The sequence below is a fragment of the Aphelocoma coerulescens genome, chromosome 9, assembly GCF_041296385.1.
Source record: "Aphelocoma coerulescens isolate FSJ_1873_10779 chromosome 9, UR_Acoe_1.0, whole genome shotgun sequence".
Lineage (NCBI taxonomy): Eukaryota > Metazoa > Chordata > Aves > Passeriformes > Corvidae > Aphelocoma > Aphelocoma coerulescens.
The window spans coordinates 3,284,382-3,403,753 of record NC_091023.1 but is presented as its reverse complement, the minus strand read 5'-3'; the positions used below and the strand labels follow the sequence as shown (position 1 = coordinate 3,403,753).

Genomic DNA, 119,372 nt, shown 5'->3' with positions numbered 1-119,372 from the left:
ATGTTGATGAATAGGGGTTTCTTTGCTAAGTCTGCCTGGGATGGGCTCACACAGACTCCTCTCCTGGTGTGGTGCTTCACCAGGATCCCTGTCTTCTTCTCCCAGTCAGAGTAAGACCCCTCAGAGATCTGATCAAATTCAATCCCAGTCAGATCCCTCCAAGCTTGGTCAGCAGGTCAGGTGCTGGGGGATCTCCCTCTGTGAGACAGGTGTGTTAGAGACATGCCCACATCTCCAATCTGAAAATGACCAGCAGAGCTCATCTCCAGGGATGCCTTGCTTCCCCTTGCCATTCATTCTTCTGGGAGCTAGGAAATGGTGAAATACGGAGTGGATTGGATCAGGTGAACTTGTTCTGAAGCAAAAACCTCCGGGGCTGGAGATCCTTCCTTGGTCTTGCTGTGAAGGTGGCTCCAGAGGGGCCTCACTCAGCCAGAGCTCAGCTTTTCTCACCAGTTCTTGCAATGGAAGAGGGATGCCAGACAGGCAGGCTGGAATCCAAGTGTTTTCAAACCCACTCTGTCTGGAGATGTAGTTAGAAGTTGAGCTTAGTCCTTGGCCAGATCCTGCTTTGATATGGGATCTTCTCCTTAGAGCCTAGGCATGGCCTTGGTGGGAGGGCTGGGGTTTGTGGGCTGTAGGGAGCTCTTAAGGCTCTATATGAAGAGTGGTTTTACAAAAACATCTGTGTTATTGGAGAAGCCACTTGTCCAAAGTGTCCCCATCCAGCCTCACTTAGCATTTGATACTTTCAGCATCTGTCCCTGGAACACCCAGTCAGTGAGCAGGGGGCGTTTGATTTCTTTTATCCATTCATCCCCATCCAACAAGACTCGTAAGTTGAATTCTCTCTCACATGTTAGATGCCTTCTTCTTTGCTCAGAGCAGAAGCTGTGGCTGCCCCATCCCTGGAAGTGTCCAAGGCCAGGTTGGACCGGGTTTGGAGCAACCTGGTCTAGTGGAAGGTGTCCCTACCCATGGCAGGGGGTAGAATGAGATAGGTTTTAAGGTCCCTTCCCACCCAAGCCACTCTGTAGATGCTCCTGTTCCCCCTTGGAGACCCATGGAAGTGATCCGGGTGATCTCCTTCACTCTGAGCCCGGGCTGAGCTCACCCCTTTCCCACCACAGGCATCGTGCCTTGGTCGGTTACAGCAACCTGGGTGTCATCATGGAATCGTTTAGTTGGGAAAGACCTCTAAGATCGTGGAGTCAAACCATTAACCCAGCACTGCCATGTTCCCATGCCTGAGCATCTCAGTGAGCCCAGTGGTGCTGGGGAGTAGCACAGGAGCTGTGGTGAGCGGGATAACCCTGCCGAGAATGCTGTCTCTGTGCTGGTGGAGACCAGGCTCCGAGGGTTGGGTGGCAGGCACCTCGGCACGGGAACCATGTCCCCACTGTCCCCAGCGGCATCTGCACAGCTCCGAGCGCAGGGGGCCGTGGTGCTGCAGCCGGAGTGACTGGGCTGCAGCATTGCGCTGGAAGAACTACCCTGAAGAAAGTCATGGAAAACAATGGGAATTGTTCTCTCCCTTTGTTCCCTTTCCTTCCCGGATGTCGGAGGAGATGGAGCCGCGCTCGGCTGCCGGCGGGTGGGCAGAGCTCGGCTGCCGGCGCTCCCGCCTTGGCACACGGGGAGCTGCCGAGCCCACCGCCCGCTCTGCCGCCTGCCGGCTCCTCCAGAGCCGGAATCGTCGCTCGTAGAATAATTAAAGCTTGACGCTGTCATACGAGTGAGCGATAAAATTGGCCAGTGATTCTGTGTCAGGGGGCAGGAGGTTTTCTTATGACTGCAGGGCAGAATGATGCTAAAGCTGCTGTTTGCTGCAGGGACCTCAGCCCATGATCACAGCCCAGATTTGCTGCCAGCACTGGGGAGGGGATTGTGGTGCCCACACCTTCCCGGGGCGGGTGGTCTGAGGTGGGCTTGTGGCAGAGAAGTTGCTGACTGGTTCCTAACCTGGGAGCCATGGGGCCACTTCGGTCCAAGCAGCACTGTGCTTCCCATTCTCTATCCCTGCCAGTCCTCAATGGGCCCGAGCATGTGGGGGCAAATCCCTGGGTTTCCCTGCTGTGGCTCTTTGTGCTGCTTACCACCATCTGCCTGTTGAGAGCTAGTGCATGTGGTCACTGCCCAGATCAAAGGGCTACAAGCAAAGGCGGAGGAGGGTTTCCCCCAGCACTGCCAAGGGAGATTCCTCTCCCCATGCCAGAGCCAGCCCTGGGGCTCAGGTGTTACTCCAAGGCAGCCTACAGAGAGAGATCATAGAATCAGAATCCCCAAATGGTTTGTGTTGGAGGGGATATTAAAGCTCATCTCGCTCCAATCCCCTGCCACAGGCAGGCACACCTTCCACTAGCCCAGGTTGCTCCAAGCCCCATCCAACCTGGGCTTGAACATTTGCAGGGATAAAGAGTCCACAACATCTCTGGGCAACACTCAGCACGGGGCTCTTGGCATGGGGTTTGCCTGGCCAAGCTGACAGTTCCCCCATACCCAGAGCCCCCAGGTGTGATTGTTCAGCCTGGTGAGCTGCTGATCCTGATGCAGGAAAGCTTGGATGTTTCCAAACCCCCAGCTGCTCTGCACAACCCCAGGCTGTTGGGACAAGAGCTGTCACTGAAGGAGATTAAAGCACAGGCAGTAAGCATGGAACAGGAATGTTGCCTCCTTCCCCTTAGCCTCGGGAATGCTGTTTATTCCCTTTGTGGAGAGATCTCAGCTGAGCTCAAAGCCAAGCAGAATTTTCCCATTACAGGTGGAGCAGGGGATCCAGGCAGAGCTCCTGGATCTCCTGCACCACCACCAAGTGACCTGTGAGCCCCTCTCCTGCTCTTTTGCCTCCATGTAGACCTGAGATCTACAGAAAATACCCGGAGCACTGTTCCCATAGTTGGCATGCTCATGGCTGCCTGGGTTGGGTGCTGTCCATCCATACAGAGCTGCCCTACTGGAAAGTGGTGAGTCTGGGGATCCTGCAGCTGCAGGGAGGTGGCTCAGCCTCTTCAACAGGTTTGGGCACACTGGGGGAAGGTGACAAAAATTAAACCAACTGTATCAACAAGGGACAGGCAATAGTGAAGGGCTGTTGGTCACAGGCAAGGGCAAACCGAGGGGAGATGCAGCTGTGGGTGCTGCACAGCCCCATCCGAAACAGCTCCAGTGTGGAAGCGTGGTCCCAAAGCCTGGCTTCTCTTGGACTGGCGAAAGTTAAGTGTCTGCTTTCTGGAGCCCTTTCAGAGCCTGCCAGCTCAGCTGCCATGTGTCCTCCAAATGCGGGGCAGGATGCTCAGCTTGCTCCTGGCTGCCTGGACGGGGACATGCGCTGCAACCCACTGCCTGCTGCCATGGCCAAAGCAGGCTGGGGGCTCCTGGCTCCTTCGCTCCCTGAGGCTGGCAGTGGGTGTGGGGACATGGAGGGCCCTGGGACACGAGCGATGCTGGTGGCTTGCCACTGCCTGGCAGGGATTGCTCCCGAAGGCAGCTCCATGCTGGGAAGCTGGCAGCAGGACTTGCTGCGTTGGGGTGGCTTTGTGCTTTTTTTTGGTGGTTTTCCTAAAAACGGTGCCTTTTGCAATCCTCCCAGTCTTTCACAAAACTTTTCCTGGCAGAACCTCTCCAAAACTTCTGGGAATTCAGCTTTTGAAAGGCGTTGGGGTTAAAGACATTTGTGCTTCTGTACAATGCTGACAGGTTTCCTGGTGTGGAGATTTCTTGCCGGAACTCTGCTTTATGATGGTGGGTTGGACTCAGGGGGCTGAAGTTGCTCCAGGAAACACAGGGAAGATTTTCAGCCTGGGAAAAAGGGCAGAGGTGACAAAGGGAGGAGCCTTGGAAACGGCTGAGGATGGAGACCTCATCCCACCATCCTGGGGATGGTGTTCCAGTTGCTGAACCCAAACTGTGGTTTGGGGAACTGTGATCTGGGATGTCACTCTGAGAACAATTCCCCCCATCCCCTTCATAACTGATCCCAAAGGGCTGATCTCCACCCTGCTGCTCACACAGGTGAGACCAGCTCTGCGTGCTCACCACTGACCTCCAGCTCTACCCCCATGGATGTGAGTGTGGCAGGCTCTGCTGGCCCTTCTGGTGCAGGCAGGAGAGTGGACAAAGGCTGGGGACACCAAGAGATGGGCATTTGTCCGTCAGTTACTTATGGGGTCCCTCAAAGCTTTGCCCTTGCTGATGCCTGCACGGCGTTTCAGGGAAAAATACTTGATGATTTAGAGGTCTTTTCCAACCTAAAGGATTCTCTGATTATATACAGATGTCAGGAATAAAGACTGAAATGAATAAGGCATGAAGCCCTGAAACACGACTTTGTGTCTGCAAATAATAAGGAATGAGTTACAGCCTTGGAAGAGCAGGAACGTTCCCCCGTGTGCAAGGTCCAGCCGATCCTGGCATCGATGAAGTGCCCTCCTCGCACCGTCCCCTGCGTGAAAGCTCTGCTTGCAATGGATTGCCTACAGATGGGTTTCTCAACCTTTCCTAACCCAGGGATGGCCAAACCTTTCTGGTGAACTTCCAAGGATCATTTTGTTCGGAGCCACCACATGGTTTTATTTATGTCCCATGCGAATTAGGCAAACGTCTCACTGTTTGTCTCTTTTATTTCATCCCCTCGTGCTTGCTTTTGCACATAGGAATGTGTGCCTGTGTGCTTAGGAGCTATTTTGCAGACCACTTCCGACTGTCCTTAGGACACGGAGCAGGTCCTGGACCCAGTGTGGCAGCCGGGAGCGATGTGTCCCTGTCCTTACTTCACATCACAGCTCGGTTCCCCAGGCAGGGAGGAAAGTGCCGGGCACTGCCCAAGCCACTCCACCATCTTCTGCCATGCCAGCATCCCCAGCCCAGCGATGGGGCAAACTCTTGAGGACCTTAAACATCCCTGTCCCAACCAGGAGACTGTTCCTTAACGTGGCTGAACAGCAGCCTGAGCCCACCATGTCCTCTGTGCTCTTTGGTGGGGGCTTCAGTCCCTCCACCTCCTGCCGGGAAGTCCACAGATCTCCCTGCGTCTGGAGGGGACACCCAGAGCTGTGTCCTTGGCTCTGAAGATGTCCCCACTGACTATTTTTTTGGCCAAGGAAGCACTCAAAGGTGGCTGCATTCCCTTCAGAAAACCAATCGACCTGGAATCTCTGCCAGGACTTTCCCTCCCTCCCTGGACCCTCGCAGAGCCTCGGCAGGAGCCTTCCCCAAATCCATCCCCTGCTCAGGGCGGTGCTGCCAGCTCCCAAAGCCACACTTAACTTGACACATGTGTGCAACCCTGGGAAATGTGGTGGCTCTGATTCTTATTTGTGATGCCTTCCCCAGTTCCAACCTGACGGGAGCCTCTCCTCCAATGCACCACCTCACTGCCAGACATGCTTGGAACACCAGTCTCCATCTTGCCATGGCTTGGGGTTCCAGTGAGGTGGCTGCTCCCAGTCCCAGCCCTGGTGGATGTCCTCAAGGGTGCGGGGAGAACCAGGAGGGACTGTGCCTGTCAGGGGAGATGGGATGGTTTGTCCTCCTGCATCCCTTGGGTTCACATCCTGCAGCTGCCATTTGGGACTCCCAGGTGCCATTCAGGGCTCCCAGCTGCCATTTGGGCCCCCCAGGTTTGGTTATGACTCTGCCATTGGACACTAGCCCTAGCATGAGGATGAGGATGATGAGGAGACAGCAGTGCCTCACCTCTGCAGCTCTCTCTTGCAGAGAGGTTAAGCTCTGTTTAAGCCCGATCCTGGAAGAACCCTAATTTGGGGGATGCCCAAAGGGAGGCTGTTTGGAGAGGGGGAGCTCCACGCAGCCCCGCTAGGGCTGTTGGACAGGCACACAGCCACTCCCCAGGCTCTGGGACAGAGGAACCAGCGTTCTGGTGTTTCAGTACAGCTCCTCTTGGGATTTGGGACCGAGGTGTGTGCATGGTGCTGCGCTCCACCACGGGTTGCACTCCTTGGGCTGCACTCTCAGTCTCAGCACGGCCGATTTCGGGGTGTGGACAGACTGGCAGCAAACATGGCCATGGGTCTGGCTCTGGCTGTTCCTCGTTGACAAAACCCCCAGTTTGCGACACAATTTTTGGCGTTTGGTCCTCGCCATCCGCTTTCTATTCCAGCGCTCGCCTTGCGGGAAGGCTTTGGGGACGAGGGGGGGTGGGAGCCTGTTTCAATTGTTTGGGGAATGGAAGAGACTCGTTCTGTGGCTGGAGGAGCCCAGCAGAGCTCACTGTGTGCAGGGAGCTTTCCCACTGCTGATGCTCCCCTTGGAACAGCAGAACCTGGAGGGTTTCTGAATCAGTGACATTTTTGTGGCTGGCCCTTGGGATGGAGCCTTGCCTGGGGCATGGGATGTGCATCACCAGCCTGGGACAGTATTGGGGGAGAAACATGCAGGTTTTGGGATCTGGCTTATTTTTGGGCATGGTGGAGTGGGCCAGAGGGGCCAGAGGGTCTCTCATCCAATGCAAGCTGAAAACCAATGCGTTTAGGGGCAGGAGGGTTCCCACCCAGGTGTCTCCAGGCAGGGGCGAATCTCCCACCTACTCCCACGTGAGCCCGGGAAAATGAATCACCAAAAATGAAAGGAAGCAAAGAAAGCAAGCAAAAAAATAATGATTAAAAAATCCCTCCCCAAAGCCGCCTTCCAGAGGGTTGGGCAAAAGATAAAAGCTCTCGGAGGAGCCGGGACTCCTCCTCTCCCACCACCGACCTCTCATTTAAATGTCTGTGTGGAGGCTGCAGCCGGCACTGCCTCGGCGGCCGCCCCGGGAGACCCCCGCCAGCTCCCGGGGGCGATGCCCACGCAAAGCACCGGCACAGAGCCGGGGTTTGGCAGCCTGGGGTGACTCGGCCCCGGGGAGGACGGAGCGGTGCCGGGGTGCCCGGGGGGTCCCGCTGCAGAGCATGGGAGAGCCCCCGGCGCGCTGAGCCGAGCAGCGCCGGCCAGGGCAGGGAGGAGTGGACAGCGGGGGGGTCCCAGTGGATGGACCCCCTAAAGCCAGGCCCCCGATGTCGGCGGCACTGCTGCTCTGGGTCGTTCTCCTCCGCTGGGCCAGCGGCGGGGGCTCCATGCGGGGAGGCCGGACGTGGCAGCACTGCACAGGTAGGAGCGAAGGGCGGGCGGGCTGCGCGGGTGTTAACGCTGCTGGGAAACGTGCTGGGACTGCTGTGCCCCCATGGGTGGGCTGCTCGCCACGCTGCCAGGGCAGACCCCAGAAGGCGTGCTCTGTTTTGGGGGGCATGCCCCACGTGGGTCAGCCTCTCGCTGGCAGCCCAGCCCCAGTATTTCGGTGCTCGGTGTCCACTCAAGTGATGCCTCAGGTGCTGCCAGAGCCCTGCCAGCACCCACGGACAGCAGGATGTGGGGTCATTCCTGTGCCTGCAGCCCCCACAATGCCAACTGGGGAGCAACCAGCCCTCTCGGAGCTCTGGGAAGAGCTGTGGGTCTGTCCCTGTGGCACAAGCGTTGTCCCAGGCTCTGCTGGAGGCAGACGGGAGGGGAGGGGAAGGACTGGAAGAAGGAGAAGAGAGCCATGAAGTCCTCTTGGAAAGTCCTTCCTGCCCCGGACGCTTCTGTGCTCTGGCAGGCACCACCTCCGCCCTCCCGGCAGACAAAGTTCCCGTCCCACCGTCCCCAGCCGAGGAGCTGGCAGCTCCAGTGGCATTTCCGAGACGAGCCTGAGCCAAAGAGGATCCCCATGCCCTGGCTCTGCCGTCCCATCCCCATGCCTGTGCTGTGTGGGCAGCAAAGCCTGAGCTCAGTTTTCGGGGCTGCTTGGGCCCAGGCTCTGTGTGCTTAGGGCTTGTCCCAGTTAGGTGGCAACTGTATTTGCATTTTGTTACAGCCCAGATGATGTGGAGATCGGAGAGTTTCTGCCCACTGCCTCCTCCCCGTGGCGCTCCAATCTCTCTGGCTGTGTCCTCGCTGTCCCCAAGCAGCTTTGGCTCAGGGATCCTGGGGGTGCCGAGGGCCCAGCATCATCCTGGGGACCCCAGCACGAGGTCCCCTGACACCACTTGTGCTGCCCAAGCTGGGCCTGGACTCCCAGCCTTAGCAGTGATGGATGTGGGAGGCAGATTGGGATGCAGATCTTTGGGTTTAGGGATTTGGGGTTGGTCTTAGGACTTGGCCCCTTCCTGGCCCACAACCTCCAGCCGCAGCTGAGCTCTCCCCCAGCTCATCCTCACCATCTCAGGGGCAACTGGGGGCTCCTAAACCCCTCTGCGAATCCAAGCCTGAATTCAGCTTGCACTTTTTGCTGGGAAAAACAGGAACTGGCCGTTCCCTGAGTGATGCATTTCTGAAATAAGCTGTTCCAGTTAAAACTCCCCCGCCAAGACTTTGCTTTAGGAACAGCTTAAACCAGCAGTGGGGTGGGCAGGGGGCACACAGAGCTGCCAGGGTGGGAAGGACCTCACTGATCACCCTGCTCTGGGCTGGATGGAACCACATGAGCAGATTCCTCCTTGCTCCTGCCCACCTGGAACTGGGCTGGCCAGGCGTGTCCGGAGGAAGCGCTTCCCTTCTCCAGCTGGTTTGGATTCAGACACACAGCCCAAACTTGCTCCCAGCTCCCTCCTTCCCAGCTCTCCCGCTGTGCCCCAGCAGCCCGGATTTATTAGTACAAATTGGAGCTAAAAGCCAGGTCTCAGCAGGGTGGGATGGAATCAGGGATGTTTTAGTGTAGCCAAGTGCTGCTTCATCTCTCGGGCATCATCTCCTTTCTCTGCCAGCAAAGCATTCAAAAATAAAAACAGGACGGCCCAAGGCCAGGAATGTCGGAGAAGTCCCCACAGCCCTGCCAGTGCCGAGACGTTGGACCTGGCACTGTTCTGTGGGGTGGCACCTTGCGGTGCTGTTGTGCTGTGTGTTCTCACCGGGGCAATGCCCTGGGGCAGGGCACGGCGTTTTCTTCTCTGGGGAGAGGGTAATTGCTTATAATGAGTGGTTTTGGTGCCTGCTGGGAGAGTGCGTGTGCATGTGTGCAATTAGGGCTGGGTCGGGAGAGCCTGAACCAGGACTGCAGGGGCAGAGCTGTCCCCGGTGCCCTGTGGACAGAGATGGGGACGGGTTGCCCTGCGAGCAAATCTGTGCTACCGGATCCTTGCCTGCTCTCTTGGCTCCGGCTGCGGTTGCTGATGGCTGGCAGGTCCCAGCTCCAGTATCATCCTTCAGAGCTGCATCAGTGAGATGGTTCTGCACACTTGGTGCTCCTGCTGTGGCGATGGAGATGCCAACCTCGTGTCTGAACGGCAAATCTTGCCTCTGGCCCTGGATCAGGGGCTCGGGGCAGACCCCAGGCAAGGGCCAGCAGGCTACCGTGGCACGCCAGGCCCTGCTGCTGCTGTGGAGCACCTCAGCCAGAGCTGTGGTACCCCCATCCCACAGCGGGACAGGGTGGGGTGGCTTCCCCCGTCGTGACGTGCTCTGTCTCTCGGCACAGACCTGCGCCCGCTGGACATCCTGTCGGAGGCGGTGCCGGCCGGGGGGCTGGCCCGCGGCATGCGGGTGTTCCAGGTGCAGGGGGTGCGCGGCTTCCAGCTCTCCGCCTCGCGGCCCCGCGCCCTGGGCTTCCCCGCCTCGCGGCTCTTCATCCACTGCGACCGCTTCCCCGAGGAGTTCTCCATCATCGTCACGCTGCGGGCGCTCCGCGTCCCCGCCAAGGTAAGCGCGGCCGGCGGGCACGGCGCGGCACGGCCCGGCCCCGCAGGTGAGAGCCCGTCCCTCCCGCAGAGGAACGAGTACATCTTCACGCTGATGGTGGAGGAGAGCCCCAGCGTGCTGGTGGGGCTGCGCTACGCCCCCGACAAGCTGCACTTCCTCTTCTGGAGCCAGGAGCGCGCCGGCGGCTGGCAGACCCGCGTCACCTTCCCCAACGTGTCCCTCTCCGACAACCAGTGGCACACGCTCGTCCTGGCTGTCTCCGGCCAGTCCTTCTCCTTGACGGTGGACTGCAGCATCCCCAAGGATGTGTAGGTTGGGGGCGGCGGTGGGGGGCTCAGCAGGGTGGGCAGGGTGATGTTCCTCCCCCAGCGTCTCCTCCGGCCACCAGCAGATGCTGTGAAATTGTCCCCTACCTCTTTCCTGCCCATCCCCAGGGTGGTGGAGACACCATTTCCAGCCTCGCTGTCGGTGAGGAGAGCCAGCTTCTACCTGGGCAACAGGCGGAGAAGGAAAGGCGTGTTCACGGTAGGTGCCCCGTGGTGTGGGGTGGCCGGGGGTGCCCAGGCGTGCCCGGGGTGCTCGTGGTGGCTGTGGAATGACCCACAGCCCTCTCTCAGTCCCCTACGCTGGCAGGGCTTGGGCCATGGCACAGGAAGCAGAGGTGGCTGTGGGTCCTTCCTGTGGGTCCTTCCCATGTGGAGGCGGTGAAAGGCAGCTGCAGCTCCAAGCCCTGTGCTGGTGCTCCCCTCACATCAGCTGTCAGATTGTCCCCCTGGGCATCTGGGATCTGGTAAATGTGCATGAATCCCACGGACACTTCTGTATCCCAGGAGGGAGGGCAACAAGCGGAAGTCAGGCAGGGAATCCAAGGCATGAATTCCCTGCAGTTCCCATTCTGTGATCTGGCTGGACTTGGTCTCCATCCTTCCACTCCCACTTTCCCAGGGCTTGCTGAGACAGCTTGTCCTGCTGCCAGGAGCCGATGCCACCCCTCGGATATGCCACGCCGTGAACTTCAAAGTAGCAACGCTTTCTGTCCCCACTGTCCTCCAGGATGTCCCTGCAAAGCCAGTGAGCAACGAGGTGCTCAAATACCCCTACGGTCAGTGCCCCCATGGTCAGTGCCCCTATGGTCAGTGCCCTCTGGCACAGGCTCTGTTGGCTGCCTCTGTGAGGAAGGGTCTTTGCATGGGGCTGGGAACGAAGCAGGAGCAGAGGGGAAGAGGGTGTTCCCAGCACCCTGTTTCTCAATGTGTGTGTGTTGGGAAAAAAAAAAAAAAAAAGACGGGGTGGCCCTGCCTGGGTCCCTTGGCAGAGCTGGGCTCATGTCAGTGGCCCCACACAGGGTTTTCCCAGTCTGTGGCTTCCCAGATTTGTGCTGGGATTCCATTTCCCCCATTGCCTGGTGCCCATCATCAGGATGAGACCAGGACATTCACTCCTCCTGCCTCTCTGCTCCTGCACTGTGTGCTAAAAGGTTCCTGCCTCTCTCCTCTCTGTGCCCAGAGACCGACATGAAGGTGACCCTGGGGGCCCGTCCACGCTGCACCAAGCAGGAGAAGGCGCAGTTCTGGTTCAACGCCTCCCGACGAGGGCTGTACCTCTGCAACGGCAGCACCTGGCTCTCCATGCTGGAAGGTACTGCTGGGGAGGGAAGGAGACCTGTGCAGCAGAGCAGGAGCTGAGATTTGCCCTTGAGACCACTTTGGGATGGGAATCAGCAGCAGTGAGGGGCTGGGGTGTCTCCCTGTCTCTCCCCTGCTTGGCCAGGCTTTGCTTTGCTCTCGGTGCCCACGAAACTTCCAGAGCAGCTCTGGATTCAAGTGCCTCTGTGGTCCCTCCACCTTCTCCACATTATCTGTCCCCCCTGGGGGATTTTCTGGGCAGGATGAGCTCCTGACCTGTCTGAGCAGGACAGCTCACCCCATGGAGAGCCATGCTCAAGGAGTTGGGGTGCTCCCTTCTGTGGGTTTCCAAAGGCGCTGGTGCTCCTGGTGCTGAAGCATTTGTGGGGTGGATAAGGGGACACAAAGAGACCCATCAGCTGCCAGAAGTACTGGAGGGGATTGGGAGGGTGGCAGGCACAGGTCTCCATGTCATCTGGGCTCTGGTGGGACACTTTGTAAGGAAAACAGTGGGAGTACCAAGGTGGAAAAGGCAACCAGAGCCTGGCTTGGATGGGTGTTCTTCCATCATGACAATGGATTTCATCCACCAGCCCTCTCCCACTCACTCCAGGCTGTCTGCCCAGGATCCCTGGAAAGCACATGGAGGATGGGATATGGCCCTAACTGAACTGTCCTTCCCTTCTCTCCTCCCCCAGTGTTTTTCTTCTGCTGATACCCACAGGGTGGGTTTGGATGAGCCATTTGTTCCTCACAGGAGCTAGCAGTGACTGGACCCCCCATCCTTCCCTACCTCTGGAAGTCATCAGGATTGGCACTGTGTCCTTGTTTCCCCAAGGAGAACTCATGCTGGGATCTTAGTGACCTGTGCCCCTTGGTGCCACCAGCACTGGCCCTTCTCCTGCCATTTGTCCTTTCCAGTGCCCATCCGTCTGCCATCAGGGCCACTCTGGAGGTTTCTGCTCCAATTTCTGGCATTAATTCTGTCTTAGTCTTCTCTAACCTCTCCTCCTGTCATCTCCTCCTCGTTCTCTTGAGGATAAATATATCCAAGCAGTAGAAATCCGTGGCATGGGGTTCTTTCCTGCTCCCAAAGGACACACTCTGCTCCCCGCTGGAGAACAGGCAGGGCTGGATGGGGCTGGATGTGCTGCCCATCGAGGTGGAATCAGCCTCTTACCACCCCTTGGTTTGGCCCTTCACCCCCAGTGACACCAGGACCTTCATTTGCTGCACAAAGCTCTGCACAGCAGCAAGTGCTGCCGAGCCAGCCCTCAGGGGGCCCCTGTCCAGCTAAAATCACCTGGTTTTAACCTCATCCCTCTCTTTGGTGGGCTCCCAGTCCAACACAGGCTGGACTACGTGGAGGAATACCAGAACCTGGTGACCAACTCGGAGACAATGGGCATTGAGGTCTTCACCATCCCAAAGGTGGGACTGTTCGCAGCCACGGCCAACCGGGTCACGCCCCCGGGATCGGCCATCTACAGGTGGACCGACGGGAAGTTTGTGCACTACCAGAACATCCCCACCTACCAAGCTCAGTCCTGGAAGTATTTCACCATTGGGAAGAAGGTGAGTCTGCCAGGAAGATGCCCCCAAGTTTCAGGATATTAAATTGCAGTTGCTCCACCCTGGCTTCTCTGAAGCCCAGCATGCTGGGCATGGTTTAGGGGTGAATGTCTCTCTCTGTGCTGTCTTTGATGGGGCCCTGCTGATGCACATCATCTGGGGCTCTCCAGGGGCTGTTGGCTCATCTGTGGCACATCTCTGCCTGCTGTGTTTTTTTATGTTGCTGAGACACATCTACATCCACCCAGGCCATTGCCAGCACCTGGCACAGTAGGTAACTGCATCTCTGAGATCTACCTGTGGTCTTAAAGAGCCACCAGAGCCTGCAGTTCCCTCTTGAAACCCACTGAGTCCAACCTGCTGCATTTTTAAACTCGCTTGCCTTTAAATTATTCTGGGACTTCGGAGCCTCCTCTCCTCCCCTGGGCAATCTGCCTTGGGACTTGAGCAGAGGATCTGCCTGGTTCCTCTCCCTGGGAAGCTACTTAGCACTTTGGAGGAGCCCCAGGAAAGCCATCTGCTGAGAGCCAGCTCTGTGCAGGGCTCCCAGGGAAGCTGGGATTGTTCCCCCTCTGTCGTGACCCACCCTGGCTTTGTCCCCAGGGTGACTGCAGGGCTCTCCCACTGCCAGCCACGTGCCCCAGGATACAGAGGGCTGGGCAAAACTGCTGCCTCCAGGCTTGGTGACACCAACAGCCCTGCTGGCTGGGTACAAACAGGCCATGTCCCCTGTTGGTGGCGGTGGGAACTGATGCTGGGCACCACCCCTGAAAGGGGGTGTGGTGGTGGGGACAGTCCCTGATGCTGGGCTTCTGCGGAAGGTCTGAAAGTGCAGCTGTGTTGCAGCACTGGCTTTGTGCTGGGAACGTGCCTGACGTCCCCAACATTGCTCCCCATCACTCCAGCTGCACCCTCACAGGCAGGAGATGGGAACTCTGGGGAGTCTCAAGGTGGTTCCCATCAGCTTGGCACGTTTCTTCATGGAGATGCTGGCCAAAGAGGTGCTACACCAGCAGCACCCCCAGTACTGGTGATTCCAGTAGCCCAGGTTCCCCTCACAGGGGCAGGTGGGATGCACCTCTGTGGGTGGCAGCACCTCGCTACTGCCCTGGGATCTGCTGCTGCTCCGCCGGGGTGGGGGCTCCTGGGGGTCCCTGTGGGTGCAGACCAGGGGACTTGAGACTCCTGGGTTGTGGGGCTGGATCCAGGTGTTTCTCTTCCCACTGAAGCTGTTTCTGGAGAAGCCTCAATGGGGCTCCCTGGACTGGTGCTTGCAGAGAGAGCAGAGCTGGGGATTCACCTTCTGTGAGGGGACAGGGGGACCCAGCACAGTCCTGTCCTTGGGGGTGGCCACTCCTTGGCTGAACAAAGCCCCAGGCTGGTGCTGGCAGAGTCCTGTGCAGGCCAGGAGGCAAGAGACATCCCCACTGACTCTTCTTTGTGGGCTGTGGCCCTGTGCCTCTTTGTGGCCCAAACTGGGGCATAATCTCTGCTGCTCCATCTGAAGGGCACTGGAGTGGCACAGATCTGGCACAACAGAGCTTGCTTGTGCTCCCTGCCTTGCACTTGGCCACGTCTGCTGCACCACGCTTGTCTCTTAAGTGGGGGTTTCTTGGTCTGGAAGATGTTTTGTCTCAGGGAATTGCTATCATTATTATCATTGTTATCATTATCATACCTGTCTTTTTTTGTTCTGAACTGCCTTTCCTTGCAGGTCGGTTTGTGAGCTGAACCTCCCTCCTTCCCCAGCGCATTTTGTGTCCATGTTCCCCATTCCTGGGGTTGGAGGAGTGTGAGTGGAGACAGCTCAGCTCTCCCTCCCCCTGCCTAAGCGGCTGCTGGCTGCCAGTTGTGCCCCTGCCATGTGCAAAGACCCCCACAGGCCACTGCATCCCTGTCCCCTCTTTGTGTTTCTTGGGGACTGCTCAGGGACCCCAGCCAGGGCCATCTTGTCCCACAGCAGCCACCTCCATCCCTTGCCCTCCATCCCACCTCCCCCTGTGTTTTCTTGTCCCTGCTCCTTTGAGAGGAGAAAACCAAGCTGTCCTGGCTTTTCCTTTTCCAGATCTTCCTGGCAGTGGCGAATTTTGAGCAGAACGAGAGGGGTCAGGAGTTCTCTGTGATATACAAGTGGAGCCGCAGGAAAGCAAAGTTCATCACCTACCAACGGATCACCACGCACAGTGCCAGGGACTGGGAGGCCTTTGTCATCGAGGGAGAGGCTTTCCTCGCTGTGGTTAACCACAGACAAGGTACCCAGCCCTCAATATTCCCTCCAGGCCCTGGGGTGATATGGGGGACCCTGGCAGGTGCCCTGCTCAGAGCACGGTCCCTGTGTATCCTCTGGTGGAACGGGGTGCAGAGCAAAGCCAGGGAGGTGTGCACACAGCTGCCAGCGTGGGGGCCCTCAGGACACCCGAAGCCTTGCAGAGGAGAGAAAAGCCTTGGGGGAAGTGGCTGACACAGTCACCCTCTGGGTTTCTGACTGCAGGGGACAAGGGCAGGAGTGGGGACAGTGTCTGTGCTGAATCTCTCTGCTTCTTTTCATTTTTATCCCCAATAATACATCACCTGGTAGCACCCCAGGCTGAGCCTTTTGTGAAGCCAGATCTCGTGGGCACTCAGGAAACTGAGTGAGAGCCTGCTGACATCCCTCCCTGGATACCCTGCAGACATGATCCAGCCTCATTCCCCTCCCGGGCCATGAGTTGTTCTGGGCTGGGATGTGCAGAGGATGAATGGGGTTGATAGCACAGCCCTGCCTCTCCGGGGTGCTCCCAGCTGGGTGCAGATGATGGGCCAGTGGGCTCCTTTCCTGCCATCAGGGCTGGCTCAGGGGGCACCAGCTCCTCTGGCAGCAGGCTCAGAGCTGGCAGCAGGCTGCTTGGGCACCTGTGAGCTGGGCTGGAAACTCCCTGTGTCACCTGTTGGGCTCCATCAGGGCCAGTTTGGGTGAGACCTGCCCTCGTGGCACCATGGTCCCTTTGGCAACCGTGCACATCACGCAGGGGCCAAGACCATCGTGGCCAAGCCAAACTGAGGATGTTTCCCTTAGAGGGGGCTGGAGGGTCAGTCCCTGAGCAGCTGCCACTTATCCCTGTGACCATTCCCATTCTTCCTGCAGCCTTTCTTTTCCCAAGTCCCTGTGGCAATGAGGATTTAAAGGCAGCTGGGTCCCACACAGACATGAGGTCAAGGTGCTTGAGCAGAGCCCAGGAGCTGGATGGAGTTCGTGCTTCAGGGCTGGGGGAAAGCCCCCGATGTCAGGAGCTTAGGGACACAGCTGGGACTGGCCCCACTACACAGGGCCACCCTGTGGGACAGCCAGCAGAGCTCATCCACCCTGGGATGCTGGCACAGTGCCTCTGGAGTGCTGCTTGTGTGGGGATAAAGCACCTGCCTGTCCCTCCTCTGCCAGGGCTGCCACAAAGCCACCACCATGCACTTGGGACAAGCTGTTGGTGTGTTCCACGGGATGGAGGCTCTAGGTCGGGATGGAGGCTCTAGGAATGGAGACACTAGGTAGGGATGGAGGCTGTAGAATCTCTCTGGCTACTTCTTGGGGTGCAATAGGTTGCTTGTGAACAGCCTCATGACCTGCTGGCAAATATTCACATAGCCGAGCCTGTTTCTGGGTCTTGTTTCTTACACAAACCAGGAATTACTTTCCCTCACAGTGCACATCTGTCCATCTGTCTCCCCCAGGGAACAACCACAATATAGACAGTGTGATATACAGGTGGAACCCCAGGACAGGGCTGTTTGAAACTAACCAGACCATTCCTACCTCTGGAGCCTACGACTGGGAATTTTTCACCATCGGACCATATTCCTTCCTGGCGGTAGCTAACACGTTCAATGGCACATCCACTAAGATCTACTCACACATCTACATCTGGCTCAGTGGCTCTTTCCAGCTCTTCCAGTCTATCCTGGTAAGGCTTGGCCACTGCTCCTCAGTTCCTGCTCTGTGTTTAGGCAGGGCAGCCACATCCAGCTTCTCACGGGCCTCCTTCCCCACAGACATTTGGTGCTGCCGACTGGGAGGTTTTTCATATTGGGGACAGAGTCTTTCTGGCTGTTGCCAACAGCCACAGCTATGACAGCGGGATGCCAGCACCCTCCAACTTCTACGCCATCAACTCCTCCATCTATGAGCTGAACATCACGGCCCAGATGTTTGTTAAATTCCAGGACCTTCTCACCTACAGGTACCTGTGCAAGGACTCAGGGTGCTCCTTGGTCCACGTCCTTCCCCTGAGCAACCCAGAGGTCTCCTAGAATCCCACACTGGTTTGGGTGGGAAGGGACCTTAAAGCCCATCCAGTCCCACCCCCTGCCACAGGCAGGGACCCTTCCACTATCCCAGGCTGCTCCAAGCCCCATCCAACCTGGCCTTGGACACTTCCAGGGATCCGGGGGCAGCCACAGCTTCTCTGGGCACCCTGTGCCAGGGCCTCTCCTCTTTTAGTTTAAAACTATACTCGCTTGTCTCCTGGGGGGTTCCTGCAGGCTTCACACTCCCAGGGACTGAGGCTGGTAGGGAGGGTGATGGCTCCTTGGCACCAAATCCCAGTGGGAGCTGGGAGAAGGCCCTAGATTGGGGAATGAGGGTGGATTTCTTTCAGGAACGGCCTGGGAAGAGCAGGGTTTTGTGTGTGTCAGAGATTGGGGTGGGGTGGGCTCAGCCCCATGGACACACAGCCCCTCCTTCAACTGGCCACACGAGTCACCTCACCTGCCCCTCTGCTTCTTCCATCCCCAGTGCCCTGGACTGGGAGTTCTTCTCAGTGGGAGACGACTCTTTTCTGGTGGTAGCAAACTCCTTTGATGGCTTCACCTTCTCTGTTAACAGCATCATCTACAGGTACTGCAGAGGGCAGGCCTGGGGGGCTCGGGGGCTGTTCCCAGCAGGAACAACCCTGCATGGGCACAGCCTGGTGCATCTGCCCGGGGAGGATGGATAGGATTGATCCCTGTTTTCAGGCAGGAGTGGGAAGCCCCACTGAGGGACATCCCACCCTGAACCACAGCAGGGAGATGGGAGATGCCAGCCCCATGGCTCAGCTTCCCTGCCCTTCCCAGGTGCCCAGCTCACGCCCCAGGAGCTAACTGCCTTCCCTGTGCAGGTGGCAAGGCTACGAAGGCTTTGTGGCAGCCCACCACCTCCCCACCGTGGGCTGTAGAGACTGGGAGGCGTTTCACACCGCTGAGGGCTCCTACCTGTTCTACTCCAGTGCCAAGGAGCCGCTTTCCAAGGTGCTCAAGCTAAAAACCACCTGAGGCGGCTGAGACACGCTCAGCTCATCGCCAGCACCAGGACAAGCTGGGCATCCAGGTGAAGATGGACCACTGAGCCCAGGAATGGCTGCAGCATCAGCTGGGCAGTGGCTGGCTGAGCGCTCTGCAGGAAGGGGGGAGGAGGAGGAGGAGGAGGGGGAGGGGGAGGAAGAGGAGGGGGAGGAGAAGGAGATGGAGAGCGGAGCTCCAGGGCTCCCTGCAGCCTGGTCCAGGGGCTGGCAAAAGGGCTGTTTCTCCTGGGAAAGCTCTGCCCCCACGCTCCATGTCCTACCCAAGGTTCCTGCAGCCCAGGTGCATCCCCTGGCTTACCAGGACCGTGACACTTGGCAATTTCCAGTCCCCTGGAGGGACCCAGAGCTGCCAGTAGCTGTGGTCAAAGCTTGCACAAAGCCAGGGAAGGAAGAGACGGAGCAGAGCATGAGCTGCTGGGGTGGGTGCATGGCAGAGGGGAGTAAACCTGTGAGAAATTGCAGAAAAAGGTGGGTCCAGGCTTGGCTCTGCCTGCCTGGGGCTGTGATGTTCCTGAGGACCGTCTGGTTTGACATTGCAGCCATTCTTCATGTCATCTTTGGTGGCCTCGCCATCCCATGCCACTGCCACGGGTGCCTGCCCACCCTCCCACTCTGCCATGGCTGGTTTGGGTCTCCCTCAGCGAGTGTCGTGTGTGTTGTACAGACCTGTTGGTGTGTTCAAGGAGCAGTGCTGGTCCTTGCTGGTCTGTGCACCTTTGCGTGGGGTTGGCGACTCCTGACAAAACCTGCTTTGCATTTGGACTGTTCCAGCTACCACGGGCATGGGAAAAACCCAAAACTGCTTCAGGTGAAACTGTGGCCTCTTTTCTTTTCCTCGCCTTTGCTGGGGGACTCTTTTGCTTAACCAGAGCTCTAATAAACTGTGTTCACCCAGCCTTTCTCCCACATGGGTAACCTAGCTGCTCTGCCCATGGCAGAGGCATCCCTTCACCCAGCAAGTCACCCCCAAATGTCCACGGCCATTGGTGGCCTGGTGAGGACGAGGTGGCCCTGAGCACAGCAATGTGCCAGGGTGAGGGTGCCCCTCTGTTGCCCCCACCCAGGACCCACTGCCTCACCTGAGTGTCCCAGAGCATCGCTCAGCCTTCCCCAGACCCAGGTTTCCTGCTGAGCTGGGCCACCCACCCTGGCACTGGGGAGCACTCAGGAGGTGCCAGCCCCATCAAGAGGGGCCGGTGGGTCACAGCCTGAGCCTTCCCAGGGTCCAGACCTGCAGGGCGAGCCTCTGCATCCCTCCTCCCTCCTCTCCCTGTTTGGTGCAGCTGCAGCTGGCTCTGCCAGGAAGGACCATTTCTCCCTTGCGAGAAAAGGCAGAATTTGATTTGCTTCCATCACTGAGCTGTGAGTGGCAACTGTAATTCAGCCACAAGGAAGGGCAAGATAAGGCGAGATAAGGCAAGAGCAGATGTATTTGGGCAGCTGGTCGCTGCTCGAGGCGTGGAGGGATGGCGCCTAATGGGGGTTGTGCTGGTACATTGAATTTAGGTGGGTGTGCTTTGGGAGAGATTGAATTGGAACAAGCCCCCTAGGCACCACGAGCACCACCACCCTCCCTGGACACTCAGCTCCCAGTGCAGCACAAACCCTCAGGGCTTTTCCTAAGTGCAGGGCTTTATTGAGGAAACAAGGGAAAAAAGGGTTTTGGAGTTCCCCCCGGGTTGCTGGAGGCAGGCAGAGGCTGCCAAGGTACCGCGGGGCCTTGGGGAGGGTGTCCTGCCCTCGGCAAGGCTGGTCCCTCACTGGAGCCAGGATGGGGTGGCCCCTCTGCAGTGACCCTCTGCACCCCAGGGACCTCCTGGCCCCACAACCCATCCCTCCCCCCATCTCTCTGTGCCAGGGACTTGTTCTCTCCAAACCACGAATATGTGACTGGGGCTGCATCCCTTGTGAGCCCAGCTCTGGTAGGGAGAAAGCGTCTGGCTGGGCATGTTCATCCCCAGGAACCTGATCTCCACGGACAGACCTGCATGGGGTGTCCCTGGCATCCCTCCCCCGTGTCGTTTGCTCACGCTCAGTCCGCTGTCTCTGGGGAGGGGAGATTGGTGGCACTTGCCTGAAGAAAGCACTGGAGAATCCCGCCAAGAAGCTTTGATGCCCACCAGGTGGCCACTGGCTCCCTGCAAAGAAGCTGGAAGGTGGCACCCCAGCCCTGCACTACAGGGCGGTGCTGGTGGTCTCTGCGTGGGCCTGGGTGCTCGGCAGTGACTTCAGGTAATCCCCGTGCTTGCAGGCGGCCTCCCTGTTGTGCCGGACGTAGCAGATCACGTAGACGATGACCATGGCGAACCAGCCGAACATGGTGATGAACATGGCCACGTCCATGGTCCTCTGGCGCACGCTGCAGAAGTTGACGCCGGCATCCAGGACCTGGAGCAGCGGCTTGCCCACGTACTCCTGCCGCGGGGCCGTGTGGCAGGTGATGTCCTGGACGGAGTCGGGGTCCAGCCGTGCCTCCCACAGCACCTCCTGCAAGGCACACTCGCAGTGCCAAGGGTTGTTGGCCAGCCGGAGCTTGGCGTTGAGTGCCAGCAAGGCCTCCTTGGGAATGCTGCGGATGCGGTTGCTGGAGAGGTCAAGGGTCCGCAGCCCAGCTGCCAGCCCTTTGAAGGCTGCCCTGTCGATCTTCTCGATGGCATTCCTGGAGAGGTCGATTTCCTCCAGGTGGGACAGGTGCCTGAAGGCATTGCTGGGGATCCTGGTTATGCTGTTGGCATCCAGCTTGAGGAACACCGCATCTCTGGGGATGTCCTTGGGGATCTCCTCCAGGTGCTGGGAGCTGCAGAGGACAGCCTTTGCCCCTGCCTGCTCCGTGCACTGGCAGCTGGGGGGGCAGGAGCTGCCCCAGGGGATGCAGAGCAGGAGGCAGAAGAAAGCCTGGGCCACACTGGTGGCTGGCGTGGTGGTGGTGAGGGTCATCTTGCCGCCAGCCAGCTCAGCTGGGGGTGGCAGCAGCTCCTGGGCACCAGGACAGCCCCTCGGTGTTCCTGCAAGGCCTCTCCCATCACTGAGGGGAAGCTGTGGGTGGAGGGGATATGACATGGCATTATTTCCTGGAACATGGGGTATGGCTCATGTATGATGTGCCCTGGCAAAGGGGTGAGAGGCTGGGCTCAGGAGATCGGAAAACAAGGGGGGAGTGGCACTGGCTATCTTTTCCAGGACAGCTTGATTTGGTTGAATTAGAAATAGAGCTGTGGAGATTGAAACCCCAGCTCCCCTACCCTTATCTGTGCAGAGACCACGCAGGTGGACAAAGGGAGTGGCAGGATGGAGGTGTGGAGATGGGCCTGGGAGCCTCTGGCCCACCCTGCTACCAGTTTCCAGGGGGGATGCAGTAGTTTGCTGCTGGAGAACAGCAGCAGTAAAATCCTACCTCACCAACCCTGAGTGTTTAAAAAAAAAAGATGAGTCAGACTCTGAGGATCATCAGACTGCCTTAATCACCACCAGGATTTTAAATAACAAGATGTGGAGCTCTTTTGCTTTCCTTTTCCTTCCCTTCTGGTCTGTGAGTTGGTACAAGTCATGTTTCCAAGGGTTTCACCAAAGAAGTATTTGGAGGTGAGTTTGCTTCTTAGAGTAAACAGAGTATGGTTTGATAGCCTGACTCTGGGGGCAGGAGGTGAAGGGAGGAGCCACTGCCTAGCACAGTAGAAGTGGTGATGTAGGAACCCGAAAGGACACCCCAGTGCTGCCAGGGGCGAGGCAGGAGATGAAGCAGGTGGAACACCTTTCCTCTGCCTTTGGTGCTGCTCACGGCCCTCCTGCTGCCTTGGCCAGCCTGGGAGAAGAGATCCCCATGGACGGGAGATGTGGGAGGCCATGGGAACCTTTCTCACGGGAATTAAGTGGCCCATGTGATGTCATTATGGACACCAAGTTGTTGTCCCTCTGGTACCAGCGCCCTTCTGCTAATGGCATTCCCCTGGTAACAGCAGCATCCCTCCGGTGTGACCATCCTCAGGGTACCACAGAGGGATGCTCACACCGGAGGGATGCTTGTACCTGAAGGATGCTCTCTGTGGCTTTGCCCGCGGCCCTGCCCAGAGCTGTGGATTCTGCCCCAGGAGATGAAGTTGAGCTTCCCGGGAATCCTTCTGGCCCTGCAAAATGTACCGGGCTCTGACAGCTCTGGCAGCTCCGTCTCTCCGGGGGAACAAGGACGGGTTATGCGATGCCGGTTCCCACCGCGTGGAAGGGCTCCGAGGGGCTCTCGGGAGTTGAAGCCTTCCCGGACCCCGGGGGTGTGCGGGGGTGATGCCCCGACCCGCCCTCCTGCCCTGCCCGGGGGCCGGGGAGTGGAACCCCTCCGCGCAGCACGACCGACCCCCACCGTCCCCCGGCACCCGGGAGTCCCTTACCGGCTCGGCCAGGGCGGCTGTGCTTCGCTCCGGCTCCGGCCGTAGGTGCGGTGCTGTGCGGTGCTGGGCGGTGCGGGTGCTGTGCGGTGTGGGTGCGGTGCGGTGCTGTGCGGTGCGGTGCTGTGCGGTGCGGTGCTGTGCGGGTGCGGTGCGGTGCGGTGCTGTGCGGTGCTGTGCGGTGCGGTGCTGTGCGGGTGCGGTGCGGTGCGGTGCTGTGCGGGTGCGGTGCGGTGCGGTGCTGTGCGGGTGCGGTGCTGTGCGGGTGCGGTGCGGTGCTGTGCGGTGCGGTGCTGTGCGGTGCGGTGCGGTGCTGGGCGGTGCGGTGCTGGGCGGTGCGGTGCTGGGCGGTGCTGTGCGGTGCTGGGCGGTGCTGTGCGGTGTGGTGCTGTGCTGTGCGGTGCTGTGCGGTGCGGTGCTGTGCGGTGCTGGGCGGTGCGGTGCTGGGCGGTGCTGGGCGGTGCGGTGCTGGGCGGTGCTGGGCGGGTGCTGTGCGGTGCTGTGCGGTGCGGTGCTGGGCGGTGCTGTGCGGTGCTGTGCGGGTGCGGTGCGGTGCGGTGCTGTGCGGGTGCGGTGCTGTGCGGGTGCGGTGCGGTGCTGTGCGGTGCTGTGCGGTGCTGTGCGGTGCGGTGCTGTGCGGTGCGGTGCGGTGCTGGGCGGTGCGGTGCTGGGCGGTGCGGTGCTGGGCGGTGCTGTGCGGTGCTGGGCGGTGCTGTGCGGTGTGGTGCTGTGCTGTGCGGTGCTGTGCGGTGCGGTGCTGTGCGGTGTGGTGCTGTGCTGTGCGGTGCTGGGCGGTGCGGTGCTGGGCGGTGCTGGGCGGTGCGGTGCTGGGCGGTGCTGGGCGGTGCGGTGCTGGGCGGTGCTGTGCGGTGCTGGGCGGTGCTGTGCGGTGTGGTGCTGTGCTGTGCGGTGCTGTGCGGTGCGGTGCTGTGCGGTGTGGTGCTGTGCTGTGCGGTGCTGGGCGGTGCGGTGCTGGGCGGTGCTGGGCGGGTGCTGTGCTGTGCGGTGCTGGGCGGTGCTGTGCGGTGCGGTGCGGTGCTGTGCTGTGCGGTGCGGTCTGGCCGCGATCGCGCTGGCCCCACCTGTTGCCGGGCCGAGCGGTCCCGCCGCGGCGGCACCGGGCGGTGGGGGGGCGGTGCGGGTGCGGGGGGTGGTGGGACAGCCAGGAAGCACCCCCACGGGGCTGCGGGAGAGCGGCCGCGTGGAGCCCCGATGTGCAGAAATTAAGTGCTGAAAATGAGATTTCAGCTGTTTTTCGGAGGCTGCGGTCCGGGCTGCGCGTCTAGAAGCTTCATCAGCTGCTGTACCGCACGATCTTCCCTCCCCGGCCGTGCCCCGGCCTGCACCTCCCCGGGGCACGTGGGCCCTCAGCAGATGGTCTCCTGTCTCCCTCGGTGACAGGAGGTCAGGAGCAGGCATGGAACAGTCCAGGAGCAATGGGAGAAGGTGCTGTGCCATCACTTTGGAGCACAGCTCCCATACCAGCTCTAAACGGATCAAGTCATCTCCATCACCCTGGTCTGCTGCAGGGTGTTCCTGCGTATGGCAGGGGGCTTAGAATGAAATGATCATTAAAGCCCCTTCCAACTCGAACCACTCTGTGATTCATCCATCACTGGGGGTCAGTCTACAGGCAAAGTGAGTTTGTACAACAAGATTGGGGTGGGAATTGGGCTTATCCTGGAAGTGAGCTCCAAGCATGGCCTCCACAAACAGCCTGCATGGCCTCCAGGAAGAGCCCCTGGTTCAACAGCCATAAGACATCACCAGCCTGCAGTTGTTTAATACATGGTTTATTGAGCTGGGTTGAATACATTGCCAGACTGAGCCCCCTCCCCTTGCCAAACCCCAGTGCGTCACTGGTGAAACTGCAGTTGTGCTGTGGTGGCCACCAGTGTGGGATAAGTGGCCTTGGCTGGCCAGTGTCTGATTCACTGGGAGAAGGGGGGGGACCCGAAATCCCTTCCTGAGTAGTCCCAGGCATAACATGCCACTGTGAGGCTCTTCTGGATGATCAAAAAATGTGTCCACTGTGCCTTGTTTCCCCCATGGCAGGCAACAGAAAATGTGAATGAAAAACCCTTTAAAGCAGGGATTGACACACTGATGTTCCCTCTCCTGTCCCTGCGTGCCCAAGGAACCACAGAGCATGGATCACCTGTGTCCCAGCAAGCTGCCCCTTTCCATCCATGTGCACGAGGAGATGGGGACAGGCAGGTGATGTTTAGCTGGGGCCTTGGCTCAGAGGGAGGAAGGAAGTTTAGCTACAAGCCAGTGCTCAGCATACACACACAGGATCACGTATCAGTTTGGGGCATGGCAGGTGGGCCTGTGCAGAGCTATGAAACCATAGGTATATAAGCCAAGAGCTGCTCACACTTTCAGAAGTGCTGGATCACAGCTCAGGACCATGTTGTTGGGTCTGAGGCAATCAGAGATATGGGTACAGTGGCCACAGGAGCGACTCCAAGCCTTGTCCAGAGCAATGCTTTGGGATCTGTGGCAGTGGGGCTGCCAGGGCTCAGAGAAGGAGCAGGGAGCAATGATGGATATTCTGGCGGACGGATAGCTGGGATGGGTGAGCCCTCAGTGCCCATCCCAAAGCCAAGAGCAGGTTGGAGTGGACAGAAGGACCATCTCACAGCAAAAGCCCTGTGGCTCTGTGTGGCCCAAGCTCCGGGCCAGTGCTGTGGGCTGATGTGGAAGCACCAAGACACAAGCTGGGGCTGAGCTTGGTGGCTCAGGTGACTGGGATGCACTGCCCAGGCAGCCCCTGCCCCCAGGGAGGGGACACTTTTCCTCCCAGCCACCTGCAGTACACATTCACAGAGGTACCCAGAGTACCTCAACTCCAGCAGCTCCCATGTTCTCACAGGTGAGCTGGGGTGGAGCTGCAGGTCCCAGCCAGACCCTGGTCTGGGGCAGCAGGAGCCCTGGCCTGTGCATGAGGCCTCAGTAGTAGGCACCGAGGAGGGTTGAGACCTTGTGCAGGAGCTCCTTGTGGTTGGCGTGCAGGGGGATCCTCTTGTCCAGCACCTGCCAGCGGATGCACAGCTCCGGGTCGCAGCCCTGGAGGAACTGGAAGGGGACAGATATCAGGCATGTGCTGCCAGCAAGGGACCGTGCCAGCCATGCTCAACAGCACGTCTAGTCCCCAGCCTCCTGCCCTTTCTTTTCAGGGCACACACTGAGGTGCCACCCCACGTTCATCCCCATGTTCTTCCCCCACTGCATGCAGCTGGAGAATCCCAGTCCTGTGGAGATCTGGGTCTGGAGATCTGGCTTCTGTGCCCCTGGCCCGCTGTGGGCCGGGTCAGGGAGCCCTCAGGGGTGACAGCCCTGTACCGAATTCAGCCGCTTCATCTCCACGTCGTTCTGGGAGTCGAAGTGCACGCTGATGGCGACCGTCTCCACCCAGGCGTTATCTGTGTTGCGTGGGTCGTCGAGGTACCCCTTGTGTACCTGTGCATGGAGATGCCACACAAGCAGAGCCCTCATCAGCTCTCTGAAGGCACCCTGGGGGCCCTGGGGGTGGGTGGGGCATTGTCCTGCAGCTCTTCTGCCCCGCTGGAGACCAGAGCCCCGTTCCCACTGCGGCTGGAGCCTTGGGCAGTCACTGCGGCAGGCACAGACACTGGTGTGGGCAGCCCTCCCCCGGGGTCTCTGGGCTGCTCCCTGACCCCCACACGTGCATTATGGCATGTCTTCACCTCCCCTAGCCCTTCCTCTCTGGTGGGAGCTGCTGCCAAGAGGTGACGCACCCTGCTCCTGTACCCTGGGCCACACCACAATGTCCACATGTCCCCGTGCCATGGTGATGTCCCCATGTGCCTGTACCACCATGACACCTGTGTGTCCCTGTGCCGGGGTGATGCCCACATGCCCCTGTAGCCCTGAACCCTCCTGTGACCCGATACCACGGAGACACCTGTGTGCCACCCACCTCAGTGCCTTGTTTCAGCAGGTTCTGGAACTGGGGCCAGAACTCCCGGCGCAGGATCCACTTGAGCTTCAGTGGCAGTGTCTCACCCGGCTCCAGTGACCCCTGTGCCAAAGCAGATGTCAGCTGTGGGGCCTGCCATCAGCACAGCCCAGCCTCCCTCCCTGCCACCAGCTTGGCCATCAGGCAGTGGCCTGCCACCACTGCAGAAGATACCACGAGGTCTGCTGGTGCCTCCCATCCTCCCTCTCCTGCCCAAAGTCCTCAGCTCTGCCCAAGCGGATGTCTGAGTTTGCCTGATCCAATGTCTGCCAAAGGATGTTTTGCCACTGGCTTAACAAGCTCACATGAAGGACGTGAGGATTGAAGCCGCGGAGGGGGAGGCAGGAGACAGCAGGTCCGGGTGGGGGAGTGTGTGTAGGGAGCACCCCTGGCATGCAGAGGCTCTGCAGGAGGGGCACAGGTACCTCCTCAGCCACGGCTGCCACATGCCTGTGATTCCCCCTTTCTGTGGGACTTCTTTCCTCCCTCCCTCCCTCTCTCTCTCCCATCTCCTCAGCTCCCTCTGCACCAGCTCTGGTTTCCACCAGCTCTTACCCCAGGCAGAGCCCAGACATCTGACAGCGGGTATTGGGCCACCAGGACTTCCAGCATCTTCTTCAGGCTCTTCCTTATAATGGACCCATCCAAATTCCTCCTCCAGCTGTGAGAGAGGCTCCTGTCATGCTGCAGCTGGACTTGGCTCCCCTCTGCCCAGCAGTGGTCACACTGGCCGTGCGGGGTTTGGCCAGGTCTCTGAGGTGACCCCATGCCCCCTTTTCCACGCCACGTCCTCAGCCCCGTGCTGGAGCAGGACACACTCACCGGGTCACAACAGGGTGCAGGGCATGGTTGGGCCCAAAGCAGTGCAGCCTCCCACGGCCTCGCAGCCCTGTCCTGCCCATGGGGTTCCTGCCAGAGTGAGAGTGAGGGGGCTGGGGCAGCGCCAGACTCCCTCTGTACACCCCTATAACACTTCCCTGCCGCTGCACCCCATGTCTTTTGGGGTGTTTCCTTTGGGGTCAGCCCTAAGGACAATGCATGCAATTATCCCTGCCCCACCATTAGCCGTAGGAAAGTGGGAACGGGATGGATGTGCCCAGGCACCCCTGGCCTCTCCGTGTCCCAGTGCTTTGCCTCCCCCCCAGCTCCCAGTGAGCCCGTGGCGGTGGCACTCACAGTGGCAGCCCATCCTGCACGGCGTAGAGCCCGTGGAAGCTCTGCCGGTCGATCAGCCCGTCCATGGTGTTGTAGTTGATCTTCAGGAGAGACTCCAAGGAGCTGGAGGGTGGGAGGCAGCCCGGCAGGGAGGGCTGGCTGTGCCACCCAGGGAAGGGGTGGAGGACTGGGGAGCTGTGGGGGGAGACTCACAGGCTGAAGGGGTCCTGCACAGCCATGTCCTTGTGGTCGGCCGAGTAGGCAGGGGGGTCGTAGAGTGGGAAATCCACCTGCACAACACATGGCTGTGTCAGCCCCCCGCTTGTGCCCCTGTTCTCACAGCAGACAGCTTCTGGGACCCCGGGAACACCTTATGCCCCAGTCTTTGCCTCTGCCCAGCTTATGGCATCACTCCCCAAATTATGCTCCAGGCTCTGCTGGGGGCTGAGCTCAGGGCCTTGGCTGGAGGGCTCACACCCCCATGGAAGACAGTGCCAGATCCTGCCCTGGACCCTGACCCTGAGGCAGCTGTGCTTCAGGAAATGCAGAGGTGGGTGGTTGTACCCTCTGTGTCCAACCAAGCATCCCCAGGCATTCCTGGCACTGCAGATCCTAGCAGGAATGATGCCATTTTCTTTGGGGGAGCCTCAAGCAGTGACTCCAGGAAGCCAGTGGTCCCAGGGCTGGGAAGAACAAGAGTTCTGAAATGGGATGATGGGTTCCTCTTCCCACCACTGTCAGGATATGCCTCAAGCCTCCTCCTCCCAGCCCCACTGCCCAGCGTCACAGCTCCTACCTCCCAGGGCACCTTCTCATCTGGCACAGGGAAGCGGAGAGTGTGAGACCCTGGGTACAGGAGGTTTCGGGCAAGCACGTGGTACGGGGGCCGGCTCTCCTCGGGTCTTCCCTCCAGGTCAATCTCCTTGGTGTCCAAGGCTTTGGAGGAGCCTGTGAGGCAGACACAGACAGCAGGGTGCCACAAAGCAGGGCACCAAGTCCAGCACTGTGGACCGGGGCTCTGCTGAGGGGGCTGGCTGGGTGTCTCCATGGGGATGCTGATGTCCCCTGGGGACGTGGACCTTGGCTCCCCTTCTGGCAGGCCCTGGAAGAAACCCCAGGGAGGGTGAGAATGCACTCAGAAGGGGCTGGATGGCCTCACAGAGACACCAAACCTCCCAGAACCAAAGGAACCTCTGCCTCACTGCTTGACAGAGGGGTGTGAGGGGCTGCTCAGCCCCCGTCCGGGGCCCAAGGCTTTCCCCTGCTGGGGAGGAGTCGGGCCCCGCTTACCCATGGGCGGCACATCCTCGCCTGAGCTGAAGCCATTGCCCCGCAGCGCCTGCATCATCCACCTCAGGGCCTGGGCACTCTGCTGCACCTGCAGGGCACAGGAGAAGGTCACCCCCGGCCCCGCTGCCCCCCGAATGCCACGGGATTCAGCCCTGTCAGCGGGCAGGGAATGCTGCCCTTGGCACTGCCTGCTGCACCCTGCGGGCAGCAGTGATCCTGGCTGGGTCCTGATGTTTGCCTTGGAAAACCTTCTCCAGGGAAAGATTTTTACAAAGCAGGTGGAAAGGGAAATGGAAACAGGATATGGCAGGGCTGGGCCGGCTCCCTGGGCATCCCACTGCTCGTGCAGCTCCAAAGGGAGGGGACAGAGAGTCTGTGTCCCCAGGAGGTCTGGAGGGTCCTCTCAGGCCAAGGAGAAGAGCTGGGTCAGCTCTAACTGTTTGGGTGGCTAGTGGAGGCAGTGGCCCATCCCACCACATCCCACCTTCATCCTGTTTACTTTGGGGTCAAACAGAAGTATTCCTATAAACCTTTCCCCCTCAGATGCTGATGGCAATGAAACTCGAACTGTCTCAGAGGGTATTGATTCAGAGAGATTTTGTGCTCTGGTTCGATTGACTCAGCCCCTGGAAAAATTTCACCTTTCTTGGGTAGTTGCCCTCGTTTTGCCTCACCTGGTCCTCCAGAGAGCCCAGTCTTTGCTCCACTACCCCTGTCCTCTTCACCCGGTCCAAGTCCAGCAGCTCTGCCAGCACATCAACCCTGGAGGGACAGGGCTGGTTGGAACACCCTCGACAGCCACTGATCCCAACTCTTCCCTGCCCAGGACACGGAAGGACAGAAAGAACATCCTTTCTCAGGAGCAACAGTACCTCTGTGCAATGTCCCGGATCATCTGCTCCGTGTTCTGCTTCTCCTGGCACTGCTGGTGCTGCAGGTAGTTCTCCTTCAGGTACATCTCCCACGAGAGAAGGGCAGCTTCTTCGTTCTTCTCCAGCTTCTCCTCTGCCGAAGGAAGGGGATGGCAGTGCTGTCACATCTCTGGGCATCCCAAACCCCAGGACCACAGCCTGTATGCCCAGCCTTGTGCCTGGGCACACGGTACCATGCCCTGAGGCGGGGGCAAAGGGAAGGAGGGGGATGCTGGTCCTCACTGAGCTTGTGGTGCGTGGCCGGCCGGCGGAGCAAGCCACGCCGGATCAGGAGCTGCAGGTGGTTGAGCAGGATGAGGGGTGGGGGCGCGGGTGGGCGGCCGTGGTACTCCTCGATCAGGTCGTGCCGCTGGAACTTCCAGATCTGGTCCGTGTGCTCCTGCACCTGCTGGAAGGTGTAGCTGGGGCAGAGCCCAGGTGTCAGGCGTGCCGTGGGGATGAGGGGGCACATCTGTCTGAATGGTGTCCCAGTTCCACCCACCTCGTTGATCAGCCCTGACCTGCCATGACCTCCACCACATCCAGAATTCCCAAGTGGGATCCCACTACTTCCACCACATCTAGAGCCCCCCAGACTTACTTGAACATGGCGATGAGGAGGTTGAGGAGGAGGATGTTGGTGAAGAGCAGGTACAGGCACAGCAAGATGACCGTCAGCCATTCTGGGAAGATGGGTTTCTTGTTGTCCGCGTTTGTCTCTGGACACTTGGGCTTGTAGGGGTCAGTCCCATTGGGGCTGCACTGGTCGATGTTGAAGTTGACCCCTGTGGGAGAGCACAGTGTGACTCTGTGGTGGCCAAACCTCAGGCGTCTTGGGGAGCACGTTCTGCTCTCAGAAAGTAGCCAGCATCCAGGGAGCTTAGCACCAAGAAGGAATTTGACCTCCATCTGTGTCATTCCAGGTGCTCTGTTCACTGTGTGGGACTTCCGTGGGCCAACAGGGCATAAGTTTGGTACATCAGCTTTGTCACAGCCACCCTGCTCGTGCCATGTGCTGTCACAGGCCAGAGTCCCTTACCGTCGATGTAGGAGGGAATCTGCCCAAAGATGGTCAGGTAGGAGTGATAGACCACGCCACGGAAAAGCCACTCCACGCGTTCCTCGTTGTGGATCAGGATAGCCTGCTTGGCCACCCCAAAGGACACCACCCACACTGCCAGCAGGAAGAGAAAGAAGAAGACATCCTTCATCTGCAAAGACAGAGGGGAAGGATAGCTGTGTCCTGGAGCAAGCCCCTCTCCAGGATGGGATAACATGAGTGGCATATCCAGCTGCTCTAGCAGGATGGTCCAGCATCACCCTGGTATGACAGAGGGGAGCTCTCACCATGCGCTTCACAATGATGATCTTGGGCCCCAGTGTTCTACTGACTGTGAAAATGTGCATCAGGCGCAGGCAGAAAATGATAAAAGCCAGGGACAGAATGATGCGCCCAGGATATAATGTTGATGGGATCAGCCTGGACACGGAAGAGAGGAAAGGAAACACCTCAGTGCCACCATAGAACCATATAGGATCATTTGAGTTGGAATTACTGTGAGGGAGGTGAGGCCCTGGCACAGGGTGCCCAGAGAAGCTGTGACTGCCCCATCCCTGGAAGTGTCCAAGGCCGGGTTGGGTGGGGCTTGGAACAGCCTGGGACAGTGGAAGCTGTCCTGCCCATGGCAGGGGCTGGAACTGGATGAGCTTTAAGGTCCCTTCCAACCCAACCCATTCTGGGATTCCATGATTCTATGAAAATACTACTGAGCTCTGCAGCTCACCTGCAAGTCAGCCCTGCGATAAAGACCAGAATGGCACAGATGTCCAGCTTATTCCAGAAGTCCTTGATGTACAGGGAAGCCATTTTCACTACCCCAAGTCCATCTGGGTCATACAACAGCTGTCGGGAAGAGAGGAAGGGCTGGGTGTAAGATACTCGTGTTCCTCAGAGAGGGGAGAGACCACACAGATCATCTGGCCATCTCTGGACACTCTTGCTGACCCAAAGGTAACCTGAGCTTATGAGGTTTTCTTTATAAGCATGGGAAGAGCATGGGGACACCTGGGAAGGAGCATGGGGACACCTGGGACATTGGGGTTCTTCAGACTGGAGGAGAAAGGCACTGAGATGTTGAAGCAAAAGCTGAAAAATCTCAAATGTCAAGCAAAGCCTGGAAATCCTGCTGGAAATTCACCCAAAGGAAGTGCTCCCTCCATCTCCTGACGTTCCCAAAACAGACACCAGACACCTCCTGGGCAAAGCCCACCAGACCTACAGCATTTTCATCTGCAAATATACAGGGCCAAGCCAGATGTAGCTAAGGAGAATCCCTGGCCTCAGAGCTGGGGGATCTGGTGGTCCCACGTGCTGGGACCTCTCTGAATAGATGGTGACATGAGAAGCAGCATGGGGACATGAGCTGTGTGGGACCTCCCAGGAGCACCCAGAGGGGTGTCTCTCCTCCTCTGCCACCTCCCAGCCTCAGCTCTGCCTGCCCACACCTGGCGGGTCTCCTCGCACACCAGGGAGAAGAGCCAGAAGTAGATGAGGTATTCCCGCCAGGTTGGCATCGGCTGGAAGTCAACCATCAGGACGTATGCGAAGAGCAGGAGGAAGGTGAAGTAGGAGAGGATGTTCATGAGGAAGATGACGATGGGTGCTGTGAAGAAGGCTCGGAGACGCGTCAGGCAGCCCATGGGCTGCAGCCTCTTCTCCCTGCTGAGAGCAGGGAGGGATGTGGGCTCGGCTGCCCAGGGGATGCCGTGGCAGCTTCCCCCAGCCAGAGGAAATCCCTGCTGCCGGGAGTACCTGAAGGTGATGAGGTTGGTGTAGAGCAGGGGGAAGAACAGCATGCACGTAATCACCCGCCAAAGCCCGTTGTCCACACACAGCTTCCCCCACCAGACCTTGGTTAGAAAAGCCTGTGAAGAGGGAGCAAGAGGAGTGCTGGTTACAGAGGCCGCAGGGCAGAGTCCCACTGCTGCCCACGAGGAACTCTGGACCTTGGGGACACTTGCGCACATTCCCTCCAAGGGCCGCTGCTGGGAGCCCACCTGGACACCCCCATGGGACACAAAATTCATGTTCTTGGCCTCCAACGCCAGCTGCAGACAGGTTGTCTTCCCCCAGGCTTCAGAGACACGGGTGAGAAGCTTCTGGGCTCTCTCTTCATCCTTGCGGTAGCAGTCTGTGAACACGCCTGGACGGGCCGATACCAGGAAGATGAGGCTGAGCTCTGGGGCCAAGCACCCACAGAGTCACCCTTCCAGCAGGATCAGGACATTGCACCACACAGTGGTACTCGCTGCACTCCCACCACCATGCAGGCACAGCCTTTGGAGCATCATGGCCCTGACTGTGAGGTTGGCACCCTCATTTATCATCCCCCAGCCATCTCCTGGGTAAAGCTCACCAGCCCTATGGGGTGCAGGAGCAGCTCTGGGGTGCTGGTGCCCTCCCACTCACCGATTGCCTTGTGCTCGTACTCCTCAGCCAGGGCCAGCATGTCATCGGTGGTGTCCGTGTCCTCCTCCTCCTTGGCCAGCTCCTTCAGGATTTTGCTGCAGGCCAGTGCAGCCGCCATGCAGTCCTGGCTCTGGCACAGAAGAGGATAAGGAAAGCATGGACACTCTCTCTGTCAAGTCCCAGAAGTCCTGACAAGCCCTCCCCAGCTCCCACAGGAGGGAAGGAGGACGTCCCAAGTAGATTGGTGCTCAGGATGGACAGCTTGCCATGACAAGGGCTGAGCCAAGCTCGCCTCTGGATAACCCCCTGCCACGGGGAATTTGTGGGATGCCTTGGCTGATGGGACAGAGTGACTCCTTGGCATGTTCACTGTGCCACCAGCTACACTGCCTCTTGTCCCGGAATGCTGTTCATGGGTGGAAGCCTTCTCCACCTCAGCTGCCATGTCCCTGTGTACTGTCTCAGCCTGACTATCCCACTTCTGGCCCAACACATGCCCTCTACCTGTTTTGGCTGGGATGGGAGGGAGGGATCTGGCCTCATGGTGTGGCAGGGGATGGACACCAAGTGCCCTCAGGCTGGCTCCTGTTTGGCTGGGGTCAGGTTCAGGGCAGCTCTCCCACTATCCCAAATCCCAGCAGTTTCCACTGTTCCCCTTGGGGCTGGGAGGTTTGGCTTCATATGAGCCCCTCAGCCATGACAGGAGCTCTGGGCTGTGATACCTGGGCCCAGATGATTTCTGCCAGCTCCTTGCGGTTCTGGACCACGGCCCAGATGAGCAGGTCCCGGACGGGGTCCATGGTGAAGGTGACTCGGCCAGCAGAGCGCTTGCAGAGGGACCGGAGACTTGACCCCTGCACCTGCAAGGTGTGCAGTGCTCAGACCTGCTCCCTCAGCACAAAGCCACTCAAACCCTGGGTGCTGCCTCCACCACCCATGGAAAGGACTTTGCCCAGATAGAGGGGTGGCCAAGACTGGACTCACCCTGGGAATTCCACTTTTTCTAGGGCTGGGATCATGTGGAGCTGTGCACCCACCCCACTGGGTCCTGCGCACCAGCATCACACAACCACGCAGTGCTACAGCTGTAGGAAGGTGGGTATTGCACCTGGAATGCAGGGCAGATGACTTGGGCGGGGCTTTAAGGCACTTTAAACAGGATTATTGAGCAGATGAGAGGACAGAGACCCAGCTGCAACCCCCAGGACAGCTCCCTGAGCCAGTGTCCCCGCCCTGCCACGCCCCTGCCGCCAGGTAACCTGGAGATGCGTACGTTCAGCTTGATGTGCGGCACGGGGATGGAGAGCCGGGGCCGCTCCGTGTGCTTGGGCTTGGGGTACAGCGGCTGTGTGGAGCAGCCCAGCAGCTCCCGCAGCACCTGGGAGACGTGGTGCATCTGGAGCCGTGGCATTTTGGAGCCGGCTGTGTGCTCTCTCTCCTCCAGCAGCACCTTCTGCAGCTTGCTGTGGAACAGGCAGGACGGTGCCAGGTTGTCGTAGAGGTAAACCAGGGTGTCCCAGGTGACAAACTCCTTGAGACGCACTCCCTGCTCCAGGAACAGCTTCACAAACTCTGGCTTGTTGGAAATCAGGGCAGCTGCCATCACGGGGTGGAGATCTGCGGGCTGGCAGGCCAGAGGCAGAGGTGAGGGGCTCTGTGGTCTCAGAGCAGGACCCTACCCTGCTCCTCACTTGGGGGGAGGATTTTATCCCTGAGCACACGAGGAGTCCCTGGATGTGGAAGAGCATCTGGGATGCCTTAAAACTTGTGGGACATTCCCAGGGAGTTAGAAAAAGGCACTCTTCTCTGGCAGTGGAGCCCTCTGCCCCCTTGGCTGCTGGGCAGAGGGATGGGTAGGGTAGAGACCACCTACCCCAAGTTTATGAATATCACAAAATCACAGGATGGTTTGGGTTGGAAGCTCATCTCGTTCCAATCCCTGGCCAGGGGCAGGAACACCTTGCAGGTGTCCAGGTTGCCAGCCTGACCTTCAACTTTTCCAGGGATGGGGCACATATCCTCAAATGCTTCACTTTTGGGTTCCTGGTTCCCACCAGCCATTCCCAGTCCTATCAAAGGTATGTGGGCTGGGGGAACCCAAACTGTTGACTGAAACAGGAAAATCCCTTCCAAGTCCCACAGCCCCATCAGAAGGGACAGACAACCTTGCTCAGCCTTGACTTCCCAACAGCAGGATCAGGCATGGGATGGCAGAGCTGGCCCCTGCCCCACTCTGTAGTAAGGTGTGAGCAGGGAAGTGCCAGGCTGGGTGAGATTTTAGAGACAAATTGCTATTTGAGCAGTGACCACAGGGCAGAGCTGTCAAGAGGTATTTTAAGTTCTACGTGGGTTTTTAAAAACACTGGTTTTGAACCAAATACCAATTGTCTTTGTGTGTGTTTAGCTCTGCTTTGGGAGTTTGAGAGCATTTTTGAAGAACAGCCCCAGTTAATGCACTGGGAGTTCAGGGTCCAAGAGAAATCCCTTTAAAACTCTCCCCAGGCATGGCCAAGGTGAGAAGTGCCCTCCATATCCACAGGCCTGACAAGCTGTAAGCCTGACCAGGCAAGCAGCACAGGTACAGCCTTACCTTCCAGTCGTGGTCATCTGTGAAGATCTCGCTTCGGGCAATGTCCACCCTGTTCCAGGCCACAGCCAACTTCAGCTGGTGGTCCCAGTTCTCACGACCAAAGTGGTCCTGGTTTCGGGATGCTGCATGCAAAGCATGTTAGAACAGAGGATCATCTGGTGAGAAGACACCACATGGAAGCCTCCTTGGAGGTGTGGCCCTTTGGATAATCATCTCTCCCCAGTAACAAGGTCTGGGCAGCTCTTTGGTCACCCCATAAATCAAGTAGCAGTAGGAGGTGACTTGACCCCCATCCTGTTCACCTTGTCCCATCCTCACCGGAAGGCTCCCCTGCCTCACCTTTGAAGAGGGCCTGGAGGATGGCCACATCCACGTCCTGCTGGCCGTATTTGCCCTCTCTGAAGATGGTCAGGAGCTGCCGGCTCCGCACTATGTCTTGGATCTACAAGGAGAGCCGTGGGCAAGCAATGAGCAGCAGCAGCTCCTCCCTGCTGCTTCCCACAGGCCCCTGCACTGTGCAAGGCAATTCCTCCGTCGCCTGCAGAAACCCTGTGCTGTGTCCTCTTCATGGAGAGGGCTGGTCACAAACACTCCCTCTGTGCCCAAAGGCAGCAGGCAGTGGAGGAGCAGAGCTTGAGCCCTTGGGGTGCCCACCAGGACAATGATGAGGATGGCTGGGGGCAGATGAGCCTTAAACGTCCTGCTGGGACCCTTGCTGCTCATGGGCCAGGACCCCTGGGGCCCCTTTGGTGTCCCAAAGCTCAGAGGAGCCTGCAAGGGACTCACCTTCTTGGTCCACTCCACCAGTTTGCTCTCGGTGAAGAGCTCATAGGTGTCGTGGAAGAGGATGCTCAGTTTCTTCTGGATCAAGGCGATGGTTATCTTAGCCACAGGCAGATTGGCCACCTGGGCAATGACATCGGCCACACGCCCAGACCCTTCCACAATCACACAGGGGGTCCCGTTGGTGATGGCATTGTAGATGGTCTGCAACAGAGCGGGGGGGTTGGTCCTGATCCCACCCAGACACCAGCAGACCCTCTCTGAGCTTGGGTCACCAGCGCTGCTCCCAGCACTCCTGTCAGTGTGGCACCACTGAGAGGAGCATCCTGGGAAGGAGCTGTCCCTCCTCCACCCCCTCCTCAGCTTGCCACAAGTGGTTCCTTACATCAAGAGTCCCAGGGCCTCCTTCCAGCACCACACACACGATGGGGATCTTGATGGCCACACCTGCAGGGAAGCAAAATCCAGGGTCACCTTCTCATAGGGCTGATCCCCCCCCACACGGTCTCCTCTGAGTGGTGGAGTGCAAAAGGCAAGGTGGGAGCACTATCCCTGACACATCAGGCTTCAGGAGAGGGGAGGAAAACCATGCCCAGTGATTGTCTGGCAGGGCAGGTCAGAGACGTGGTGGGACTTTTGGGGGTGTTTTGTGCAGGGCCAGGAGTTGGACTTGGGGATCCTTATGGGTCTCTTCCAGCTCAGGGGATTCTGGGATTCTGTGAGCACACGTGTGCATGTGTTATAACAGGAGATCCTTTGCACAGTGAGATGATGATGCCTGGAAGCTCCTTTGGGACCTGGCCCTTTAGGAGAAATTACTCTCCCCGATCAGCTCAGCATCACAAGGTTTGGGGACTCCTTTAGTGATCCCATAAGTCTGGCAGAGAAAGGTTCCTTAATCTGTGTCGCTTTAGAACCAGGTTCCACATTTATCATGGCAATCCTCTCAGACCCTCTGCCTGGATCCTCTGGGGAAGCCACAGCCTCTTGCTGGAGCCCAGGAAGGACACCATTCCAGGGGGAGGGGCCATCCCTGCCTCAGGCCGGGCTGTGCGTTGCCATTACCTCCTTTCACCTTGGTCTGCTCTGAAATGAACTTCTCCAGCCTGGTCCTCAGGGGGATTTCCACCCCATACCTCCCGTGGGTGCCATCATCCACCAGGATGAAGTGGGAATGGTTGCTGTCCAGGCATGACAGGCTGCCTTGGTTCTCCTCATCCAGCACATACTCAGCAGGAAAGCCCCCCTGTAAGGTGCAGGAGGAGACACTCTGGGAGAAGCCTGGCAAAGGAGTACCAGACAGCCAACAGCACGTGGGGACAGGAATGGGTCAGCATGTGGGGCCAAACAGTCCCTGTGCCCCCACAGTGCTCACATCAGCCTTGACCCATGCTCCACTGGCCCTCACACCCACCAGAGTCCTCCCAGGAGCACAGAACCTACTCAAGACACTGGGTAGGGTGGAGGGGCTTCTCAGCAAATACCAGCCTGGGAGCATCCCTGGAAGAGTTCAAGGCCAGGCTGGAAGGTGCTTGGAGCAGCCTGGTCTAATGAAAGGTTCCCTGCCCGTGACAGGGGGCGGAACAAGGTGAGCCTTAAGGTTCCTTCCAACCCAACCCATTCTGGAGTTCTGTGACCATCACTTCTGGTACAGTTGGGTTTTCCAGGGCTGCCAGCCCCAGTGACATCTAGAAGCATCTGTTCCCACCACAGTCCTTGGCAGGACTTCCCTGGCAGCCCAGGCACAGGCAAAGCAATCCCCTCTCCAGCCTTGCCTGGCTCACCATGGGGCAGACGAGGCTGTCTCGGTTGTACACGGTCCCCCAGGTGGCAATGCCGATGGTGACGATGTCGCCCTCCTTGTGGCTGCAGCTCAGGATGAAGTCTCGCACTGCCTCTCCCACCTGTTTCATCACACCAGTGTGGGACCCCCCCGTGATGATCCAGGCTCCTGGGGGTCACAGAGGGGCATGGGAAAGGGAGAGGCTCTGCCCACAGCGATCTCCCAGCCTCCCCCATACGGCTGTGTGTCCTTGGGGATGCTCCATCCCCCAGAAGATGTCTCTTCCCTGCCCTAGCAGCACAGGCAATGCCTTCTTCAGCACATCTCTGAGTCCAGCTCCTTTTGAGCCTCTTGGCAGAGACTGAGCAGGAGCAGCCCATCCCCGGTGATTGTGGTCCAGGTAAGGGACCTACAGATCTCCTGAAACAGCTCAGCATCACCAGCACAGCCCAACTTACTGAACCTGGCATGGCCAGGTACAATCACAGGGAGACCCTCTGCATCCAGATGACCTTTAGAAGTCCCTTTCAACCCAAACTATTCCGTGATTCTGTGATTTTATTATCCTATGATCTCTTACCTGTGGTCTGGGCCACCTTGACTAGCCCTTGCCGGAAGATGTTCTTCAGCCTTGGCTTCATGACGAAGTTTTTGGCTCCCCCAGTGACTGAGATGAGCAGGTTGGGTGCGTCGAGGCCCCAGTGCTGTGTCATGAGGTGGTAGATGACCCGTGGAGGGGTATCCGAGGAGACACGCACATACTGCGAAAAAAGGGATGTGCACACATTTTGGGCATGAACAACGGGGTCAGGGTAACAGGACACCCCCACCACAATTCCTCCTGTCCCACCAAAGAACCAGAGGCTTCCCAACACCATTCCACAGCAGAGTCATGCTGCTGCTGCTGGTCCAGGTCTTTGTCCATGACCCTATTCCCATTCGCTTCCCTGGGAACAAACGTTCCCCAGACAAAGCTAAGGATGAGGACAGGCAACAGCCACTCCTTGAATCATGAGTCCTGTGGTTTCAGAAAGGGTCTGAGGCTGAGAGAAGGGGTCCTGTCTCAACCCTTCCATTGCTTGAATTGCCTTTGGGGCAATTCCAAACTTTCCCAACCTCCTCTCACTCAGGAGGGAAATACTCCCATGCCATCTGCCGTGGCAAGACCCAACCACTGGCTCCCCACGCACCCACAGATGGGACAAACAGATCACCTTCCCTGTCTTCTGTCCCAGGCCCGTGAAGCGGATATCGCCAAAGGCATCCGTTGGCATTTCCTGGATGTGCCTGCGGGGATCCCATTCCTTCCCCAGGAAGATGGGAGGCTTGGCAGCATCGTCCAGGTGCTGTTCCCTGAGATAGCCACACTCACAAACGATCCTCCTGAAACACACCCCAACAACTTGGTTGATGACAGCTGAAACCCGAAAAGCAAAGCCCAGCCTCGCTGGGCGGAGGTGCTGCTCTCCAGAGGAACAACACAGGCGTCCACATCTCCCACCCAGCTGCTCCTCCAGCTCAGAACTTGTGCAGAAACAAAGGCACTGTTTGGGGGGAAATTAAGGGGGAAAAAAACCCCTCCACTGGTAGAGATTTGGGACAGAAATATTTAGGATGGAAATGACTGCCTGCAAAAGCATTGGAAAGGTTTTTCTCTGCACACAGAATCTCAGCCATGTGATGACTCACCACGTGGTGGAGAACCAGTTAAAAGAGGGGTTTTAAATACCTGTGACAGAAAGGTGGGATTTTCTGATGCTGTAGCTTTGTCACCAACCCTCACTTCTGCTCTTCTGGCAGGGTAGGGAAGGAGGGACTGTCTCACTTACCCAGAATCTGATGTCTGGGAGCTTTCTACAAAATAGGTGCATTCCTTCTTCCGGATGTTTTCAGGAATCCAGGAGATGAGATTTTCCTGACAGAGCAAGAAAAGCAGCAAGGGGTCAGGGTTTCTGGAAAGAGCCAGAAGTTATGCCAAGGGCCAGACACTGTGGTGATAGGTGCTTCTTTGGGTGTGAAGGATGAAAGCTCCATTGCTGTCTGCAAGGACAAAGATGTACTCCAAGGAGAGGGGATGTGAGTGCTGGCCACGTACCTCAGATGTTTGGAGGTTTTCTGTCTGTCCCTAAAACTAACCTGATCGGTTATTGTAGGAACCCAGAGTGCCGAGAATATTTCTCTGCCTGTTCTTAAGGGTTTTTACCCCCCTGGACACCACTGGTATAGCTTTAAACCTTGGAAAAAATTACCAACAGTCAGACAACAGCTAGAAAATACAGTGGTGTGAATTAGGTTATAGACTACTATGTAAGATTGTCACAGGGTGAAAAATTTAGAGGTTTTGGGCTTCTCTTTATAGTATATAGATAAGAGTAAAAAATACCAAAATGGAGGATTGTTGTTCTCTAAACCTTCTTTTCCTTCTTCTACCACTCCATATTTTGCAGTAAAAGTAGTTTGGATTGATTGGATAGAAAATTCCACAGTTCCTAGTTGTGTTACTGAATAATTGGTAAGAAAGTGAAAATAATGTATGTTTTTAGTAACTATTGGTTAAAATGTCTTTAAAAGGCTATGTAAATCTTGATAATTGGTCTTTCTTGCTCTCACTCCTTCTTTTCCTCTCTCCATGCTGCACCTGGGTCACGCTAGTGGCTCAGTTTCTCTGATAAGACTTAATAAACAACTATCTAGGAGCATTGAAACTACAGAAGACATCTCGTTTTATCTTTTAAGCACCTTGCAAGGACTTTCAGCAAATCCTCTCCCATCAGGAGAGACTCGATTTATGGCACGGTAAAGTGTCAGGTTATTAATGCTCCTGTTAGTGAGACACTCATGAACACTGTTTCATGTGTGTGCCCAACCGTGCCCTCTTCCTGCACCTCCTGAACTTGCCTTTTCATTGCTGCCAGTGGGGAAATGAGCCTTCCGCCTGCTCTTCGAGACGCTGCTACTGCTCTGCTGCAGGTTGGGCACCACCTCAAAGTCGCTCATCTTCCTGGGCTGTGTGGCAGGCTCATCTCCTCTCTCAGGGCACACCTTGTTCAGTTCGGAGGGGAGCACCTTGGCGCACCGGCCACGCGCGGACATGGCTCCTGTGTCTTCTCAGCCTCCTCTCTCCTGTTCCTAGGCTGGGAGCTCCTGAACATCCCCATCCTGAGGGCAGTGGAAGAGAATCAGAGAATCCCAGAACGGTCTGGATTGGGCAGGGCCTTAAAGTTCATCTCATTCTACCCCCCTGCCATGGGCAGGGACACCTTCCCCTAGACCAGGTTGCTCCCAGCCCCTGGGCTTCAAACAAAAAGGATGCCCACGAACCAAGAGCACTGAGGTGCCCCATCCATCGCTCCCTGGGTGGAGATTGGTCCATGGGAAACCTGCCATCCCCTCACCACAATCCTGACACGGGGGCCATGTGTGTGGTGACCAGCCTCAGCATGCACCACGCTTCCCCAGGGAAACCCATCAATGTCCACAAAGTGGCCCCACCACTTGCAGCCTGCCAGCTTGTACCTCTCCTCACCTGCTCTCCACTGCAGGCAGCTGGGATATTTCTGGCAGCAGGGAGAGCAGAAACTAGGTCTCTTGTGTGAGCAGCCTGAGCATGGCCCTGCATGGAAAATCTGGGAATATGGACTCACTGGCTGCAGAGACCGGGTGCTCCTCTGTGGAGGGGTCCTCTGTCCCCTGCAAAGGTGCCCTGAGAGCCCCAAGAGGCACATGGGCTTGCTGCAAGTAGGGGCTGCAAACACTCACAGCCCCCTTTGCTGAGATGGGAGAGCTGCTGGAGCAAAGGTGGAAATGCTCCTGGGTGTCTCTGGAGCCCGAAGGGGGATGTGTCCTCTCAGGAGAGCTGGGATTAGGTAATGGAGGAAGCACCGGGCTCAGGTGATGCTCTGGTCAAGCTGTGGGGTCTGTGTTAAGGAGGATTTTGTCTGCTTTCTTCAAGCCAAATTCTGCATTTCACCCAAGGGTGGGGAGTCCTTGTGGAGACAAGGAGTGCTGACGCAAAATCATGGAGCAGCAAGGAAAAGTTATTTTATCAGCCTCCCTTCAAGGATCTACACAGCCACACTGACCTTGGGAGGCAGATTTTGTCAGACTGTCTTTCCACATCAGCACAACCCCCAGCAGACCTGATTTTTGGAGAAAGAGCAGTTGAAAGAAGGTCAAATGCACTCATAATTCCTGTTCGTGGCCCCACAAGACAGACAGGCTCGTGGGGGCTTGGGGCATGGCCACAAGCAGCTCATAAGCCCATGCAGGAAGGGCTCCCACGCCAGGTCCTCCAACACCTGGAATACCTGTCCTTAAGGGCTCGGGGACAAGGACAGAACCTCTCCCGCGGCACGCTCTGCCTTCCCCGCCTCCCATCCCCCCAGTTTGAGGGGGTCAGGTCGTCCCTCGGTCGCACGGGGTGGTCACAGCACCCACCAGGACGGGGTGCAAGGCTGAATCCTGCCTGTGAACCTGCCCGCCCCGCCGCCCCTCCGCCGGCACGACCGCAGCGAGGCTGCCCGTACCTTCCCCGCCGCATCCTCCGGCCGCATCACCGGCTCCTCCGCTCCGTGCCTTGCCGGAGGGATTCAGCCCCGCGTCCCTCTAGTCCGGTGGGTCATTTTGTCACTGGAAACACGGGCGATGAGCGGAGAACAGGGCAGAGCTGCCTGCAGAGAGGAGGAGGAGGTGGCAGTCGGCTGGCAGCTTCCCAGCAAATCAGGCTGCAGAAGCGATCCCCGCCGAGGAGCTGCAGCGCCCAGGCAAGTCCCGAGTTTGCTGGAGTGGCTGAGTCACTCTCGCACTGCCCGCAGTCCGTCAGCCCCACGAGGGGCAAGACACTCGCACCCGAACCCCCCCGGGCGGAGGTGACGGGCAGGGGCTGCTCGGGGCTGGATGCTGCCGGGAAGGAGCGGCATCCAGCTGCTGGATGGAGGCCCGGGTGTGCGGCAGGCTTGGTAAATGCGGTGAAAAATCCCTTCCCTAACTGTCAAGCATCCTTTTTATTACACAAGTATATAGAATTTGTGTATATATATGCTATATATGTGTTAAATAAACACTGTGACGTAAAGAAGCAGTGGAGTTTTACTGAAGAATTTGGTATTGTTCATGCTGAAGTAAAACAAACAAAAGGACAGCCCGGCCCTGGAGAGAAGGGCTTTGCTTTTGGGAGGCTTAGAGCGGTCCATGAGGGGTAAAGAACAGCTTTATCCCTGGCATGACCAAGGTACCACAGCATCCCAGGCTCTGAGACACTGCCAGCCTCGTCTGGTGTCACAGGTCAGTCACTGCAGCCAGAGGGACTCAAGGACACCTGGATCGATAGACAAGCAGAAACAGGGCGCTGTTGCCAAGTTTTACTGTGGTTGGAGATGTGTTAGTGTGGGAGTCAGTGCTCAGTGAAATTGTGTTGCACCTGAGTGCTTGCTGGATGTAAGAACCTCATAAAGAACCGTGTCTGTGTGCCCTGACTTGGCTGGGACATCTCATGCCCATGAATAAATATTTACACTTGTAACTCCATGCTTTGCATCCCAACCTGGCACCTGGGTCAGCACGGGCCACATGTGAATTTTAATCGGGGGAACTTTTTATTGAGGAATTTTTATTTCATTCATGTCCCACCAGAGGCAACAAAAGCCTTTTGGATGGTGCTTCCCACCTCCCCATTCCAGATGCTCTCCTCCTCCCATTATGCTCTGTGCCCTAAATGGGCTTCTCCAGTGGATTTGCAGCCACATAACTCACATTTGCCACAACATTCAGTTAACAAACCATTTTCCTTGGGAAATGTGCTGAGCAGCAAAGCCAGGCCAGGACAGCAGCCAAGGCAGTGGATGCTGCAGCAGTGATTTGGCAGCAGCAGCAGCACACTGGGGAGCCCGGGCAACTGCAGCTCTGAGCAAGCTGAGGGTCCTGCAGCACCAGGCCCAGGCATCCCCTGGCTCTTGCTGGAGAAGAGAGTTGTGTCCAGAGAAGGAAACAGGGATGTGAAGGGTCTGGAGCACAAGCCTTACAAAGAATGGCTGAAGGAGCTGGGGGGCTTGGCCTGGAGAAAAGGAGGCTCAGGGGAGACCTTCTCGCTGTCCACAACTCCCTGACAGGAGGGGGCAGCCAGGGCGGGTTGGGATCTGTTCCCAGGGACAAGAGGACACAGCCTCAAGCTGCACCAGGGGAGGTTTAAGCTGGATATTAGGGAAAAATTCTTCACTGAAAGGCTTGCCATGCATTTGAACAGGCTGCTGAGGGCAGTGGTGGAGTCCCCATCCCTGGAAGTGTGGATGTGGCACTTGAGGACATGGTTTAGTGGTGGAACACAGTGGAGGTCCTGGGTTGATGGCTGGACTTGATATCAGAGGGCTTTTCCAACATTAATGATTCCATGATTTGATGATTCTGTGGTTTTCTGATAGTAAAACATTGTGGGACAGTGCTAGGAGACAGGTGGGAAGAGAAATGCTGCTGGATCTCAAACACAGCCATGTCCTCCAGGTTTGGGGTGAAGCTCTGTGCCTCCTTCATGCTGTGCTGGGCTCAGGTGCTGAGGAGAGGCACCAAACCAACAAGCAGGGTCAAAATGCAACCCCGGTGGTGCACTCACCTCCCTCAGCCCACTTTCCAGCCCAAGGGTGTGAGTTAGCACGGACCATCCACGCGATGAGTTCCACTGGTTTCCCCGAACAAGAGCAAACAGCTGAGCCGCTTCGCTGGGAGAACAGATGCCACTAATAAGGCAGTAAATAAATCCATGTGCAAGGCCTTACAGTTGGGTTGTAATTACCTCTGCACTGCCGAAAGAGCCGACGCCAGAGCCGCACATGAATGACACATTAATGGGAGCGCTCATCCGCTCTCGGCTGGCTGGCTCCCCAGAGACCGGGGCTTTTATTTCATTTTTGCACATGCCAAAACCACCATGGTCTGGTGGGACTCGCCTGGAGCCAGCACTGGGGTGGTTCCCACTGCTCCTCCTAAAAGCCCAGCTAAAAAGCAGCAAGGCTGAGAGCAATTCCCAGCAAGTTAACATCCATTTGCAGCAGCAGGAGGACGGAAGTGGGAACACAGAGGAGTCTGGCTGCGCTCCAGGGGCTGTGCCTGCACACGTCCCATGCCCCAGGTCCCATTCAGCCATACTGATGTTTGTGATCCAGGATGCTTTTTCCTGCCAAAAAGAGCAGCAAACCTCCTTCCAGCACTGCAAGGCCTCCACTGGGATCAGCCTCTCACTCCAAGTCTCTCTCACCTGTGACCCCGCTCCAGACAGAGCTCGACCCTCCCCGAAGGCCATCGTGCTGCTGCCTTGGGTGCTGCAGCCTGTCCTGCATCCCCAAGGAAGAACCTCGCTGCAGAGCATGGACCATGCCCCTCTCCTCAGGGGGGAAGGCATTCCAATGCCCTGGTAAGGGAGGACACTCTTTCCCTCTTTCCTCCATGCCCCAAAGACATACTTTGGACCCCTGTCTCTGAGCAGTCCCCATGAAGGATGCTTCCTTCCAAGGGACCTGTTACAGACAGCCTGGGGCCTCCAACAGGAGGGTGCTGCTCAGGGGGAGCCGCTGGCCAGTACCAAAGAGCCACCTCCCCCTTGCCAGGGTTTTCCCACCTACACCTCCATGAGATCTCCATCTGTCTCCAGGGCAGAAGGCACCGTGAGGCCGTGGTCACCCTGAGCAGCCTCACCCCGTGCTCGGCTGCCCTGGATGGGGCAGACTCAGCCCCCAACACTCTTGACACTGATATTTGGGGGCTATTCCTGGGAAACAAGGTCTGCCAAGGCAGCAGGGAGGGGCGGGCAGAAGCTCAGCCCGTTCCAGGAGCTCTGCAGCCACCTGGGTCGTGGAAGGGGATGGAGCAGGGTGGCAGTGAGGACCTGGCATCCTTTGGGATGCACCCTTTGGACACTGCACAGCTCTTGGGGTGTCCCAGAGTGGGGAAGGGCTCTGGGCTGCTTCAGAGGAGACCCCCTGAATAGGTCTATCCCAGCTGGGGCCACTTCTCCCACAGGCGGTGCCCTTCAGCTGGTGGCTGTGCCAGGACTGCCTCCTCCAGCCTGGAGAGCCTCCCCAGGACTGCAGAGCTGCTGTGGGGCCAGGAGAGGAGAGGAGGGTCTGCCTCAATCTCCATCTCAGTCCTGTCCCTTCCCTGGCCCTCAGGAAGAGCAGACACTGCTCCCTTTGGAATTTGCTGAGAGTTCCAGGGGACTCTCCCTTCCCTTTTTTCTTTCTGGGCTGCATTTCCACAGGAATAAGCGAAGCAGGAGCAAGCAGGAATGGCCCCTCTTCCACTTTCAACAACCACATTCATCCCTCTCCCCCTGTTCTTCAGCCATATCCCACCCTCTACCCAAGATCCCAAAATCGTATCCTTCCCTCTCCCACAGCTCCCACTCCCCCAGTGCTGCAGTAATGAGCAAACAGGCAAAAAAGCCAGGCAAGGCCCTTCTCAGCATCCCGGTTTTCATTTCAGAGGGGCCATGGAGGCTCCACTTCAAATGGGAACAAGGGGAGGAGGTGCAGGTGGTCCCCTGAGGCCAGCTCTTCTGCCCCGCTCCCTCAGCAGCCGCAATGGACTGTCCTGGCCCGGCCCGTTTCTGTCCAGCTCCTCCAGCTCTCTCCGGGCCCGCTGAGTGATTCCAGCTCAGCTCTGCAGGGCATCCTCCAGTCCAAGCAAGACCAGAGAGACGAGAGGCTCGTGTGGCTGCTTCCGCACAGAAGGCAGCTTTATTGTTGATCCCCTCTGGCAAAGGGGAAAGCCAGGGATGAGAGCTCCCTCTCCACATGGGCAGAGGGCTGGCTTTTATAGGGATACAGGGGATGGGTGAAGGCCAATGGGTTACAAAGGATCTGCATAGGGCCTCCTAAAGGATTGTGGGTCTGTCTTTTCTCACCCTGACCATAGAGGTGGTTGCATTTCCAGGGAGTCCTGCTGGGCGATTGTGCAATCTCTTATCTCAGCAGAGATCCCTCCAGGGCAGGGACTGGGCATACCCCACATTTGTGTATTAGCTGGGAGGCACATTGTGATGGATAGGTGTGATTGGGATGGAATAACAACGGACCCTGTTATGAAGTTTCACCACAGACGTCAGATTAAAGGAGATATTATTCCGTGTGTCCGGCGCTAATAAAAAATGCCTGCTTTCTAATGCTTCAAATGAATAAAACAGTCTATTTACAACTAATTTCACTATCAATATGCTACTCTCTACCTAATTTCCTATGACTAAATGGTTTCCATCCCACAGCTCCCACTCCCTCAGTCTTGCGGTGACGAGCAAGCAGGCAGAAGAAACCAGGCGAAGTTCTTCTCGGCATCCTGGTTCGCTTCAGAAAGGCCATCGAAGCTGCCAATCCGGGGGGAGCACGGTGGGACGGCGCCCGTTGTCCCCTCCGCCCAGCGCTTCCCGTTCGCTCAGCGGCCACCTGCTCTCCTGCTGCCCGTTTCTGTCCAGCTCCTGCAGCTCTCTCCGGGCCCGCTGGCGGGGCACAGGGCTCGGCGGCCGATCCCCAGCAGCCAATCTTCGGCGCCGGCCACCTCCAGCAGCTGCCTCCTGCTGCTGCTCCTGCTGCTGCCGCTGCCGCCACCGCGCCACGAAGGGATGGAGGCGGCGGCGCCGCGGGGCCAGCGCGGCACGGTTGTCCCGGCCCTGCAGCAGGCGGATGGCCCCAATGGGCTCTCGGCAGATGGGGCAGGTGGCAGCGGCGTCGGGGGCAGCCCGGGGCTGGATGCAGGCGTGGCAGAACACGTGTCCGCAGGGCTCCAGGGCAGCGGGGCTTTGGAGGGGATCCACGCAGATGCGGCAGATCCTGACGGCTCGCGGCGCTGCTGGCTCTTGCCGGGCCTCCTCCATTGCTGCTCCCTCCTCCTGGCCTCCTCTCAGCTGCTGCTGGCAGGACTCGAAGGCTTGGCTTCCACTGGTGGCACTCAGATCTTCCTCGGCCTCCCGTGGGACGCACAAGCTCCTCGGTCACTGGCAGCACCCAGACGCTCCTTGGTCGCTGGCGGCAGGACTCAAAGGCTCCTCACTCGCTGGCAGCACTGAGAAGCTCCTCAGACACTGGCAGCGCTCGGAAGCTCCTCGGCTGCCAGTGTGTCACAGGCTGAGTGCTGTGGCACTACCCAGCGCTGGTGGCCACAGTTACCTACCCACTGCAGGTGAGGTCATAGTGATCATGACTGGTGACATCACAGGGCTCTAAGGGCACGCCCAGGAGCTCCCCCATCCACAGAGATGGACCCTGTGGCACAAAGCCGACCTGGCAGTGGGCTCAGTGCTCACCCAGCTGCCTTCCAGGCGGTCTCTGCTGGGGTGGGGCTGTGCCAGTCACACTCGCCAGGACCTGCTCTGCAGAGCTGCTTTCCATGGTGTGTCCTGGTGCCTGGGGCTGCACCTCCCCAGGGGCAGGACCCTGCATAGCCCTTGGTGGAACTTCAGGAGGTTCCATCAGCCCATTTCTCCAGCTTGTTGAGGTCCTTGTGGGCGCAGAGTCATCCTCTGGTGTCTCTGCAGCTCCTCCCACTGTAGGAAATTCAGCAAACTTGCTGAGGGTGCCCTGGGCCCCATTATTCAGGCCACTAGCAAGAAGGAAGTCCCAGTACTGGTGCCTGGGCTACACTTGTCAGACACTGAAATATTATCGTTTATGGCTTGAACATTTGCATGAAGGACTTTAAAAACTGTATTACAAAAGCTGCAGAGAAGACTACCATACCCTGAATGGGGCTCTGAGAGGCCCATCACCACTCAGGGCTGGGGAGATTCACAAAGCACAAGCTTCACACCTCCAAGGTGGAGACCACAGCCCCAGGCCTATCAGCTGCCAGGCTGGCACAGACCCTGCACCAAAGGGTGGAGGGAGAGAGGCTTTGGATGGGTGTTGGAAAAGCCTCTGGGCAGAGGCGCAGTGACTGCCCGTCCTCCCCTGCGCAGAGGAGCCCAGCTGAGGGGCCCCTTCACCGGGGAAAAGCCGCAGCCATGGGAAGGACAGCAGGGGGGCTGTCATGGCCCATCAAAGGCCCCCCAAAGGGGCCCTCAGACCCTACAGCAGAGATGATGCAACAAATCCCCAGTGTTGCAAGGGACTGCGTCAAACTGGCCCCTGCAAGGGAGGCACGTGGGCATTCCCACCTGGCCCAAACTGGGCATTAATCCCTGGGATTCTGTACTCTGCGGCGTGTGGCAGCGTGGTGCAGCGTGGCGCAGTGTGGTGTGGCACGGCGGCCGGGGACCCTCAGCACCAAGGAGAGCAGATGGAAGGGAGCAACGAGACGTCATTGGGAGTCTCGGAAGAGCGATACGCTTCCTTAGCCCTGTCACCTCTCTCCCTGTTCCCCACACCCCCCCCTTCTTCTTCTCTTTCTTTCTTTTTTCTTTCTCTTTGCCTCTTTTACTATTAAATAAAATACATCCATTGTTTGGCACCAACATCTAACCTCGTTTGGTTTTAATCTCAGTTTTGGATATATTTTGAACATTTCAAGTTCTTTCTGGTCTATACGCAGAGACATAATTTTTCTTTGCTCTTCTGGGTCTAGACCGGATCGTAACAACACTGCTGATGATCAGCCTCCACGTCAGCTTCACGCTGCTGATCAACACCCTCTACTTAATAACCCGGAGTATCAACAGTTAAAATCACTTCCTCACAGGGCAGAGCCTATTTGCAAAGTTCCACCTTCCCCAAGCCTCCTGCTTTCTCCGAGCTCATGAGAAATGTCTGGCTGATCATTTATCAGCCCCAGTGAGCATTTTCCCCTTCAAATACAGCAGCTTTGGAATACAACATAGAGTCTGTTCAATTGTTTGCCTCTTCCTCCACTTTTCCTGAAAATACCATTGTAGCACTCCACACCGAAAGCACTGCAAGACACTGAGGTTGTTTGGCAGAGACTCTCCAGCACCAGGCACCTCCAGGGCCCTGCTGCTGCTGCCACCATCCCTGCCAGCACAGCCCCGCTGTGCAGGGAATGGAAGAGGCTGTGATGACAACAGGCCACCCCTGCAGCACAGTTCTCCACCTGCAGCTGGGAGGCCTGCGGTCACAGCGCTGCTCCTAAGTACCGCTGTCAACAAATTCCACCAGTTCAAGGATTTCTGTAGGATTTTGCAGCGCTGAGAAGTTGATCTCGTCTGGATTCTGTGCTGGGGAATTGCTCTCCATGTTTTCGTCGCTGGCCACGTGGTCCCCGCGGGCCCCGCACGGGCGCCGGCTCCATTCAGCGCCTCTCTGTGTGCGGAGCGCCGAGAAAGAGAAACCGCTGCCGCCGCCTCTGCCCTTCTGCTCGCAGCAGAAGCTGAAAGTGGCTGAGCAGGCAGAGGTCACGGCGAGCTGTGCCGAGATGGCGCCGGCCGCACGGTGCCGGCCGCTGGCCGCTCCCGGCCCCGGGAGGGCCCTGGCCCACGCGCCTGCCCACCCCTCCGAAGAAGAAGGACTGCGTGCGTTCTTGTCCTTCCTCGATGTGTCATCCCAGAGGTGTTACCAACGTCTCTAATTAGGCCAGCAACATGTCCATCGTCAGAGCCTGCCGGGATTGGCTCTGCTGGACAGAGCAGAAGCTTCGAGCAGCTTCTCTCTCAGAAGCTGCCTCTGGGGCTTCCCCCGCCCACCAAAAATAAACCCCAGACTGTTTTAAACTAACACACACCTTAAGCACTGTATTGTGTGTACTCGCTTGTATTCAATGTTATGGTTGTAACACTGTGCTGGAAAATGAAGTATGGAGACCTGTCTAAAAGAGAGTGTCAAGGAAAAGGGGGACTTGATAAATACCACAGAGAACAGAAATTTTCAGGTCCCCTGAAGTTGCTGAACAGAGCTCTAAGACTAACTAGCAAAAAAGATGAAAGGATGTAAAGGTATGCAGAAAGGAGGATAAACGTAGCTGGAACCAGTGGAGAAACAGATAAAGAGGACTACAGAGGGTTTTTTTCAAGTTAGGTAACAACAAAAAGCAACAGTGCATGCCAGAAGAAAAAGTTCAAAGAAAGGTCACCTGTAATATTGAAGCACTCGGTGAATGTGACCACCAGACACCCCTTATGACGACCTCCAGGACCAAAAAAGGACTTCCAGTAGAAGGCAAATGCATGCAAATTAGTTCTGGGAAAGTGGTGTTTGTGTATTAGCTGGGAGGCACATTGTGATGGATAGGCGTGATCGGGACGGAATAACAACGGACCCTGTTATGAAGTTTCACCACAGACGTCAGATTAAAGGAGATATTATTCCGTGTGTCCGGCGCTAATAAAGAATGCCTGCTTTCTAATGCTTGAAATGAATAAAACAGTCTATTTACAACTAATTTTGCTATCAATATGCTACTCTCTACCTAAGTTCCTATGACTATGAGCTTTCCCTCCCACAGCTCCCACTCCCTCAGTCTTGCGGTGACGAGCAAGCAGGCAGAAGAAACCAGGCGAAGTTCTTCTCAGCATCCTGGTTTTCAGTTCAGAAAGGCCATCGAAGCTGCCAATCCGGGGGGAGCACGGTGGGACGGCGCCCGTTGTCCCCTCCGCCCAGCGCTTCCCGTTCGCTCAGCGGCCACCTGCTCTCCTGCTGCCCGTTTCTGTCCAGCTCCTGCAGCTCTCTCCGGGCCCGCTGGCGGGGCACAGGGCTCGGCGGCCGATCCCCAGCAGCCAATCTTCGGCGCCGGCCACCTCCAGCAGCTGCCTCCTGCTGCTGCTCCTGCTGCTGCCGCTGCCGCCACCGCGCCACGAAGGGATGGAGGCGGCGGCGCCGCGGGGCCAGCGCGGCACGGTTGTCCCGGCCCTGCAGCAGGCGGATGGCCCCAATGGGCTCTCGGCAGATGGGGCAGGTGGCAGCGGCGTCGGGGGCAGCCCGGGGCTGGATGCAGGCGTGGCAGAACACGTGTCCGCAGGGCTCCAGGGCAGCGGGGCTTTGGAGGGGATCCACGCAGATGCGGCAGATCCTGACGGCTCGCGGCGCTGCTGGCTCTTGCCGGGCCTCCTCCATTGCTGCTCCCTCCTCCTGGCCTCCTCTCAGCTGCTGCTGGCAGGACTCGAAGGCTTGGCTTCCACTGGCAGCACTTGGAGGCTCCTCAGCTGCTAGTGTGTCACAGGCTGAGTGCTTGTTGGTTCATGGTTGTCCCCCAAACTCTTGTGATATTCTGCACTGAAGTCTGGCCCTGACCTCCAGCACTGCAGCAATTCCCTTCAAACTGCTGGACAGCAGCGTTGGGATGGGGGCCTGTGACAGTTTCCTCTATCCCAGAGCAAGATGTAGGTGTTCCCTCCTGATACTTAAGCCAAGTTTCACTGTACAGGCTCTGGAGTTCTCAGGGTCTTTCCCTGCAGTGCAAATCCATTCCAGAACCTGCGGCTTCCCCAAAGTTATGCAGGTTGTCCACGAGGCTGGATCTCCAACCCAACACCTACTAATGAACAGGCAGCACACACCGCCCTGCAATCACACCAAAGACACAGCCATAAAAATAAAAGCTTTTTATTTATTTTTTTTATATACCATTACAGAAACATCTGAGTAACATTCTCAACGGGATGGGCAGCTCCGGGGCCCAGGGGATGAGCGCAGGCAGCCAGCTCCAGGGTCTGCCATGCCCTCTGTGCTCCTGAGCTGCTCTTGGTGCATGATGTCCTGCTCCTTGCCCTCAGTGAGGAGACCCAGCACTCCTGGCATCAGGGTGTCACCTTCTTGTAGGTAATGTGGAAGTGCTGAGTCATGGGCTGCGTAGTGGTTGCCATTGAGACAGTTTGTTCGAGTTTCCCATCGGAATTGAGCCTGAATTTTCTGGTAATCTAAAGGGGGGGTAGGGAAAGAAATAAGGAAATCATGCAACCAGCATCCACAAGCTAAATCCCTTACACCTGTGCTTTCTGCCCTTTGCCATCCAAATGGCTGCTGTCAACACACCACCAAGGAAGGATATCCTCACTACAGCAGGCAAATAAACAAGGAGTTTCCTCTCCTTAAAGAAAGCAGCTCCAAGCCCCTTATCCATGGAACGAGGCAGGTTCACAGAACCACAGAATTAACCTAGTTGGAAAAGACCTTTGAGATCATCAAGTCCAACCTATGACCTAACACCATCTTATCAACTAAACCATGGCACTCAGTGCCACCTCCAGACTTTTCTTAAACACCTCCAGGGACAGTGACTCCACCCCCTCCCTGGACAGCCCATTCCAGTGCCTAATCATGCTTTCTGTGACGAATTTTTCCTAATGTCCAACCTAAACAGCTTAAGGCTGTGCCCTCTTGTCCTGTCACTGGTTGCCCGGGAGAAGAGACCAAACCCTGTCCACACCTTCCTTTCAGGGAGTTGCAGAGAGTGATCAGGTGTCCCCTCTGCCTCCTCTTCTCCAGGCTAAACAATCCCAGCTCCCTGAGATGCTCCTCAGAGGACTTGTGTTCCAGACCTTTCACCAGCCCCTCTCTGGACGTGTCCAAGCATCTCAATGGCCTTTCTAAATTGAGGGGCCCAGAACTGGACACAGCACTCAAGGTGTGGCCTCACCAGCGCTGAGCACAGGGGAAGAATGATTTCCCTGCTCCTGCTGGCCACACCATTCCTGATCCAGGCCAGGTGCTGTTGGCCTTCTTGGCCACCTGGGCACACTGCTGGCTCATGTTCAGCTGCTGTTGACCAGTACCCCCATGTCCCCATCTGCCTGGCCACTGTCCAGCCACTCTGTCCCCAGCCTGTAGCGCTGCAGGGGTTGTTGTGGCCAAAGTGCAGGAGCTGGCACTTGGACTTGTTAAACTTCACATTGTTAGACTCAGCCCATCTATCCAGCCTGTCCAGGTCGCTGTGCAGAGCCCTCCTACCCTCCAGCAGATCCACACTGGCACCCAGCTGGGTGTCATCTGCAAATCTGCTGATGGTAGACTCAATCCCCTTGTCCAGATTATCAGTGAAGACATTAAACAGGACTGGGCCCAGTACAGATCCCTGGGGGACACCACTGGTGACTGGCAGCCAGCTGGATGCAGCACCATCCCCACCACTCTCTGGGCCCGGCCCTCCAGCCAGTTCTTAACCCAGTGAAGAGTGCTCCTGTCCAAGCCATGGGCTGCAGCTTTTCCAGGGAATGCTGTGGGACACAGTGTCAAAGGCTCTGCTGAAGTCCAGGTAGACACATCCACAGCCTTCCCCACATCCACCAGTTGGGTCACCTGGTCATAAAAGGAGATCAGGTTGGTCAGGCAGGACCTGCCCCTCCTAAATCCACGCTGGCTGGGTCTGAGCCCCTGGCTGTCCTGTAGGTGCCATGTGACAGCACTCAGGATGATCTGTTCCATAATCTTCCTGGGCACTGAGGTCAGGCTGACAGGCCTGGAATTTCCCAGATCCTCCTATATGGACAGGGTCACACTGGCACCTCCAGTCCTCTGGGGCCTCCCCAGTGAGGCAGGACTGACAATAAATGATGGAGAGCAGCTTGGGGAGCTCATCCACCAGCTCCCTCATCTTGCTAGGGTGGATCCCATCTGGTCCCAGAGACCTGTGAGCATCTGAGTGACTCGGCAGGTCTCTAACTGCTTCCTCCTGGGTTACAGGGGGGCTATTCTGTTCCCTGTCCCCATCTACCCACTCTGGAGGCCAGCTGTCCTGAGGAAGACCTGTCTTACTGTTGAAAACTGAGGCAAAGAAGGTGTTGAGTACCCCTGCCTTTTCCTCACCTTCAGCTACTATATTCCCCCCGCATCCAATAAAGAATGGACGTTGTCCTCACCCCTCCTTTTGCCCTTAATGTATTTATAAAAACATTTTAGATTATCCTTCACAGAAGTGGCTAGATTAAGTTCTAATTGGGCTTTTGCCTCTCTTAATTTTCTTCCTACATGACCTAGTGACATCTTGAAACACCTCCTGAGTTACATGCCCCTGCCCTGTCCACCACATCCCTCCACCAGAAGGATGGCTCCTGGCTGGCAGCTCAGGGAGATGGATGAGACAGCATTCACCAAGGCTTTTTGAACCTCAGGTGCTGTTTCAGAAGGATGCAGGGTGTCACTCCAGCTGCCCAGCCCAGCAGGAGAATGGCCACGACACCACGTGGACGACACCAGGGCATGGCAGCTGCAAGCACGACTCATTCACAGTCACTTCAACCAGCCCCATTTAGAAATTCCTAAAATAGAGGTTTTTTCAAACTCTTCACTTCCTTGAGGTCACTCAAGGGCACGTCCATGAGCTCTTGCCAGTCTGTGTGCTCCATCCTCTCTGTTAACAGAACCATTGCTATGGCCACAGTGTGCCCTCAAGGCCCACATCCGACAACACTCCTTCCAGAAGCAGAGCTACAAAGGGCTGTGGAGGACATGTTGTCATTCCAGCATCCACAGGGCAACAACAGCATGAACAAGGTCACACAGAGGTGATGTTTGGATTCCTATCTGGTGACTGTAATGCATCAGTGTTCTTCAAATGCCCTAAGAATGAAAATGCAGTTAAAAGGAATACAAAAGTCACTCGTCTTTAATGTGTGTGACTTTAGCTCAGGGCTCCTGAATGGCCCATTTTTTCCTGAATGGACCATTGCAGACCAGGCAATAAAATCCTAAATGCAAAAGAAGGAAATGAAAGGAACTGGACAAAAATGAAGAGGGAGATTTTTCTCTTAAAAGCAAGCTTCAGGCAAAGGCTGGCTGGTGGAAAAGTGTGAGGCCAAGCTCTGTGTACAGCCAAGACACACAGGGAGACTTCCCACATTGGAGAGGAAACATGAAGCACTGGGAAACGGACATGGGAAATGGCTGAATTCAAGGGAAGCAACATCCACTGCTCTCCCCTTGTCCACAAATCCAGTCCTTTCTTCTCAGAAGTCAACCAGGTCAGCCAGGCACCACTGATGGTGGTGAAACCACACTGTGTGTGGTGACACTGACTTCCTCCTCCATCTGAGGATGCTGAGATCTCCAGGGGGTGAAGTGAGGTTGAGCAGCTGGACCTCTCCAGCCTGATGTTCAGGCACTTCCCATGTGCCATGGGTCTCCAGCCATTGGGAAATCCCACTAATCTCCACCACCCTTCACAGGTAACACAGCAGCCCTGCAGGTGCATCAGCCAGTGCTGGCAGTACCCACAGCAAGGACTGTCCTGAGCTCTAAAGGTATTTGAAAACGGGTTGGTCCTCTGGACACTCATCACAAACCCAGTGACTCAACATGAGGGTCTCCCTTACTCCTTGTATTTGTCCCTTTAAACATAAACCACTGACCAAGTCTGGGACCAAGACTGGACTCTGCCACACCTGAGCTTCCTCAGGAACCTGGAAATCAAGACAGTCCTCTTGGAACCTTGTGACTCAGTGGGAGGGTCTTCCTTACCCTTTGTGTGTAAATCATTCTAAATTGATTCAAATCCACTTTTCCTTTGGATGTTTCATCTATGAGTAGTTAACAGAGGGAACCTTGCCAGCAAATTTTGTTAAGCTGTGCTTTCCCAAATCTGTATTAAATCTGCATTGATAGCACCTTTAAAGGTGATTCTTCAAGCAACCTAAACTGCTCATGACACAGCCTGGTGCAGGAAATGGGCCCTCCTGCCTCAGTGACAGCTCAGCCGAGCCACAGCCACCCTGAATCACTTCTCACCAGGAATGCAACAATATGGTGAAGTTTTCTCAAAATGAGCAACTAGTGCAGCAGCACATGTATCCTTCTCACAAACTTGTGGCCTCTTTGTTTCCACAGGCAATTTAAGCTGCTCTTGGTGAACGAGAAAAGGCACTGGGAGCTGGTTCCCTGAAAACTTCTCTCATTCCACACCCTCCTTCACCAGCAAGGGCCTCCCAGATACTCACTAGAACCTGAGCTTCCCTCAGGTGCCAGATGAGCCTGGACCTCCAGCTCCAGAGCTTCCTTCTTTCAGCCAAAGCCAGCTTCAGAGCCCTCAACTAGAAATACATCTTCTGGCTTCCTGTGCTTTCCCCTCTCCTCCTGCCAGTCTATCTGCCCACAGTTCAGGCAGTGACTCAAAGAGGACAGTCCCTTCTATTTAAATGTTTGCAATTAAGAGCTCTGCTCCCCTGCTGACATCCACAGTATCTCATGGCTTTACTTCTGCTACGGGAAGGAGGCAATACAGCTGTTCCTGGGAAAGGGAAAACCCAGCAACTGAAAACATGCATCCAAAGGCAGGGGAGTTGGGACTTTCCAAAGTTAGGACACTCACAATCTATGTAAGCAAATACAATTTTTGTCTACATCTGCACAAACTTGTGCTCTCTGTTATCTAAGGGTCAGTTTTATAGCACACAAAAACCAGGTGGTGAGAGCTTGTTCAGCCTTGCTGTCTCTCAGCTGCTGCTCAACCACGACAGCTTCAGATGGGACAGTGACACTTGCAGCAGTGACCTCAGGATGCCACACTGACTCCAGCAGTGCCACTGTACTCACAGTGGCTGTACCCCTACCAGCTCTGTCAACAAACCCCTGCTATACACTGAAAAACGTCAAAGCCCCAAAAGCAGCCAACCAAAGGTGGAGCTGACAGCAAGTGCCAGCCCTACCCTGCAGCCACAGATGGGAAAAGAGACCAGAGCAAGGTGTGAATGCTCTGAAAAGCAAGTGAGCAAGATCTGCAGGTGCTCCTAAAATATCCTCATGAGGCCCAATACTGACCAGACCTTAAATGTGCATCCTCATACTGCAACCAATCCCGAAAACCAGCATTAATAACTAATCCCAGTGCCATAAAAGAGTATTTAGCCAAGACTTTCCTATTTTCTTCCCTAAGGACCTGCTACTGGCCACTGCTGGAGACAGGATTCTGGGTTAGCTGGTCTGATGCAGCCTGTCAGTTTTTATCATAACGATCCCTCTGGGTCTCGTAATGTACAAAGTATCTTCTGAAGGCTCTTACAGAAAGAATAAGCCAGGATGCCATGCAGTATTTCCAAGAACTCCTGATGGCATTCCGTAATTAAAGCATGCTAAATAACTTATCCTCTCAACTAGACTCCTTCTGGGGCGAGCAATGCTACGGGAATGGCTCACCCTGTGTGTGCTCACCTGCTCTACATGGGGCTTCTTGGCAAAGGAGATCCTGGCTATGGAGTGAGAAGCTATAGACAGCTCTTGTCCATTCACCTCCCCTTCCTCCACCTCCACCAGACCTAGGGAAAAGCAAGGGCATACATATTATTAGGCTGCAAAAGTTATTTAAGCATGTCACAATTACTATTTTGGCCTTTCAGTACTTAAGGGGGGGCTTATAAAAAAGAGGAAGAGGGACTTTTTACACATGCAGACAAAGATATGACAAGGAGAAAGGTTTTAATCTGTAAGGGGAGAAGTTTACGTTAGATATTAGGAAGAAATTCTTCCCTGTGAGGGTGGGGAGGCCCTGGCACAGGTTGCCCAGAGAAGCTGGAGCTGCCCCATCCCTGGAAGTGTCCAAGGCCAGGTTGGAATAACCTGGGATAGTGGAAGGTGTCCCTAACCATAGCAGGGAGGTGGAACAAGACAGGCTTTAAGGTCCCTTCCAACCCAAACCATTCCATGATCTACTAGGCTGTGTTACAGACCAGCACTCCCTATGAAGAATGGTTTTATTTGCCCTAGCACTATTGACAACTGCAGACCCACACAACCTCAGACAGGGAATGCTGCTCAGAAAAATCCAGCCAGACTTATTCATGCCGTGTGGGATGAGTATCACAGCACAACTGGCACTCTTCCCTTCAGCATTTGCCATTTTAGATGCAAATTTAAGCATCAACTGGGGTTTAACACTTTCACTTTTAATAACTGAGATGTGGTTCTCTCTCATTCAGTCCCCATAAGGTAAGGAGTACCAAGGTGCTACATCCACACACTGGGAGGTTCTCCTAGTTTAGGAATCACTGTGGGTCCAGCGCCAAAGAGCAGCGATTCCGACAGGGAAAATTAATTAAACTAAACTGTGAGAGGTGTGAGAGCTTTCTGGAAAAGTGATGAAATGGCCCAGCAGGGTAAGGATGTCTTCTTTTCCCCAGTGTGGGTATCAGGTGTGTACCTGTGTTCTGGGCACTGATGAAAGCCACCTTATTAGTGTCAGGTTTGAGGCGGATGAATCCACATTCCCGGTGCATGGGCTTCCTGGTATCCGGATGGAAGGCGTTGAACCTGAGGGGAAATCAGAGCACAAAAGGAGACGTGCTTCGCACTCAAAGGACACTTTTTGGCCTGGTTTCCTCTTATTTAACCACATGAGTGCCTGCAGTACTCTTTCAAGAGTAAAAGACTGACAATGCTTTACAGTTGAGAGACGTAAACCTGGAAAAAATATGGTTACTTTAAGAGGCACAGCTATTTCTGAGACCTGGAGTTAAGTCTTTAAGTTCAGGATTTAGATTTTCCATAGCCCCTGGGTCTTTCTAAAAACTAGCTCAGAAACCCCTCAGGAATTCAGATGTTTCACAGATGCTGAAGCCACATGTGTCTCAAAAACTTCCTTTTCTCAAGTAAATATCTGCAATTACTGTATCATCTTTATTTAGCTTTTACACCTGGTGAGTTGGTTTTTCTGTATATTCCTTGTTGTAAGCAGCAAGGGAGCAGACATATTTCTCCCATCAACCCCTTCAAAAAGATGAAAAGCTCAGCTCAGTTCCCTAGGTATTCTTCAGGAGGCCTTAAGAACTGTAGGTTTGGTCACCCATAATGTGGATGATTCTATGGATCAAAGGAGAAACAAACTCAAATCAGGCAGCTCCCAGTGTCTGGAGTATTTAAGGGATACAGGGACCATGTTTAACAGCCACTGACTGCTCCAGGAGCCAGGAAAGCACAGAGTCTCTGTCCTCCAAGCCTGATGCCAATTTCCCTGGTGCTTCCCAAAGCTCAACAGTTCCCAGCTGTGTAACTCCTTGGCACAAAGAAAAGGAGGGAGGAAAAAACCAGGTGACTCAAATAAGCAACTTCATAAGCTGGGGAGGGAGGTGCAGCCAGAGCACGACTGTCAGAGCTTTGTTTCTTCTGGATATCGGACTAAAGCAGTCACAGGCTGAGCTGGCAGCTCCATCCCACTCCAGGAACACAGGGCATCTCTCACACAGCACTTCCATCTTGTAATTCTTCTTTTCTTGGTTTTCAAAGCAACACACTTCCCAACTCACCTCTCCCAAACGAGCACTGGAGCAGTACTGAGCAGTAGCCAACTTGTCACTTCCCTCCCTCTGGATTTCTTTTGATTTCTCTTAGAACAATCACTTGCAGCCAAAATAAGTAGTTAAGATACCTGCCTCCTATCCTATATGGTTTGATAAGGACTAAGATTTTCACAGTGGTGAAGACTGAGGACCACACCTTAAAATGGACAAACTTGGTAGCCATACCATAGCTCCTTCATTTATTCTAAGTGAGAGTTTCACAAAGAATGCCAATTAATCACAAGTTTTCAAGGAAAATGAAAGTCAGACTGTGCAGTCATACACCACACCACCATTTTGTTTGGTAGATGAAAATTTGTCTACTTTGCCATTGGAAAAGAAACAAATCACCCTGGAGCCATGCCTGCTCCAGTCCAACAGCTGCTGCCAACACAGACAGACCCCTCGACTTACGAGAAGTTGAGCATGGGCTGCCCCACATGAGAGATGTGCACTTCTTCCAGGTACTGGAAAGGCTTCATGGTAGGGAAGGTGCCATCTCCTGGTGGGTCTGAGAGCCAGGTGCCCAGCATCCAGGACAGGGGTTCCATCACAGGGTTCAGCTGGGGAGTCTCTGTGGAGGAAAAGAAAGGAGGAAGAAAGAAAACTCAGGGATCTGTGCTCTGCAGGTTGTTGTGAGTTGCCTCCACGAAACACCTGAGAAATGGTTCAATACCACAGCAATGCTTTTCTTTAGAGCAGTGCCAGCTCCAAGGTGGGAGATGGGGAAAAATGAACAGTCATGGAAAGTGAGCCTGCTTCCAAACCAGCCCTTAGCCATACATAGAGCCCTCTCTTCCAGGTGGTCCATTTCTGACTCCTCTCTGTAGCTTGATCTGAAAAAAAAGCCCTCTCCCATCTACAGGCAGGGCAGAAGATGACTGAAATCTCAGCATAAAGAATAATCATTAAATGATAATGAAACCTCTAGTGCTCTGGGCTAATCATTCTCAAGCACTGAGTGCATACTGTTCCTGCTTGTTTCAGAGGCCAAGGAAACGAGTCCTCACATCAAAAGAAAATCAGGCTGTGTACATATTCCAGATCAAAGTTTGGCCATAATATTTTTTTTAAGAGGTTAACAATGACCTGAACTTGTACAAAGAGACAAGCAGGGATCATTCAGAAGCTGTACTGCTTAGGCTCTGGACTAAAACAAACATTTTAAAAAGTGCCTGTAAGGTAAAGAGTAAATGGAAGAGAAAGATACTTCCCTTTGTCACTGCAGTTATTAAAAAGCAACCAAGGTCTGTTTCACAAAGTTAAAACTTCTTTAACAAATGATTTTACAGAACCACAGAATAAGCTGAGCTGGAAGGAACCCACAAGGATCATCAAGTCCAACTCCTGGCCCTGCACAGGACCATCCCAAAGAGTCACACCAGGTGCCTGAGAGCGTTGCACAAATGCTTCTTGAACTCTGTCAGGCTTGGTGCTGTAGGAGAGCTTTGATTAACACTTTTGCATTTTACTTTCAGAAGTTGTGACCTGAAAAAAATACATCAGGAAAATGGAGACAGACAATTTAAAGCCACATGAAGAGCAGAGCAGATCCATTACTAAGGTGTAAGTAGGGAAAGCAAAACTTCACCTATGGGATGTCGGGAAAGATGGATTCCCACACAAACGGGGTGCCCGCTACTCTCAGTGTCTGTTATGCAGACAAATATGACTGAAGTATGCTTAAAGCATGTCCTCCTCCCCCTCATGGGATAAATGCTTTGTACTGGCAAGGTGGGCGTTCCAGGGGGGTGTTTTCCACACCTAGTGAGATCAAGAATACAAGAACAAGCTGCCTGTCTGGCTGGTCTAAAAGGAACAGACTCAACTGCAGGGAGAAATCACGACCTAAAAGAGTAAGGCTGTGGTCAAAATTCGCTTGACCAGTCTGAGTTTTGCTGTGCTCTTTATGAAATGTCAGGCTAAAAGACTGAGCAAGGAGAAAGAACACACAGTCCACACCTGAAATGCCAAAGGAGAAGGAACAGCAGCTTTCCTGGGTAAAAGAAACCACTTGTGGTACTCATTCTCCCACAGACAGCAGGTTTTAAAAGCCAGCCCATGTCAGCAAAGTGCTGCTACTTACTCTGCTTTATCCTGAAGTATTTTGCCAGGGAAGCAACATGAGGAAACATGAGAGCTCACTAGCAAATAGGTGATAAAAGTCTACAGCATCAGAGCCAGGATCTGTAGAACACCCTGTCAGACTGTGCATTCCCCAGCAGCTTACCCAGGACTTGGAAAGGAGTTCCCACAATCTGTACAGCAGTGTCAGTGTACTGGACAGTATTTCCTTGTACTCACCTTCCCAGTTCCCTGAGGAGGGCACACAGTTCTGTGGGTGAGGAGTGTACTGCTCCTCCCTCCAACTGGTGTTTGCCTTTCACTCACCACTACATTTCTTTCCAAGCTTTTTGCAGGCTCATCTCCCGTGACTGAACCGAAAAGCACAGCTTTAGAAAAGCTGCAGGAGCCTGCAGCCTGGGCTGCTGCTGCCCTCTCCTGGGTCAGCATCCCAGGAGCAGGATGGTTTCTGTCACCATGCTGCTTTCATAAGGCATGGAGTCCTTATGAAAGTCCTTTTCTTCTGCTTGCATTTCAGGAAAAAGCATCAAAACAACAGATGAAAGGAATGGCTTTAGCCATTCCCACTTTTTCGACTTGATTATAAACCAAGAGAAGCCAAGTGATTGTTCCCAGCATCCCCAGCTTGATCCCACTGCCCTGCTGTGCAGTGTCCAGCCTGGCTGGAGGTGCCTGACCCGGCGAGGTGGTCTCACTTCCAAAGAACTGGAATTCCAGGCAGCTGAAAAGTGAAGATGTAACTGTACATCCTGAAGTCTCTGGCACCTGGACAAACACTATGGCCAAGTGACCATTATTAGTTTTCCAAACTACCTAGATGGCAGCAAAGCCAGTGAGTTCTTTAGTTCTCATGTGGCTTGGTTGAAGTTGAGAGCAGCAGAAGTGAATAAGGACCAGGGACTCAGTGAAGTGCAGGTGACTACAGACATCCTGATCTCATCCCATGCAGTGCTCTTCTTAGCTTCAGTGTTAGTCTCTGCCTGGTGCACTAAGACTTTTTTTCCCTCCTGGCAGCCTTCTGTGATGGAAGGCTGGGCTGGGAGAGTGGAAAAGCAAGAGGCAGGCAGACAGGAGAGAGTCTGACTGAATCCATCCAAAAAAAAAGTAGCCATTTGAAAAGAAATTTGCTTTTTTATGTCGTGGTTGGGGCAGGTAAATGCAAGACTATTGTAGCAACAAGAAGTTCTTTGCTGAGCTGCTTTGTTTCAAACTTCAGGTTTATAGACACAGTCACTGTCAAGAGAAACTCCTCTGACACTGATGAAGGCGCCTGTACATCCCTTTTTAAAGGTCTTAACTCCTGGCATATCATTTTTTCAAAAAAAAAACACTAATGTGGCTTAAAAAGTAAGTGTATGATGATATCAGGAACACAAATGACATCTGAGAATTTGCAGCACAAGAGACCCTGGTCACCCTTGTGCATGCCTAAAGCTTCACACTCAGAGGAGGCCCTCTTAATGCTGCTTCTCTTGCATTCATATGCACAGCTCCTCTTTTACCTAGTAACAGGGAAGCTCTCTCTGTATCCTCTTTCCTAACAAGGACATTCCTGGAGTCACCATCTCCTACCAGATGACACACCTTCTGGAAGCCATTAGGGATCCAGCATCTCCCCAGGTGTAGTGGAAGGTGTCCCTGCCCATGGCAGGGGGTTGGAACAAGATGAGCTTTAAGGTCTCTTCAACCCAAACCATCCTGTGGTTCTACAAAATCTCACTGAAATCAGCCAAGACACTCATGAGTTATAACAGTTTGGGAGACAAAACCACACACCCATAAGCAACCTGATCACCTTGGTCTCTTTCCTTCATGAAGCCACTCAGGCCACAACCGCTGTGCCCAGGCCCTGAGCACACAGATCAGCTCCACCCTCCAAACTCACAGACAGACTGTTCCTACATCTTTTCCATTCCCAGAGGGTTTACAAGTCAAATCCCACCCTGCACTGTAACACAGTAAGCCTGGAACTGGCTATCCAGGCTTTGCAACAGGAGATACTGAGTTCTCCCTGCCATGAGACAAACCAGACAGAGCAGCTGGACAGCCCCCTCAGGCCATGTCTACACAGCCAGCGTGGCTCTCAAGTGGGATCCCTGGCACAGAAAGCTAAGCTGGCAAGAATTCCTACACAGCTTTATCAGTGAAGCTGCAGAGAGCAGCCAGCTGGTTGCTAACAAGGCAGCTAACCAATTTCCTTGAGCTGGAGAACACCTCCTGCAGAAAACTTGAGAAAAACACCCATACAAACAACAAAAAGAAACACCCCACCAAAAAAACCCAAAACAAATCCCCAAACAAACTCCCAGATTCTTCAAAGTGTGGGGTCTGCAGCATCAGCTGGGCAGTCCCCTGCAGATCTTCCTTCAGCACAGTTGCTCACTGGGTTTAAATCATCATCATCATCAAGGTTCTGGTAATTAAGGAGCAGCCTTGTTCAGCATATTCTGTCCATATTTAAGTACAGAAGGTGGCTTTAGACTCTGCTGCTCTGCCCTGAGAGTTGCACCCCTTTGGGCACTTTGCTGATGCTCTCCTCAGCAAACCAGTAAAACATTCCTAGCACTGATATGCTCTAGCTCCATCACAGAATATCCTTGAGTTGGAAGGGACCTGTCAGGACTGAGTACAATTCCTGGTCCTGCACCACACACCCCAAGAATGACACCGTGTGCTGGAGAGCATTGTCAAAACACTTCTTGAACTCAGACACGCTTGGTGCTGTGATGACTTCCTTGGGGAGCATGTTCCAATGCCCAACCATACTCAGGATGAAAAACCTTTTCCTGATATCTGACCTAAACCTCCCCAGCTCAGCTTCACACCATTTCCTCAAGTCCTGTCACTGGTCCCAAGAGTGAAGAGGTCGGTACCTGCCCCTCCACTTCCCCGTGTGAGGATGTTAAGAGCACAGTGAGGTCTGACCTCAGTCTCCTCCTCTCCAGCTTAAACAAACCAAGTACCCTCAGCCACTCCCTCGTAAGGCCTCTCCAGACCCCTCCCCATCCTCATGGTCTCCTTTGGACACTCTCTAATACCTTAATGTCTTTTTCATACTGTGGTGCCCAAACCTGCCCCCAGCACTTGAGGTGAGGCCGCCACAGTGCAGAGTAGAGCAGGACAATCCCTTCCCTGGCCCATCTGGCAATGCTGGGCCTGATGTGCCCCGGGCATATGCTGACTCATATTGAACTTGCCATGGACCAGGACCCCCAGGTCCCTTCTCACAGCTGCTTTCCAGCCCTACCCCTAACCCAGTCCATACACACAGCCAGGCTGGCTCTGTCCCAGGTGCAGAATCCAGCACCTGCTCTTGTTAAACCCCACACAGTTGGTGATTGCCTATCTCTGGTTTGTCAAGGGCTCTCCGCCCTTGAGAGAGACCAACAGCTCCTCCCAGTTTGGTGATGGCTGCAAACTCACTTCAAGTCCTGTGACCAAGTTGTTAACGAGGATGTGGAAGAGAATAAGGTCGAGGATGGAGACCTGTGGGACCCCACCAGTGACCAGTGCCAGCCTGGTGTCACCCCAGTCACTGTCACCCGTTGTGCCTGACCCGTGAGCCAGCTGTTCACTCATCACCTAACACAGTTATCCAGCTGTGGGCTGGACATTTTGTCCAGCAGGATCCTGTAAGAGACAGTATCAAAAGCTTTGCTGAAGTCCAAACAGATTCCACCTCCCGGCTTTCCTGGATCAACCAGGCAGGTTACCCCGACATAGAAGGAAATCAGGTTTGACAAGCAGGACTTTCCCCTCATGAAGCTGTGCTGGCTGTGACTGATGCCTGCGTTGTCCACTAGGTGTTTTTCAACGCTTCCCAGAATAATCTTTTCCATGATTTTACCAGGCACTGAACTGACAGGCCTGTTGTTCCTGGAGTTCTCCTTCTTGCCCTTCTTGAAAATCAGGACAACACTCATCAGCTTCCAGTCAACCTCTGTGGATTCCCAAGACTGCTCAAAAATCAATCATCAAGAGAGACATTGCAATAACATCAGCAGCTCCTTCAGGATTCTTGGATGAATCCCATCAGGTTCCACAGATTTGTAGGGATCCAGCTGGAGCAGCAGATCCCACACAACTTCTAGGTCAACTGGGAGTTGATCATTCTCACAGTCATGGTCCTTCAGCTCATGGCACTGAGACCCACAATCCATGTTGAAAAGAGAGGCAAAGAAAGCATTAAACACCTTTGCCTTGTCCCTGTCCCTGTTTGTGAGGTGACCATCCTCATCCTGGAATGGGACAATTATTTCTAAATTATTTCTAAACTGCTTTTTGCCATTTATATATTTGAAAAAAGTATTTTTATTCTCCACAGTTCTGGCAGCTTCAACTCCAATTTAGCTTTACCTGGATGAATTGTCTCCCAACGTGGGGAGCAGCATCTCTACGTTCTTCCCATGTCACCCAACCTTGCTTCCACTGGGCACACACCTTCCTTTTCCAGCTTATTTCCAAGATCCCTGGTCAGCCAAGCCAGCCTTCTGCCAGCCTGCCTGACTTCTGACATTTAGGAATTGCTGTTCCTGTGCCCTTAGGAGATGATGTTTAAAAGCAACCAGCACTGATAGACCGCTGCACCTGCAAAAACATTTCCCAGGGGACCCTACTCACTAACTCCCTGAGCAGCCTGAGGTCTGCTCTCCTCATGGCCAGAGTTGAGGTTTTTCTGGCACTTTTCCTCCTGTCACCAGAGATTTTAAACTTGATGGCTCTGTGGTCGATGTGGCTCAGTTGGCCCCAATGTTCACTTTGCTCATGAGATCCTCTCTGCTGACAAGTAGATCAAGATAATCTTTCCAAGACAGCTCCCTGAGGACTTGTTCCATAAAGTTGTGATGCAGGTGTTTTAGGAACCTTCTGGCCTGGGTTGTATCAGCTGTGTGATGATCCCAGTTAATTTCTGGCAGGTTGAAGTCCTCCAGGGCAGTTGACTTGGAACCATCCCTTAGTTCCTCAAAGAATAATTTGTCAGTGTCATCATCCTGGCTGGGAGGTCCAGAGTAAACTCCCACAGTGACATCTGCATTATTTGTCTGCCCCTTGGCTCTTATCCAAAGACATTCTTATCTCGACTGTGCCACTGCCAACTGTGAGCTCCAGACACTCCAACCCTTCTGTTACACACAGCACCACCCCTCTCTCTCTCCTGCCCTGCCCATCCGTCCTGAAGAGCCTGGAACTGTTCATCAGGGCACTCCCATCACAGGACTCATCCCACCAGGCTTCACTTATGCCAGTGATGTCAGATCTCTGGGACTGAGCCAAAGCTTCGAGCTCCTCATAGGTCCCTGATGCTGGGTGCGTTAATGCAGAGACATTTCAGGTGTGGTACATTGTAGCCAACACCTGGTGAAGCAGATTGAGGGATCCCATTAGTGCTCCTTTCCTCAAGTTTAGGCACTGCAGCCCATTGCTCATCACTGGTGACTCTGGCTTTGTCCCCTTCCCCTTTCCCAGCTAGTTTAAGGCCCTATCAACAAGCGCTGCCAGCCCCTGTGCTAGAACTGTTTTTCCCCTTAAGAAAGATGCATCCCACCAGGTGTCAGCAGACCAGCTGTTGAACAGATCACTCCATCTCTGCTCCAAAAGCTGGGAATGTGGTTATGTTCACAAATCTTCATGTTACAGATTCAGTAATTAATTTCATAGCCAAGTGCCAAGGTGGTATTGCCTCTGTGGTAAAAGCTCCAGTGCCTGTAGTCACTGCCAGAGTTCTGCTTTACAAAATACAGAGAAAACATTTTTTTAATTATACTCTATTATGAGAAACCAAACACCCTACCTGAGCTCAGTCTGACCTTCTCTCATGCTTTCCTTAGTTTGCTGTTTCATTGCTTACTAGCTGCGAGCTGGGTTTTTGTTGTGAGTCACTGCCGACTCGCTGCAAAATTAAATGCTTAATGAACAAACTCTATACACTATTAGGCAAAAAAAAAAACCAAAAACCTGGAAAGAACAAGACCATCCCACCAAAAAAAAACACGCAGCAGTGCAAAAAGGCTAGCTTCCTCCCTTCCAACTGCCCTTCTCTCCAAGGGAGAGGTCAAAGAGCCACCTTCCTCAACCAAAGTCCCAAAGCCGGCGCGCCTGCACACTGCTTGCTCCTGTGCTGAGCACAAAACACTTCACCTCCCACCCAAGTGCTCAGGCCACAGTGAAGTCTCACCCAGCCCCTCTCAAGATACCTTCTGCCATGGATTCAGCCCCACTCTTAGCCTATGCACACATATTCCTACTCCTTATCTCATTCTCAGTTTCCTTTATAGCTCCCTTGTTCTTTGTAATGCCCACCCTGTGGACCAGCTTTCTACCCTGGCCGTTCCCATCCCAGATAGGGCACAAAAAAAAAATAACAAGTAGCACCTGCTGTCTCAGAACAAAAGCAGTTTTCTTCCAAAATCTAGCTCCAAGTTAGCATGCAACCGCCAGGCTAGCAGTGCCTGCCCTGGTGGAGGCAATTTCCCTGACAGCACATCTCTGTGACCCATTAGACACATTTCATTTTCAAGCTGAACTGGACAGCAGCCCATTGCTGGTCCAGGGCTTCTCAGACAGGTGAAAGCACAGCACCTCCATCCATGCACAACCCCACTTCTCACTGCCAGTGAGGATTGGGATTTTGCTATTCGTTTTCTGCAACATGAATGAAATCTGTTGCCACCACAATGGGCAACATCACTTCAGGCCCCACAGACCAGGCATCAGGGCTCCACCTCAGCACAAAACCACGAATTAAGTGTTCAGTCCTTCTGCTTGCCCCGAAGTTCACCAACTGTGCTTCATTTGCATGTCAAAAGTACTGTAAATGACCCCATTTCTACACTGGCTTTGCACAAATATTCGAAGACAAATCAAAGCCAAATTTCCCACAGCTTCCTAGCAGAGTTCTAACCATTTTTCACATGAACTCATTTTGCAAACTCTCCTGCCTTTAATATGACCTTCATGAAAACAGACATGCAGCATGGAAGAGGCTCCTCATACGCCCCAGCAGCTGAATCCTAAGAGCTTTACCTCTCTGATGAACACAGAAACTCGAATCCCATGGAATCCTACCTGTGTCTGCTCCACGCCCAGCCATATTCGCAGATGTTTTGCTATTTGCTCCACCTGCAGCCCCCCCTGCCCCTAGAAAGTGCTTTGCGCAGGGTGGTAAGATGGCTATGAGGGAAGTGAGCTCATGTTTGGGTAAGACACTGGTCCCGCTGCCTGCTGGGAGATGTAGTTTTACAACGGGACCAAAGTGGGGCACGACAAGAGGAGGTGATGTTGTGGAAGGAGCAGCTGGGATCTCCTGTCTGAGCAAGCACACCTGATGCAGCAGAGCTGCGAGACCTTCATGCAGAACAAGATGGTCAGACAGCACTTGTGTAGCAGAGGACAGTGCTGTTAGAACAGTCATGCCTTCCCCAGGACACGTCCCTGGTTGCTCACTGGCTCTCCCTCATTTCTCCCAGTGCATCCTGTCATCCTCTAGAAGCTCCATCTAATCCTGTCCTGCCTGGTACACTTAACACTGTGCTTAGGCATGCTTATCTGCCAACAGCATTCCTCAGCCTTCAGTCCATGGACCTCAGAAGTAGCCCACGAAACAGAAGGAAACATTTTCCTACCAAACAAGCAACTAAATTCAACGTTTAGATGGAAAAGGCCACCACGGCAGCTGTGCTGTGCTGGAGACAGCCTGGAGCTCCTCCTAAACCAATGAGTCGATCCCCCTGGTAAGACAGGTTGGGAAACACTGCTCAAGCACATCGTGACAGCTGGAGTTGGGAGCCACTTGCCCAGCCTGAGTCAGCCAGCCTCAAGCGTGGCTGGCAGGCACTGCTGCGCAGCAGTCCTGCAGAAACCTGCTCTTCCCAGCCGGCTGCAGCTTGGATACAGCCAGCAGAAATTTATTTGTCTCACTAGAGGCAAGTATGTGAGAACTAGCACCGAAATGAAGTTCTGCTGAGTGGGTGTGGGCCTAAAGTTGGTGTTTTGTGCTCAGGATTTTGTGGAAAGGGCTGAACGTCAGGGATGCAGACAGGTAACAACCTGCAGGGTCAGTCCAGTCAGGTGCTTATACTCAAGGAACTGCCTTCAGCAGAAAAAAAATAAATGCAGGCTCAGGTTCACAGCTAAAACATCACCTCAACCACACATCAGATGACTCGAGACAACCGAGACGGAGCTACTAACGAAGACTATTATTAACCTAATGTGTAACCTGACTGTATTTTTATGAATATAAAAAGCCTTTCTTGACTCAGCTTTGCATCACAGTAAAACTCAAGTGTCTGGGCATGAACCAGACTCTGCCTGGCAGCAGCTGGCTACACTTCATCAGCTATTTTCACTATTGCTATGAGCACACAAAAGACTCCAATACAGAAGAGCACCAAAATAAAGCTAAAAAATAATAATAATAATAAAAAAGCCAGTCAGTCACCAACAAACCCTTTAAAAAAGTTCCCAGCCAAAGGGTTCCAAACTTCCCATCACGCCAAGCTACAACTGCCAAAATGGTTCTTTTTCACACACTGATCTCCAGTTTTGTTGATAAAAGATGGCAGAATGGGTAATGAATTGGTCAATTCATTAAGAAAAATTACGTTTTCCCTTATAAAATAGGGTATGTAACTCATATATTAAGAGTATCTTTTACAAGAACATAAAATTCTCACTTCTCAAAGACATACGTATAAAAACATTAATCTTGGAAAAAGGAGAAAAATCGCAGTGCTTGCCAGAATAAAGAAAAACATCCTTAAAGATACTCCTTCTGCAATTAGTATCTTAGTGAAGGTATTCCAACTAAGCTAGACACCTTTTAAAATATATATATAAAAATTAATATTTCATATACATACATAGGGGAATGTATCAGAACCCTAAAATTGTATTGAGTTATTTTCCTTCGTTTGACACCTAAACAATACAAAAACATAGACCAGAAGGTACAAACAAGATGATGCTGATTTCCCAGGGGAAAACCTTTCCCCCTCTACCCAAATCAAAGTGTGAGCTTTCCCATACTTTGGAAAATTAGATAAATATGGGAAAGGTAGCACTGGGTGTCGACCTTCATGCATTTTGTTAGAGTCTACTTTCCTCTTTCAGTGAGGAAGTTGGCTGTGCTGTAACAGCCTGGAGAACGTGCCCATCTATGCCAGCATCACCTTTCTGATTGTCCAACAGCTCCAGAAGAAGCCATGAAGTTTTTCTGCTAAAGGAAAAGTGAGAATTAGCCATCAGGAGACACCCAACCCTCCATGGGTGATGACTTCTCCAAGCAAGCCCCACATCACGAATCCTTCCCAAGGCAACCCAATGTTTTCTCAGCAGCCACACACACACCACCATTAGATGGTCCTAAACTCTAGCCCTGAATTGCACCTTGCAACCACAAATTGTGCACAAATTCTACATTAAAAGACACTCTTTCTTGCAGTTATGGCCCAATTTGACTTCTAGGTAACAAATGTTTTACGTGACCTCATCCCTCACTGAGTTCCCCTATACTTTCAGGTGCTTAATTACTATTTTTGGCATTGATAGAGAAGCATTCCCCATCACTCCCCGCTTTGTTTCCCGACTTCTTCTGCCTTCCAAGGGAGGAAAGGATCAAAGCAAACACAGACATTTGCTCACAAATTGTGACCTCAATGTGCACCATGACATTGTCATATTTGATACCTCCCACCTCACTTATATTTCCTGTATCCTGAGTGCAGCATATGAAATCCAAGATCAAAACTACTTCTTATGCCACTGAGGACAATAATGGCTTTCCCAGATACCTGCTGCTAGGACAGCTCATTAACACACCAATAAAAATAAAAAAATAAAAAAATCACAGTCACACTCCAAAGGAAGAAAAATCCTAACAGGAGCCACTGGGTGACAAATAATCCAGAAAGAAAAGAAATTAAATTCATCAAGAGAATTGCCAGCAACACCACAACCAACCCAAGCTCCCATTCCACATCTTGGAAAGGTTAGGGATATAAGAGTTAACTTGTGTGCCCACTGAGCGAATTCTTGAATCTGTATCCGTTGGTCTAACACAAGCTGCTGCTTCTCCTTCCCAAAATGTCCCTTTCTCATTCCTTTTCCCCATCACACCTTTATAGCCTCCAACTAAGAAAACAGGGAATTCCGCCTCAGTGCAGCACCCCTGGGAATACTAACCACAGTCCTGGGATATCAGGCTGTTCAAGTAAGGGAAACTGTTCCGCTTCATCTCATCCAGCTTCTCCTTCAGCTTCCTGACTTGGCTGTCAGAGCGGCTGATCCTTTGCCTCAGAAGTTTCAGCTCTCCGTTCTTCTTCTCCACCTGCTCCCGCAAGCAGCACACCTGGCTCTTGCTCTGCCGGGAGGAGAAGCAGTACGAGTGGAGGGAGTCGATGAGCTTGCAGGCCCCCGAGGCCGACATGATCACCTCGTTGATGGACATGGGGTTGGCGTCCGTGTCCCCCTTCCGCCCCACCACGGCCTCGGTGGCTGGCCTCGGGGTCAGGTCTGCCGGCGACGCCGACAGGCCCTGGGAGGGTTTCTGGGGGGTCGCGGTGAGGGATGACGTCGGGGACACTTCTGCGACGGCCTTGTCCTGTCCCAAGAGGTGGCTGCTGCAGCTCGGTTCCACCTCTCTCTTTGGCCTTTTCCTTTCTAGCTGCTCTTTGGGGAGAGACGGCCTCTCCCTGGCGTGCTTGGAGGAAAAGCTGTACGAGTGGAGGGAGCCGATGAACTTGCAAGCACCAGAGGCAGGAGGGGTGAAGTCGTCCACCGACACGCCGCTTCTGTCTGCCACCCAGCTCCCCGCCCAGCTGCCCCTGGCACAGTCCTCCACAGGAGACCTCTCAGGCTTTGTCTGAGCTCCAGGCTTCGCACCCAAATGATCCCCTAACGTCCTTCTCCGAGGGCCGTCCAGCTGGCTGTGGAGGGCCTCTTCCTCCTCGGACATCGATCCCATTTCCTCTTTCAGAGTGGCCTCCTCCATCTCTTTCGTCCCTTGCATCACCATGAAGTCCTGGCCAGGAGACGGGGCCCTCTGCGCTACCTCACCGCCTCCTTCCCGCAGGGCCTCCCCATCCCGCACCGGCACCTGCCTGGCTATTTTCCTTCGGCTCCTGACATAATCCAGCTTGTCGTGCTTCTTCTCCACGAGCTGGAAGATGGTAGGGACAGCAGTGGGCTTCAGCAACCGGTGCTGGTCTTCCAGCCGCTTGGAAAAACTGTCTTTGGTGAAATGCTCACTGCAAAGAAAGGAATACTTGGTGGGAGTCCAGTTGTCCCTCTGAACAGCTTTCAGCCACTGAATCAAGCGCTTTGAATCCTTCAGAGGGAACCTAAAAAAGGAACAGACAAAACCCATGAAAAAATAAGCTACATTTTGGAAATCAGAAGGGTTGGTACTTTTAGAATCACAGAACCATGGAATCATAGAATTGTTGAGGTCGGAAAAGACATTTAAGATGATCAAGTCCAAGGCGATGGCCAGGATTAGGAGATTTTGAGCAAAGTTGTGTTTTGATAAATTACACTCATTTACGCATTAAATTACGCTCATTTAAGAATTATTTCACTTTGGGCTGAAATATTTGATATTCGTTCACTGCATCAACAGCTCCACTTCCCAAAAAGCGCAGGACTAAAAGGAGTTGTTTCCATTTTCTTCAGCAATCGATCCATTATTCCGCTCACCAGCCCCACGAGGAACAGCCTGTCCACAAGGAAGGGGGATGTGACCACCACCAAAACACCCATCTCAGCCAACACGCTGCCCAGCGCTGCCTCCGTAACCCGGGCGCTGCTTACACCGGGTATGTTTAATAACATTTAATTAGGTGTAGAAATGCCTGGAGTGGAAGAAAGCCCCTGAGCAGAGGAACCAGGTTCCGTTTCCAATGGGACTCCCGAGACAGGGACTTTGCCCGGGGACCCACCGCCGGCAGCATCCCCGGCGAGGGATGAGCCGGAGGACGGGCCGCAGGGGGCACAGACCGGGGGAGGGTCGGGGCGACAGGCCAGGAAGGCCCCGGGCCCCGTGGCGAGGGGCGCTCCCGCTGCCCGGCCGGGGCTGGAGGATCCGGGAGCCCCGAGCCGGTTTCCCCTGAGGGAAACAAAGGGCAGCCGCTGACGTGGGGGCCGGGCGGGGGGAGCGGGACCGGGGCGCAGGCGGCCCGGCCGCGGCACTTGCGGCGGGCCGGGCGGGCCGCCCTTACCTGTGGAAGGAGACGGCGCCGCGGCGCGCCTTGCCCTGCCGGTTGGAGCAGTTGGCGGCGGCGCAGCAGATCACCATCTCCGGCCGCCGCCGCCGCCCTCGGCCGGCCGGGCCCGCCCCGGCCCCCGCCCCGGCCCCGCCGCGCCGCCGTACGGCAAGATGGCGGAGCCGGGTCACCCCGGCGCCCCTCGCCGCTGGGGAAGGGGTTTCTGTACGGCACAACATGGCGGCCGCCACATGGCCGCCGCCATTTTGGCGGAGCTGCAGCCGTACGGCGCGGGGCAGGTGGGGAAAGGGGGGGGGGGGTTCGCTCCCGGCGCCTCTCGCTTGCCTCGTCGGCGCTGCTGGGCGTCCGCCTCCCGACGAGCCTCTCGGTCCGTGACAGCCAAGCCGTGAAAGGCGTCTCCGAGTGGGGCGGGCATGGTGGAGGGGGTTACTCACACGGATACTCTCGGGGAAGGAGGGGCGGGGCTCAGCCGGCGCCGTACAACGCGATGGCGGCGCCCACTTATCACATCTTTCCTGGGGATATGTGTCACGGGATACACTCGCCGGCGCTCTGCGCAAGGAGCGGAGACCTCACACTCCGCGCCGCCCTCTAGCCCCAGCGCCGGCCCCACCGCCGGCCCGATGCCTCCCCACGCTCCGCGTCGCCCCTCCGTACGGCAACATGGCAGCTCCCGTGCCCGGAGAGCGCGGCGCGTAGTGACGAGCGCCACCGACAGCCAATCGGCGCGGAGGCCGGCGGCGAGCGGCGCTCTCATTGGCCGGGAGCGGCGCGTCGCACCAGCAGCCGCGCAGGACCGCGCCGGGCGTGAGTGTCGGCGGCGGCCGCAGCCTCGGCGGGGCCGCCATGGACGCAGGTGGGTCCCGGGCGGGCCCTGCCCGCGGCGCGGTGGCCGCGCTTCCCCTCGGGACTCCCCGGCTCGGCCTGGCCCGGCGGCCGCTCGAGGCTTGCGGCCTCCCCGACGGACGGCGGGGAAGGCGCCGCTTTCCGCCCTGAGCACGGCCCTGGGAGCCGCGGCCCTCCGGGACCCGGCCGCCCCCCCGGCGGGGCGAAGGGGAAGGCGGTGGCTGCGTGGCCGCCGGGGTGGGCCGGCGCAGGCCGGAGCCGGGCGGCGAGTTCCTCCTGCCCTCGCCAGCCCCGCTGCGGCCGTCGTTCCTCGAAGGCTCGGAGCTCTGCCGCCGGACGGGTCTGCCCGGGAGGGGAAGCGGAGCGGGGAGCGGTGACAGGGCTGGTGTCGCTGTGCCCCGCTCCCCACAGGGCTCATGGGGCGAGAAGGCAGCTTGGGGTAAGAAGGTGACTTCCGAGAGGTGAGAAGGTGTCGTCGGGGAGTAAGAAGGCGGCTCAGCCACTCGTCACCCTCACTGAGGGCTCTAGCGAAGCTGTTTCTGGCAGAGATTTTGGTTTCGTGCAGGGAAAAGTAAAAATAAGTGTTTGGCACTTGTGTTGGGACCCGCTTCCCTCCAGCCTTATCGTAGTAGCAGCTCCCACTCCCTCCGCAGAGATAAGTGTTGTTCCATAATAACAAACGCTTCCCTGTGCGCCGTGGGCTCCTCCTCCGCATCGCCGAGCAGGGGTGTGCCGGGGATCCATGCCTCCCGTCCCTCCTGTCCCTCCTGGGGGCTGCCCTGACTTGTTTTGGCCCTCGTGCCGCTGGCGTTGTCAGCGTGGTCCGGCTGAGAGCGTCCCGACTCTGCCGGAGCGTCCTGGGATCCAGTGTCACGCCTGGGCACCGGACGCGTTCCGCTGAGTGAACCCGCACCCCCTGATGCGGGAGATGCGTTTGCTTCCCCTCGGTGTGAGCCGTACGAGGGAGGGAAAGCTTGGCTCTGGTAGATAGTGGGGCTTGATCTCCTCCATGAGAGGCGGAGGAGAAGGAGGAGAATCTCTGGGCTCAAGAGATGGTCGGGGGCCTGACAGCAAAACTTGGAACTGTTTGCTCCGGGCCTTCAAGAAAGCACCACACTCCATTACCTGACTTTGCTTGCTGGCTGTCTCTTAACCCCTCGTTGGTGCTCAGATAATAAGGATTTATTTTGTTTGAAAGAGCATAGGGGAAAGAAAAGGTTTAGTCTTTGTTCTGCAAGGGGCAGAAGTAAGGGTTTGAGCTGTTTGGTGTTTTCCAGCAATGCGTTTTACTGAAGTACTAAATTTACCTTCTCTTCTTGACTCCCTTTAAAATGTTCCACATCCAATTGCATTCCTCCTTTGCATTTGGTGAGGTACCTGCATCAGATAAAGGAGAGATCATCCACCTCATTTCTGATCCTTCTGTGGTGGCCTTAGTTGGAGGCTAAAGGATTTGGGGAGGCATGAGAGCCAGGCCTTTTCAGAGAATGGAGAAGCCCCAGGACCAATTTGGGAAGGGAAGTATGGCAAAGCCTGCTTTCCTTCAACGCCGTGCTTCAAAGCTCGGCTCCAGTATTTTGTATGAGAAGTTTTTCAGCAGGCAGTCTGACCGAGGTGGTCGGTGCTGGGAAAATCACCTGCCATGTTTCTGTTTGAGTTACCCAAGCCTTCACTTGTTGTTATTTGTTTCCCAAAGTTGATGGGGAAGCAAATGGCTTTGGTTGTGGTATGGGAGATGAAGTTGGTGTCTGACACAGGCTGTGGCAGGTGTGGCCTCCAGCACGTTTTCAAAGTGACAGCAGCACTCAAGGGCTACTCCCAGTGCCCAGCTGTGCCTCTGGGTGTGTTTGTTACAAGCTGGGAGAATGTTCTTATCTCGAGTGTTTGGTTGTGCTGATCAAGTATGAGAAGTGAAGGAAGATTTCATCTTCTACCCTAATTCTGTGTATTTAGAGTTGTTCTTGTGTCAAGATGATGGAGGACGTCTCCTGCAAGGAAAGGCTGGGAGAGAGAGGGGTGTTCAGCCTGGAGAAGAGAAGGCTTTGGGGAGACCTGAGAGCCCTTTCCAGTACCTAAAGGGGCTCCAGGAGAGCTGGAGAGGGACTTTGGACAAGGGCCTGGGGTGACAAGGCAAGGGGAAATGGCTTCCCAGTGCCAGAGGGCAGGGTTAGATGGGATATTGGGAAGAAATTCTTCCCTGTGATGCTGATGAGGCCCTGGCACAGGTTGTCCAGAGAAGATGTGGCTGCCCCATCCCTGGAAGCGTCCAAGGCCAGGTTGGACGGGGCTTGGAGCACCCTGGTCTATTGGAAGGTGTCCCTGCCCATGGCAGGGGGTAGAATGAGATGAGCCTTAAGGTTCCTTCCAGCCCAAACCATTCTGGGATTCTCCTGTGGCATGTACAAAGCTTTGCCTTTTCTGCTGAGGCTTTCTGGGATGAGGTGTTCCTCAGATCCCATGGAAGGTGTGCCCATGGGGCAGCGATCCAGCCAGCCTCCCCTCATTCCCAGTGTGTCCAGGGCTCCTGGAAAGCGAGGCTGCCTTTCTCAGGGTGAGCTGTGCAGGGCCAACACTCTGCTTTTTAACTATAAAACCATGTGAAGCTGAGCTGTCGTGTTTTGATGTGCAGAGACCGCACATCCTTCTCTGCAGAAACTGCTGCTCCGCTGTCCTGGATGCTCAGAGGTCGGTAATTAAAATAGACCGAGGGCTTTCTGAAGGTGAAGTTTTGGAGCACTGCCTGAGAAATGTGCTGATCTCACCCGGCTTCTGCAGCTCTGAGAGGAGCAGCTTCAAACAGGATTTCTGCTTGGTGAATTTCCAGATGTATTTCTCTTCTTCATCTCTGGCTATAAGAAGGAGAGAAAGACTGCTGTGCAAGCTGTGACATTCTTTGTGCCCTGCCTGAATTGTTTGGATCCCACTGGCTGGTGTTTAGCCCATCTGGGCAATAGCACAGGAGATGGACTTTGGAAAAGTGCTGGGGCATATGAAGGTGGAGGCTTGTAAAGGAAACACTCAGTGACCTCAAGCCTTGTGGGGAGTTTACTGCTCCCATTGTAATGTCCTTGATTCTAACTGGGAGCAACCTCATGAATTTTCCTCCCTGTGAAGGGGAAACCTGAACTCCTACATTTAGCAGTTGTGCCTTTTCAACTGTTTTCTCCCCAAATCCCAACACAAATGTCTGACCACCTCTTTGGGGTGCACAGCTGTACACACAGGGCCTTGTACAGAGCCAGATGTCAGGCATTCAACTGACAGGCTGCAAGCCTGGGACTCTCCTCCCCAGGGTGCAGTGTCATGACACATGTGCTGCATCCCCTGAACACATGGCTGGTCCAGCTGGAGATCCCCCTCTGCCTGCTGATCCTTTCCTCTCTGAGCTTTGGTAGAAGGGGAAAGACTCCAGCAGCCCCTTTCCAGCTGCTGATCCTTGCTGTGGAGTGTCCAGTTTCAAATCCTGTCTTTGCTAAAGACCTGGTGCCCTGCAAACTGTGGGACTGCAGAGGTTGTGATATTTGAGCATGTAGGGGAATGTTGCTGGGAAGGAGAAGGAGGGATTGTGGATAGCTTGATATTCCTGTTACAGCATCCTTGTTTCACTCACTTTCTTTAAGCTATTTGAGGCTCCTGATGGAGAGTTGGATGCATGGCAGGCTTAGGAACTGACAAAATAAACCACAGAATATTCCTTGGAGCTTTAAAACCTTCCTGAGAACTTCAATTTTTATGTGAAATTTTTTTCTGTTACCTTTTCAAATCTGGGAATTGGCAAATTTGGGTAGTAGATGGGAAAGAAATCTTTCACTTCCCTGCTAAAGTTTGTTAGAGGAGAAGACTGCAGTAATTTGTTGGCACATTTCTGTGCAAGCGGAATTGTTTTGCTTAGCTTGCTGAGGAGTCACATCATGGGGTGAGAATGGGAACGTGAGGCCTGTGCAATCCTAAAGGTGCCTGGAACAGTCTTAAGGACTAATTCACACAAGGAATGTGCTTTAAATCTTGTGGGCTGGAGTTAGGGCAGAGTCTGATTCAAAATTTGATTTAGAAGCCTGTTGCCATCTCTACTGCCAGGGTTCCTGCTTAAACAGTAGTTGGTCTTAGTGATGGTATCTGCTCCAGTATTTTCTTGGACATTTGGAATTGGAATTCCAGGTCAGGGAGCCCAGAATACTGGGCTGAGATACTTCAGGATGCCAAAGTGTCTTATGTAGCAGCAGGTGACTCTGGAGAAGCCAAAAACGAGGTGTGCCCCATGGAGAGGGGTGGCTTTTGCAGAGAACGGGGCTGACAGGAGCTTGTAGCCGTGTACTCCTTTGTCCTGCTTTAAACTCACATCACATCACCACAGATTTTATTGCATTTGCTGTGAGAGGTATTTTCAATCTCTACTTTAACAGTTACAGAACAGTCTGTCTTAGCACTGCTTTAAATTTGCGAGGTGATTTGTTACAGAATTGGCACCTGCAAAATCGTGTGGGTCTTTTCCAGAATTCTCAGGCGACTTTAAAGTCTGTGTTTCCAAACACAGATCTAGTGGAGCACAGCTCATCCGATTCCCCTGGTTTTTCCTCCCTGTTGCTTGTACCCTGTGCACAACAGCTTAAGCTGCCCTGATCCAAGGGCAACCTGGGCTGCTGGGTTGTTCTGTTGTGGTCCTGGAAGGGGGTGGATTTTTAGGCACTGATGGATGCCATGCTGTGAAGGGAGCCAGTGAAAGAGACAAAAGGTTTTGCCTGTCACCTGTGCATGAGCACATCTGCACAGCTCTGTGTTCCTCACGTTGTGGGGTGTAAAGGCTTCTGCTGGGTTTGGTGCCTCTCGAGGAGGGACTGAGCAAGGTTTAGTTCCCACCTTAAGGTGAGCTGTGTTTTGTGTGTTCTTCCCTCAGAATTTATGTTCTCTGCAAGAGGATTTTAACCACTTGCTCAGTGGAAAAGAGGCCTTCAACATCAGTGCCGTAGCTGGTGACGTGCACAATGGTGCCTGTTCTGGGAAATGGTGTAGCTGCCAGCTGAAGTTTTAGATGTTTTCTGCCCCAGGCAGGACCTGGAGCTGGCCTAACCTGGAAATCCCACTGCATTTCTGCCTGTGGAGCAGCTGGGAGCGAGCCAGGGCTGGGTCACCTCTGTGCCTCCCAGAGCTGGTGCATGCAGGGTCATTTCCTGCCAGCCCAGGGGCTTTGGGGGTGGGTGGGAGTCACTGGGCCACAGCAGCTCAGATTCTGTAGTTTTGTCTGGCTTTAAAAACAAAAGGAAAAGCTGTGAAAGATCTGTGATTTCTCCTCTCTCTTTCTAGCTACTCTTACCTATGACACCCTCAGGTTCGAGTATGAAGACTTCCCTGAGACCAAAGAACCCGTTTGGATCCTCGGCCGGAAATACAGTGTTTTTACAGGTATTTTGTGTGCACCATGCAATGTTCTAAGGCTCCAGAGGACTTTGTTAGTGTTGCACTTGGGTTTTAGCTGCCATGTTTCTGTCTGTCTGGCCATTTCCGTGGACTCTGGCATATTTTCGTGCAGAAGGTTACCATATGGAAGTTGTTGGGACATGTCATAAGGGCAGGATGGTGGAGGCAGGCAGTAGAACGATGGTTTGCTGCTTCATAATTTGTCTGTGGCCATAGTGTCTTTGGGCTGATTGCAACTATTTTTGGGAGGGAAAGGAAGTTCTTTGTGCACAGCAACCCTGCCCTGTTCCTCAGCCAGAATCTGCCTCTCTGGGCCTGCAGGCTGTGAGGATGCCATTGTCCTTGGGGAGGGTGAGTGGGAGGTGGGTTTAGCTGTTGTGGTGCCAACCTCATGTGTGTGCCTTTCCATGCTGAACACTTTCCAGAGAAGGAGGAGATCCTGTTGGATGTGACCTCTCGGCTTTGGTTCACCTACAGAAAGAACTTCCCTGCTATTGGTATGTACTCCAGAGGAGTCTAAAGGCATCCTGGAAATTATTATAATCCGCTTATCCCTAATAAAACAGTCCCCACAAACATGACATCATTTCCATTCATAAGAGTCTGAAATGTGCTTCATCTAATTGATGAGGCAGACTGTTTTTTTTTATCTGATGATGAGAATTCCTCATCCCCTTGGGTAGGAGGGATAGCAGTGGTTTTTAAAAGGACTCAAGGAGTTTGGGAAGCCTCCTTTTTTTTAGGCAACATGAGAGGATTTTTATACTTCATCACATCCTATATCAGTCTAGTGTGAAATATTATTGAATGATGGTCTTGGGCTTGAAGTGGATTAAAATGATGAAACCTAGAGAAAGAGACAGAAATTGCTGCCTTTGTGCATCTGCTCCAGACTCTCTGGGGGGGTTTTGTTTGTCTGGGGGGAGTTAGGTGCCTGAAGTGTCTGTTACACACAGGAGCTGTAGTGAAGGAGGATGTCTTGGTTCCTTAAGATATTCTGCATGGCCTCTTCTGGGGTTTGGGTTTGTGTGCTGAGTGCAAGGTGTATCAGAGGAGATCTAAGAGCAGGTAAATGGGATTCCAAGGCCTACCCATGTCCCCCTTCTGTCATTGTCATCCCCAGCAGTCAGTGGCAAAGGAACATGGCTCAGGTTTGGAAAAGAGACTTCTTCGTAACTGGTCCTTCTGGCTTGTGCTGTTCTTTCCCTGCTGGGAAGCCCTTTGCCTCAGAAGCTCTGAGATGTCTTTGATGCAGTTTAATCCCTTTAAATTCATGTTTGTGCACCATCGTTAAACGTATGTTTGAGATTGAAGGGTTAGCACACGTTTTACTGGCTCACAGATGCAATTTTGGTTTTCTTGTGAGTCATTAAAGTGTGGGGTGAAGACAGACCCCATTTCCTGAGTCATTTCCCATTTACACCATCAATATGATCTGCATGTCATACAGTACACCTTTTTCAGTATTTTTTCTCCCAGTCACCCCTGTTACTGTTCATCCCTTCCCTCTGTGCTAGCCCACTTAAATATTGTAAGGGTTAGAGGAACTGTCCAATGCTAATTTTGTGAAGCATTATCACTTTTGGAATTTGTACGTGTTACGAATTACTGGTGAAACTATAGAAGACAACTGGTGTCCATCAAGAAGCTGATTAAATAGTTCTCTAGGGGATTTTCTCCCTGTTTAGGACCAAAAGAAGAAAAGCAGCATTGCAAAGAATTGCAGAAGCTGTGCCCAGGCACAGATTACCTACAGGGATCACACTGAACATTTGATCTCTGTTATTTGTAGTAACAGCCAGAGCTGCAGTGGAGGAGCAGCAGTTTCCTTTGGAAGGTCTGTCAGGGAAATGCTTCCAGCCTTGTGTGCTTTGTCTTAGACTTTCCAGCATGAGCTGATATCCAGCTTTCTCCAACAATATGTAGGATGTGGTTTTTTTTTTCACTGCTTGGGTAGGTTTTTTTTGGCTGGTGTCTTTTTATTTTTTTTGGCCTGAGTACATTGTTCACTTTGAAATCTTATTCATGGCCACTTCTGATGTGGGAATTCCCTGGGACTGGTTTGTTCTGCTTGATGAGTTGCCTTCTCAAGATGAGAATTACAAGAGTCATCTTTAACACCTTTGTGTAGAAATGTGTCTGAATTGGGCTGAGAGTCTGCAGCCAGGCTTAAGGGCTGTTGTTCTCCTGAGAAATTCAGCTCTCTTTTAGGTTGTTTGGATTTCCCTTGGAAGTTTTTTTCCCCTTTCAGTTTGTGTTAGAGGAGTTTGTTTATTTGTTTTTAAGGGATGCCACTAAGTTACTCACTGATAACCACATTTTTGGTTCTCAGCCTTGGGTGTGTGAGCTAAGCTAGTCCTCATTTCTTGGTGAACCTGCTGGCCATTCCTTCTCCTCCCTCTTGGCACTGTCTTACCATTCATTCCCTGTTTATTTTCTGTCCTTGTTTCCAGGAGGAACCGGTCCCACCTCTGACACGGGCTGGGGCTGCATGCTGCGCTGTGGCCAGATGATCTTTGCTCAGGCCTTGGTCTGCAGGCATTTGGGAAGAGGTAAAGCAGTGCACAGCCCACACTGACTTCCAGGGCCATGTGCTCGCACGAGTGCAGCACTTGGAAGAACAGAGATAGCAAGGACACAGCTGGGAATTGCTGAGGGTTCTGTAATTTTTTCTTCAGTCTTCTCAAGTTCAGGGCTGCTGAGGGAATAGTCTGCTGGGAACTCTCTGGGGATATTTGTATTTTCTGATTTTTTTTGTTTGTTTATTTGCTTTTCTGTGGGTCATATTCCTTTATCCCAGCAGTAAGAATGTTCTCTGTTATTTTAAAATTAACCCTTTACTGTTGGGAATGTCTCAGATGCTTAGTAATAATATAACAATGTGAACATTGAGTTGGTCAATGGACAGGAAGAGATCTGCAGCTTGCAGCCTCTGGTTGCTAATAAGTACCATGTTTATTTCATATATCCCTTGTCTGTCGTAGACTGGAGGTGGATAAAAGGGAAGAGGCAGATGGATAATTACTTCAACGTTCTTAATGCCTTCATTGACAAAAAAGACAGCTACTACTCCATTCACCAGATAGGTAAGAAGAAAGAAATGCTCAGACAAAGCAAATGGACTAAGGAAGGCTCTCACTTTGGTATCAACTTCCCTGGAAAACAGCCTGTTCCAGTGTTTCCTGTGGGGTGTTAAGGCATAGCTTCAGTGAACAGAACTCAGGTCATGGGGGTGGTCAAACACTGGGTAAAGCTTCTTCTGAGGCAACACTGCCCTTTGAACTTCTGTGCTGCTGCAGTTTGGGGAAAGGATTTGCTCTGCAGTCCTTCAGGATGTGCTTCTCACCCCCGTGAAGCAGTAAATACTGCTGATTCGATAAAGTTTCCAAGTGAGAATTCTTCCCTATTAAATACAAACCTGATTATGAAGGGATGCAGTGTGGGTGAAATTACTGACTACATTATTCTGGTTTTTTTGTTGTGGTGCAGCCCAGATGGGAGTCGGGGAGGGAAAATCCATAGGCCAGTGGTACGGACCAAACACGGTCGCGCAGGTGCTCAGGTGAGTGCTGCCCTTTTCCTTTTCTCTGTTCAGTCAGGCAGTGGGGCCAGCTGGTGTGTGGTACCTCTGAGCTGACAGGGTTCTGCCTGCCTTTGGAGCATGGGCTGCCTTTAATAACACCTTCCCTCCTCTCACCATTCTCCCCTCTCGTTGGTAGATGAGCACGTGGCTCCCTGGAATAGGCTGGGATTGCCTAACAGCAGCTTTCCCAGGTCAAAGCACATTTTACATCATAACTGATAACACCAGTCTCTCCTAATCCGGTTTCTCCTCTCTGATACACCACTATCTTTGCCTTGTAGTTGTATTAATCCTTCAATACTTACTTGTTTTTGATTTTCCTTTAGAAAACTTGCAACTTTTGACACGTGGAGTTCCCTGGCAGTACACATAGCCATGGACAACACAGTGGTGATGGAAGAAATCAGTAAGTATCATGTGGAGGTAGAATGTGGTATATCCTCGGCAGCAAGAGCCCAGAAAAAAGCTGGAGAGCACAACAAGCGTGAAGTACATGTTCTGTCTTTGAGAAATTCCTCCCTGTGAGGGAGGTGAGGCCCTGGCACAGGGTGCCCAGAGAAGCTGTGGCTGCCCCAACCCTGGCAGTATCCAAGGCCAGGTTGGATGGGGCTGGGAGCAGCCTGGTCTATTGGAAGGTGTCCCTGCCCAAGGCAGGGGATGGAATGGGATGAGCTTTAAGGTCCCTTCTAATGCTTGTGATCTGTGAAAGCTGTGTCCAGGTGTGCTAAAACAAGGTGAGAATTGCTCTTCTAGGGCAAGGAAGGGCCTTGTTTGACTTTCATTTCATCTGATGATGCCTCTGGATCTGGTGAGAGAACATATGGGAGCTGCTTGGTAGGCAGTGTCAGACTTGTTTGTGGCCACAAGGAGTGAGCAGTAAATGGGTGGTTCCTCTCTCACATAATTGGTAGGAAGGTTTCTGCTCCTGGAAAGAGTAAGAAAGCTAGAACAGATCTGAAGAGGAAAAGGACCAAAATTGGCATGGGGGTAAGAAGGGAATCTGTTACTCATCATTTTAAGGAATGTTCACTGGTGGCTTCTTTTTTTTTCCTTTTTTGTTTGTTTTTTGGGGCATCCTGCCCACAGGCTGTCTCTGGAGGCTGAGCAGCTCTTCATGCCCATCCTGAGCCTGCCTGCTCTGGCTGCAGCACTGCAGTAACCAAAGCTGAGCACCTGCACTGCTGGTTGCTGCAACCCTGCATGGTCCTGGCTTTCCCATGGCTTGCTTTAGGCTAATTCCTGAGGCAATGAGCCCACCCAGCACAAACCTTGCAGTGTTTCTGCCAGGGCAGTGCTCTGAATCGGCTGGTGTAGGGTTACAGGTGAGATGGTGGCAGGCACCGTTTAGGCTGGCTTGGCTGCCACAGGGCCAAGATCAATAGCCAGGCAATTTTTGCCTGGAGTGCAGGACGGTCACTTTACAAAGTCACATCTCTTGTCAGGTAGTCTCAGTTGGATCTGACTGAGAAGTGTGTGTCTAACCTTAGCTGAAGGTATGTGCTGATGCCCTTGGCTTAAACAAAGGCCAGATTTAAAACAGATTGGATTTATCCTTCATCTTTAGCCTGCAGATATCACTTCTAGAGCTGAAGCATGCTGGCCACGAGGCTCGGGTGTGCTGCAGGCTCTGTGTGTGGCACTGGCTGTTCAGCGCTGATGCTGCTTCAAGTGACATGTCCATACAGCTTGTCCTGAGCAGGGGTGTGTGTGCTTGTTTTCCTCAAATGTGGATCATAATATACCTGTTCAGGGCCTGAAAGTCACTGTGTGAGTGGGTCTGATGTGTTACATGTCTGTAGGTTTGTGTTTGTTACCTTGTGCCCCAATCATTGTGGAAAGAAGTAATGTTTCATACATCTGTTCATTCGGTCACTGATAGGGTTCAGCCAAAGGTTCAGAGGAAAGAAACAGTGAAGAAACCTAAATCTTTATCCCTTCTGAGTCAGTGTTCCATGAGAAAGGGCATCTCAGCTGGGCATTGGAGAATCCTGTGCATCCCAAAGGTGGTGAGAATCCAAAACAGTAAAGCCAGCACCTGCCAGCAGCAGCCTCAGCAGGAGAGTTGTTGTGTTAGATCTGTTGGAATATGTTTGCAGTAAATGGTTTGGATCCAGCTGGGAAGCTTTAGGCAGTTCTGCTCTGCTGTGGCACCACAGAACTGCAAAGCCTGCCAGATACCAAGGTGAATTTAGTCTGTGCCAAGCTCTCTGCTGCTTAAACTGGAGGTAAATATGTTCATACACAGCACAGGATTGCCACGTGCTTTGCCTGACGAGGAAACCTGCAGTGACACCCCATTCAGCAACAGCCCTGGCTTGGCAGCTGATTTCAGATCATCTGGACAGGTGGGCTATTGCAACAAAAGAACCTGCTTTAACAGGAGAAATCACTAGAGATAATGACTTTAGAGTGTCCTCAGAACCTCTGGTGACTATGTCTGTGCATGAGGTGCACACATACACCTTCTCCCTTCTTGAGGATCAGTCTAGGAAGGAACTGCAAACACCTGTGTAGGTTGTCTCTCCTCTGAGGCTTTAGATCAAAGTCTTATTTCTTCTAAATTTGGGTATAATACCATCCTCATTGAGCTGGGTTTGAAGCTCTAAGTAGTGAACAAACACCCAGCTGAAATGGCTGGTGATTAAGGTGTTTGTTTACATCATGTCCTACCTGCTGGAGTGTCCTGGCATTCAGTTTAGGCTGGGAATAAATTAAATGAGCCTCTGGCATTTTGTCTAATTGCCTTGGCTTCATGATTCTTTAATCATGCTGTGGGTTTCTTTGGGGTTTACGTTGGGTTGTTTTTTTTTTTCTCCACACACCCAGCAAATAATTAAATTGGCCAGTGAGACAGGTAGGCTTGGAATTGTTTCTGGACCAGAATTTACATAACCTGGGTGCATTACAGCCTGGCTGTGTGTTTGGCAAGCCTTTAGGATGAGGATGCAGAGTGCTTATGTCATGTGGAGTTCTGCTGCCCCATATCTTAGAGGTAAATCTTAGGCTGAAATTGCAGAGTTTAAGGATCATAGTGCTTTAGGTCTGTAAAGTAGCTTGTGAATCATCCCCCATAGAATTTATGACAGTTTTTGTGACTTTTAGGAAATCATAGCTACTCTAGACAGATACCACATCACTAGAGTGACGTCACATAGCACTGAATTACAGGTGAATATTTCCTGTGTTAACTCATAATGCTGTCCTCATTCAGTTCATTCATATCCTCTCTGAACTCCTCCGGAGCTGGACACTCCAGAACTTTCCTCTTTCTGCCTACAAGCTTTGTGAATTCAGGACAGTTGTCTGACCTGCTAATCAACTCGCCCAGCTTTGTTGACACAGGTGGCTGCTCACCTTTTTGGAAGAAGTTGCATTTTCACTGCCCAGCTGTCGGTAGCTGTGAGTACGAGGGGCTGTGGCACAGGCCTGGTGTGAGCTGAGCTGAGGCTGAGCCCTGCAGCAGCCGTGCACACCTCACACAGTCCCAGCACTCAGCCCCTTCAAGCTCTTCTTGGCTTTAAGTGCTGTAGGCTTTTGGTAAGGAGCAGTTGTTGATCAGAGGAATGACTCAAGCTCTGGAAACTGACTGCTGATGCTTTCTGCTCCTGTTCCCTCTCTGCAGGGCGGTTGTGCCAGTCCAACGTGCCCTGTGCTGGAGCTGCAGCGTGCCCTGCCCTGGAGTCAGACGTGCTCTATAACGGGTGCCCAGAGGACGTGGGGCTCAGAGAGAGGCTCTCCCCATGGAAACCACTGGTGCTGCTGATACCTCTCCGCCTCGGGCTCACAGAGATCAATGAAGCCTATATTGAAACACTAAAGGTAGGGAATCTGGAGCTGAATTCCTGCTGGGGTGATGCTTAAGGATCCTGTTGTGAATTAAGTAATTACTCAGAAGTAATTGCAAAAGGAAATTGTGTTTAGAGACAATTCTTGTCAGAGGTCAGGATATAGGTTCTTGCAAGCTGTAGTCAGGAAAATGGGGGGGCTTGAAGGGTTGGGCCTGTTTTGGTTGGTGTTTTTTTCTTTTGAGGATCTTACTTCACAGCTTAAACCTCAGCCCCTCTTTGTGTTCAGATGGTACCAACCTGCTGAAGCCTTTGTTCAGCACAACTGTACCTTGCTTGGTGGTAACCTGAGTGTTGATTTATACAGCGTTGCACACTCCCTGTGGCTCGGATGCTGAAGTTTGTGCTGCAGGCTGAGGCTAAGAGCTGTCAGGTGGTTGCAGGATCGAGAAGCTGCAGAATTTAGGATGTGCACAAGACAGGGTGCACAATGCTAGCAAGCTCTGAGCTTGGGTAAGAGACCTCCAGGTTCAGATCCGTGGGACATTCTACTTCCCCTTAACTCAGTAGATCGTGCTTGGCTGCTCCAGGTGGATAAGGAACTCGGACTGTTTCCTGAATGATTGTTCCCTCCTGAGAGCACTGTTGCAACCTGATGACAGCTCCAGGGATCTTGCCACTGACTGCAGCAGAGCCAGGACTTCCCCATACCAAGTCCTGGAGTAGTGCAGCTTCTTTCATTTGGTCCACCTGTCTATTCCTGTTAAAAGTGTTTTTGAGCTGTTTCCATGCTCCTAGAAAGCCCTGTGTTGCAGCCTGATGGAGATTTTCTCCAGAAACAGCTGGTTTTGCTGCTAGAGTTGCTGATTTTCCATGTCCCTGTCCATCTTTCCCACTGCATTTTTGGATGTTTGCCTTTGTTGCCACCTGCTGTTTCACTGTCTGTCAGCTGTGTGTTTTCTGTGTTGCTTTTCCAGCACTGCTTCATGATGCCCCAGTCCCTGGGAGTGATCGGAGGGAAGCCAAACAGTGCTCATTACTTCATTGGCTATGTAGGTGAGTGCCCAGAGGACTGCAAAGACCGTCCAAAGAATCTCCCCCTGGCTAAAAAATGCTTCTGGGGTGGCACAGCTCTCCTGCTTGGCCTGTGGTGCATGCTGCAGGGTTTTGCTTTCCTGCTGGAAGCGTGGAAGGCTGCTGTGGGCTGAACCTGCCACCTGAGTGATGTAGATTTGAACAGTGGCCATAAACTTCCCCTGTGTAACACTAAATCCTGTCTGTGGAGTGCATAGAGCCTGCTTCCTGCATTCAGAGCTGACCTCCCTCTGTGGCTTGTCTGGATTTAACTGTCCTTTAGATGTTCTTCAAACCCTACAAAGTCTTGTTACTCTCCTTCCCTCTGGTTTCCTCTCTGCCAGAGACCTCAGGTTATTCGTGCTTCAGACTTCTGGGGTCTATTTGAGCTTACCCAGGAAGGGATGAGCAGGAACAATACCCAGATAGTGCCTGTGCCTCAATCCCAGGGCGTCACAGTGGAGTGGCCACCGTGGTTGTGCTGGCAGCTGTGCCTGGATGAGAAGCATTTGGGGAAGTGGCTGAAAGCAAGACATCCCTGGAATGTGGATTCCTCTGTGTGCTTATGAGACCAGGCTCTGCCATTGCTTTTCCTGCTCTTTCTATCTCTCAACTTCTGGCATGGTTCTTGCTGTTGATGTGTCCTTGTCTCTGTGCCCAGGTGAGGAGCTCATTTACCTGGATCCCCACACCACGCAGCCGGCGGTGGAGCCCAGCGACAGCGGCTGCCTCCCCGACGAGAGCTTCCACTGCCAGCACCCTCCGTGCAGGATGAACATCGCCGAGCTCGACCCCTCCATTGCCGTGGTGTGTTCCTGTTCCCAGTCACCCCCAGGAGCAGTGCTGGGGTCCCTCTGTTCCACAGGGAGCTGGCAGGGGCAGTGGTGACGGGCTGGGTACTCTGCGGTGCTGTGCTCTGGGCAAGTGCTGCCCTGGGTTTCGGTGACACTGGTAAAGCAGCTCCTCATGCAGAGAGTGGCCTGTCCTAGGGAAGTCCCCCTTGCATGGCAATTAAATACCATTCCTCATGGAGCAGTCTCATTCTCTCAGGTTTAGTCTGGGCTTTGATTCCAGCCTTTTGATGAGCAGAGGTGAATCCATTCCTGAATCCAGATGATGATGCGCCGTGGCTTGTTTCCTCTTGAACCTGAGTTTCCTGCCCTTTGTTTCCATAGGGTTTGTTCCTCCTGGTTTTCCTTCTGCAGTAAAGAAAATATTGGTGATTCCAGCACTTGGATAGCCTGGTCACATCAAGCCTTTGTGGAGGGTTCAGTTTAACAGGGCAGTGTGAGGCACGTTTTTAAAGCAAGGCAGTCAGGAGTAGTAACTGCTCCCAGTCCTGATCATGTTACGTGGTGTTGACTTAAGTCTGAAAATGATCAGTCAAAAATACGGAAAGATAAAGTCTTTTTCTTCTTTTTTTTCAGGGCTTTTTCTGCAACACAGAGGCAGACTTTAATGACTGGTGCCAGCAAATCAAAAAGGTTTGTGTTTATAGATCTGGTCAGACATTGGAACAGGCTGCCCAGGGAAGTGGTGGAGTCCCCATCCCGGGAAGTGTTCACAAGGCATGTGGACGTGGCACTTGGGGACATGGTTTAGTGGTGATGTTGGCAGTGCTGGGGGAATGGTTGGACTCGAAGATCTTGGAGTTATTTTCCAGCCTTAATGAATCTCTGATTCTCTATCCCTGGGAAAGGAATATCAGGTATTGTCTTGTTTCCAAACCACTGCACAGAGACCATGTTCTCTGCAGCATGACCCCATTTTAAGCGTATTAAAATAGTTTATTAAACTACCAGAAGGAGCATAGCTCTGAAATTCTGTTGGTGATGTGAGTCAGAAGCTTTGAAAATCATTTTTCCAGCTACAGTGAAGTCCCAACAGATCGGATTGCCCCTGAATTGCACCAGCAGTGCAGAGCTGTTGGTTCTCATGGCTCTGCTCTGTCTCCACAGCTGTCCCTGGTCAGAGGAGCGCTGCCCATGTTTGAGCTGGTGGAACGCCAGCCCTCACACTTCTCCAACCCTGATGTCCTGAATCTCACACCAGGTGAGGCCACACAGGGAGGGAGAGCTGAGGGTGAGCCGGTCCCTCTGGGTTTCTGGAATTCACGTGGAATTACATGATGACTTCTAGTGTGTTCCTGTTCCACCCAGAGTTTAAATCTGGAGCTCTTGGCCAGTTCATATAGTTCTTAGGCTTTCAGCTAGAAGTTTGTAGATCCCACAGCGTCTCAGGATGATTTTTAGAATAATCTGTGAATGGTGATGCTGACTGAGCAGAAGAAAAACCAAGCTCACAGGCTGTCACAGCAGTGTGACTCTATGGTTTCTAAAGGGATGCTCAGAGGAATCAAAAGTGTCCATTGAAAAGGCTGAAAACCGAGTTTGTGGGTAATGAAAATGCTCCAAGACAGGGCTGGTCACACTTAGTTCCAGCACAAGGCACTCCTTCCTGGCATGTACTACTACCAGTGGGAAAAAGGACAAGTGCTGGGCACTAATCTTGCCTGTCAGGCTCTGCTTATCACATTAATAACATGCACAAACATTGCAGGAGATAAAGCCATTGGCTGCTTCTGCCAAGAGCGGTGTGTGTGTGTGGGCAAGCCTACTCCGTCACCAGGCACTGGGCAGCCTCCTGGCAACCTGCACCCTGCACTTCCTGGTGTTTCTCTCTCTTTCTCTCTCTCTCTCCCCTTCCTTAAAAGCTTATCACACTGTCTGTTGCTGTTAAGAGTGCTCAATTCCCCATAGCCATCAGTTGATTTTTGCCTGTCTTAAATTGTCCCTAATACTGTCTTTCCTACTCTTAAAAATGTTTCTGTAATGGACTACTTGGCCTTCTCCCTCTTCTCTGGCTTGTAGAGCCTCTCCCATCTGCCACAGCCATTCCATTTCTGTTAGTCCTGTCTCTCACTAGAGGGAGTGATTGAACTCTGAGCCCCTTTCAGGGCCTAAAGGTGTTCCAAGGAAGCTGTAGAGGGCATGCAGTGAGAGGACAAGTGGGAATAGCTTCCCTCTGCCAGAGGGCAAGAATAGATGGGATATCGGGAAGGAATTCCTCCTCGCGAGGGTCGGGAGGCCCTGGCACAGGTTGCCCAGAGAAGCTGGGGCTGCCCCTGGATCCCTGGCAGTGTCCAAGGCCAGGTTGGATAGGACTTGGAGCAACCTGGGACAGTGGGAGGTGTCCCTGCCCAAGGCAGGGGGGTGGAATGGGATGGGCTTTAAGGTCCCTTCCAACCCAAACCATTCTGGGATTCTGTAACTGATAAATTTATTAGCCTGAACTAATAAAGGTTTCTCCTTTACTTCTGCCTGTGCTAAAGTTGCTTCCCCTTCAGGTGTGAGCTCCTTCCTCACCATATAGTTGGAAGGGTGGAGAGGTGGGATCAACTAACATTACCTTTCCTCACAAAGTGGACTGTACTAATTGCTTTTGGGAGAGTTCATGTTGTAATTACATTCCCTAACAGTTGCACCAAAAGCAACTATAGCAGAAACGATTCTCTAATACATAGGGGTAAATGTATCTCTTATTGGGACAGAAATCTTCATGGATATTAGTCCAGACCTGGGCACGCTCTCCTGTTTTGAGCCTCTTGAGGCAGAACATCTCCTGCTAATGCAGAGCTGGGGTACAGGAAGGTTGTACAGAATGGTGGCAGCAGAAATGTGTTTGGATCTGTGAAAGATGACATGCTTCTGTGCTCCATGTAATTCTCTCCAGTGCATTTTCCATGTCACTGACATGTTCTTCTCCTCAGAGCCCTCACTTAGCTTTGTCACTGAGTCTTGGAACTTTAGGCACAAAATTGTGATGCCCTCCAACTGCTGGTCTCTCTGACAGTCACAGCATCCCACTGAGACAGCGCTTTCTTCTTCTCTTCCAGACTCCTCTGATGCCGACAGATTGGAAAGGTTCTTTGACTCGGAAGATGAAGACTTTGAAATCCTGTCCCTTTGAAAACAAATAGGAAACGTGACTCTGCAAATTTGTGTATGTGTGGGGAGAAGGGGGGAGGGAAGCTCCTTCGAGAGCCTGGGGCTACCGGTTTTCATAGGCGCTTGCTGCCATCCCTGCCTCCTGTCCATCCCGGCGTTCCGTGCAGCCTCGGAGCAGAGCGCGCAGTGTCTGCGGTGGGATGAAGAACCAAGAGGATGTTACAGCCTTACTGGCTGCAGCTGGAATTTCTCAGCAGCAAATGGTTGCTGGAAGTGGATGCAGTGGTGCTTAGGAGTTCAAAGCCTATCTGTCACATCAGCAGGTCAGCTGGGCCTTCCGGGGGAGGCACGGAAATCGTTAGAGCGCTGAATCTTTCCATGGGGACTCCCCTCTGAAGCTTAAGTAGAGTCCACCCATCATTTAGCAGGAGAAACGTCCAGTTAATGCCTTTAGCAGCTTCCCTTCTCACTGGCCAACCTGGGCTGCAGCTCACAATGCCAGGGAACAGCAGCCACGTCCCACAGATAGCTGTGAAGCCTCCGGAGTGCAGGTCCCTACGGTACAACTCCTGTTCATGCTGTGCAGGACACTCAGCACTACCTCTCCTGTTCACACCCTATGGAAAGGGAATTGAGGGAACTTCTAAGTGACTGGGAATTCAATAAGTGAAGTGTGGAGCAGTGCTGTGCTGCTGGAGAGGAGCATCTCAATCCCAGTTTAAGTAACAGAAGGAATGGAAGAATAGAAAACGTGTGTGTTGCTCAGTGAGTCAGTCCAGGTGCTTCTACAATGGAATAGTGTCTACATTAAGTACCTTCAGGAAAGCTGCTTTGAACAGAAAACTGAATTCCACAGCCCTGGAAAAAGAGTCCAGAGCTGAGAGAGGTGAAATGGGGCAGCAGAGATCTACCAGGCACGTGCCAGGCTTCTGTCTGTCCCCCAGTGTGCTGGCACAGCGACTAGGGAATGGTGTTGTCCTGCCAAAACCCTGAGCTGTAAAACCTCTTGAGGTGCCCTGGGCAGGTTGGTCAGCAGTTCCTCCAGCTATTCCTGTCAGACATTCCCTTTCCAAAGCAGAAGAGGTGCCTGAAGGTCGAGGTTTCCAAGCTGTGTTGGTACATTACCTCTGCCAGCTCCCCTCCCTGCGGAGTGTGCCCAGAGGTGCTGTAGGAGCTAACCTGGAGAATCCCCCGTCAGGTAACCATCCCAAGAAGGGCAGAATGCCTTGAGAAGGTCAAAATATACTGGAAATTTTAGCTACTTTAACATGGTAGCTCTGCCTAGGGCCCTTCACACAGAGAAAGGTAAATGTGGAGGAGAGAGCTGTCTCCATGCACACTGCAAGGGAAGTTGCTGCCGTAGTTTCCTTGGTGCGTGCTGCACACTGCAACCCTGTTTACAAGGCTTTGGTTTGTGCATTCGGGTTTGGAACCTGTCAGATGATGGTGGTGTGCCCAAGGGTGGTGCCACCAGGCTAGAAATGACCTGTTTCCCCCGTGACTGACCTACTGATGCTCTAACTGTCCCTGTGATACTCGAAAGCAGAGGTTTGAACTGGGAACCACAATGCTTCTGTCACTAAATTATTATTTGCTGCTTTCTTCCTGCTTCTCCTCTTCTCTCTTGTAGTCAGGGGAAGAGGCAGCAGAGGAAGTGGGGCTGTGCTCCATTCATCTGCTTTCAATTTCTATCTGAATAAACAGATCTAAAATCTTTGCCTGTCCTGATGTCCTTGCACACGTTGAAGGAGGTGGTGGGTAGTAGGCAGTACACCAGAAGAGTCCAGTGTGCAGAGGGGCTCCAAGAGAGCTTGGAGAATGACTGTGAACAAGGGCCTCAGGGACAGGCCAAGGGGAAATAGCTTCCCACTGCCAGAGGGCAGGGTTAGATGGGATTTTGGGAAGAAATTCTTCCATGTGAGGGTGGAGAGGCCCTGGCACAGGGTGCCCAGAGAAGCTGGGGCTGCCCCTGGATCCCTGGAAGTGTCCAAGGCCAGGTTGGATGTGGCTTGGAGCAACCTGGGATAGTGGAAGGTGTCTCTGACCATGGAAAAAGATGATCCTTAAGATCATTTTCCAACCCAAATCAGTCTGTGATTCTACTGTTTATTTCATGTTCATGGCTTTATGTTTAAGGACAGCTCAGCCAGACAAGATTTTACCCGAGTGTTAACACAACCCAAATAACACAGCTAAGCTCAGCTTAGATCTTTAACAAGTATTTCTGGCTTTCAGTGTGTTGCTGTGTCCCAGTGTTAAGGTCAGGGCCTGATGCAGCATTGCAGGGGCTCACCTCCTTCACCAGGAGTGTCTGGCTGCCAAGTGCTGGGCAGCTGTGGGGGACAGGCAGCACCTTTTTCCATTGTAGCTGGTGCTTGTATTAGCAATTTTGGTTTAAATATTTACCTTCCTCTCCCTGCTCATTAATCTGTTCAATCTGCCTCTCTCTGCCTTAGGGAGGATTTAGACTGTGGAGATCAGAGCAGACCACCCTACTGGAAGGTGAGCTGAACATCCAGCAGAGACCTGAACTCTCCTGGCCATGCCCATCTCTCAGTGCCCCTTGCAAGTGATTAACATTCCAGTTTGTACTGGTGATTTAGGTGATTCATAGCAGGTCTGGTTTCAAACTGCACTGGGGTGTGTCAGGAGCCACAGGTGACTAGTCCTCTCATCTTGGCCAGTCTAAAATAATTTATGTGCTGCTTACCCTCCAAACTGGCCTTCTTTTGAGCTAATCCATCTATTTAATGCTCTTACTGCTCACAGCAGTACACAGCTGGGGAGAAGGCTTGAATTCACCTCTCCCTTTTTTCCACAGCTCTAGTAAACAGCTTTCCTTGGATTTAGTGCCTGAACTGCAGCACTTTCACCTCCCATATATCCTTCTAGAAGATAAAGGATCATACTGAAAAAAAATGCCCTGTGCCAAATGCTTAAAAGAATAATTTATTAGCAAGTCCTCTACAAACTGGTTTGAACATGGAGGATGCATTTACTAGAGAGGAAGAATGATCAGACACATGGCAATTCCCCAAAAATGGGAACACTCTCTGTCCAGGGATGGCCCTGGGCTCCACACTCACATCTGAATTCCAGGTGCTGGAACAAGAGCTCCAGACTGGGGAGGGAGGTTTTTAGGAAGAATTTGATACATGCTCATGGTATACTCATTTAAAAAATGCAGAAGGGACGATGCAGGATGGAGGGGAGGGGCAGATAGTAACAAGCACAGCAGCAGCATCTTGGACCCAGAATACAACACAGGATCTAAGCTGTAGCTGCTGGGATGTCACAGAGTCATCCAAGTGCAGAGGAGCCAAGAAATGACCTTTCCCTTATTCTTTTAGACCTGTATGAAGTTTCATTTCCAGAGTTCACCCAGAGGTTTATTCTGAACCTCCTGCATAGTTTTCTCTGCAATGGACTTGATTTCTCTGTGCAAGTCTTCAATGCTCTTTGAAGCATCCAATGTCTGTTTCCAAGACGAAAAAAAAAATACAGGACAGATACAGAGAATACAGAAATGTGTTACTGGACACCAACAAATGAGAAAAACCTTGTTGTTAACATCTGCTCCCCCCATTACTCAATATTGTTGTTCTTCCTGAGTAGTGAAATGAGCTAATTACACCTCCTCTCTGCAGTTTCTGGAGTGGATTTGGGAAAAACCAGTATGTGTGGAGGAACAGACATTTAAGAAGTAGACGTGAGGGTGGGTGAAGGGAAATAGAAGAAACTGCAGCTGCACGTTGTTTGCTGGCAGTCTTTGGGGTGTGTGACAGAGGCAGGTAAGCTAGGGATTCATCCCAAGTGCACAAAGAGCTGACCAGGGTGTCCTGGAACAGGGCAGTGCCCTCTCTGCCACCTCTCACACTGCCCTTGGCTGGTCCCCAATGTGTCCTGCTGAGCAGAAGTGGGAAGGGGGAGCACAGGGATATGACAGGCAGAATTTGGGAGCTCTCATTAAGAGATCCCCACCCCGGTCCATGACAAGCCTATTAGAGTTATTTCCTCACCTTCCAGTTTAGGGTCTTGTCCTCCATTAGGCAAGAGAAGGACTGGAGAACTTTCTCTTGGAAGGGGCTGGTCTCATAACGTTCATGTCCAAAATTCCCTCGTTCTGCTGCTTCTTCCGGGCTTAACTGGAGAAACAAGATCAGGTCTGGCTTTGGGAGTCCAACATCAGGCTGTTTGCACCAGTCCAGGCAGAAGTTCTGTCCCAAGCAAAGACAACCGAGTTTGAGGTGAGACACACACAGACAGGAAAGCAGCAGGTTGGCTGGAGAGTGAGGTGGGAAAGGAACAGCCAAGGACGGCAGGAATCACAACCTGAAACACTCTGCACAGGCTACAAACTGAAAAGGGGATTTCCCAGCTTACCATGTGGGAATTCAGTCCTGGCAGTTTGGAGGCGAGCAGGTTTTGTCAGGTGTTCAGCACCTCTTGTGCCCATTTAAGTTGGACAGAGCAAAAGCTTTTCATGCCTCTTCTGCAGAGCCCATCTGAGCACTACCAAGGCACACTCTGAGCCTCCGCACAGCCATTACCATTCCAAAACGTGCTCAGTCCTAAAGAAAGCTGCTCCCAAACACAAACACCACACAGCTGCAGTGCAGATCTCTCTGAGCCCATGGAGGCTCCTTTCCAACACTTACCTACCCAGGAATTTCAGCCCAGACACAAGAGATGCAGTTTTCTCCAGCTTTGGGATTTTGTTGACAGATCTGAAGACTTCCATCAGGGCATGTGAATCCATGATGTTGGTGAGACTACAGAGGCTCGTCCACTTACTGCTCATCCACATCTTAGCTCCCTCTAACAGGAGTAGGCACATCTGCCCTCCAGTTTCTCCCCAGATGTTCTGCATCTGGGTATTTTTTGGATGTATGTGCAGTGAGTTTTTCAATACCATGAGGGGGTAAGAGAAGCTGGAAGCCACGACGTCCTGGGTGTGAGCTCTGGCTGCCAGTAAGCTTTTGTGTTAGATATGGGCATCAACATCTCTCCTTCTTCTGGGAATGCTTCTTGAGTGAAAAACATGCCAAAATCCATTCTTTTAAGAAGCAGTGGAGGTCCCTTCCAGCAGCAAAGGATGCCATCCCTGCTTCCCAAGGGTTGCATCCACATGGCTGAGGATGCAGGTCACCAGCTGCTTTCAAAGAAATGTAGACACTTTAAGACACCCTTTTTACCCCACCAGAGAGTAGCAGAACATTCCTGGTTGTGCCTATGTGTATTTGGGATCATAATTGTGGGGTGACTCAGCTCGTGTCACATGTCATGGCTCCTAATTTGGGGCTTTTGCAGACACCTGCTTAGCACCTAAATGCTTCAATGCATCTGTCTCAGGGTTAAGCCCCAAGCCACACAATGTCCAGGGAAGGAGGAGGGTGGAAGAAGATGCAGGTGAGGGTGCAGGGCCTGGGGGCCCAGGATCTCCTCAGTCCTTCCAGGAAGCAGGGAAAGGCTTGGGCAAGAATGAACGTAGGTCACAGCTGGTGCTGCAGGCATGGCTGGAGCTTCTGTGACCACAGGAAATTCCTCGAGGATTGATGGCTGCTCAGCAGGAATGGGACACATATGATGGAGTGGGACAAGAGTGTCTGTGCAGAATGGCTCAGAGGGAGGCTGACAGGACTGCCTTGTTCTGAAAGCAGGGACAGGCCAAATGGCACAAGTGGGAATGCGAGAAATTCAGGCTAAATGAAGAAAATCACTTTTACTCTGAAGGTGAGCAGAGAAGAACCCAGAAAGGAGTGGATATACATCCCTGGAGATACTCTAACCTTGGCAGGATGTAGGTCCAAGCAGCCTGCTGGAGGCTGGGCTTCATGAATTCCACAGGTCCCTTCAAATGTATGTGGTTCTGTTATGTTTCACAAATTCATGGGCCAGCAGCCTGAGCAAGTACAGAGAGTCTTAAACAAACTCCCAGAATCATTCACCAGAGTCACACAGGTCAGCTTGCAGTCCAGCAGTCTGTCCAGATTTACAAAAAGTCACCAAATAAGTTTCTCCGTTTGTTCTGGGGAACAACACCCTGAGGTTAATACCTGAGCTGAAACTTCCCTCATTTCCAATCCTCATTTCCCAGAAGAAGAATGGCCATTCACACCAACAGCCTCTACCTGGAGCTGCTTTCCCAAACAGAGAGAGGGGCAGGGGCTGCTGCAGGTCTCACTCACCCCTTTGGCACTTGTGAAGGCCACTCCAGAGAAGGCATATCTGTCAACCACAACCGTGATCCCCTGCTGTAGTTTCTCCTTCATCATCGGTCTGAAACCATAAGGGAGATAAAATAATAAAGTTCCATTCCTTGATAGTGACAGAAATTAAAGGAGTTAATCTAAAACTCCAAGTAAGTCAACATTTATGGAGATCACAGGGGCAGCTGTGATGCAGATGGCAGGTGAAGAGCTGTTTATATTCTCCACCAGGCATTGACCAAACACCCTTTCATGACACCCAAATTCAGGGTGCCAAGCGCTGGGCACTGCTCTAGGCAGCTCCAGGGCTTACAGGAAAGATCACAGATTAATTATATTTACATGAACAGTTTAGTCCTCTTCCCTTTTTAGGTGGTGCAGTAGATTTTGTGATACGCTCTGCCACCTGAATTCACGACAGTTCTTCTCAGAGCTCACTTATCTGCCTTCTGTTCTCCCAGCTTAATTGGCACTGCCACTACAGCAGAGCCAGGAAAGCTTTTCTGTAAAATGAGAACATTTTGAAATCTGTATTTCCAGGTAAAAACAACAGCCAACACTGATTTCCCCACCTCCACACACAGAGTCTGTGACTAAAGCAAGGACAGCCAGTTACAGCTGAACATAGCCTTTGGCTAGAGGGGAAATTTGGGCACAATTCCTTAACCAGTGTCACTCACAGGGACTGCCTGGCAAAGCAAGGTATCCTCAGGAAAGACAGTAAATTCACAGTCTATGCTGGTTCAGTCTCAGCTCCCCAGTTCTTTAATCCAGTACAGCACAGGAGTTGGAAATATGGCACCAATGATTCCAAAAAAACAAGCTGTGGGATCTGATCTAAGATTACAATGGCAGGGATAGATAGGATTTTGGGAAGAAATTCTTCCCTGTGAGGGTGGGGAGGCCCTGGCACAGGGTGCCCAGAGAAGCTGTAACTGCCCCTGGATCCCTGGAAGTGTCCAAGGCCAGGCTGGACAGGGCTGGGAGCAGCCTGGGACCAGCCTGGGACAGTGGAAGGTGTCCCTGCCCATGGCAGGGGGTGGGACTGGGCAGGCTTTAAGGTCCCTTCCCACCCAAACTATTCTGGGATTCTATGATTAAACCCAAAGCTGTAAGAGTCCTTCAGACACCACTTCCAGCCTGTTTTCCTGTCTGAACAGGAACGCATTCTCGTGCTTTCTGTACCCATTGCAAGCTCAAACCGTGGGGGATTCAACACCACACATTTTTCTTTTACAACTGAACAAACATCATCTTTACACGTGTTCCCAGCGGTTGGCAGAGAAGAGCAGGTGAATGGTGTGGTCTTCCAGGTTCTTTTCCCTCCCCAGGTAGGAGTTGATCAGCTGCCCAATCTCTGTGGTCCTGTCTGTAGGAAAGAAAGGGAGAGGATGCAAAGGCTGCCCCAAACTGCTCTTCCCAGGTGGGTGTCCATCTGTCCTGGGGGTCTGTCTGTTACAGGTGGGAGGTTGGTCTGACCACGGCAGGGTCTATCTGTCTGTCATGGATGGGAGAAGGTCAGTCCATCCAGGGTGGGAGTTTGTCACGGGTGGAGGAGGTCTGGCCAGGGTGAGGGGTATATTTATTTGTCACGGGTGGGAGAACGTCAGTTCATAAGGGGCTGGGGATCTACCTGCCTGTGACAGGCTGGGGGGAAGAGGTCGGTCCATCCAGGGGGGAGAATCAGTCTGTCTGTCCGGAGTGGGAGGGGTCTATCCGCCAGTCGCGGGTGAGGGGCGCTCGCTCTGTCCGGGCGTGGGGGTCCATCTGTCACGGGTGGTCGGTCCGCCCAGGGCCGGGGGCGGTCCCTCTGTCCAAGCGTCAGGGTCCATCTGTCAAGTGTGGGGGCAGCCCGCGAGAGCCCCCGGACGGCATCCCGCCCCGTCCCCGGTGCTCACCGCGAGCACCTGGCGGCCCGGGCCGCCGCTCCCAGCCGCGCCGTACCCGGGAAGCGGATGAGGTGGGCGCCGTGCCCTGCGGCCCGCAGGGCCTCCACGAGCCGCCGGCCCTGGGTGCTCTTCCCGGCGCGATCCACGCCCTCCAGCGCGATCAGCGCCCCGCGCCGCGCCGCCATGCCCGCCCGCGCGCGCCCGCCAACCGCGCGCCGCCCCGCCCCTTCCGCCGCGCCCGCCAATCGCCGCCCGCCCCGCCCCTCATGAATATGTAGCGCCAACGGCGGCGGCGGCCAATGGGCGGCGCGCGGGCCGTGAATACGGGATGAGGCCGCGGGCCTTGTCATGCGGGCCCGGCGGGCGGCGGGGAGCGGCGCGCGGGCCGCAAGATGGCGACTGCCATGTACCTGGAGCACTACCTGGACAGTGAGCGCGGGGCGGGGGCGGCCGAGGGGCCGGGGCGGAGGCCGGGGCGGGGGCGGCGGGATTGGGGCGGGGGCGGCGGCGGCGGCAGCGCGGGAATTAAAACTGCGCCACGGGCGGCGTGGGGGGGTGGGGGGCGCGGCCCTGTGTGTGCGTCATCGGCGGGCGCCGCGCTACGTCATCGGTGTGCGCTGGGGAGGGCATGGCGGCTGTGGGGGTCAGCCGGGCAGGGGCTCCCGCTCCCCTTCCCTCCCTGCCGTGGGGCTCCCGCTCCCCGCCCGCGGCTGGGCTGCCGGTGCCGCGTCAGCGCCGGCCTGCCAAGGCCCCCAGCACGGTGCTCAAGGTCTCCTGAGGTGAGCGGGCGGCTCATGGTACGTGACTCACAGGATGGGTTGGGTTGGGTTGGGAAGGACCGTAAAACTCATCTCGCTCCAGCCCTTGCCATAGGCAGGGACACCTTCTGTTGACAAGGTTGCTCAGAGTATTTAGTAGCATTTCTCTTCTAGGTATTGAGAATCTGCCGTGCGAGCTGCAGAGGAACTTCCAGCTGATGCGGGAGCTGGATCAGAGAACAGAAGGTAGTGCGGGCATTTCAGCAAGCAAAGGCCGAGAGAGCCCGGCCTGGAGGATGGGAAGAGCCCAGTGAGGCTGGGCTTTGGAGGATGTGTCTCTCCTCTATTGCTGTTCCTTTTCTCAGCCCGAGTGCTCTGCCGTGTTTGTTTCTTTCCTGTGAGGATACAGCTCACATCACAGGGCTTGATTTTGTTGTCAGTTTAAATTCACAGCTCTGCGATCCCTGTACTCAGTGGCCACTTGGATGGCCTTCCTTCCACTTATTTCCATATCTGCCAAGTTCTAGATTCCTGTGTGCCTTGCAGGACCATTTTTTCTTCCTTTTTGAAGCTTTTGTTGGCATCTGGCTGCACGCTAACGATTTTCATTTTGAACCATCAGAACAGTAAGTGACTGCACCACAAATAAAATGTTCTGCATGTGGGAAGAGAGGCTGAAACTTGTGGACCCATGGGTTCAGTTTCTGATCTTAACTGTGAATTGACTGCAAATTAACTTCTGAATTAGCTGCAGAACACTTGAGAAAGCAGACTCACACCACAAGTGTCAAAAGAGTGAATACCCTTTAACTGAATTGCTTTTGTTTTTAAAAAGGAAAACGCGTTCAGGAATTGAGGGGGGTGTAAAAGCTCTCAGGAAGAGTCTCCTAAATACCACGAGGAGGTAGAAAACCAAAAATACCTGCTTTGGCTGGCAGCTCTCTGACGTGTTCCTCGTGTGTTTTTCAGACAAGAAGGCAGAGATCGACAGCCTGGCAGCAGCGTACATCGAGTCAGTGAAGAACATGGTACCTGAGGAGCGAGTGGAGCACCTGAAGAAGATCCAGAGTGCCTACAGCAAGTGCAAAGAGTACAGTGATGACAAAGTGCAGCTGGCCATGCAGACCTACGAGATGGTGAGCCATGGAAACCATGGGCATTCTCTGGAGTGGTGCACGTGGAGATACCTCACAGTGTCAGCTTTCTCTGGCTGGTTTTTTTTTATGGTTTTTTGTTTTAATAGCTTACCTAAACAAATTGGGAGTCTTCAAGCATGTATTTCTCACTGTTGCCATTCCCAAAAAGCCTTCTCCTGTGGCACCAGGTTTCTCTTTTGCTGAAGAATTAGTGAGTTTGTCCCACTTGGAGGTGACTTTATCAGTAGTACTCGTCTGCTGTGTGATACTGCCAGTAAATTTACCCCACTCCCTCCTCCTTGGCAGCTCTCTGTCACTGATAATTTATTTAGGGCTGGTCTTAGTTGAAAGCAAAATTGTTTTAAGCCAGCTGCTGTACTATGTTGTGGAGGAGCAGCAGGAATTCTGCTCGATTGCCTTGGTTTATTGGGTGCCAAAGTCTCCTCAGTGGACCTTGTGAGAAAATCCCATTTCTTAAGATGCAGCTCTCCACTTTTTTTTTTTTCTCCTGTCCCTTGAATAATTCTTATCTCCGTGTGTTTTACCCCCCTGGATGAAACTTGAATGAGAGGAATCCTTTTGACTGTACTAAGTGTTTATTGTCCAGCTTGTAGAGATGCTTTGGGTTTTGCTACAGCTGCAGTAGATGTTTTATTGCCATCAAATACTGCAGTAAAGGAAATGATGTCCCAGGAATATCAGTGCCCTAGATAACTAGGGAGCTCATTTGATGACAAAGTATTGCAGCAGCACAGTTTGGGGGTGGTGGATTAAAATCCCTGTTCTGAAAGTCACTTTATTGCAGCCAGGGTGGTACAAGGTACTTAATTAATGTGTGTTGACTTGTTATTGAGGATTGTCAACCTCTGTCTGTATTTATTGCTAAACTCCTTTGATTCACATGACAGTGGAGTACCAGTGAAAAACTTGACACATTTCAGGGGCTGTATTTGAATTTTGAAATTTGCAGGGACAAACCAGTTATTTCAGTGTCTCTCATCTTGTTCTGTTCTGAAAATCATTAGTCTGAGTTGCTTTGACTCTCCTTTATGCTACCTTCCTTTCTGCTCACTTGTAGAGGGATTGGCTCCTCCTGCTTTTTCCTCCTTCGTTCCCTTTGTGGGTGCCATTTCCCTTTTCCCAGCCTGTACCCCTTCCATGCCTTGCTCTGTGGTCCCACACTCTGTTTGTGCCGATAACAGGCACTGTTTCAGCCCTTCCTGTTTTCGTTGGGGCTCTCTTTTTTGTGTGTGTGTTTCTTTGTAATTCAGTTTGTGGTTTCCTCTTGGTGCAGGTGGATAAGCACATCCGCCGGCTGGATGCAGACTTGGCGCGGTTTGAAGCTGATCTCAAAGATAAACTGGAAGGCAGCGACTTCGAAACCCCTGGATCTCGAAGCCTGAAAAGTGGGTAAATTTGATACAACTGAGAGCCTTTTCCAGCACTTGGAATATCAAACCAGGAAGGCTGAGATGTAAAATAGGCTCTTATTTCTGGAGGAAGGAAAGAAGCGCACCATTCTCTGCTTGTTTTTAATGCTCTTCAAGATGTTTACAGTGGGCAAGAGATGAAGAGAAATGTGGTGCTGGGATCAAACTTAACTGTTGCACAGATCATCCTGAAGTTGTTCATCCTGGCTCTAAGGAGAGTGCTGTGCCAAAACTGCACTGGTGTGTGTAACAGTCTTAGTTTCAGGAAAAATTAGGAGTTAAAGGAAGATACCAGTTTCTGTAGTGTATGCTGAAATATTGTGGGATTACAGTGACACTGGAATGTGGATACAGCAGCACAGCTTGATGCCTTTGAACTATGAAATAGGGGGTGGGAGCAGGGAGGTGGAGATAAAAGTTATGTTAGTTATTGAGTAACCTATTAACTGTGTTTAAGGATATACTGAGATTTAAAAAAAAATACTGCATGTCTAATCAAGTGTGATGCTGTTTATGACTTGGGCTGATGTCCTGCAGTGCTTTATTGCCAGAACTGCAAACACTAAAGTTTGGTGCTCAGTTGTACTTGTCAGTTTGGTGTATTTTTGGCTCAAAAATGCATTTCAGTCAGCGTATTCAATTACATGTATAATAAGGATTACTCAGTTATGTATGAAATAGGGATTTCAAGACAGTAACTGCATCAAAAGAGCAACAGCTGGGGATGTTTCTGCCACTCAAATAGGCTGAAACAATGGGGTTGTTTTTCCTTTCTAGAGGGACGAAGTCAGAAAGACAAAAGAAGCTCTCGTGGTCGAGGCAGGAGAACATCTGAAGAAGATACACCAAAGAAAAAGAAACTCAAAGGAGGGTAAGGCAGGGCCAGGCACAACTCCAGGGCCTTGGGCTTGGCACTTCATGAATTTTCCACAAGCTCGTGTTACCCTATTTATGACTTGTGTCCGGATGGCGAGCGGTGTTAAGAGTGCTCTGGTCTTACTCCATTTCATTAATGTCCTGCTTAGGACAGGCCAGCATCGTTAATTAACTCCTTGGTTGGCATGTGGAAGCTCAGCATGCTTGGAACACTCTGACTGGAAGGACAGGATCAGCCTCCCTGTTGCTGTTGGCAAGCTGGGAGAGAAAATAGCTTTGATTTTTGTCACTGGGCTATTTTTAACAGTTGTTTGTGGTCTTGATGGTTAAAGAAACTCACTTGTCCATCAGGACAGAAACTGACGTGCTGCTGTTCTAGAAGTCTTGGAGAATTTTGGGGGTTGTTTTTGAAGGATAGTGTCCTAGGTAGCCTTGAATAATCTGATTTGGTTTTGAGAGGCAAGGAGGAAAGCATGTCCCCTCTCTGAGATGGGATTTCTATTAAAGGGGCTTGGTTTATTCTGGTATTTTCAGCTGGCTAAATGGAGGGGCAGGAAACTTAAAAGTAGTTTCTATGGACTGCTACTGGCATGTCAACACACCCCTGTCAGAGTAAGAGGGTTCACTCATGCCTGACAATGAGAAAACATGTCTATTAAAACAGGCTGGGGAAAAACTCCAAACAGGTTATTCTACTCACAGCCAGGAGTGATCTGTGCGATAATTTCATTACTTTACTCATGACATCTACAGATCCCTTTCTTAATACTGTGTTTGATCCAACCTACCTTAAGATTTTAATTACTGGATTGTGGTAATGTAATATAAACTCTAGAACAGGGTCATGTGGTTTAGGGAAGATACTGTAAAACACTAATTTTTCCAAGTAGGATTTAGATCTCGGAAACATCAAATCCTAGAATGGTTTGTGTTGGGAGGCACCTTAAAGACCATCCCATTCCAGCCCCTGCCGTGGGCAGGGACACCTCCCACTAGCCTGAGTTGTTCCAAGTCTGGCCATGAACACTTCAGGGATGGGGCAGCCACAGCTTCTCTGGGCACCCTGTGCCAGGGCCTCCCCACCCTCACAGGGAAGAATTCCTTCCCAATATCCCATCTAACCCTGCCCTCTGGCAGTGGGAAGCCATTCCCTTTGTAACACAGTGTTGTCTGAGTTGTTTTGTCCTGACTCTGCCTTGCCCACAGGTCGGAGTTTGCTGATACCATCCTGTCAGTGCATCCCTCAGATGTCCTGGACATGCCAGTGGATCCCAACGAACCCACCTACTGCCTGTGTCACCAGGTGTCCTATGGAGAGATGATTGGCTGTGACAACCCAGATGTAAGCACCTGAGAGATGATTGGTTTTCAGATGTTTGTTGCCTCCCACCCCTGTACAATCCGAGGAGGGGGTCCTTGCTCGGTTAGCTCATACCAAATGATGGGAACGTTTGTGAATCACTAAGAATCTCCCCTGTGGGTTTTTCCTTTCTCTTTTGCAGTGCCCAATTGAGTGGTTCCACTTTGCATGTGTGGACCTGACCACCAAACCAAAAGGGAAATGGTGAGTGGGACAACATTCAGCTTTGGGATTTTTATCAGGCTGCAGTTTGCCTCAACAAGAATTAAAACCTTACTGTGAGCCTGGCAGAGGAGCTTTGCTCTTCTCATCAGAGGGTTTGAATCCACTGTGACTGGGGATTTTGTTTGAGGGTAGAAGATACAAGACAAACCTTGTTCTTAAAATCCATTTCCACAGAAGTCTTAGGTTCTGGTGGGAGCAAAACTGCCTGATAAACAGAGCAGGTTTTAACCTGAGGCTTGTGTGAACATGGATGTGTTACATCTGAGCTTTGCTGTCACTAGTTGTGGCTGTGCTTAAAACTGAGAGACAGATACCTCTTCATTTCACTTTTGGAGGAATATTTTGAAGACTTCTCAGGGTTCTACCTCTGTATGTGCTCATCTTGGGAAGGACCGTGGGCTTGTTATTTTTATCTAATGGACCGTTTAAATCAAATTAACAAGTTGCCAGTCAGAAGCAGGCTTATTTGTGCACAAATATTAAAAACAGTTCTTGGGCTCTGTGCTGTTAATTCCAGGAGCTAATTACTGCCTCTTTTTTCTTACAGGTTTTGTCCTCGTTGTGTTCAGGAAAGAAAGAAAAAGAAGTAAGGAGTAGAGGGGAATACACCACCGAGGCAAGAAGAATTTAATATATTCCTTCATCCATGTTGCAATATTACCTTTGATTATTTTTTGTTAATCTATCCTCCATCTTTTTCCGGTATGATATTTAATTATCCAGTGGCCAGTTGAAATTCCTGTTCTTTCCTAAGACTTTGGGAGGGAGTCCCAAATCCCTTTGCCACGGAGATTTTATTTATGTTAGTCTTGCACAATAATACTGAGAGAGGGTGTTGCCTTTTCTGGCTGTTTCCATTTCCCTGAAGATTCTTTAAGTACATCACTGTGAAGATGAAACCTGCAGTGTTCTTGGAGAGAGAGACAGAGAAGGTCAGATTTATTCACAAAATAAGATGAAGGCCTGAATTGTTAGCTGTGATTGCCTGTGTGGCACCTGGGTAAATCAGGAAATCAGGTTTTAGAGAAAGGCTCCATGAGGACACTGTTTGTTCCCATGATGGCGTGGCTCTGCTGTTGAAGAAGGCCATTCAGGAATGTTCCAACAGGACTTCTTGTCCTTTTTTTTAATGGGCCACATTTGCATGTTCTTGACTTCTTTAGCTGCCTTTTCAGATGATGAATGTGAATCCTTGGATTAGCACAGTGTCAGTGGCTGCAGCAGAAGGGAGAGGGGAAATCAGGAGTTGGAAAGCAAAAGTCTCTTTTTTCCTTCCTCTGAGATACAGTGGATGCCGAAGTTGAGGGAAGAGCAGAGATAAGCCTTGCCTTCATATCTGTCTCCTGCACCACGAGGCTTACCTGCCTCCAATGGAAGATGTAGTGAGGAAAGGTGCCTGCAGGGTTTCCTCCCTGCTGGTGGAAGGAGGAAAAAAAAAAAGCCCCAAACTCATGAACTTTGCTGGCTCTGGTCCCTGATGGGTGTTGGTGGCAGTTCTGTGCAGGGCTGTGTGCTGCTTTCCCTACCAGTGTGCAGGAGCTCCTGGTATAGACTGCTGGAAAGGCATAAAGAAACTTCCAGATAAACTTCTCTTCTGCTGAATAAATAGTACAGAAGATTAAAAACACTTCTACTCATATGCTGGCACGTGTTCTCTCAAAAGAAAGAAGGCTTTTCCTGTTGCACTGAGCCTCTTCCTCATGTTTTGCCGTGAAGGAAAGTAGAACACAGCTCCTGCCACTTCACTCTGTGGGGCTTTTTGCTTGCTGCTGACATAGAAGAAACCTCTCAATCGTGAGGCAGCTTTTCTGTGAATATTGATTTATGGCAGAAAAAAAGGATGGATTTTAGGAAAAACATCCTAGTCTTCAGGGTCCTGTTATTTCCAGTGTGATGTTGCACGTGTCTTTACTACATTGCATCACGGAGAGATGAAGTCTGCAGAGTTCTGTGCATGAAAATGCACATTTGTGATGCACATTTGTCATTGCTGCCGTGGAGTAGCACGTGGAAAGCAGGCAGGGAAATTAAAGCTGGAGTGCTGGAGGGAAGGAGGAGGAACAGCACAGTCACACAGGCCTGGAGTACAGCGAGCCCTCTTCTTCTCCTGCCTCTTCATCAGAGCAGAGTTGTGATACCTCAGGAGCCAGCCTGTAATCCAGTCACCAGTGGGTGAGAGCTGCTCCTCCTTCCCCCACTGCACTGGAGTGAGTGGGAGCATTGCTGTGTCCTGACAACCCGTGTCGATGCTGTTCCAGGTTTTGTTTTCCCCTTCCATCCAATGGTGTTGTAGACAACTTCTTTTCCCTTTCTTTTCCTAAGGCTTTGTTAGTACTGGTATTGCCATGGATTAAGCATTTGATTTGAAACGATCTCAAAATTCCACTCTGGAGATCATGCTGGAAACATGCCGTGAGGGAAGAGAGCAGCTGTGGGTGAGCCAGTGTGGAGCTGACTTCCCTCAGCTCCAAAATTCTGGTCAGGTAGGATAACAAGACACATTTTTAGAAGTACTTTTGGGGCTTCGAAGAGTATTTTCTACTTGAACCAGCAAAGCAAAAAGGAAAACAAGCTCTAGAAGGTAGAGCTCTCAAAAGGAAGGATAATTTGCTAGGAATTATGAATAGTGTGAGGTACAACATTCTCCTCTTCTTTACAACATCTGTGATGTGTAGAGCATCTGAGATCTGATACCAGCAATAAACTCTCCCACTGGGAACATGCCAGTGCAGGGCTTGGATGGGCTCAGGAGCGTCTGCTGCCCTCTTAGACCTGGTTGTAGAGATTTTTTTACGACTCCTTGTAGACAGAAATACCAGCAGCCTTCATTTTCGCTTACTAAAGGATTTAAATCTTCTGACTTTTGAATGTACAGTGTTAAATGTTTCCTGGAGAAGGGTGATCCCTAAAGGAAAGTCCCACTAAACATTGCCCAAAAAGCCCCGCCAGAGGCCCAGCTTTACTGCAGCTCATCCAAACCGGAGGTCGAGAACGACTTTCACTCAATTACCCGAAATGAGACGGGGGGGGGGGGGCGAAAGAGGAATGTAAAGTTAAAAAAAAAAACAAAAAAAACCCAAAAAATAAGAAATGTATATCTGTATTTTTGAATCTTGGAGATGTTGGATTATATTATAAATAAAGTATTTTTGGGAATAAATGTGTGAGGATGAGGGGGGTGTGGGGGGGGTGCTGTTGCAACCTCCGGCCGCCAGGGGGCGCTGCCGCCCGCCCGCGCTGAGCGCGTTCGCGCTCAGCGCGGGCGGGCGGCAGCGCCCCCTGGCGGCTCGGCGTGAGGCGCGCCGCGCGTTCCCGGCGCTTCCCGGCCACGGCGCCTCCTTGGCATCTCCCGAGCACCGGGATAATCCCGAATTCCCCGCTCCGCGCTCACCCCCACGGCGAAGGCTGTGCGGTGGCAGCGGCGGGAGAGACTCCCTGAGGCCGCGGGGAGAGGGCAACAAACAAGGCCGCGGGTTTTGGGTTTTTGTTTTTTTTTTTTTTTTTTCCATGGCTTCCACAGCCCTGTGGAGCCGCGGGGCCGCCTGGCTGAGGAGCTGCCGCGGGCCGGTCCTGCAGCGCGGCCGCAGCCGGGAAGCCCCGGGTGTGCCCCGGGGCAGGGGCTGCTGCCGGGAGGTGGTGGCGACCTGCGAGCGCTACGCGGTGCGGAGGTTGCCCTTCGCCCGGCTGGCGGACGGCGATGTGGCCTTCTTCGAGCGCCTCATGCCCGGCAGGGTCGTCACCGGCGAGGAGGAGGTGAAGCCCTTTAACGTGGACTGGCTGAAGTCGGTGCGAGGTAAGCGGAGCTGCTGCTTTGGGCTCGGTTGGTGAAACTTCCCTTCCTGCCTCTGTTCATTGCCGGAGCAATAATTTTGCCAGCTTTATTTGTGGCGGGTCACATCTGTACAGGCTATAGAGTTGGAAGGGACCCATGAGGATTATCGAGTCCAGCTCCTGGCCCTGCACAGACACCCCAAGAATCCCACCCGGTGCCTGGGAGCGTTGTCCAAACGCTCTGGCAGCTTTGGGGCTGTGCCCATTCCCTGGGAGCCTCTTCAGTGCCCGACCGCCCTCTGGAGGAAGAACCTTTTCCTGGTATCCAGCCTAACCCTTTCCTGACACAGCTCCAGCTGTTCCCTAGGGTCCCGTCACTGGTCACCAGAGACCACATGAGTGCCTGCCCCTCCAAAATGAGTTTTTCCTCATAAAAATATTCCTTTAAGAATTACCTGGTACCTGGTAAACTTACAGGCTTTCATTAAAAAAAAAAATTAACTCTCTAACTTAATAATTAATTTTTTTCCTGAGACAAATTGATTCACCTAAGAGTTTTGATTGAACCTCAGAGGAGAATATGAAAGCTTCTGGGAGACTTGATTGCAGCCTTCCAGTACCTTAAGGGGGCTTATAAAAAGGAGGGAGAGGGACTTTTTATATGGGCCTGGAGTGGCAAGACAAGGGGGAATGGCTTCCCACTGCCAGAGGGAAGGGTTAGATGGGATACTGGGAAGAAATTCTACCCTGTGAGGGTGATGAAGCCCTGGCACAGGTTGCCCTGAGAAGCTGTGGCTGCCCCATCCCTGGAAGTGTCCAAGGCCAGGCTGGATGTGGCTTGGAGCAACCTGGGCTAGTGGAAGGTGTCCCTGCCCGTGGAATGAGATGAGCTTTTAAGTCCTTGCCAACCCAAATCATCCTGTGATTCTAAATCAAGCATTGTGAGTTCTCTGTTGCTTCTGTCAAAGATTCCATGAGAATTTAAACCATTTCCCATTGCCCCCAGCAGCAGCCAAGGCTACCTATACATGCAAACTTTTTGCAGGGCTTAAAGGGAAAGGCTGCTGTTGAAATGTTTGTTGTCAAAGTGGTTGAAAATGCCTAACAGTGGAGGGAGCATTGTTACTTCCCACCTCATGCTTTCCCACCTGTTTCTTTCTGACCTCTGCAGAGCCACAGCTTGCCTTGAGAGTCCCTTGCTTTCATTGCAGGCTGCAGCCAGCTGGTGTTGAAGCCACAGACAACGGCAGAGGTGTCTCAGGTTCTCAGGTAATGTGGACCTTTTCTGCTGGGCTTGGTGCTGAGGAAACTTGGGTTGAGTCAGGGATGATCTGGCAGGTGAAGGGAACTTGTAGGTGTTCAGACACCGATTTCTTAAGCATTGGAGTTGCTGAGGCATTTTTCTTCATGACTTTTCTCTTCTGATAAATGACTAAAGTTAGCTATTGTACAGGTGCTCAGAAAGGAGAAGTTTTGTGAAAGATTCAGGAGGGTCTGTTTGAAACGGTAAAGGTTAGGGCAGAACTGGGCAGTTTGAGGATCTGTTTTATCCACATCCCGTGGTTCACTGGTGTGAGCACAGCTCTGGTTGGGCAGTACTGTGCCAGATCACTGGCTGAGGAGCTGAAAGCTGCAGGAGCCTGCTCCTGGCTCTGTTAAAACAGGGATGCAGAGCACAGGAAAGGCAGGCAGGGCTTCTCAAGGGACTCTGGTGCCGCGGGGCTCTGTGCCATCCCTTGTGCGGGAGCTGCTGTGAGCTCAGAGAGGATGTGGTGGGTGGTGCTTGGCAGGGATGTGGCAGGTGGAGCAGCTGAGGCACAGGTGCACATTTTGTTGCCTACATGGCATTAATTTCTTGGAAGGAGGAGAGCAGTCATGTCTGAAACCACTGCCAGAGGCTGGCTGTCAGAGCCCACTGAGGAGCCCAGGCTGTTAACACAGTCTGCTGCAGGAACAGCTTCGGTAGAAACATAAGCAGTGCTTTCCAGGCAGATGGTGTGTGCCACACACCTAGATACACACGGGGCTAACCCCAAGTGTTGGTTCTTTGCCCAGTGCTGGGCTAAGACAGGAGTTGCACTTTCTCTCTTTGTCATTGAAACTGTCTCCTTGCATCAGTTTAATCTTCCGGTGAAATGCTGCTTAATTTTTAAGGAGCGCTGTCACAACAGTAGACGTTCATGTAGAGGTGAAACTTCACTGACAGACTGATTATGGCTTTTAAATGCATAAAAATTCAGAAACCTTTTTCCTTCCAGGTACTGCCATGAGAGGAACCTGGCAGTGAACCCTCAGGGGGGTAATACGGGCCTTGTTGGGGGCAGCGTTCCTGTCTTTGACGAGATCATTCTCTCCACTGCTCTCATGAACCAGATCATCAGCTTTGACAAAGTGTCTGGTAAATATTCCAGAGATGCAAGGCACAGAAATGAGCCCCAAAACAGGCATTTTCCTGGGAACAGATAACAGCAGGATCAGCAGGGTTCAGCAGCATCATAAGGAGGTTTGTTTGAATTTGGGGGGTTAGGGGTCAGGCTGGTGTGAGTATCTCTGTTCAAAGAGAGATAGCAACAGAGAGAATTTAAACCATTCCCCATTGCCCCCAACAGCAGCCAAGTCTACGTATACATGCAAAGTTTTTGTAGGGCTTAAAGGGAAAGGCTGCTTTTCCTTTAAGGCAGAGACACGCCTAATGTGGTTGTGTTTTACCAGTCACCAGGTGACCAGATGTTGAGGCAATAGCAAAGCTCCCTGAGGCTTGAGGAGGGGGCAGTTCCCTGGAGCATGCACAGACTCGTGCGTTTAAGCTGAATCCCAGGAAGTTTTGAAGGAAGAGGTGGTTGCATCTGCTCATACTGCTCCTGCTTCTTGAGGAGGCACCTTCTTCTCAGCCATCAGCTTGTAGCAGGGCGTTTCTGTTGCAGGGATCCTCGTGTGCCAAGCGGGGTGTGTGTTGGAGAGGCTCAACGAGTACTTGGAGGAGCAGGGGTTTATCATGCCACTCGACCTGGGAGCCAAGGGCAGCTGTCACATCGGGGGGAACGTGGCCACCAATGCCGGAGGCTTGCGGCTCTTGAGATACGGCTCTCTGCGAGGGACGGTGCTGGGCCTGGAAGTGGTAAGGCGAGTACCTGGCAGTTCCTTTCTGTTTGATCCTCTGCTTCTTACTGCTTCCTGTTCTTCTAACTATCCAGCACACAGCCAAGTTCCTCTCCAGGCTTCCACTCTTAAATTTTCCTTGTTGGTCTCTTTTGAGAAGGGTCACCTTCTGTGACCTGCATGTCTTCATGCATGTAGCATGTTATTGCTGCTGCAGTTTCCAGCTTCCTGACTTCCAGTGCTTGCTGACAGAGGAGGTGTTAGGTGGTTTTCTCGTCCAGACAAGTGAAAAGAAGGTAGGGAGAGATTGGGGGATCCCAGGTTATCTGAATGGAGTTGGTTCCTCTGAGCAGAGGGTCTCTGGAACACTCTTTTCTAGTGGCTGCTCACTCGAATTTTAATAGAATCATAGGATCACAAACTGGTTTGTGTTGGACAGGACTTTAAAGATCATCTTAAGGTTTAAAGCTCACCCCATAACAGAGCTGTCTGCTTTGGGTTCATTTGGCTGCTGGCTGTGTCCTAGAGTCTCTGTTGTTCCTCAGCTGCTCCTGTCCTACAGGTGAGTGCCTTGGGGTGTAAAGGCTGGATTAGGAGTTCTAAAAGTTTTCGGGGCTGGGGAGCAAAGTATTAATGGGAAGAAATTTGGACAGGGAACAAAAGCATGGCATGGTTTTACTGTGTAGGCTTAGAAAGGAAAGCATTTGTCTCACGTCAGTTTGGCTCTAGTGTCAGAATAGCCATGAATAACCTCTCTTGGAGATAGTCAGCCTTGATTTAAGGCTCAAGTGGCAGAGGGTTTACTTAATTCTGCTTAACTGTTCCTTGTTTCTGCTGGATAATAAGAGCTAGGGCTGCAGAGAATGGCTGGTCTTCTCCACCACTTGTAAGAAAAGCAGAGCAAACTAGATCTACTGTTATTACTTGTCCTGATGGAAGGAGAGAAGTAGGAGGGAAATGCCTACTCTGTCCTATTCAGGTAGGATATAGAGGGGGGGAAGAGCTGGGGCTGGAGGAGCAGTGTGGGCTGCAGCTGTGTCCCTGTGCTCCAGGTGAGTGACACTTCCCATCAGCTTGGTCACAGGTAAGTTCATGACAGCAGATTCCTACCCAGGTGCTCTGACTGGGCCCCTGTGTTCCCACAGGTGCTGGCTGATGGCTCAGCTCTGGACTGTCTGACCTCTCTGCGCAAAGATAACACGGGCTATGACCTGAAGCAGCTCTTCATAGGATCCGAGGGCACCTTGGGAGTTATCACTGCTGTCTCCATACTCTGTCCTCAGAAGCCTAAGGCTGTGAATCTGGCATTCCTAGGTAGAAACTGATATTAATGATTTCACACCTGAATTCAGAGGCTGGGAACAGGGATGGAGAAGAAAAAGCACTGCTCAGCCTGCTGAGCTGGACTGCCAGCATCAGCTGGTTCTGGGTAATAGTGTAGGGCTCTGTGCTAAAATACCCGTGCAGATATTTAATATCTGTTGAAATACCTGCAAGGGAAGGTTGTTCTGTAAGGAAAGTGGAGCCAGGAGTTCAACAGGGTGAGGAGGCAGGTGGGACAGTCCCCTCACTCAAGAGGCTCAAGAGATGAGCAGAGCAAGACTGTGACAGTAGGCAGAGGCAGCCACCATCCAGGAGTCAGGTGGGCAACAAGGTGACAAGGCAAGGCTGAGAAGTCACATCTGCAGGTCAGGCTCTGGATCAGCAGAGTACATGGCCAGGCACAGCTGCTTAAAAGCTGCTTTTGGGTGTCCCTCAGCAGGTCCAGAGTTGTTTGTGAGGGAGCCTTCACTGAAAATTGTTTACTTCTCAGAAACCTCCAAAGGGTTTGGGGTGATGTCTGTTTTTGGTCCTGATTCCTGTCTGTGTTCTGTCTGAAGGGTGTCAGAGTTTTGCTAAGGTTCTGGAAACATTCACAACCTGCAGAGCCATGCTGGGCGAGATCCTGTCTGCTTATGAGTTCATGGATGAGAAGTGCATGGAATTGGTTGAGAGACATCTCAAGCTGTCCAGCCCAGTGACAGGTACCAGTGACATTCACACTGTAGAAGGGGGCACTGTACTTCTTGGGGATTTTTAAACTAGTTTTAAACACTTTTAAAAAGGGACTAATTTTAAAAAGTTGACTCACTGACTTTTCAAAAGTTGGTGATTGTGTGGGCATCCCTCATAATTTTTGTATCTAGTTTATCCATTCCAACCACCTTTTATCTTTAAAGATGAGATTTTTTTACTTGTATGTGTCCTCACAAAACTGCTAGCTTTCTGGAAAGTGGTTGCAAAAGAAAAGATAGAGCATGTCAGTGAAGTGCCCTACAGATAAAAGACTGCCCTCCCTGGCACCAGAGAGTCTGGGCACATAACATGTGGGGAAAGCTCCAAAACCTGCCCTGAATTCCTCTGTTTTGCTCCAAGGCATCTGCTTACTTTGTTCTCCCTCATTCTCAGACAGCCCTTTTTATGTTTTAATTGAAACTTCGGGCTCCAACTCAACCCATGATGAGGAGAAATTGAACAACTTCCTAGAACAGGCCATGGCTTCTGGTTTGGTCACTGATGGAACTGTGGCAACGGACGGCAAGAAAATAAAGGCAAGTCAGCATTTCCTCTTCCACAAATCTCTTTGACATGGATTTGTGTTTTATATAGGGAAGTGTTCAGACTGATGTTTGGTATATGCATGGAACCCAAGAGCTGCTTGGTTTATATGGATTTCTGTGATCCTTGATTCCTCAGATGTTGTGGGGCCTGCGGGAGAGGATCACCGAGGCCCTCACTCACGAGGGTTATGTGTACAAGTATGACATCTCTCTGCCTGTGGGAAAGCTCTACGACCTCGTGACTGATATGAGGGCTCGGCTGGGCCAGAGTGCCAAAAATGTGGTGGGCTACGGCCACTTGGGTAAGTGGGGGTGCTGGGAAAGGCGGTGATGGCCCTTCTGTGCTGCAGGTTTCACCGTGCAGCAATTAGTGAGAGGCTTTAATAGAGGGCTGTGGAAGAGGAGGGTGCGTCAGGATCTTTGTGTTTGAATTGCACTGCTTTCAGACTGTTCTCCATACAGCGATGGCATGTTGCTGGCCAGTGAACCATGGAACTGGTCATCTGTGTCTTCTTGCTGTGTACTTTCTTTTAAAAGATGTAATTTGTTCAACTGGACCATCAATTTGGTTGATGTACTTAGACACATTTGGCAGATAACCACTTTCTTGTCCAAAGTGATTAATCCTCCTGGAAATCAATTTTTTGTGAGCCATTAACCCTCTGAGAGAGAAAGAGTGATAGTGATAAATGCACAAAAAGGCTGATAGATTTGTCAGCATGCTGGGAAACAAATCTGATTTTACAAGCAGGTAAATTGGTCTCTTAGAAGAGCTGTTCTTTACAAAAAAACCATGGAACACTCTTGAGCATACTTGATTAAGGATCATTTGAAAGACATGTCGCATAACAAAGGCTCCCTGTGGTAGCTCTTTAAGGACTAAGCCGTGTGTTGTGTGTGTTGTGAGGGTTTGCTAGGATGCAGGAAGAGGTTCCTGCGGGAGGAGGGTGAGTAAGTTGTATTTATCTTTGTGTGTTTCGTCTTTCGGAGTACCCAGCAACTCTGTGCCTAATAAAATACTGTCACAAGCAGCAGCAAAAGGAGAAATTGTTCTGCTTTCTTTGTTTCTGTTGACATGGTGCCAAAGCGCATTTAGAGCATTGCACAAACATAATAGGGAGAGAAAAAGTGATGAAGGGCCACGTTAAAACCTAATGATCATTATGAAATGCCATTGGGGAAGTCTTTGTCATGGCATCACAGTGGTGGCACAATCATTAATGCAGCACAGTGGGAATTTTAAAATCACAGAAGTCGGAGTTTGAAAGTAGCTTAACTTGGAACCCTTCCTCAAATATTGCACCGGGAGCATGAAAAGCAAAGATCCTATTTGAATTATTTGTGCACGGAGAGGCTGATTTTTGTAGGACAGTGAGCTTGTCCTTTTTGCACAGTTTGCAGACTAACAAAGGCCCTGTTGTTTGAGAATGTGGAGGAGCTAGGAATGAGTATCCATTGCAGGGCCACCAAGTTTTTCTCCCAGACCCACCTGTGCAATGTTTTCTTCCAGGAGATGGGAACTTGCACTTGAACATCACGGCAGAGTCCTACAGTCATTCCCTGCTGGATGCCATCGAGCCCTTTGTGTATGAGTGGACTGCAAGATGCAGTGGGAGCATCAGTGCAGAGCACGGGCTGGGCTTCAAGAAGAAGCAGTTCATTCAGTACAGCAAACCACGCGAGGCAGTGGTGCTCATGCAGCAGTTCAAAGCCATGCTGGACCCCAAGGGGATCCTCAACCCCTACAAGACGCTGCCCTCGGCTCTCGAGAGCAGCACGTGCTGAGGAGCCAGCAGAGGAGGGCTGCTCCAGCTCCGTACCTGTACTTGAGCCATAAACACACTGGTGGATCAGCAAGAGTGTGGAGTGCTCCATGTTTGATTTTGTTAGTGGGATGGAACCAGTAAAGAAATGTGGTTGCTCTTTTCAGGGGTGCCTGCTCTTGCTGAAGAACATTCCTATTTAGTCTGAACATTGAAACCAAACATGGAGATACTGTGTGTGTATGACTATTCCAACTCTCTTCCCCTTAGGTTTGCTCTGATTTATCAGTGACGGCAGCCAAAGGAAGCATTTTCTCATTTGGGGTGTGCAAGTGAAGCATCAGAGACACAGGAGACCCTGTGGATGCAAATCTTCTAAGTGAAGGTGTTGCTCTTCCTCACTTTTGTCTAATACACTTATCCCACAGCCCACAACAGCATCTGGTTATGGCCTCTTTAGTGATGCCACCTCCAGGCTGTCCCAAATAAGCATCAGTGTTGTCGCATGTACAGGTTTGCAGTGCTGCCAGAGAAGAGAGGGTGCTGGAGATCCAGCTTCTGGATTTTATCAACTGGAGGAGAAATACCAGCAGCCAGGCTGAGGGAGGGGATCCCAGGACACCTGCCTGGCCAGGGCCAGGCTCTAGGCATGCCCCTATTCCC

At 53.1% G+C, this 119,372-nt stretch overlaps 8 protein-coding genes across 18 annotated transcripts; 4 read left to right on the top strand and 4 right to left on the bottom strand.

Moving 5' to 3' along the window:
• The first annotated feature begins 7,010 nt into the window (after nucleotides 1–7,010).
• On the top strand, nucleotides 7,011–18,146 carry TSPEAR (thrombospondin type laminin G domain and EAR repeats). Its single transcript, XM_069024714.1, has 12 exons — nucleotides 7,011–7,104; nucleotides 9,446–9,666; nucleotides 9,736–9,974; nucleotides 10,101–10,191; nucleotides 10,612–10,768; nucleotides 11,173–11,304; nucleotides 12,634–12,866; nucleotides 14,929–15,115; nucleotides 16,569–16,798; nucleotides 16,887–17,074; nucleotides 17,629–17,730; nucleotides 17,993–18,146. Exons 1-12 carry the CDS (start codon nucleotides 7,011–7,013, stop codon nucleotides 18,144–18,146), a joined length of 2,028 nt encoding a protein of 675 aa, XP_068880815.1.
• Nucleotides 18,147–20,350: 2,204 nt separating this feature from the next.
• Nucleotides 20,351–21,198, bottom strand: LRRC3 (leucine rich repeat containing 3). The gene is given in 2 exon segments (XM_069024920.1): nucleotides 20,351–21,132; nucleotides 21,135–21,198. Coding segments are annotated over 2 exon segments (846 nt in total).
• Nucleotides 21,199–24,388: 3,190 nt separating this feature from the next.
• Nucleotides 24,389–41,610, bottom strand: TRPM2 (transient receptor potential cation channel subfamily M member 2). Of its 2 annotated transcripts, none has more exons than XM_069024105.1 (32): nucleotides 41,416–41,610; nucleotides 40,347–40,432; nucleotides 39,732–39,900; nucleotides 39,098–39,278; nucleotides 38,519–38,685; nucleotides 37,800–37,980; nucleotides 37,120–37,181; nucleotides 36,738–36,938; nucleotides 36,291–36,393; nucleotides 35,952–36,073; nucleotides 34,635–34,985; nucleotides 34,084–34,221; nucleotides 33,362–33,491; nucleotides 32,950–33,095; nucleotides 32,705–32,817; nucleotides 32,398–32,614; nucleotides 31,677–31,795; nucleotides 31,240–31,372; nucleotides 30,932–31,103; nucleotides 30,494–30,677; nucleotides 30,136–30,314; nucleotides 29,854–29,986; nucleotides 29,656–29,743; nucleotides 28,982–29,069; nucleotides 28,488–28,639; nucleotides 27,905–27,981; nucleotides 27,713–27,814; nucleotides 27,359–27,445; nucleotides 27,092–27,197; nucleotides 26,498–26,599; nucleotides 25,900–26,016; nucleotides 24,389–25,632 (listed from the first exon to the last, which is right to left on the bottom strand). In XM_069024105.1, the coding sequence occupies exons 1-32, from the start codon at nucleotides 41,608–41,610 to the stop codon at nucleotides 25,507–25,509; spliced, it is 4,527 nt and encodes a 1,508-aa protein (XP_068880206.1). In that variant the 3' UTR covers nucleotides 24,389–25,506. The 2 variants fall into 2 exon arrangements, with proteins under 2 accessions (XP_068880206.1, XP_068880207.1); XM_069024106.1 differs by having other exon boundaries at nucleotides 32,398–32,611.
• An 11,356-nt stretch (nucleotides 41,611–52,966) lies between these two features.
• THAP4 (THAP domain containing 4) lies at nucleotides 52,967–75,176 on the bottom strand. 2 transcript variants are annotated; one of them, XM_069024011.1, is made up of 6 exons: nucleotides 74,938–75,176; nucleotides 72,905–74,061; nucleotides 61,052–61,211; nucleotides 59,503–59,612; nucleotides 58,518–58,621; nucleotides 52,967–53,296 (listed from the first exon to the last, which is right to left on the bottom strand). In XM_069024011.1, exons 1-6 carry the CDS (start codon nucleotides 75,159–75,161, stop codon nucleotides 53,177–53,179), a joined length of 1,875 nt encoding a protein of 624 aa, XP_068880112.1. In that variant the 5' UTR covers nucleotides 75,162–75,176; the 3' UTR covers nucleotides 52,967–53,176. The 2 variants fall into 2 exon arrangements, with proteins under 2 accessions (XP_068880112.1, XP_068880113.1); XM_069024012.1 differs by lacking the exons at nucleotides 72,905–74,061; nucleotides 74,938–75,176 and adding an exon at nucleotides 69,788–69,884.
• A 521-nt stretch (nucleotides 75,177–75,697) lies between these two features.
• Nucleotides 75,698–96,425, top strand: ATG4B (autophagy related 4B cysteine peptidase). Of its 4 annotated transcripts, none has more exons than XM_069024015.1 (14): nucleotides 75,698–75,799; nucleotides 81,091–81,189; nucleotides 81,630–81,701; nucleotides 83,658–83,756; nucleotides 84,189–84,290; nucleotides 84,694–84,766; nucleotides 85,114–85,193; nucleotides 88,410–88,606; nucleotides 89,550–89,628; nucleotides 90,308–90,453; nucleotides 91,074–91,130; nucleotides 91,605–91,698; nucleotides 93,542–93,648; nucleotides 96,050–96,425. In XM_069024015.1, the coding sequence occupies exons 1-13, from the start codon at nucleotides 75,790–75,792 to the stop codon at nucleotides 93,613–93,615; spliced, it is 1,182 nt and encodes a 393-aa protein (XP_068880116.1). In that variant the 5' UTR covers nucleotides 75,698–75,789; the 3' UTR covers nucleotides 93,616–93,648; nucleotides 96,050–96,425. The 4 variants fall into 4 exon arrangements, with proteins under 4 accessions (XP_068880116.1, XP_068880115.1, XP_068880114.1 ...); XM_069024014.1 differs by lacking the exon at nucleotides 96,050–96,425 and adding an exon at nucleotides 93,761–95,309; XM_069024013.1 differs by lacking the exon at nucleotides 96,050–96,425 and having other exon boundaries at nucleotides 93,542–95,309.
• Nucleotides 96,426–96,526: 101 nt separating this feature from the next.
• On the bottom strand, nucleotides 96,527–101,894 carry DTYMK (deoxythymidylate kinase). The gene is made up of 5 exons (XM_069024021.1): nucleotides 101,747–101,894; nucleotides 101,063–101,171; nucleotides 99,782–99,872; nucleotides 97,613–97,810; nucleotides 96,527–97,068 (listed from the first exon to the last, which is right to left on the bottom strand). The coding sequence occupies exons 1-5, from the start codon at nucleotides 101,874–101,876 to the stop codon at nucleotides 96,958–96,960; spliced, it is 639 nt and encodes a 212-aa protein (XP_068880122.1). The 5' UTR covers nucleotides 101,877–101,894; the 3' UTR covers nucleotides 96,527–96,957.
• A 106-nt stretch (nucleotides 101,895–102,000) lies between these two features.
• ING5 (inhibitor of growth family member 5) lies at nucleotides 102,001–110,510 on the top strand. 3 transcript variants are annotated; one of them, XM_069024018.1, is made up of 8 exons: nucleotides 102,001–102,120; nucleotides 102,624–102,695; nucleotides 103,419–103,585; nucleotides 104,880–104,991; nucleotides 105,793–105,886; nucleotides 107,098–107,233; nucleotides 107,394–107,455; nucleotides 108,024–110,510. In XM_069024018.1, exons 1-8 carry the CDS (start codon nucleotides 102,084–102,086, stop codon nucleotides 108,064–108,066), a joined length of 723 nt encoding a protein of 240 aa, XP_068880119.1. In that variant the 5' UTR covers nucleotides 102,001–102,083; the 3' UTR covers nucleotides 108,067–110,510. The 3 variants fall into 3 exon arrangements, with proteins under 3 accessions (XP_068880119.1, XP_068880121.1, XP_068880120.1); XM_069024020.1 differs by lacking the exon at nucleotides 102,001–102,120 and adding an exon at nucleotides 102,313–102,470; XM_069024019.1 differs by lacking the exon at nucleotides 102,001–102,120 and adding an exon at nucleotides 102,313–102,488.
• A 260-nt stretch (nucleotides 110,511–110,770) lies between these two features.
• D2HGDH (D-2-hydroxyglutarate dehydrogenase) lies at nucleotides 110,771–118,803 on the top strand. Of its 4 annotated transcripts, none has more exons than XM_069024722.1 (9): nucleotides 110,771–111,269; nucleotides 112,459–112,516; nucleotides 113,506–113,645; nucleotides 114,172–114,365; nucleotides 115,492–115,660; nucleotides 116,227–116,370; nucleotides 116,795–116,937; nucleotides 117,083–117,248; nucleotides 118,457–118,803. In XM_069024722.1, exons 1-9 carry the CDS (start codon nucleotides 110,984–110,986, stop codon nucleotides 118,729–118,731), a joined length of 1,575 nt encoding a protein of 524 aa, XP_068880823.1. In that variant the 5' UTR covers nucleotides 110,771–110,983; the 3' UTR covers nucleotides 118,732–118,803. The 4 variants fall into 4 exon arrangements, with proteins under 4 accessions (XP_068880823.1, XP_068880824.1, XP_068880825.1 ...); XM_069024724.1 differs by having other exon boundaries at nucleotides 111,189–111,269; nucleotides 112,419–112,516; XM_069024723.1 differs by lacking the exon at nucleotides 113,506–113,645 and having other exon boundaries at nucleotides 114,172–114,370.
• Nucleotides 118,804–119,372: the final 569 nt, after the last annotated feature.

Bases quoted from the DNA above. Each gene is read 5' to 3' on its own strand.
- ATG4B (XM_069024015.1), top strand. The intron at 81,702-83,657 runs GTATGTACTCCA...CCTTGTTTCCAG, and splicing joins AAAGAACTTCCCTGCTATTG to GAGGAACCGGTCCCACCTCT. The intron at 89,629-90,307 runs GTGAGTGCCCAG...CTCTGTGCCCAG, and splicing joins TTACTTCATTGGCTATGTAG to GTGAGGAGCTCATTTACCTG.
- THAP4 (XM_069024011.1), bottom strand. From the start codon at position 75,161: ATGTTGTGCCGTACAGAAACCCCTTCCCCAGCGGCGAGGGGCGCCGGG. The intron at 74,062-74,937 runs GTAAGGGCGGCC...TTCCTTTTTTAG, and splicing joins GGCGCCGTCTCCTTCCACAG to GTTCCCTCTGAAGGATTCAA. The intron at 58,622-59,502 runs GTACACACCTGA...GCTTTTCCCTAG, and splicing joins CATCAGTGCCCAGAACACAG to GTCTGGTGGAGGTGGAGGAA.
- D2HGDH (XM_069024722.1), top strand. From the start codon at position 110,984: ATGGCTTCCACAGCCCTGTGGAGCCGCGGGGCCGCCTGGCTGAGGAGC. The intron at 113,646-114,171 runs GTAAATATTCCA...TTTCTGTTGCAG, and splicing joins CAGCTTTGACAAAGTGTCTG to GGATCCTCGTGTGCCAAGCG. The intron at 115,661-116,226 runs GTAGAAACTGAT...TTCTGTCTGAAG, and splicing joins TGTGAATCTGGCATTCCTAG to GGTGTCAGAGTTTTGCTAAG.
- ING5 (XM_069024018.1), top strand. From the start codon at position 102,084: ATGGCGACTGCCATGTACCTGGAGCACTACCTGGACA. The intron at 103,586-104,879 runs GTGAGCCATGGA...CTCTTGGTGCAG, and splicing joins CCATGCAGACCTACGAGATG to GTGGATAAGCACATCCGCCG. The intron at 104,992-105,792 runs GTGGGTAAATTT...TTTCCTTTCTAG, and splicing joins TGGATCTCGAAGCCTGAAAA to AGGGACGAAGTCAGAAAGAC.
- DTYMK (XM_069024021.1), bottom strand. From the start codon at position 101,876: ATGGCGGCGCGGCGCGGGGCGCTGATCGCGCTGGAGGGCGTGGATCGC. The intron at 97,811-99,781 runs GTGAGTGAGACC...TGCTTGGGACAG, and splicing joins CCTTCACAAGTGCCAAAGGG to AACTTCTGCCTGGACTGGTG. The intron at 97,069-97,612 runs GTGAGGAAATAA...TCTTGGAAACAG, and splicing joins ACAAGACCCTAAACTGGAAG to ACATTGGATGCTTCAAAGAG.
- TRPM2 (XM_069024105.1), bottom strand. From the start codon at position 41,610: ATGTCCGCGCGTGGCCGGTGCGCCAAGGTGCTCCCCTCCGAACTGAAC. The intron at 33,492-34,083 runs GTATCACAGCCC...CTTCTGTGCCAG, and splicing joins CAGAAATCATCTGGGCCCAG to AGCCAGGACTGCATGGCGGC. The intron at 33,096-33,361 runs GTGAGTGGGAGG...CGGCCCGTCCAG, and splicing joins GTACGAGCACAAGGCAATCG to GCGTGTTCACAGACTGCTAC.
- TSPEAR (XM_069024714.1), top strand. From the start codon at position 7,011: ATGTCGGCGGCACTGCTGCTCTGGGTCGTTCTCCTCCGCTGGGCCAGC. The intron at 10,769-11,172 runs GTCAGTGCCCCC...CTCTGTGCCCAG, and splicing joins GGTGCTCAAATACCCCTACG to AGACCGACATGAAGGTGACC. The intron at 12,867-14,928 runs GTGAGTCTGCCA...TTCCTTTTCCAG, and splicing joins ATTTCACCATTGGGAAGAAG to ATCTTCCTGGCAGTGGCGAA.